Source organism: Lissotriton helveticus, chromosome 9 (genome assembly GCF_964261635.1).
Source record: "Lissotriton helveticus chromosome 9, aLisHel1.1, whole genome shotgun sequence".
Classification (NCBI taxonomy): domain Eukaryota; kingdom Metazoa; phylum Chordata; class Amphibia; order Caudata; family Salamandridae; genus Lissotriton; species Lissotriton helveticus.
The window spans coordinates 890,393,006-890,537,184 of NC_136070.1; the positions used below are offsets into that span (position 1 = coordinate 890,393,006).

General features: G+C 44.6%; 1 protein-coding gene across 1 annotated transcript; it reads left to right on the plus strand.

Annotated features, from left to right (window-relative positions):
- Positions 1–32,918: 32,918 nt before the first annotated feature.
- On the plus strand, positions 32,919–102,396 carry LOC144781961 (olfactomedin-4-like). The gene is made up of 5 exons (XM_078661050.1): positions 32,919–33,025; positions 40,007–40,159; positions 87,240–87,446; positions 88,727–88,874; positions 100,716–102,396. The coding sequence occupies exons 1-5, from the start codon at positions 32,969–32,971 to the stop codon at positions 101,579–101,581; spliced, it is 1,431 nt and encodes a 476-aa protein (XP_078517176.1). The 5' UTR covers positions 32,919–32,968; the 3' UTR covers positions 101,582–102,396.
- Positions 102,397–144,179: the final 41,783 nt, after the last annotated feature.

The following is a 144,179-nucleotide window of genomic DNA, read 5'->3' on the forward strand; positions in this document are numbered from 1 at the left end:
TCATGATAAGTCATGTCAACTTCTGTGCCTTTCTTGGTGGCAAGGTTGTGGAGCATGGCACAGGTTGCAATTATCTTACAGCAGATGATTGGTGTGTACTGCCGTGCACCTCCGCACTCGTGGAGGCAGCGGAACCTGCTTTTTAGGAGTCCAAATGTGCGCTCTACAACGTTGCGTGTTGCTCTGTGTGCCACATTGTAACGTCTCTCACTCCGGGTAGATAGATTCAGGTAGGGGGTGAGAACAAATGACCGCACAGCATTAACGGTATCGCCTAGGTGGAAAAGAGAGTGCCATTAGTTACATAATAAAAATACATTCATCTGCAGTATCTATCAGGGTGTGTCACAGTAATTTACCTAGCATGTATCCTTCCCCAAATTCTCCAGCAGCAAGGCGTGTGTAGATACCACTGTTCTGGAATATGTAGGAGTCGTGGTTGCTCCCAGGGAATTTGGCCACAATGTCAGTTATTATGTTGCCAGCGTTGCATATCTCCTGCACATTGATTGAGTGGGTTGACTTTCGGTTCCTGTAGATGTATTCTGTGGCTGCAGGTGGGCAGATTGGGACGTGGGTGCCATCTATACAGCCTATGATGTGAGGGAACTGTGTCAGTTGATAGAGCTCAGTTTTGGTCCTGAGCAGTTATGCATGTGTGTCAGGGAAGCTGATGTAATGATGCATTCTGTTTATCATGGCCTCCAGGAACTTCCTGAAGAAACGGGACAGGCAGCTCTGGGACTCCCAACCTACTGCAGCAATCACACTCTGGTAACTCCCAGATGCAAGCAGGTGTAGGCTACAGAGCACCTGCACATGGGGTGGGATGGCGTGCGCCCTTGGTGTTGGGTGCTCCAGGAGCGGGTCCCTGATCAAGTCCAGGATGGTTTGGGGGTGTAGGCTGTACCTTTGCAATATCTCTGCCTCAGTGAGTTGGAAGAGCGTAATCCTCTGCATGTAGACTTGCTTTTCCCTTCTCCAGACCCTCTCTCCTGCTGCCTGTAGCCGTAGCCGCCTTGCAATGACGTAGAATGCCGCCATTCTGGTCACACTGTTGCATTTTGGGGCCTTTTTTATAGCCTGCACCTGGTTACCACCTGCTTCACTCCATGGTAACTACCAACTTATTTTTGAGGTTTCCTACATCTCAAAACTAATTTTTTACCATTTCTTATTTACCGATTTGGTAAATAAGAATTCAGTAAATAAGAATTCGGTAACTAAGAATCCGGGTAATTTTGAATCGGTAAATTACCGACTCGTATTTACCGAATCGGTCTATTTTTGGCTCCTACATCTCAAAAACCCAATTCTGGTCGGTAACGGCCGAAATTTGGTATTTTCAGCCTTTACCGACCGGTAATTGGCTACATACATCTGGCCTATAATTCCTTATGCCCCAATACTGCCACTTATCGGGACACCCAGAGGTGGAGATTTTGTCACAGACGTAGTGCTTACGCCCTGGACCGAATCAGGAGTGCAGTCACTAGGAGACCTATACGCGGATGGTGCCCTGTTGCCTTTTGCGACCCTAACAGCGGATACTGGCTTGCCAGTGGGTCAGTTCCTCCTGCACGCAGCCATCATACGGACGCTGACACTAACATGGGGAGACTTGACAATTGAGCCACCGACACATCAGTTATTGCAGTATCTACATGTTATGGGGGAGGGGTCCCACATGATCCACTGGCTGGTGCAGGCCCTGCTTACTCACGTATTGAAATCACCACAGCGACTCAGTGCACGTTGGACTGAGGAGAGAGGTCGGCCCTGGACCGATAAAGAATGGGAACGTGTCTTAGCCGGTGCCACATACATACCACGCAATTCATGATTTAAACTTATACAAACATTCATATTGCATAGAGCGTATCTTTCGCCAGATAAGATCAATAAATACTTTAACATCACTACCTCCCATTGTCCGAGATGCAATCTCCTAGATGACCTACTTCATATGCTGTGGTCCTGCCCCCTACTTCTGTCCTATTGGCACACGATAACGGAAACACTCACAAGAAGCACTGACACCAAGTACCGAACACATGGGAGCTTTGTATTCTGGGATTTTACAAACGAACAAAAGCTAACAAAGTAAGTTCTAGATTTCTTGACTGAGGCCTAATAAGTGCAAAACAATTGATAACCAAGAGATGGAAACACAAAGACCCTCCGGAGGTGCCCCACTGGTTAAAATCCCTAGAGGTCTGGGCACAGGCGGAGAGCACTATTCTTCATAGGGAAGGGCTGGGTTGCGTATGTTTCCCATCGCATAGGCCTGGGATGATATTCTGAAAGTCCTTACACAAACTAATGATGCGTCACATACGCCTCCCATGCAGCAGGCGGGAGATGATGCCTAGCATGTTGCCTTGATGGAACAGACGGGTTGTACCCACAAGATGCCTCGGCCACAGCTGTCGAGTTAGGCAATGACCCCACATTCCATCATGACATTCCATAGGCATAACTTCAGACGTCAGATACCTTAGTGTCCATGAGACTAAGCACAGAACAGGAAAAGTAACTCGCATCCGCAATGCACACACGGCCCTCAGCACGAATCCACTCGAAAGGCGCATAATACACTAGATATACGTTCCTTTCAGTACTTGATATCTCCTTTTCTTTTGCTTTTATTTTATTTTCACCAGTTGTGGTTAAAATGTTAAAAATGAAGATGTCTTGCAATCAGTTATGATATTCACTTCTTATCGTCCATGTACCATTGTCTATTGTGATCCTACAGCTGAACTATGTATGGGCCATGCACCTCTGTAACAATTGTCATATCTGCATATGGTTAATCACTGTTGTGAGGAGTCACATGTGATAAATGAGCCCTGCTCCTCAATTAGAGGTGACGGTTTGCGTGGGTTGCAGACACACCCATGCTAATTTGCAAATGCACGCCAACTCCTGCAATACAGATGCTCATTGTGCTATGGTTATCGGATGGAAATACCTAGAATTGTGCACACAATGGCATAGCAACAGTGATCTTGTAAAAAGTGTGACATGTACCAATGCTTGGTTTATTTGTTTGTTTGTATCAGGAAAATGATAAAAAAAAAGGCAATGAAGATATTAAAAAAAAAAGCTTTAGGCAGAAGAATGCCAACTTTCTAAAAGTGATACAGTGAATGTGGGTGGAAAGTGCACTCTTTTAATCAGAATATTCTAACTCCTACGGTATGTGTGCTATGTTGGATGAATGCCTGCTGTGCATCAGAATACACAATGGAAGTGGCCTAGCACCTGCGTGGCTGCTAGGACTCCAACATGCAACAACGAGATTCAGTACAAATCATGAAAACATGTTTAATTCATGTTGTTCTATGATTCAATCAATGAAACCAATTTACATCCTTCACTGTTATAATGTTTCAACTCATATTACATAAACAATCAAATGAATGATACAATACATATAATTCTTAATGGAATGCCAAGAATTTATTTTTTGCCCAAAATACATAAGAATTTGGAAGACCCTCCCTTTAGACCAATCGCATCTGGTTGTGAATCTCTTTTTGAAAATCCAGGACGGTATATTGATAGCTATTTACAACCTTTTGTTCAGCGATGGTCTACTTATATTGAGGACACATCAGATTTCTTGAGGAGTTTATCAAACATTGAAACTGTTTCATCTGAGAATTGGATCTTGTGCACTATAGACGTTGTTGCACTTTATACGTCAATTCCACACGCCTCCGGGCTTGAAGCAGGCCAGAATCACTTAAATGTTTCATCATTCAACTTCTGGAATTCTGTTAACAGAATAGTTATTTCATGTGGCAAGATCAATATTACATTCAACTGAATGGAACCTCTATGGTTTTTCCAGGAGCTCCTGTGTACGCCAACACATTCATGGCGAAATTTGAAAATGATTTCATCTTGACTGATCAGACATGGCAAGAGGGTTTGGTATTTTTCAGAAGATATATCGATGATATTTCTCTGATTTGGAAGAATTGAGACCTCGTTGTTAAGCAATATTCAGACCTTGAACATGGTTGATCCTCGAATTCAATTTACATGTAACATTGATAAACATGTGTTACCTTTCCTTGATGTAATGATTGAATTAAAAGAAGTAAAGATAAGTACCCGGGTATTTAAGAAACCAACTGACAAAAACAATGCCTTATTATACCAAAGTTTCCATCCAATGAATCTCATCTAAAATTTACCTGTATCTCAATTTTTGAGAATCAGACGAATTTCATCTGAACAGTCAGTGTGCCAGGACACACTTGAGGAACAAAAATTGAGGTATATCCAAAGAGGTTATTCTCAAGCGTTACTTGAAAATCAATTGACTAAAGTGAACGCAATGCCAAGAGCTCAATTCTTTAAAAAAAACCTCAAAAAGTCCAGCAAGAGAATGGTTTTTGTCTCGAAATTTTCATCAGCGTCAAGGGACATCAAACGGATCATCACCAAAAGATGGGATCTATTGGAGTCAGAAAGCGACTTTGGAACATTATTAAAAGACAAACCATTGTTTGCTTACACACGGGCACCGAATTTGAAAGAAGTTTTGACCAAGCAAACTCAATTACCTGAAAGTGAACGTGATGACATCCCTAAGGGGACAACAAAATGTTGGAATTGCAAAAATTGCAATAATGTAATTACGGGAAATGTTCTTTCTCATCCCAGAACTGGAGTAAGCATTCAATTACGACACACCACGAACTGTAACTCAGAAAACGTCGTATACATGATTAAATGTTCCTGTGGTCTTTTATACGTGGGCAAGATGGAGAGAAAGATGAAAAACAGATTATCTGAGCATAAAAGCAGAATTCGAAACAAAAATACAACGTCACCCTTGGCAATGCACTGGACAGAACAACGCAACTCAATAGCGCAATTGAAAATTCAAATTATCGAACAGGTACCACGGAGACCAGGAATGGATAATTCGAAAATCCTCCTCCAAAGGGAAGTCTTTTGGATTAAGAAATTACAAACTTTGATGCCCTTCGGGCTCAATGATAAACTGGAAATGGTTTGCTTCTTATAGGAAATTACAAAGACAAATCAAGCCCGAGTTTCACTTATGACCAATCACGCAAGTTTCACACATTCATGACACACGAGTCAATCATTTTCACAACTAGTCGTACATCAATCATTTAGAAAGCTTTTTTATAATGGGAAATTGTTAGAAATTGGCCAAAAAGGTTAATATCAAATTTAGGGCCAGATGTAGGTAGGGTTTTACCGGTGGGTAACGGCCGAATTCGGCCGTTACCGACCGGTAAAAGGATTTTGAGATGTAGGGGGCAGAATCGGTAAATTTACCGTTCGGTAAATTTACCGATCGGTAATTTTACCGAATCTGTAAATATACCAGTCGGTAAATTTACCGACCGGTATTTTTACAGATTTGGTAAAATTGATATGTAGGTGGGACTCTTATGAGTCCCACAAGGCCTAAGAAATCGGTATTTTACCATCAAATTCAATTTGATGGTGAAATACCGATTCAGGTGTGCATGCACATGTGTGCATGCACACCTGTGCCATATGACAGGCAGACCTGCCCTTAGGGCAGGTATGCCTGCCATATGGCCCCGACCCTTTTTTGGGGGTGCTAGAGGGTGTCAAAGTGACACCCCCTGCACCCTTGTCAAAATCGGTATTTACCGATTCGATAAATACCGACCGGTAATGCCCCATTCATTCCTATGGGCTTCAAAGCCCATAGGAATGAATGGAGCATTACCGGTCGGTATTTACCGATTCGGTAAATACCGATTTTTACCGATTCGGTAAAATACACATCTGGATGGACCTACATGCCCACCCTTCATATTTACCGATTCTTAATTACCGAATCGGTAAAATTCGGTAATTAAGAATCGGTAAATATTTTTTACCTACATCTGGGCCATAATGTATTATAATGTTATATGTATATTCATTGGTAATTGATGATATATTTTAGAAATGACCCTGAGATACTTCATTGAGAAAGCCCCATGAGCCTCACTTGTAACATCTGTTTGAGCTACGCACAACAGAGAGCATGAAGGGAGAGAAAATCTTACTAAATAGACAGTGAATAGCTTGCAGTATCATTCCACACAATAGCAGTTTTCAAAGTTTCTTTCGAAATTCAGTCAGTCAGCGCTTTCACGTTGGTACCGTCTGTTGTCAAAACTTGGTCTTTTCATTGCGTCATTGTGCTTGATCGTAGTGCTGTGGAGACAGTGTTGTCCGTAATTTATTTACAATAAAGTTGCTTTCAACATTCTATTATTGGAAAATAAACTACTACAGTGGTCCTTTTTTAGTTTTCATGACTATGTGACGTATCGGGCTTATAGAGAGGTAGGACTACGTGGAAGGGTATTCTTACTCGTGTTGAGCGGTTGATGATATCGGTCCGAGCTGGCGTTTTTTCCGGTAAGCGTTTTTTTAGCATCCCAGTAAATCGGAATCTGAAGTTTTGTTAAAAAAGGCCACAACCGGTTGTGCTATTTCTTGCAGCGAGGTGATATCGGGATTTAACCGAGCTGTGTATAAGACAAGTCGACTCATTTAAAGCGCAGGTGAGACTCCTTTTTCTTCAACAAGCTACTATCGATTGTTGAACTTCATCGAGAAGGTGCGTGGTAAATTATTAATATACATCACATTAATTTTTAGGCTGCCTACACATGGTGTTGATGATTCGGAATAGGTAAGCTCATGATTCAAAGGGCAACTTGTAGGGTTTTGATATTAACCACACTGGAGCAGTTATGTTAAGATAACCTTTATTTCCCGGAGCGCCGGGAGCATCTAACTAGTATGCAGCGGTCGGCGCCAATGACACAATATGGCCGCCTTCCGCTTCCCGTCCCTGCGCTTCCTGTTCCGGGGACAGAAAGACTAGACCGCCACTACATATCTCCCCCCTTTATGCATTTACCCACAAATGTAACCAAGTCCTTACTTCCAGTTCATGTCATAGTCCTTAAACTTCTCTGGTACCTTCACTCTCCTCCCCACACGGGTCTGCACACCTTCACTGCTTCCTTCTCCTTCCGATTCCTTGTTCTCTGTTCGTTCTCCTAAACCACCTCTATCTCTGTCCGTTACTTCCTCTTCACTTTCTGCTTTGCGTCCACTTCTCTCTCTCTCTCTTGTTCCCCTTTCTCCTTCTCCATCTGCCACTTGCTGCTCTCCTTCTTCTACATTCTCTCCATACCTTCCACTACGTTCGCTTTCGCCTTCGTCTTCTACATACTCTGCACCTTCCATCGTCTCTTCTTCCCACTTCAGGATTTTACTGCATTTCGCCATTCTGTCCAGTGACCATATCTTGCCGTCACTTAGCAAGGCCGATCGGGCGTAGGGTTCTACCACCTTCAAGGGTGGTGAAAACTTGCTCTCCCCCTTTCTCTTCAAGATTGCCAGTTTTACCCTAACCCACTCGCCTTTCTCCAAACCCACTTTCTGTGTGTTCCGTCTCTTGTTGTAGTGAGCAGTGTATACCTCCAGTGCCCTTTCCAGATTTCTTCTGACCACGGCTGGTGACCACTTGCTCTGCACCACCAATTTCCGCCATGCCGTGTTGTCTTTCATGAAGGCCTCCCTTCCTCTCAAGACTTTGAATGGGCTGTATCCAGTGCTTCCTGGGGTGATGCGATAAGCCCAAATCATCTTTTCCAATTCTTTTTCCCAGTCCAGGCCATCATCTATGGCCGCTTGGATGGTGCCCATGATCACTCGATTGAAACGTTCCACCTGACCATTTCCGGCAGGGTGATAGATGGGTGTATGTTTCACTTCGATGCCATTTCTGTCGGTGAAGGCAATCCACTTCGCCGAAGTGAATTGGGGCCCATTGTCGCACGTAATTATTTTAGGGATTCCTTCCCTGACAAATGTGGCACGTAGGAAACGTATCACAGCCTCCGTGTCTGCGTTCTCCATGATCTCCACCTCCGGCCACTTGGAATATTTGTCGATGAGTACCACCGCGTACTTCTGAACACCTGCTTTGTTCAGGACTGGGCCCATAATGTCCAGCGATGTCACTTCCCACGGTCCATCAGGTATTCGGAATTTTCCCAATGGTGATCTCAGCATGCTCTGTGACTTGTCTGCCTTGGCACACGACTCGCACTGTCGCACATGACGTTCTACCTGCACGTCGATGGCAGGCCACCACTACGCCTGTCTGGCAAGGGCTTTAGTTTTCGTGATTCCCTGGTGCCCCTCATGTAGTAGTGATTTCAGGTGATCCAGAATGCCCTGTGGTGGGACCACTTTATCCCCTCTGAGTAAGAATACTGGGTTCTCCGCCAGAGATAGTTCCTCTCGTACCTCCCAGTACCTCCTCAGTTCATCTTTCAGGTGTCTCTTTTCCGGCCACCCATGGACCACGTACCCCTTCACTGTTTCCATATCAGTGTCCTCCTTGTATGCTTTCTCCCATTCTTGGGCACTTATCACTCCTTCCGTGTCTTGGATGGTGGCCACTACGTATCCTTCCAAGTTCTGTTTTTCACCGCCACTCGCTTCATCCATGGCTGCTGCCCTGCTCAGGAAGTCCGCCACTTTGTTCTGCGGTCCTGGAATGTGTTCTACGTCGTAGACGAAGTCCAGCAGCCTTAGGGTCATTTTGGCAATCTTTGGTGTTGCGTGCTCATGGCCACTGGAGGTCAGTACTCGGACCAATGGTTTGTGGTCTGTCCTTACCAGGAACTTGGCTCCCCACAAGTACTGCCTGAATTTTTCCATCGCCCAGACCACCGCCAGCATTTCTTTCTCCACTACGCTGAACTTTTCTTCGTTGGGAGCAAGTGATCGAGAGGCGAAGCTGACTGTCGACGTCTCTCCTGTTTCCGATCTCTGCATCAGCACTGCCCCTAGGCCGCGGTCGCTGGCGTCCGTAGTGAGGATGGACTCTGCACTTGGGTCGAATCCTTTGAGGGGAATGGCAACGCTCATCTCCTGTTTGAGGGCATCAAATTCCCTCTGCTCCTCTGTTCCCCACCTAAATGCATTCTTTTCCTTGAGTAGTTGACGAATGAAATGAGTTTTCGTGGCGAAGTGGGGATAGATTTGCTGTAATACTCGGCCATCCCCAGGAATGACCGAACATCCTCTTTCTTGACTGGTGTGGGGGCTTCCTGGATGGCTTTCATGTTGGTACTTTTTGGTTTTATCCCTTGTCCACTCACTTCGTGACCTAGGTACGTGACTGATTTCACTCCTAAATTGCACTTGGACCATTCCGCCGTAAGGCCATTGTCTTGCAGTGTGCGTAATACTTTGTGGAGTTTCTCGTTATGGTCTTGTTTCGACCTGCCCATTACCAAAATGTCGTCCTGAAAGAATAGAACGTCCTTTACATTTTTCAGTAGTCTATGCATAATCTTCTGGAAGACTGCTGCAGCGGAAGCTAGGCCGAACGGCGTCCTCACAAATTCGTAGCAATCGAAAGGCGTGATAAAAGATGTGAGATGGCTGCACGATGGATGCAGTTTCACTTGGTGGTATGCCGACGACAGGTCCACTGTGGAGAACCACGTAATGTCTTTCGTTTTCGCCAGCATCTCATTGATGCGTGGCAGGGGGAATTTGTCAATGACAATGTTTTTGTTCAATTCCCTCAGATCCACACATAATCTCACTTTGCCATTCGGCTTTAGGGCCACCACCAGGGGCGAGAGCCATTCCGCACTCTCTATGGCTCTGATCACTCCTTCCCTTTCCAGTCTGTCCAGTTCTGTTTGCACTGCTTCCCTGCTTCGGAACAGGATGTTCCTCACCTTGTGCACGACGGGTCTAGCCCCTTCTCTCAGCTTTATGAGATGCGTATATTTTCCTAGCTCGCCGATCTGACCATTGAACACCTTGGGGTACGCTCTCTGCCATGATCCTACATCCTCCATGTTCTCCATGTCCATCAGCAAGATTTTTTCGATTCCTCCTGGATTGAGCTTGATACCCAATGCTCCTTGGTCCTTCCAGCTCAGCATCGAAGGGCCCTTCTCCGCCACGTATAGTTTGCAATTTGCTTGGCGGCCTCTGAATTCAAACGGAAGAGGACAATACCCCAACATGGGAATCTTTTGACCCGTGTACGTGACTGGTCTCACATCCATCGGAAGCAGTTTCTCTCTGAACTTTTGCGTGAATTTGTCCTCCCATACTTTTCTTTGTACGATGGATATGGGTGCTCCACTGTCAGCAATCATCTCCAGTGGTATCCCACCGATGTGCATGTTTAGTCTGGGTTTATCCGTGCCTGACTCCTCCATTTCCAACACTTGGACATCAATGAACAGGAATTCCTCTTCATCCCCCGCGTCTTCCTGGTCGCTTGCTTCTTCTTGTCTTCCCTGGTCCACGTACCGTACCATGGCGTTTTTTGGTTTCCTCCGGCATACCTTTTCGTAGTGCCCGAAGATGCTGCAGTATGAGCATTTGGCCCTGAACGCGGGGCACGCCTTGTCATTACCTAGATGGGCATTGCTGCCACACCTGTAACAGTGGGGTCGGCCACTTTTGGTAGTCTTGCTGTCCGTCTGGTGTTTGGAGTTGCTGTTGTATCTTCCACCTCCCTGATTCCTTTGCGTGTCGTTTTGCCTCGGTCGGTCACTTCTTGTAGGTGTCATTATCCTGCATACAGTTTGCGACTCTCCAGCCTCTTTCTTTGCTGCTTGAGCACAACGACGCGACAACTCCGCTTTCTTGACCATCGCCCAAATTTCTTTGAGTGGAGCATCTCCATTTACCCACAACTTCTCTTGTACGTGAGAGCTGGACGTGTGCATGATAATTTGGTCCCTGATCAGTTCGTCATGGAGCGTGCCAAACTTACATGTGAGAGCCAATTTATGTAGGGCCACGACGTACTCGTCCACCGTCTCTCCGTTCTTTTGCTTCCTCTGAAAGAAGTTGAATCTGTCGATCGCGACGCACACCACCGGTCTGTAGTGTGCATCTAGGTCAGCGATGGCGTGATCAAAGACTTCTGTGTCCGTGGCAACTCTCTCACCTTTGACTATGGTGTCGTACACTCTGATCCCTTCCGGACCCAAGTTATGTAGTAGGATCTTCTTTTTCCTTTTGCTCGAGAACGGGGTATCACCTTCTTCCTCCAGTGCCTCCAGATAGTTAAGGAAATACCGTTTCCAGTCTTCCCATTTCATCTCCGGTTCGCCGCCCTTTGTCAGAAATGGTACCAGTTGGGTGAGGGACGTAGTCTGGTTCGCCATTCTGGGCTCTCTCCTCCTGTCTGTCGCAGTCTGGATCGCCTGACTGGGTGGATTCCCCGGCGTGTGCTGCTTTGCCGTGTCCTCTTCACTACACTCTCCGTCACTCTCCCCCTCCTGGACTCTCCTCGTGGGGCTCGACAGTCCTAGGTGGCCCTCCTCATTTACTTGGTATGAAGAATCAGGTGCCTCAACCAATCTCCGCTGTTCTGCCAGGGTGCCTGACTGGATTCACGGCACTGAGGATAGGTCAATTTCTATGCCTCGACTTAGTGTGCCCTGTGTGCCTCGAGTGAGCACTGTGTTCCCTGATGTCTGTGTGCTCTGTTTCTGGCGGTGACAGCGCTGGTGGGGTTAATGTGTACCTCCCCGCTCTGGACACTGGCTCAGGTGCAGTTGTTTGCTCTGTGGGGCGCCGTGTAGTTTTGCGCACCTTTTCACTGGGTCGTCCGACGGCTCCTCTGCCGCGCTCCGGGTATCTCGGCTTCCGCACCCGCTGGATGCGTGATGCACGTCGTTGAGTGCGTGCTGGTGGGTTCACACCCCGACCTTCGTCGCCATTGTAGGGTTTTGATATTAACCACACTGGAGCAGTTATGTTAAGATAACCTTTATTTCCCGGAGCGCCGGGAGCATCTAACTAGTATGCAGCGGTCGGCGCCAATGACACAATATGGCCGCCTTCCGCTTCCCGTCCCTGCGCTTCCTGTTCCGGGGACAGAAAGACTAGACCGCCACTACACAACTGTTGTTCTGAGTATTGAAAGCGTGCGCATGCAAACAGAGTTTCTTCATTTGTCAATTTCTTTTGCATAGATTTTCATTTTCCAGACGCATGGCATTTCGCGGTAGACACGCTTGAGAATTGACATAGAGGTGAGGCATTTAGGAAGTGGACATTCACATTGAGTCACAGAGATTTCCATTATTTGAAAGGGGTGTACGATTTTCATGGTTGGCTCATAAAGAGTGTTGATAAACTTTTCTGCAAAAGGGTAACTGCAGTTTTGATGTTTTTAAGTACAAAAAAATGTAAGGAATCAAGCTGGTAATTCATTTAGTTTTGAAAACTGTTTATTAGTGCTTTAACATTGTGCAGCTGAAAAAAGATCATGGCATCGTATAAAATTGTTTCCTCTTTCTTTTCTTCTGGCAGAAACCCGTGACGAAGGGACAGAAGAGTCCCGAAATGCATTGGGTTCATTAAGAATTTTATGTATTGTATCATTCATTTGATTGTTTATGTAATATGAGTTGAAACATTATAACAGTGAAGGATGTAAATTGGTTTCATTGATTGAAACACAGAACAACATGAATTAAAAATGTTTTCATGATTTGTACTGAATCTCGTTGTTGCATGTTGGTGTCCTAGCAGCCACGCAGGGGGCTAGGCCACTTCCATTGTAACTTTCTAAAAGTGGCATTTTCAAAATAGTCATTTAAAAGCCGACTCGACCATTAATATGAATTTTAAATTACTATTAATTACTGAATTGATGCATGTTATGGGTTTTTATGTAACCCAGTGCTTGTCTGTGGGAGAACCAGCCTTGCCATACTGAAAAATTACTTTGGAGATTTTTCACTGCCACTGCATGCAAAACGTAAGTACACTTCTCCTAAATTTAAATACAATGCACCCTGCCCTATGGGCATTTAGGGCACACCTGAGTGGTAACTTATAAGTATTAAAAAGGTAGGTTTGGGCATGCCAACATATGTATTTTGCCAGGTCAAGTTTTCAGTTTTAAACTGCATGGGCATGCCTGTAGACTGTGACATTTAACTTACAGGCCCTAGGTACACTGTGTACCATATACTAGGGACACATAGGTACGTTAGATGTGTAAATTATGATTTTTAACAAATTAAAGTTTTTAGGGTAATAACACATGGACTGGAGCCTGATTAGCAGCCCCCCAGTAAACAAGCAGCACCCTAGTGTACAGAGTCTAAAAAACAACAGCAATAATCCCATAAAATGGGGGTGTCTGAGCAAAAAGAGGCTACAAAAAACTTCATAGTTTGAGTGTTGATGAAGTTTGCTGGCCTCTTGGTTAAGCCAACATGACTATCTGCATCCTATCCAAATTCCTCTTTGTTGCTTGTCCCAAACTACAGAAGTTCATGACAAAACAGAGCAGATCTTGCTCTCTCACTTTTAAAAGTATGCATTTTTCAACAGTGTTATGCACTCTGCCTAACGCGCTCACTATTTGTATCTCTCCTATAATCAATGTGTATATTGTTGTCAGCATATAATACTAGGCACGGTCATGTGGTGTTTGCAACAGCAATGATTAAACCTTATACCCACTGCCAAGGGGTGTAACATTAAAGACCTGGACCAGAGTTATAGGCCCGAGCCACAGGTGAGAGCATGTAATGATGGAGACATGGACATCACTCAGGGGTCACCAGAGGACACAGCTGTGACCCCTATATTGTCCCTTGAAATTAAATTAAATTAAAATAACTTTATGTGGTGCTTAAATGCCAATTGGCATTAAGGCGCTGTGAGCTATGTAAACAATCTAGAGGCTGGGGAATAGAAGCATTCAAAATAAATTAAGATCAATCTACAGAGAGAATAGCCACATTTCTAAACCTTTCTAAAGGTGAGATGATGTTCTATAGCACGTAGATAGTGTGGGAGAGTATTCCACAGTTTGGCTGTGGCTACCGAAAAGGATCTTCCTCCCATCTCGCCTTCCGAAATGTAGGAATAGACACCAGTTTATTCTTAGTAGAGTGTAGTGGTCTTGCTGGTTAGTACCAGTGAAATTTGGCTCTAATAGCCTGGTGTCCTGATCTATGTAATGCCTGGTGTGCAATACAGAAGTCTTTAAAGGTGACTCGCCTAGTAATAGGCAACCAGTGGAGCTTGACCCATTCATCAGCCACCGACTGATGCCTGGGGAGGTCTAAGATGAGCATTGATGCTGTGTTTTGTGCAGTTTGCAGTTTATTGATGGAGAACTTGTTAATATTCTGGTGGAAGGCATTACAATAATCGTTCCTAAACAGTATTAGCACCACTACTTTTGTTTTGCACTCAGGCTGTGGAATATGCTGAATTCAGTTCAGTTCAGTTCATAAACTTTATTCAGGTAGCATGGTACCCATAAAAGCACAGCATCATAACAAATTGAATAGCAAGCGGAGAGTGAAGAAATACATGGTAATAAATGAATTGCAATATTATAAAACATAACATTATGACAAATGGATTAAAAAGAGATTCATTGGTGATAAATAAATTACTGTGATATAAAGTATCAATTCATCCAGCAATAATGCAAAGGTGTTCAGACATAGTTAAAACTTAAGAATCAGACATAGTATTTCGTGCTCGGGTGGTAATTCTCAAAAATGTACTTATACGGAAAATCAACTCTTCATCAGCCAAAGTGAGTATACACGAATAGGCAGTATCCAATCAGATAGGCCTCTTCTTTTAAAAAAAATGGGTATAAAAGCCACTTTATATATTTCATGTAATATTTACAGAAAAATAGAATTTGTAAAATTGATTGGCCACTCACCCCGTCACATGGACATGGTACGTAATCAAGATTGAGGTGGTAAGCAAGAGGAAAACTCAGTGCAAATTTGACAGTTCCTGCTCGTAAACGGAATAATAGGCTCCTTTCCCAATGACTCATAGGTAAGGTGAGATATATAGGTAGGGGATGGTGGTACTGTTCTAAGGACCTATAAATAAGAACAGAAGATTTCTTATATTCAATACAAATCCTTTCTGTATTATATAGTGAATATAGGGCATCTCTAAGCTCTTTTTTTGTGCACGGTATCAACTGTACTAGGATTTAAAAAGATGCATTCTTTGTTAACACTGCGCAGGCTTAGGTGCACTCCAGTCAACCAAGGAATATCCATCCCTTTCTCACACTTAACACAGTCAGTAATAATGTCTCTAGTTAGGGAGGCAGCCTGATTCTTCCAAACTGATAACCAGAAAAGAGCCGGTCTGGCACGTATAAAATCTGATATATAATTAAGATTAAGTTCTCTATGACAGATATATTGTGAGGTGGAAATGGGGATGCCCAGCAGTTTCCTGCAAAACCTGTTTTCTTCCTTTTGGATACAGGAACTGTTTGCAATGCCCCAGATCTCCGCCCCATATGTGGCTACTGGGATACATTGCAAGATAAACATTTTTTGAACGGCTAAAATAGCACCAGTGGTCTTTGGACGGGGAAGGCTAAGAATTGAGTTGATGGCCTTTGAGAACTTGCTCCTGGATTGAGCGAGATGCTCAAAGACCAACCCAAGGCAAGGGAATGTGCGGGTGCTTGTCAGTTTCTGGTTACCCACAACAATTGAACTTAGCTGGCGTTTCCCAGGGCCACAGGAAATTAAAAATTATTTTAAAAAATGAACGCATAGGTCAAAACTATCCATATGTTTGACAAAAGTCTGCACAAAGATACGCAGAGAATTCGGAGTGCGGCCTATAAGAACTGCATCATCTGCGTATAACAACACAGGAAGAAATTTCCCATTAATTCTGGTGACATCTTGGGTCGAGGTTTTTAACAATTTGTTCAGCCCATTAATGTAAATAATAAAAAGGAGGGGGGCCAGACCACAACCCTGTCTGACCCCCCTTCCTACCTTAATGGCTCCCGAAACCTCTCCACCCATTCCAATCCTCACCTGAGCCTGAAGAATATTATGGAGGGGCGCTAAAAAATGTACGAAAGGCTCATCCAACCCATAGGCCAGAAGGATAGTACAAAGCTTTGACCTATTGACAAGGTCAAATGCTGAGGACAGGTCCATGAAGGCCAAGTAGACTGGGGACTTCCGCGCAATGGTATATTTCCCAATTACCAAATTGAGGTTTAGGCACTGTTCATTTGTGCCAAGGTTGCTGCGGAAGCCTAGCTGGCAGGACTCTAAAATGCCATTTTCCTCTGACCAACCTAAAATCTTGTTGTATAAAACTCTTCCCAATATTTTTAGGGTGTTGTCAAAGAATGAGATCGGCCTATAGTTACTAGACTGAGACCGGTCCCCCTTTTTAAAAATTGGAACTGTGATACTTTTAGCCCATGTTTCAGGTAACGAGGCATGGGTTAAGTTATTAAAAACATTCAAGAGGAGCAGGGCCCAAAAGTCTGGCTTCCATTTTATTAAATCTATTGGTAGCCCATCAGGGCTAGGGGCTTTATTCCCAATACTCTGGTGGATAGCCTCTTCTACTTTGAATATAGTTATCTGTATGTTGGTCAATGGACCAAATTCATACTGATCTATCTCCTGTAGGGCGGTGGCATAGATTTGAAAAATGTTTTTCCCAGGACTCACCAGAAAAAGTATAACTAATAGGGGTTAGTAACTGGCCCACGGATCGAAGTCCCTTACAGCGGACCAAAAAATGTTGCCCTTTTTGCTAGTGGCTGCCTGTGTTAAGGCTTCCCAGTGTTCATTTAAGAGGGCTCCTTTCCGATTGGAAATCACTGTGTTATACTTCCGCCTTGCCAGTTGCACATCTAAGGTGCACCTTGGGTTAGATGACAATGCCCTACGTAAATTCCTATTTGCCTCTGAACACTCACCGTCGAACCATCTGGGACCGTTTTCTACCAAGGGGACGGGTATCGACAGGAGGGTTTTAGTGGCCAAGCAAAGTTTGGAAAAATCATGGACTACCACGGTATGTGCAGTTTGTAAATAACAGGCAGGAATTAATAGATGCATATTGTGATTCACTAGTGTTTTGAACAATTCGCCACTATCAACACCCATTCCATATTAGCCTTAAGTTATTAGTTGAAGGCACAAGATTTTTAGCCCCACATTCAGAGGAAAACACGGGCCAAGGTGCCAGTTTCAGTACTACTTTAATGGGATTGTGGTCCCTATGGTTCATGGCGATGACCTCTGCGGCCATTAATTGACCCTCAAGAGAAGGGGAAATAAAGATGGAATCTATGATTGACGAACAGCCCCTTCCCCTAAATGTTGGTAATTGATAGTTAGTGGCATTTATGGGGCTCACCAAGTCCATAACATTGACCAGGTTATGTACGCTCAAAAACACGGCCAGCTCTGCACCCCTATGAAAGGGGGGACCTAAATTACATGTCCCCACATCATGTTCTATATCAGTAAATTTCGCAATAAAGTCTCCACCCAAGACGATCCCAGTAGACCCATCCAAACCATGCTGGCAATCTAAATTAGAAATAAGGTCAAAAAGCTTGATAAAATTCCTATTAGCGACAGAATGAAAATCATTAATATAAAATATAAAATTTACCAGATAAAAAGATACTCTGCTTTTATAAAACACAACTTGGTAATTGCGGCTGTTAGTTAGTAAAACTTTAAAGCTCCCTCCAGCAGCAACGTTAATCCCAATAAATAGGCCCCCCGATGGTCAGCCCGATTTGGGGCTGGAGGCTGCTACACTAAAACAATGGAACCCTTCAATATACAAATCATGAGTGGGCCAGGTCTCCTGGAACATGACTACATCTTGTTCCTTTATTAGTCGCAACCAATCCTGGTCGTCAAGCCTAGGCTGAAGTCCTGCTACATTCCAACTTAGAATACTCAGGTCGGTACCCACATTAGCCCTAGTTAAGGCTGGTTGGTCATTATAGAGTGTAGGTGTAATACCTGGGGGAGCCTCCACATGTTCCAGTGAATTGGACATCAATGGTGGTTGTCAATCCTGAGCGTCTAAACTGGAGAGTGCATGAAACCTATTGGTTACCAGAGGCAGTGCATGGGCATCCCTAAGTGGTGTAAATGGTGGTTTATAAAAATAGCCCAAAGGGAGCGCACGAATTCCAGTGCTTTGTATGGATGGTTGCTCGCGAGTACTTAATAAGCGGCGAACTATTTGGGGTCTACGGAAATTAAGAACAATGCAATCGCCATTCATATTCTTATTTGATTGGCCAACCCACCCTACTCTTCTGGCCATAAGGATTTCATTTATATGCGAAGGGTGGAAACCTTTATGTTTGCATAGCCAATCTACAGATTTATTACAGAGGTCTGCCCAGGACTCCCTCTGACCATCAACAAGATTAGGAACACCGGCCAGGACTAACACATAGGGACATGAGGCCGGGGGTAAACTCAGAACATCAGTGTTTGGGCTCAGACGTGTACCACTAGAACAGCCCGAAATCACCCTGCATAAATCATTTGCGGTGGTGCCTGGTTGTGGCTGATTATAGTAACTACTGCCTAGGTCTAAGTGTAAGCTATTTACATTATGCACTTGGAGCATGTCTTGACTATTCCTCTGCTCAAGGGTAGGATTCAGCACAGGGAATTCATTTAGGTTACAACAAGGCAAGGGAGGTATCCATATGAGGGGCAGTATTCATCAGTTGTGGGTCAGACCCCTGTCTGTTGGCCACATAAATTATAGAGTCCCCCCCTAGCATCATTGGCAACATAGTTCACCTTACTACCACTGAGATTGTCCATTGCAGAGTCCAAGCGCTTTAGTTTCCCCCACTGTAAATTAAAGTTTGTGTTGATCGCCTCCTTGATGTTTGCCAGTGTGGTTTCAAGAGCTTTCACTGCAGATCCTTCAAGTGTGGCTTCCCCAGCAATGTCTACATTGATCTCGTTACACAAAAGTTCTTGAATAATGTCTGTCTGGGTTGCTACAGAGTTGGTAATAACAGCCACATGGTCATTTGTGCTACTAACAGATTTGCAACCTTTTGTATTTTTAGATTTAGTCTTAGATACGGCGACATTTCTCTTCCTTTTGATAGGTTGAGCATTTAATTTAGCGTTCCATTGGGACTTGGCAACCTGTGCGCTTGTATTAATACAAGACACTCCTGGGCCAGTCACATTTGGTGAATCCAAGCTTGACGGAAATAAGTTTAAAGAAACAGGGCAGGTCTTCGCTGGCGATGTATTTTGAGGGTTTGGCTGCATTATGCTGACAGGAGTAGAAATAGGGCCACCTAATTATAGGCGAGACTGTTACGTGGCAGGGTCCAGGGACATCCGTCTCTCAGCCAATTAAATTTCATGTGTTAACAGGGACTCAGTCCTCACAATAAATGCGTCTAAGATCCCGGCTAATCCTCTAGCTTTGCTCATTTTGTAATTACGATTTTCGAATGGCCCAACTAGGGAGCCACAAAACCGTACAATGGTAAACAGGGATTAGCCAATAACTTCATGTTACCTTAAGGCTGGGTAGATGGATTAGGTGCCTGATGGTCAATGTCAATGGGATGGCCCAGCCCGACCTCTTCCGGCCCCTGACGGGCGCAGACGGCCAGCTCTTGGCCCGGGCACGCTCGCACCCGTCCCGCTCTGCCGGAGCCCTGGCCCCCTTTTGAGTGCCTCCTGGTGCTTCAGATGCGGTGCGCGGCATGCACGCTGCAAAGGATGATGGGGGATGTAGTCCCCTGGCAGCAGCGATGGTCTGGAGTCAATGCGGCCAAGCAGTTTCTTGCCCCCAAACAGCGGCGGTCTCTGGTGCCAATAACAGTGGCGGCAGGTAAAGATAACGGCCCTGGCCCCCTTTTGAGCACCTCCTGGCGCTTCAGACGCGGTGCGCTCCTTGCACACCACAAAGAATGATGAGGGATGTAGTCCCCTGGCAGCAGAGATGGTCCGGAGTCAATGCGGTCCAGCAGTCTCTTGCCCCCCAACAGCGGTGGTCTCTGGTGCCAATGACAGCAGTGGCAGGTAAAGATAACAGGCCCTCGTGCTGCAGGAGCCCTGGCCCCCTTTTGAGCACCTCCTGGGGGTTCAGATGCAGAGTGCGGCGTGCGCGCCGCAAAGCATGATGGGGGATGTAGTCCCCTGGCAGCAGTGATGGTCCAGAGTCAATGCGGTCCAGCAGTATCTTGCCCCCTAACAGCAGTGGTCGCTGGTGCCAATAACAGCGGTGGCAATATTCTGATCAAGTTGAAATCGGAGGATATTGTTCTGTTTCCCTGGAAGTCAAAGGAGAGTCAGTCATCCAAAATGACACTGTTGGACTTGGGCCTTAGGGCAGGTTCACCCCTAATCTTTTTGCTTTTATTTGTGACCCAGTGTTAGTGATTTTTGGGTCTTGGCGCACTTTTTCCCTGTGCCCCAGAGTAAAGTGCATGCGTGTAGTATGGCTGGCCTGCCCTCCCATAGGAATGCATGGGGAATGTGTGTGTCCATGTTAGTTCCTGATGTGTGGGGAGGGCAGGCTCGAGTTTGGTATGTATGAACTCGTGAGAGTGAATGCTGCGCAATGGTATGTGCGGCTTGTATGTGTCTAGAAGGGAAGTGCTACTTCTGGACATTGATGTATGTGTGCAGTGAGGATACTGGAGCGTGATTGGCTGGAGCTGGCTGGCATGCCAGGCTCCAGGAAGTCTGGATGGGTCTGCCCGGTGGTGAGTGTGAGATCAGCATGAATGATGTGTGGGAGGAGTGCACCTGGGTCCTGGATGGGCTGGGTTTTTCCCCACACAATGCAGGCTCCGCCCCCCTGTGGTTTGTCTAACGACCCAAGCCTCCCCAGTGAATGAAAGGGGTGGTTGGGCCGTCAAGGGTACTCCCAAGCCAGCTGCAACTGGTTTTCCCCCCACCCTGCACCCTGAAAGAAAGGATTTCACAGTATAAGAAGGGGCTGTGTCCCCTTACAATTTGTTCTACTTTTGGATCCTGCTAGAGGGGGCTGTTGCTGCTGCTGGGGCCAGGAGGGCCGCCACTTGGCTTGTCTCCCTGCCTGGAGACCCAGTGTGCTGGCTCTGGCCCTGCCTTGCCCCTCTGCCTGCCTCCAGACCTTGCTGGAGCTTTGCTTTTATCCCTAAGCGCTGGGAGCGCTTTTTCTTGCCTGCTAGCGCTGTGGAGCGCTTTATTTTACCCATTGCGCTTCGAGCGTTTTGTACTGGGCAGCCGGTGCCCACCCGGCATCTGCCCGTCTGGTTTTGCCGATTTGCGGCAGAGCAAGTGCCCACCTCGCCTTGTCTTTAATTTAAGAGCCGGTGCCCACCCAGCATTGCCCCGCTATTATTTTATTATTTACGAGCCGGTGCACACCCGGCATTGCCCCGAGGTCACCGCCGCAGCCCAGGAGCGTTGGAATCCGTTGCCGGGCCGCTGCCTATCGCGACCCGGAAGTCCCGCCTCCTGACCCCCAGGGCCGCGCTGCCATTGGTGGCCCCAGCGGAAGTCAGGCAGCGTGCAGCAAGACGAGGCCAGGCGGGAGGCGAAGGAAGCAGCCGGCCCCGTCCTCGAGGCTCCCTGAGTGAAGGAGAGCCCCGCACCGACCAGCCGAGGAGACGCCTCCAGCCGCCGGACCCGGTGAGTGCCTGCAAGAGGAGAGGGGCGTCGAGACACATTGTCGGTGTCTGCCCCTCCCCCCGTAGCGCGAGCTCGCCCCCCCCCCCCCCAGTGCGCTCCGTGAGGGCAGATTCCTTGTACTTACGAGCGGCCCCAGTTGGCAGAGGGCCGCTCCGACGATCCCGGGCATATTTTATTAGTTGAGCCTACGAGGCTCCAAGGGGCATTTTCATCGTTGTAGAGCACAGAAGCTCTACGGTGCCACTTTTGTTTTACGAGCCCCGAGAGGCTCGAAGTGCCAGATGCAATTTAGGAGCCCCGAGGCTCCTGGGGGCAATTTAAGTTTCACGAGCCCTGAGAGGCTCCCGCCCAGTAGTTATTGTAGAGCCCCGTGGCTCTGAGGTGCCAGTTGTTTCCCGAGCCCCGAGGCTCGAGGGGGCAGTTGGTTTACGAGCCCTGAGAGGCTCCTTGGCCACATTGATTTAGAGCCCTGAGAGAGGCTCGAGGGGGGCATTTTATTGATTAAGAGCGCTGAAGCTCTTAGGTGCCAGTCACCTGTGTTCTTGAGCCCACGAGGCACCAACGTTGCCCAGCTGTATTTACAACTGTCCAGCACTTAGTGGACAGTTGCTACGTTTAGGCTTTGTGTTCTGGCTGCCTGCGCAGCCTTCCCTGACATTGAGACTCAGGGTATTTCAACCCTTGCGAGGCCAGTTGGCCTGGGGGACAATTCTAGTGTTGTGCCACGTGCACCCTGCGTATTTTATGATTTACTGCTTATTTGATGCCTGCGCAAATGTTCTACCTTCACCTCTGAATGTGTTTTAATGTTTCATGTGCAATTGTTTGTTATTACCTTTGCTAAAAGTGACCTGCTTAGGTGATTCTTTATGTTTTATTCCCCTTTGCTAAAAGTGACCTGCTTAGAGGAATGTTTGTTATTACCTTTGCTAAAAGTGACCTGCTTAGGTGATTCTTTATGTTTTTTTCCCCTTTGCTAAAAGTGACCTTCTTAGAGGAATGTTTGTTATTACCTTTGCTAAAAGTGACCTGCTTAGGTGATTCTTTACGTTTTATTCCCCTTTGCTAAAAGTGACCTGCTTAGAGGATTGTTGATAGTTTCTTGCCTTTGCTAAATGTGACTTGCTTAGGTGATTATTTTAGGTTTCCTTCCCTTTGCTAAATGTGACTTGCTTAGGTGATGGTTTTCCTTCTTTAGGTCCTGATGATAAGGTCCTAGTTCCCTGCGCGATTTCCCTACAGTGTTTAGGGTGGCGTAGGAGGTATTTTCCCTTTACCAGTAGTTACTGGTTGTATGCTACATTTACTATTTTTGTGTTACAGTCATTATATGTTTATGTGCTAAGTGTTATACCTACAAGTGCTATTTCTAAAAAGTGCATACCCCTGACAGTGGTCCAGGTGGCCCTGTCCTGTACATAATCCCTTGTAAATCTTGCCCGTGCCTGTTGGCACATTGTAAAGTGTGTGTGTTATCTAATGTGTTTTTATTATTATAATATAAAGGCTATTTTTGATTTATTTTTTTTTTTTTTGAAAATCTGTTTATTAGCATAGTATGGGAAGCAGTTACATACATTTTCAAGTCCAGTATATCAAAGTAAAAACATGCATATGTCTGCTTAAATCAAATATTTTGTATTGCCATTTCGATTTTACATTTTGTGGCGATCAGAACTGTCGCAATTAAACAAACCCCGGTCATTTCAATCCCTCCCACCACCCTCGAACAACCCACCCGACACTCTCTTTGCAGTTATCTAATTAAGTGAATTGAATGAACATTTATCTGGGTCACCCATAGTATTATAACATGTAGCCTCTTCTATCAGTACACTTAGACGGTACAAGGCAACAAGCCAGTGATTGGGTGCTCCCCTACCCATAATCATGCATCTCAGCCGGTATCAGTGTATGAGAGTCTGGCTCAGGACATGTTCATTCCATATTCGGTGCGTCACTGTTATCCCCTTCCTCCCCATCGTCTCCCGTTTCAAACTCCCCCAAAGTGACAAACCAGTCCAGTGAGATCGGCTTTTTCCGTAGGCCTCTGTATTCTTCGCGCTGCAGTGCTTCTCCCTCAGCCCTACCCCAGCGCACTACCTCTGCCTTCCATAATTCAGGGTTGGGTGGCTTAGGTGACTTCCACCTCATCGTGATGGCTCGCTTTGCTAATAATAGGGCCAGGTCTGCAAAGCGCGACGCCACTGTCCTGCTGCGCTGGGAGGGCCCCAGCCCCAATAACGTGCCTTCTAGCGTAAGAGATCGGGACAGAGCCCCTGCGCTTTCAAGCGATGCATGGACCGTGGTCCAGTAGTATCCCAACTTCGGGCATTGCCACATCATGTGTATCAGTGATGCGTCTTCAGCGTCGCAGCGGGGCAATTGCTTTTCGCATCAGGAAACATCATATGTATACGGTGCGGGGTCAGGTAGGCTCTATGTAGTAGCATTAATTGAATGAATTTGAACTTGGGGTTCCTGGCTACCTTTCTGGGAAATTGCAGTATTCGGTCCCATTCTTTGTCTCTCAGGGGCCTACCAATATCCTCCTCCCATGTCTCCCTGAGAAGCGAGAGAGTGAATGCTCTCCCTTCTCTGATGCCAGCAGTAAGCCATCTCGTCAGGTGTGCACCCGATCCCATGAGATAATGCATCCTAGTGAGGGGGTTTGTGTCAGGTTCCTGGCCCTCAGGCGACCATTTATGTGTGATATAATTGCGAAGACCGGCGTACAGGAGGAATGAGCCCCCAGGTATGCCTTGTGTGGTTCTGAAGTCTTCAAAGGACAACAAGTGGCCGTCTGCAAACAGGTCGCCCACATGCGATACTCCTGCGTCATGCCATGCGGTTAGTGAGGCCGTCGTGAGAGCTCCTGTGCCCAACGGAATGCCCAAGAGCGGGATAGTGGGGGCATAGGATGACTTAGGTGAAGTGTATTTCAGAGCCTTCCTCCAATGAAGGATCGCCAGTCTAAGAAGTGGTGGGGCATCTCTCGGCATATCCGAGTTAGGTAGGAGTAATGTGTGCAATCTCCCCCTACCGTGATCCTCCTCCGACATACCGATCTCCTGGAGATTGCGACCAGCCACCCAGAAAGCCAGCCATTGAAGCTGACACGCATAGTTGTAAGCTCTAAAGTCCGGCAGGCCCATACCGCCGGCGTCAGAGGGGAGTTGTAACTTAGACAAACTTATACGTCTGCGGCCATGCCCCCATACGAGCTCCGTAAGGAGAGTGTCAAGGGTCTTAAACGTCGCTGCTGGGATCATGTACGGTAAGTTGGTGAAATGGTAGAGAAGACGGGGAAGCATCACCATCTTCGATATCGCTACTCTGCCGGGTATGGAAAGTGGAAGCGTCAACCAGAATTGTATTTGTGACTTCAACACTCTGATGGCCCTCCCAAGGTTTCCGTCAATCATCATGTCAGACTCTCTATAGATCTGCATCCCCAGGTATCTAAAGGTGGTTTCCGCCATCTGGAATGCATGAGGGGCGAAGGGTAAGGGAGTAGTCAGACCTGTGGTCGCAAATGTGAAGCCATAGGACTTGGATTCGCTTATGGTCAGACCCGAGATCGACCTAAAGTCCTCAAAGACCTGGGAAACAGAGCTCAGGTCTCCCCTCAAGTCTCGGAGATATAATATAATATCGTCTGCGTAAGCAGACACAATATGGGCCGTCCCGTGTCTACGTATGCCATAGCGGGGAGCCATCGACCGAAGCCGACAGAGCATAGGCTCAAGGGCAAGGACAAAAAGGAGGGGGGATAGTGGGCAGCCCTGCCTGGTGCCCCTCGCTATGGCTATAGGAGCCGATATAAGTCCAGAGGTGCGCACTCTAGCCGTGGGGACGGTGTACAGCAATCTGACCCAGTTAAGAAAGTCAGATGGTATCCCAAATTTGGACAGGGTGGCGAACATAAAGTCCCACCTAAGGGAGTCAAACGCTTGTTTCAAGTCCAGTGATATGCAGCCCTCGGAGGGCACGTCCCTTCCGTTTCCGAGCATTAGTTGCGCTAAACGCCTAAGGTTCATGGCCGTGTTACGACCCGGAATAAAACCACATTGATCCGGGTGGATCAGTTGCGGTACGTATTGCACGAGCCTCGCTGCCAGTACCTTGCTCAATATCTTGGAGTCAGTATTGAGAAGGGAGAGTGGTCTATAATCTGCCATTTGCAGCCCCTCCTTGGCAGGCTTTAATAGGGATGTGATCAATGCCTGCATTGATGACTGTGGAAGGGACGACGTCCGTAGGGCCTCAATATAAATAGTGTGCAACCGCGGTGCCAGTAGGTCTATGAATGTCGCATAAAAGTCGGCCGGTAGGCCATCCGTACCAGGGGTTTTGCCCTTTGGGAGAGCTCTGATCGCCTGCCTAATTTCAGCTATCGTAATGGTGCGCTTTAGATCTTTGGCCTGTCTCTCAGTGAGTTGAGGTAGAGTCAGGTCCCTCATGAAGGTCTCGAATGCATCTTCGGATAGGGGCTGCGGGGGGCTGTACAGAGTTGTGTAGTAGTCCCTGAACGCCGTGTTAATCCCGAGTTGGGTGTTAGTTGGGTTGCCCTCCAGATCCAGAACAGTCAGGATGGGATGGTGAATTGGGGAGTCACGTAGTAGGCGGGCCAGTAGGGGGCCGGCCCTATCCGCCTGTGTGTGTTGCCTGTTCGTGTATTCTTTGTAGTCTAGGAGCCTCAGGTCTTCTAGTAGTTCCGCGTGTCTAATGTGAGCCTCCTGCAATGGTGTGAAGGGTGCATTGGTGCCGGCCGCCTCATTCTCTAAGGGCGCAAGTGAGTTCTCCACTTCCTTCAATTGAGCAATCACCTCACGTTTCCTACCCATCCCAGCGGCCATTGCCGCCCCCCTCAGGCAGACTTTAAAGGCATCCCACTCTACTAGCCGGGAGCTGGCTGTGCTAGTATTTGTAGAGAAGTAAGTAACTATAGTGTCAGACAGGGAGGCCCGAAATACAGAGTCTTCAAGGAGATCTGGAGACAGTCTCCAAGTTGGAATGGGGGTCAGACGTCTACCCCACTGCCAGATGAGTTCTACAGGGCTGTGATCGGACAGAGTTTTCCCCATGTGTTGGGTCTGGACTATGGACGCCGCTAGGGAACGGGAACAGAAAATGTGGTCGATTCTGGTGTGGAGCTGGTGGGGCGGTGAAAAAAAGGTATATTCCCTGTCTCGTGGATGTGCGCTACGCCACACGTCTGCCAGGTCCCAGCCCGCAGACCATCTCGCAAGAGCCTCCGCTTGTTTCTTACTCTCAGCTGTCTGCAAAGGGGGGTGTGACCTATCCAAAGCAACATCAAGTACAGCATTAAAATCCCCTCCAATCAACAAGCAATGATCCGCCCAATCTGCAAGTACCCCGTTCACCGTCAACAAAAACTCCGACTGATTCGAGTTTGGCGAGTACACACACCCAAATACAATAGCATCCCCGTCCAACAGCCCCCGCACAAATACATATCGTCCCTCATTATCGATTCTTTGCTCCAGCATCTGGAAGGGAACAGAGCCGCGGAACCAGATCGCCGCCCCTCTGGAGAACGCAGAATAGGAGGTAGCAAAGAGCTGCCCCCTCCATTTCTTACGGAGTTTCATATTCTCAGCAGCATTCAAATGTGTCTCTTGTAGGCAAGCAATCTGTGTCCCCCTGCGATTAAGCTGGGCTAATATCCTATGGCGTTTATGAACCGCCCCCATGCCACGCACGTTCCAAGTGCACATTTGGTATTTATTAAGCGGCCCCATTTCCATCTATGTGATGCAGCCAGGTAAAAAACCCAGGTACCCATGATAGTTCGATTCCACGAAAGGATGAGAGTGTCTTGTAACCCCAAATTCCCTGAACAGAAGGGTCCCCAGGCAAACGTGCCCGGGATCCAAACCATGGTGCCCAACGTGGGCACAAGTCAGTTAAGTTTGTGTGCATTCCGGGGGTGACAGGCCTCTGTCAATTGTCTCTTAACGGCCCGCATTAGTTCAATAGCCCACCAATGAATAGGCCCCCCGATGCAACCCACCACATACTATATAAGAGGGGGGGAACATTCATACGTTACCGCCCGGAGGGGAGCATACTTGCAGCAGTTCAGAACTCCTCCGCCATCTGGGCTGTGACCTTCGGGAAGAGCGGCAAGCTGTCAACCGAATCAGACACCTTCGTGTGGGTGTCAGTGGTGATGGTGTGCCTGTCTTCGGTCGTTTCCGCATCATGTGCGGCCAGTGCCCCCTCCATTAGCCGTTGTCGCTGTGATGAAGACGGTTGCCCGTCTGTGCGGGCACTAGAAGGGTGCGGCCGCGGTGATGCACCATGTGAAGAGTGTTGTCCCGGGCCGGGGTCGTTGTCCTGGTGATCCGGAGGGTTCCCGTGGCTTCCGCCATGTCGATCTTCAAACGGGTCCTGTGAGGTCGGCGGTGTTAGGGTGACTTCCATCCATTCTTCTGCCTCTTCTGGCGAATCAAAGAAGTGGGATCTGTTGTCGTGTAGAATTTTGAGCCGTGCAGGGAACAGAAGTGCATATTTCATGTTTTTGTCCCTGAGTTTGCGTTTCACACTCATGAAGGTGGACCTGGCACGCTGCACAGTAGGAGTGAAATCAGGGTAGACTGAGATGTTCCTGTCTTCAAAACGGATCGGCGCCTTCTCCCTGGCTGCCCGCAGGACAGTGTCACGATCCTTGTAGTGAAGGAGGCGTGCGATCAGAGGACGAGGAGGTGCTCCGGGTCTGGGGGGCCGCGGCGGCATCCTATGTGCCCTCTCCACACTATAGAGGGCAGTGAGGTCCTCCTGGCCCACCAACTGCCGCAGCCAGTCCTCCACAAACTGGGTAGGGTTCCTCCCCTCGCTTCTCTCCGGAATGCCTAGGATGCGGACGTTATTGCGGCGGGCCCGTCCTTCGGCATCGTCCACTCTATCCCACAGTTGTTTAAGCTGTTTCTCCACACCCTCCAACTTCGTGGAATGTTCCGTCTGTTGTGGCACAAGGTCATTCAGTGTGATCTTCTGTTCCGCTACACGCTCTGCCAGCTTGTTATGGTCAGCCCTCAATAGTGACAGTCCCGTCGCCATGTTGTCTATTCGTGATTCCAGGGCTTCGCGCGTCGCTCGTATTTCATTTAGGATGAGGTCCAACTTTGCGTCTTGGGAGCCCCTACCGGTCGGAGGGATGATGTCCACATTCGAGGAGGCCAGGGGGTCCTCAGAGCCCGTGGACTGCATGTCCAGTGCGGCTCCCTTATCATGTGTCCTGCCCCTGTGCTTGCCCATGGATCTCGTGTGCAGGGTGGCGCTGTAACTGGCACCTTCGGGCGCCGCTGCCTACTCCAGTGTCCAACCAGAACGTAGTACCACGACCACCGGGGGTACAGGGTGTAGTGGTCAAGGCGGGCAGAGATTATGTAGGGTCTATGCGCGCTGCGCTGCAGTCGGGGATCCCGTATGTCCACTGGGGCCCAGCGGGCAGATGTGACCCCCGCCTCCAGAGGGCAGATTAATAGAGACCGTGTGATCCCAGGTGTTGTCAGTCGGGACGCGGAATCCTGATCAGGAGCGCCTGTGCTGGGATTATATGGCCAGGCGGCAATGCACGCGTCGTAATCCTGCGCAGCGGGCCGGTGTCAGCACTCCGGACTCTCGGGGGTACGTCCCCCACTTCGAAGCGTCTGGTCTCAGGGAAGCGACACCTCGATCAAAGGCCCCATCTCATATGCAAGGCGCCACAGTCCCGGACCTGAGGGCGATGCACTGCCCGGGCGTGCTGGCAAAATGGCGCTGGCGAGAGATAGCGCGCCCCAGATCCGACGTACTCAGAGAAGACCGGGTGGAGTCGGGCTCCCTGATCCGATGGCAGATGAGCGGTAGCGCTTTACCTGCAGTCCAGAAACAGTGCTGCCGAGGGCAGACGCCGCAGTGCAGAAGGGGGAGCAGGCAAGCCGATCCGGGGATGTTCCCGCGTGTCTCGCGGACCTCACAGCAGGGCAGCTGGACCGGGCGCAGTGTCGAAAGGCAGATAGCAGGGCCACGGGTATGCGAGGGTGTCTTTACTTGCTCCGGTGCCTCCGCAGGAGTCCACAAACACTTCCGGCCGGGGCCCCGATCGGACCGCGCTGATGGTGCAGTGCAGGCCGGGCAGGTCACCTAATTGAGCCCGGGGCTTCGCTTCATCCCAAAGGCCGCTGCAAGGTCCGGTGTCGCAGCGCTCGTATGCTGCAGACCGAGTGGATAGGCACCGCTCCGCTGCTTCCAGTACCCCCCCGGGGGCTTCCGGTGTGGAAATCAGGTGGGTTGCTGTCTGGGGTTGTAGGATAAATTGCTAGTGTTTTCGGGCTATGGACGGAGCTCGGGAACTACACGTCCACCATCTTCGGCTCCAGGCCACGCCCCCAAGGCTATTTTTGATATAACCTTGTGTGGAGTTTCCTTTGTGGTGGGCCTAGGGTGTTGTCGCTGGGGTGCGCGCGCAAACGCTTTACACATCGCCTCCGAGATTAGCCTTGCTGCTCGCGTCACGTTACCTAGAGGGCGATGCACTGCCCGGGCGTGCTGGCACGTTATCTTGGGTTATCTTGGTGTGTAACTCCCTTGCCCTGACTTAGAAATGGCAATCCCTGACTGACTTTGGCGTGAGCCGTGGCCGGCCGGGGGTCCCGTTTCTAACAGACCCCAAGACTTTTTGCAGTTTGCACCGGTAAAAGCAAAATGTACAAGTATTCGGGCCACCAGTTTCTGGTCCAAATAGAAGGTTGACTTCCAAAGATGATCACTTCTGTCTCATCAATGTTCAGCTTAACACAATTTTCCTTCCTCCTGGTGACAATTGCTTTAAAAAAAGTTGTTAAAATTGATGTCCCTCACCGATACATCCTCTGACATAGATACAATGATCTGTGTATCGTCAGCACAGGAGATGACCTGAAGGCAAATGGTTAAATAGATTTGGATAATGGTGTAACATAAAGATTGAATAGTGTGGGGCTTAACGGGGAGCCCTGAGGGACCCCACAAGGAAGAGAGAAGGGTGTTGATTTGAGTCACCCTTGAGCACCATGGAACTGCATTTGCAATACCTGGCCTTAGAGGTAGCAAAAACTGTGCAAGGAACACAGGGGAAGCTCGTCCTTATGGACATCGGATGAGGCACCAATCACCTTGTTTTTTTGTTAATTTTTTTATTACACTAATAGTGAATGATAATATTCACTATTAGTGTAAAAAAATGGAGTACAAATGGCTGGAATATGACACTCCCTGGATGCTGAGGTAAGTATCAAATACTTTTAAATACATGTTGTGTGAATTCGTGCAGGTAAGAGTGTGTTTATGTGACAGAGTGTGTGTATGTATGATTGTGTATGTATGTTTAAGCATGTGTAATTTTAGCGAACATAAAGGTAAAATGGCATGTGATTTCATTTCTGCTATCCCTGACCTTTTAGTAAATTGACGTTCATGGATTGAGAGTGCCTTTTTTAAACTGTTATAGCCTGAGGCAGTGGATTTGAATGCTATTAGAGCATTCCTCTCATTGAAGGGAGAATGCTCTAAAATAAGCAAGGACACGTATTGGAATGTTTGCGCTGAAAGTCTCTACCTCCATTATTGGCCCTGAGCGGGTTCATTGTATTCAGTGGAGCTCTCAACATTCCAATATTCTAATGATCTTTTGGGGTTTACAAATGTGTATTCAACATATAACAAAGAATGCAAAGTAGACATATTTACTTTTGCAATTTGTAATTGACAGTTCTTCTAATTGACAGGACTTTAGGAGCTTCTTATTTTGTCATTCATGCATGCTATCACAAAATCTTATTGACTTTCTTCAAGAACAGTACAACATCACTTTTTATTGTGACTTCACTTTTTGTAGTATATGTAGTATGTTCTTACACAATTACACATATAATTTTCGAATTAAACTATAAATATTATACATTAACATTTTGTTAAAACCTTTATGTAAAAACGAAACATAAATATTGTTCTATGGTGTGATTTTTAACACTTTACGGGGCATATTATCAAGGGGGTGATAGGCAATTATCGCCGCTTTAGCTGCCGTTTTCGGACGCTAAGCGGTGATAATTCTATCGCCCTATTAGCAAGCTGTCGCTAACAGCAGTTAGCGACAGCTTGTATGCGATAGCGAGCGGTTTGGCGCCTGCTTGGCATGTCAGCGATATTTATCACTAATGACAGGCAAAGTGGGCGTACCCAACCTGTTTGCGACTGAAAGCAGTCGCTAACATCGCTATAGCCTATTACCAATACAGGCGTTGCGGTGGAAATATTCACGCTAAGCGCGAATATCTCCAAAAACGAACGCCTGCTCAGACCAGTTATTAGCCATTATATCCAATGGGAGGTGGATATAATGGCTAAGACCCTGTTAGCGATAATGCGTGAATATCGCTGTATTCTCAGCGATACTCACAGATTTCGCCGCTATCGCCGGGAATTTTATCGCTTTTGAGATAAACGTTGATAATAGCACGTTAACTCAGTGATAAAATCCGGTGATGCGCGGCGATAAAAAATTGCCTCTAACCCTACTTAGCGATAAATAGCGCTATTTGTTGATAATATGCCCCTGAATTTTTTTTTAATCCTCAAATATGCTAAAAGTCATTAAATGTAGGGCCATATTATCAAGCCTGGGCGATAAAATTATTGCCACTTTATCGGAAGGAAACTGCCGCTAAAGTGGCGAAAATGGGCTTGAAAATATGCTCTATGGAATTCCAATCGAAGCTCATGTTAGATGTGAAGGACATCTAACATGAGCTTTGATTGGAATTCCATAGAGCATATTATCAAGCCCATTTTCGCCACTTTAGCGGCAGTTTCCTGCCGATAAAGTGGCAATAATTTTATCGCCCAGGCTTGATAATATGCCCCGTAGTTTTATAGTTGCTCTGATATTGAATCTAACGCAAGGTGGATTTGCACATACAAAAAGATAACCCTTCACTTGAACTGCAGTAATCTGCAAAAAAAATCGAAGAATACATTTCATTTTCAAATAACGAGTGCCATATTTCTGCTTCTCCCCATATTTAGTCAGTTTCTACAATAAATCCTTGCAACACCCAACAGCCGTTTTCAAGTAGGAACGCCCTGGGTCATTAGTCCTAGCCCTGTCATGGAAATGATATGGGGCAGGATCTCGAGAAGGATTTGGTTGAGGGCAGTATTGGATTTTTGCTGATGGTGCCCCAATTCACTTATCTTATGAAGATAGGGCTAGCCATTAGTAAGCCTCACTATCTGGAAACCTGGAAACTGCCCCTTCCTGCTCCGGTTTAATCATGTGCCAGAGTGGCTTTAGGCCCTTCCACAGTCCTATAAAAAGGGGTTTGGATGTCCAAATAGATGCCACTTATGAAGAATCTCTCAAGATGCTGCTGTGCCTTCTCCTTACAGCGACCCTTGTGCAGGGCCAATTCACCCCTCCGGTGAGTATTTAAGACTACAGCAAAGTGATCTTGGGCTCTTATGGTTTCTTGATGGGTGTTTGTTTGCTGTGGCTCTGGGGAGGTGTATAAATGCCAGCATAGCAGATACTCATGGGCTTCTGTTTAAAATCCCGTTTCCATATTGCAAGTTAATATTGTTCATTTCTCCTTGCATTTGAAAAGGTAGCCATGGCCGCAGAACTGTGCGAAAAACGATTGCATCGAATCTTCTAAAAGTGTTTTTTAAAAGTAACATTTGCACTTGTTTTTAAAAAAAAGGTATTCTGCTCTGCTTGACTCCAATGCGTATCTGGAAAAAAATTAAGAAATAAAAGCACATTGCAGATAAAACATTGGTCGAAGCTGGATAAAATTTGACAAAGGAATACAAGTTTTAACATCGATTTTTGGGGAAATGTGTGGTACATATTCGCCTTCGTTACAAGTTTAGGACTAAATTCCGCTTCCTGTGCAAACTCTTGTTTACAAAGGGATCGAAATTACAATTTGTGTGAGGGAGGACTTGGAAAAATGAGTGGCACACGGTGCATTTTAAAAATAACATTGGGAAGGAACATGGGCAAAAATGCATAGAATTTAAAAACATTACCGTGGGTTTGAGGGTTCTCCACTAAAGGCATGTTATTATGGGAACACGTAAGGCAAATTTTACATTTTAAGCACTTTTGAACTTCTTTCAGTGCTGACAATTAAAAGTACTTATTCTAGGAACACATCATCAGAAGCAGGATGTGAGTAGGGTAAGGGTGGAGATGACCTGTTGGCCAGTGTCCCACAGTTCAGTCTTCAAAGGTAATTAAGGGTTCCCTTAAAATATCATTGGTTCGCCTGCGGTATTGGGGCTTGAGCAACAAGGCTCAAGCCTGTATATTATAGGTGCATGTCACAAATGATTAACAACAGGGCATACAAAAAAATAAGATTTTACACTGACATGTGTGCTGGGGAGACACATTGACCTCACACCCAGAATATTTTTTCCTGGGGAACGTGGCAGATATAGGAGGTAACTGTGGTGAGCAGACATTGGTGGGTGTTGCACCAGCCCAAGCCAAGCGCAACATTGTGCGGAAATGGAGCTCCCCAACTTCACCCACTATCTCTGAATGGCGAAGGGCAATGGACTGGTGTACCAAGTTGTAGGAGACCCTCTACAGGGTGCGGGGTTGTTCACAGAAACATGCTCGGATGTGGGACAAATGGTCGGACTACTATGGACTGGGAGGTGATGCAGATTTCAAATGGCCCATACAAGTCGCTCAGTAGAATGTGCTGTGCTGCAGTGGGATACAGGGCGACGGGCAGGTGTGAAGGGAAGGGTATGCACACTACGGTGCTGTTTAAAAATGCAAATAAAAACTTGTTTATAACAGATAATAAGATTTTTAATGTTACAGTTGAAAAGAATGTTATTGATCAAAAGAAAACAAGCTATCAATACACAGTACATAGGCAATGCAAAGGGAATTTGGGGAAAGGGAAAGAGAGAGTAATAACAATCAAAGAAAACAGTGCTGCAAAATCAATAACAAAAGCTAATCATGGGCTTTACGGTTAAATACAAGAGGTGTAGGGATTATAAAGCATAGTCAATCAAGAGCATATAAGTAACAGGTGATAATGAAGGAGAAAAGGAATGTAAGGATATTCAAGGTGGTTTGGCAACTTCTTGTTGAGTGGGCTGCGGACAGAATGAGCGATTAAGATTTTTAATGTTCATACCTTACTTTGGAAGAACAATTAACATATCTCTACAAAGACATTTTATAAATAATCAGGAGCAATAGTGATTGAGATGTGACCAGGGCTTTAATAACATAGGATATCTCTACTTCTCTACTCTTATTTAAAGGGGTTGGTAAATGTATTACATGGTGAGGTCGCACAACCGCACCATGTAATGCACTCCATTTCCTTAGAAAGTGCTAATGAAGTTTAATCCAAAAGGGCCGAGGAAAGACTCCATGTATCAGACCTCCTTCAAAGCCCCATTTCACACCCTCTTTGCTTATCCAAGCCTCATGAGACAACATAAAGTGTATTCAAACTTCCCAATTAACTACTGCCATGGCCCATGGTAGAGCTGGAGAAATGCTTTCTGGGTTTGACCTTCATTGTGAATGAGCAAGGAGGGAAGACTTTTGCCTTACATGTACAATAAACAGCACTTATTGGACCTCTTCCCAATGCCCCTTACAGATAGTGGGATAATCGACCTCCAGGGATTTGGCACATTTTCGACTTGGTGTAATGTCAATTCACTGTAATCCTTTATTTCATCATCATAAGTTGAATGAGATTTCTCTCATACCTCATAAATTGTAAGAAATATTGAATATTTATCAATCAATCAATAAATCAATCATGAGACTTATAAAGCGCACTACATATCTGAGAGGGTCTCTAGGCGCTGGGAGGAGGGGGGGGTTAGAGCTGCTAGTGATCGAAGAGCCAGGTCTTGAGGAGTCTTCTGAAGGTCAGCAGTAGGTAGGTGGGGAGGGTCTTCCAGGTCTTGGTGGCGAGGTAGGAGAAGGATCTGCCGCCATGTCATTCAATCCCGCAAGAAGAACACATACACAGGACAAATCACATCAGTTGCCATCATCACAGAAAGAATAAATCCACTTAATATGTGTAGACATGTTTAGAAAAGATGGCTGCAGAGTGTGCTACCGCTTGTCACACAGATGTCTGATCACCTGATATTTCTAAAGTAGATAATAACGTGCTTTGCTCCACCAGGCCATAACTGGCACATTAATAACTAGGCATTTTCCCTTGCTATTGTAAGCATACAAAGGTTTAAGTATGAATATTTGGTGCAATGTAGTGCCTGTCAAACCCTACACAGCTAGTCCCATGTTGCAAGAAATGCAGTTAGAGGAAGAAGGGAGGCCCTTTTTAAATGGTTTCCTTTTCTGCATATTGTAAAGAAAGACTAGGAGGCAACAGCGTCAAACACAGAGCAAAATAAGGAATCCAGGTGCAAAACAAGAGTTACTCCTCCTAAAAAAGTAAATGGTTACTTGATGACAGGATAGTCTGTGCATGTGCATTTAGGTTGGACACTGATCACGTTGGCAACCTCTCAGCAGGGCTACCAAACCTCTAATGATACAGGAGCCAACTCTGTTGTGCAGTGCTGCTTTATTTTTCGTAAGCATTTGCACCACATCCCAGCAGCCCTGCCATACTTTTATAGATAAATGCAGATTCATTTCAGAAAGCTTGATGTTCTTCCAGGGGGATATCTCTGGGGATCTGCTGCGTTTTATTGACGATAACAAAACCTTTGCTCTGGGCTGCTGTACTACTCAACTCTCCCCAACAGGGTTACCATTCATTTATTTGATGGTACCAGCACTTTTCAACAGTGCTTCTATATTTGTAAGGGCGGTGCAGACATTTCCGGTTTGCCTGATTTCCAATTGGCAATATACAAATGGCAGTGATGCTTGTGTCAGTCTTCCTCCCTGAGCTCTGTCGCGGAGTGGACAGGAAATCCCATTTTTAAGAAGATCACCACCAAGAAAGCATTAGTTTTTAGTTCGCTAGATTCTCGAATTTAGCAATTTAATTTTCACCATTATAAAGATGTGTCTATATACTCAGCATTGTGAGGGCTGGCGGCTAACAAATCAGGACTGACTGAATATAAGGCCACATGGCATGAGATCTATGGGCTCGTGTTTGTGAGGCTATGGGCAGGGCTTTAAGTGGGCCGGGTCCTGCCGATGCTCAGCGCTGGTATTTCCAAACAGCAGGTACTTAGACGGGTCCCTATCGGACTATCCATTTTCGCCCTCACCCTCAGTGTGGAAAAAAAAAATCTTAACTCTGCAGCAGTGACTCTCTTCACTGCCTTTGATGTAACCAAAGAGACTCGTTTTAGTACTTTCACATATTCATAATTTCAGAATTGAAGCATTTTCGTTATATACAACAAAGCCATAGTTGTTGCTTGTTCATCTTATGTAACTAACAACCATTGACAAAGCCAATAGTCCTGGCTTGTTGTAGGTATAATGTCATTTGCTGCAATATATATCTGGATGCAATGACAGAAACCGCTAATACCAGTTGAGCGGCACATTATGTTAAGCACAGATTTTTAGCATACATAATTTTAAATTACATTGGCCATGCCCCTTTGAGAGACCCCCCCCCCCCCCCAGTTTTTTCATCCCAGTTAAAGCCCTGGCTATGGGTAAAACAGACAGGCTGGTTTATTTCTACAAAGCAGCAGTATCTTATGTTGTAAGCTCGGCCTGTGCTGTTTTTTTGTTCTAGGAATTGCGAACGGAGCACAAACCCCCTTTGCTCCTGTTCTAAAACACAATTTGCTCTGTCAATTTTGTTAGTGGCGTAGTGTCTAGAAGAAACTGAAATATGTAGTAAGACAAATAGAGGCAGGCCTAGATAATGCTAAATGGGACATTTGCATAGTTTGTGACTTTTATTTTCAAAGGTAAATTTTCACATGTGGTGTCATCAAGACCCAGAAATATGGTCGGCCCCTGCTCCCCATATCTGTCCATATTGTACTATCCGATCAGAGTGCAGGAGGCCCATTTGCCTTATTTACATTAGCGCTCATTGAACTTTGCTACACCATGGAACTTTTTTCAAATCCTTAAAAAATAGCTACTTTTGCCAAAACAACACCCTATTATACAAGGAAGTTGCACAACTCTGAAGGAAGCCTATTGGAGTTTGGTGAAAGGGCAAGTAATACTAGATGTGAGTGACCGAGTCAGTTACTCATTTGTAAATAAAAAAAAGAGTTGGATGTATGTCATTACATAGCATACCAATACCACACGTGCCATTACAACCTGGGTATTACTACGCGATGTCAATGACAACGACATGCCATTACCAACATGCAACATTTTACCACAACTATGCCTTTTCCACGCATGCCATTACAACGCAAATGCATACGTGGTAAAGCTATACCCATGGTAAAAGTTTGCAAGGTAAGTGACTCTACCCTACCCTACCCTAAACACTAATATAGTACCCCTGCATAACCCTTCCCCGACCACCAGTTCTCTCTCTACAATAACACTACACTACCCTGCACAACCCCCCAACACTACCCTAAACCCTTAAACACTACCCCATGCATGACCCTACCCCCATTCCAGTCCCTACACTGAAACACTTTCCTGCATGACCCCCCGACACTACTCTAAACCCTAAAACACTACACTGCACTAACACTACAACACTACCCTAAACCCTAAAACACTACCCCCAACACGACCCTGCCCCTACCCCCAGTCCGGTCCCTACACTGAAACATTCCCCTGCACGACCCACCCGACACTACTCTAAACCCTAAAACACTAGACTACACTACACAAACACTACAACACTACCCTAAACCCTAAAACAGTACTCCCAGTACATCCCTCACCTACCCCCAGTCCAGTCCCTGCACTGAAACACTACCCTGCACAACCCCACCCAATATTACCCTAAACCCTAAAACATTACACTACACAATCACTACAACACTACCCTAAACCTAAAACACTACCCCCAGCACGACCCTACCCCTACCCTCAGTCCGGTCCCTACACTGCAACACTACCCTGCATGACCACCCCCCGACACTACCCTAAACCCTAAAACACTACACTACACAAACACTACACTACCCTAAACCCTAATACACTACCCCTAGCACGACCCTGCCCCTACCCCAGTCCGATCCCTACACTGAAACACTACCCTGCACGACCCCGCCAACACTACCCTAAACCCTAAAGCACTACACTACACAAACACTACAACACTACCCTAAACCCTAAAACACTACCCCCAGCACGACCCTGCCCCTACCCCCAGTCCGGTCCCTACAATGAAATACTACCCTGTACAACACCCCCTAACACTACCCCAAACCTTAAAATACTACACTACACAAACACTACAACACTACTCTAAACCCTAAAACACTACACTACACAAACACTACAACACTACCCTAAACCCTAAAACACTACACTACACAAACACTACAACACTACCCTAAACCCTAAAACACTACACTACACAAACACTACAACACTATCCTAAACCCAAAAACACTACCACCAGCAGCACGACCCGGCCCGTACCCCCAGTCGGTCCCTACACTGAAACACTACCCTGTACAGCCCCCCAGACACTACCCTAAAACTTAAAACACTACACTACACAAACACTACAACACTACCCTAAACCCTAAAACACTACACTACACAAACACTACAACACTACTCTAAACCCTAAAACACTACACTACACAAACACTACAACACTACCCTAAACCCTAAAACACTACACTACACAAACACTACAACACTACCCTAAACCCTAAAACACTACCCCCAGCACGACGTGTGGCACATGGGGCAGGAGAGATCATCTTTAGAATAAGGTGTGTACACCCAGATGCAGATCGTGCTGCTAGACAGCAATGGGAAGAGGGAGCAGACTGTATTAAAGATGGAGGAACGGAGACATGATAAATAGCTGCATGGATTGAGATTTCGAAGAAGGGGCAGTTAGACACAACCTGCTCCAGTTCTGTAACAGCTGTAGTCAGAATAAGGAACTCCTTGTTTTCCCAATCTCTAAAGTTGTAATAAAAAGTCAATAGACCACTGTCTCAATGCAGAAAATGCTGTGGGTTTGACCGACAGGTCATCCAAGCAAAGCCCGGTGAAGAAATAGAAGGAAAGCCATTGTCTGAAGGGGGCTGATGCAAAGCTCTCTCTCTCACTATGCTTCTTTTTGTAGATTGTAAAAATAAATAATGGTATGTGCTCTCGCAATAAGTGGCTGAAGCCATTATACCCAGTCCTACAAGGGAATTATTTCTTGGTCTAAAGAATCAGGTGGGGAGGACGTTCTTGCATTCCAAGACAACCTATGAACCTGACTACAACTGTTTTCTTATGTTCTCAGGACCCGAAGAATGTCACTGGATCTGTAGATGAGAATGGAGTCTGCCTTTGCACAGTTATCCTACCTGACAACACGTTTCCCGTGGAAAGGATGGAAAGCCTGGAAATATCGGCAAACAAAATGAACATCAGCGTGCAACAACAAATCACTACGGTAATTGTGCAGTTTGTTTTACTTGGCTGGTCGTAGGTGGAATATTAACCCCAACAGTTATGCCTGTAGTCTTGCACTGGTGAGCCTTATAAAAGCCTTACGTGACTGGCTATTGAAATAGCTGCTTGCTCTGATTGGTAAAAGTATGCTTCTACCACCTAAAATTAATTTTATTACTTGTAATAAAAAAAAATCCCTTCGGTTCTGTTTAACCGTACTTAAGAGAATAATGTATACCGTGGAAAGTAATGGTTCAAAAAATAGTGTGCAACAATTATCTCATTCGTACTGATTGACGTGATCACTGATAACATAGACTGCCTCACGCAGGGGGAAAGGGAAGGTGCTATACCAAAAAGGAAAAGAGGGGCTCAAAATCACAGAGGGCGCAAAGCGAAAATCCAAAAGCACAATGAAGTAGTAGAGGGTAATAGACCAGGATTAAGTAAAAAGGGGCCCCCCTCAACAGATAAAACCATACCTCCAACTGCTGCCTCATCGCCACCGAAGACACCAAGTGTGGCAATCCTATCCCCGCCTATAACTATAGATGCTCTTGATCTGACTTTACCTAGGATCGAAGTACTCTTTAAACCAATTCTAAGCTCCTTAGTTACACGTCTATCAAAGATTGAAGCTAGGCTTGTGACTATAGAACAAGCAACGGTACAGCTTGCTGACATTCATAAGATAAATAATATGAAAGCGAAAGGTGGAATCGAGCTTGGGAGCAAGAAGGTTGCACCCAAGCTCCCTCTCAAGGATGCTGGGCTAGCACCAAAAACATTACAAACACAAACTCCCTTAGCACATACTGCTACTACTCCAGCTAGCGTTTCTATTCCACACACGCTATCTCTGCCGGCATCTACTGTTACTACCCAGGTGACTGATGGCAATTCAAGATCTAACCGCCCACAAAAAGAAGTTGCCGCCAAACAGGATGCACATGTCACCACAATAAAACACAGAACTGTGAATTTGCCGCCGGAGGCAAGCCCGTACACAGTTATTTTGGCTGGTGTACCAGAGTTGAAGCCCGATTCTAAAGAATCTGTATTCGCTCTTAAGAATAAGGTCACCAATTGGCTTTCCATGAATAGACCCTTACCTCATGGAATTACTAGTGGGGTCCTTACGGTTAGGAGAGTCCCTTGGTTGGGCCACACAGAGAAAACAGTAAAAGGAGATTGCGTCATAATCAATTTTAGAGATCCCAGGACAGTCTCCCATATCTGTAGTTGGCCACATTTTGAGCAGGGTACATCCATCCAGTCGTTACCCCTATCCTTTTTCTACCCACCTGTGTATAATTCTTACGAGGAAGAGGGCTGGCACACCATTCCCAGGAGGGAGAGAGCTAGGGTCGATAGAGCTAGGGGTGACTTTTATTTTCCGAGAACATACCAGCCACACCAGCCAGACTTCTTTCCGATATTTAATAGATATAGTTGTCTGGATATGGTGAACTGACTTAATCAGGGTAGGAGGTGGGACATGGGTGACTTCCAGGGAACACATAACAAAGGAAACATCAGTCCCTCCATCACAAGCTCTGCTAGCCTTTCGATCAACAATGATTGTGATGAGGCCTACAACAACACTATAGGAATTCCCTCAATTAACAAGAGCCCCCCACCCAATATTGAGGTTCCTAGTACAGAGACACAGGAGCAACCCTTTAGTCTTTTACCACAGGTTAGCAGAAGGGACACAGCGACACATACAACTCCTGTCCCAAATCCCAGATCATCTTCACTTAATATACTGTCCTGGAATGTGGCTGGATTGGGGAATAAATTGAACTGCCCTGACTGGAGTTCATTTATTGAAGGTAAGGACATATGCCTATTTCAGGAAACCTGGGCCGGAGATGTTGTCCTTCGAACAGGCTTCGCAGCTTTTTCGATCCCGGCGAAATGGGGAGGGAAGGGCCGCCCCTCGGGGGGCCTTGCAACCTGGATGGCCACGGACCTGGGATGCAAGGCTTCAATCATCCCCTCAGTTTCTAATGACATCCTTGGGGTCCTGCTGGAGTGGCCAAACTCGAGTAGGTTGATTGTGGTAAATGTATACTCTAGACCAGTAAATACCACAAAAGAGTCAGACACCATTGACCAACTCTCGGCTTTCCTCAGTGACATTCCCCAGAGTACACCATTCCTGGTGGGTGGCGATTTCAACTGCCACTTTGAGCCCCTCCCAGGTTTATTGGACGGACTATCATAGGAGGAGGATGCGGTCTGGTTGGTACCCCCTTCGGAATCCCCCCCACCCAGAGCTTGGACACCTCTAGCTCTTCAAATCATGGCCCTAACTCTGAAGTGGGGCAGGCGGGCTTGCAACGGACGAATATCCTCAGACATTCCATCAAAATGTACTTACCACAGGGAGGGCAGGGAGTCTAGACTGGATTAAATCTTGGTTCAACTCTCCATGTGGCCTCCAGGGAAGACAGCGACCACAACGCACTAGAACTGGTATATGCGATTTCTGACTTAGAGGACAGAGGGGCCGCAATAGAGGATGTTGCCTCAGGGCTGGTATTGACAAATAACAGACGGCGAGTGAGGTGGGAGAAGTTAGCCTCCAAATCGGAGAAAGTTTGCAAACTTTATTCCCGACTCATACCGACCCTTGAAAAGGTGTGCATGATAATAGAGCTCCCCATGTCCCAGGACATATATAAGGAGTTAGGGATGGCACACAAGAATCTTATTGAGTCCGTGGCTGAGGTCCTCTTCACCACAGCAAAGAGGCGGCATTACGACTGCCCCAACTGGTACAATCAGGCTTGCCGGAAGGCCAAACTGGATCTTCTGATATCCATTAAGGACGGTGCAGGCAGGCCTGCTATCCAGGCAAGAAGAAGGGACTATAAGCGCCTGATCACCAATGCCAAAAGTGAATGGGAGCATGAAAAATGGGAAAATCTTGCTACAACATTAGCCACTAGGTACTCCCGCAAATTTTGGCTTATTGTCAACACGGGGTCCGAGGAGTTGGCTTTGCAATCGAACCCAACATCGCAGCTAAGACCTGGCAAGACCATTTCCACTCCCTTTACAAGCTCCCCGACGATGTTATTAATGGCACTCCTCTGAACGTAGGCACAACAATGGAGGGGGATCCTTTCACGGAGATGGAACTCAGTGCAGCCTTTGCAGGGCTGGCAACAGACAAAGTGCCCGGACTCGATGGGCTGCCGGGCGACCTATTTAAGCAAGAGCCAGATGTATGGGCTCCCTATCTGGCCTTGATATTTAATGCCATTCTTAGGGGTATGGAGGTTCCCTGTACTTGGCTGGGAGCAGAGATTGTTCCCATATTTAAGAAGGGATCACCTCTGCTCCCAGCCAACTACAGGCCTATTAGCCTCATAGATGTATCCCAGAAGCTATTTGGAAGGCTGATTTTAGATCGCCTCCAAAATTGGATGGAGGAATTCTCTATCCTTAGTCCCTATCAGGCCGGATTTAGAAGGGGGGTCTCTACTACCGACCAGATATTCCGCCTGAATCTCCTATATTGGAAGACTGCGGTACTTGAGGGCGGCACCCTGTACACGGTATTCGTGGACTTGAGAGCCGCCTTCGATTTAGTACCCAGAGATAAACTCTGGACTGTATTGATGGAGCTGGGTATCCCAGTCGATATCCTGACTATCCTGATAAGGCTGCACCAGGGAAATTTTGCAAGGGTGAGGTGCGGTAGAAATGGGGCACTTTCCGATAGGTTCTCCGTTGATAGGGGGATGAGACAGGGTTGTGTGCTTGCACCGACCCTGTTCTGCCTCTTTGTCAACGGGGTAATTGCCCACCTGACCAGGATCGATGACATCGATGCTCCCAAATTGAACGGCAGCAGGGTGCCCGCTATCATGTTTGCGGACGACACCCTGCTGCTGTCCAAATCGCCAACGGGAATACAAAGAGTCCTGGACGGGTTCTCGGCGTTTTGCGTGGAGCGGGGGCTTGAGATCAATGCGTCTAAAACCAAATTCATGATTCTCAACCCCCCCTCCTCAACACGCCCCAACCCTACTATAGGCCCATCAAGATTAGAGAGGGTGCTTACCTTTGAATACCTGGGCGTAACCATTAACCAGGATATGACTTGGGACACGCACCGGGCTAAGGCCCATATGAAATTGGTCCAACTAACGGGTGGTATTTCTAGGATGACAAGCAGGTCGACTTATAAACCTTTTAGTGCTGCCCTCGAAATTTATAAAATGCAGGCTAGAGGGGCAGTTTTATATGGAGGGGAACTGTGGGGCCACTGTCCCGCTCAAAAACTCCAGATCATTGAAAACAACTTCATTAGGCAGTTGGCGGCACTACCCCCGAGCACCCCGCTTCTCCCGTTGAGACTCGACCTAGGCCTGAGACCTATTGTGGAGGAACTGGGATTAAGACCAATCACCTTCTGGCGTCGCATCTGGAGTACGCCCGAACTTATGAGCTACAGGAGTGAGTTACAAGAGATTCTTAGTCTACCCAAGTCAAGACAAATCCCATGGTTAAGTTACATCAAACAAACATGTGAGAAATTGGGAAGACCAGAATTATGGCTAGATCCAGCTAATACATGTCCTAGGATCCCACGCAAACTCCCAGTAAGAGATTTTCATGAGATGAAGCTTAAAGCCACAATGGGGGGCATACGGGAGGGGTCCCTTACAGAATTGTTTATTAAGTTTAAAGATTCGTACATACTCGAATGTGTAGTAGATGGCATCTCTCCCGTCCTCACTAGAAAAATCTTCTTGCAATGGCGATATGGCACACTTCCCACAAGGGCTTTTACCAAACACTGGGCCCAGCCTCCATTAGGTGAGGATTGCCCTTCATGCTCATACCATCTGGAAGATGATTTGCATATTATGTTTTTCTGCAAGGCTTATCGAAGACCTAGGAAATACTGGCTTGTCCCCCTTCTTAAAAAACTTGGCTTCAGACGATATCTCCCAGCTTATAGGGTTTTAAAAACGGATCTTTCACCCCTTATTGTGTTTGGGGTAGCAAACTTTTTAACCACGATGTGGCACACCCGCAATAATTTTTTAAAAATGTGAGTAGGATTTGGCATAAAGGAAGTCTTTAGATGATATCTAACTGTAATACATAGCAAATGTTTTTATTACTATTTGTAAATACTTTTTAATGATGTTGGCTGGATATCATCTGTATTTTAAATTGAATATGTATTTGTATATCTTTTATGATCTAAAATTGATCGAAATAAAGATAGAAATGAAATGAAAATGATTGGTAAAAGTATGCTTCTACCACCTAAAATTTATTTTATTACTTGTAATAAAAAAAAAATCCATTCTGTTTCATCGGTTCTGTTTAACCGTACTTAAGAGAATAATGTATACCGTGGAAAGTAATGGTTCAAAAAATAGTGTGCAACAATTATCTCATTCGTACTGATTGCACATTTTCCAGCGATGAACAACTTGAAAAAATACCATATAATAACGTGAATTATGGTCCTGATCTTTCTGGGATATTATAATCTCTCTAAAATGTACTGTTGGTTAATCGCGTTCTGATGTCAGAATGCATTTGCCATGTGAAAATCCTGTCACTGGTCGCAGGTAATAATGTGGTATTTAGGTGGTCAACTGTATTATTAATATAGAGCTTTTCAGCCTGACTTACATCAGGTCCCTGGCAGCTCTTGGGGGTGCATGACTGAGTATTGTTTATAGTTCGGCCTCCCTATGATATTTTGGGTGTGGTGTGTGACTATGTTGTGGAAGCATGGCGCATTCAATGTTGCTGTACATAGGCATTGTGAGTTGTGGGCAGTATGACACTGGATGCTACCATGCATGTAGCTATTTAACATCTGCAGTGTGGGTGGTATCGTGTAGATCAATCTAGTAGTGATGTACCAATGCTGATAAATTAAAATCAGTTGGGAGGTTTTGTGTGAACTATTTGATAGGGCTGTGGGGCCTTATTGTGCTGTACACTCACAAATACCATCTTGGGTCCAGTCAGGCTCATTTACTTATCCTCAAGCTCAACTCTGGGTAGCTCTGACCGCACGCAGTAAGGCTTAGCAAAAGAGCTATGCGTAAAGCATTTACCAGCACCAAACAACGAAATAAGAAAGTCACAGCACACAAAAGAAAGAGAACAATAATTTATATATAATATTTATATTATATTTTTATGATTTTTTAGAGATCTTGATGAGTAAAATCCACCAGAGGGTTGTGGAGACTAGGTGGCATATTATCAAGGGGGTTTATCTCCGCTTTTTTGGCTTTAAAAGCCAAGAAAGCGGAGATAAAATTATCTCGCTATTACCTAGCTGTCGCTAACACCAGTTAGCGACAGCTAGTAGGAGATAGCGACCATCTCGGGCCCCACTTTGCATGTCAGTGATATTTATCACTAATGACATGCAAAGTGGGCGTGCCAAGATGTTTGTGACTGGAAACAGTCGCTAACATCGCTATCTCCTATTACCAACTTTTGGAGATATTCGCGCTAAGCGCGAATATCTCCAAAAGCTAACACCTGCCCTGAGCAGTTCTTAGCCATGTTATCCAATGGGAGGTGGATAACATGGCTAAGAGCATTAGCTCGGTAATGCATGAATATCGCGGACTTTTCAGCGATATTCATGCATTGTGGCCGTTTTTTATCGCATTTGCGATAAACCTTGGTAATACCAAGGTTTATCTGCCATAAAAATCGCCGCAGCTCAGCGGTAAATTTTTATCTCTAACCAAGCAATAGCGATAATTATCGCTATTGCTTGGTAATATGCCCCTAAGATTTTAAATGATATAACTTTTATACATAACCACAAACAAGATTGGTTAACAAAATACTGTAAATGTTTGAAAAGTTTGAAACAGTTAGTTCAGGAACTACGGCCCGGGTTGGACAACCAAATCCAATGAGAGTGAGGTCTAGAGGGCCAGAGAGGAGACTTTGGACTGTTAAGTGGCCACCAGATCGTTTTTACAGCAAGAACCAAACTTTATAGAACAACCGCCATAGACTTTAATGGACTTGTCCTAATGCTGTGGCAAAAGATGCTCAAAGGATACTCCGGTTGTGGTGTAGTTGATGGTGGTGTCTTTGGGGTGGTTCCTCGGTCCATGCGTGAAGTGGTGTGAACTTGGCCACAGAGGTCTGGTTCCCTCGAAGTCCTCTACATTGCAGCAACAGGCCAGCCAATGCTGGGCTACTGGTCAGTCTGCACCGCGGCCGGAGTGAAATCCTTAGGTAGGGGCTAGTGTCCATTGGGTGCAATGAATCTGGACTTAGAGAGCATTCCCAAGCAAGGCAGACTTGGGTGAATTTTTTGGCTATATCGGATTCATCCTCTTGTGTGCCCGGCACCTGTAGTGGCAAAACGTATGCAGTGGCCACCAACTTGTCGGTTTCGGTTATTTCAGCTTTTGTGTCCCTGGAGCTGGTTCCAGGAGATCAGCCAACTGATCCTTGGAATCATTGCTGTATATTGAGACTGAGAATCAACTTTTCCTCGAGCCAGGAGCCACAGGGACAGTGCAAACTTTGCTTTACCAAAGTGCAACAGGTGCAGTCCTTCCAATTGTGCAGCCTCTCTTTGTGTGGGTCTAAGGGCAGCTGGACAGTCCTTCTTCAGTCCTCTCTCTGTTTCAGGAGTGATCTGAGGGTCAAAATGCCATAATTATCCCTGGAAAGTACCCCGAGGGGACCACACAGTCACTAGCCAATGACCCCTCCTACCTAATGACAATGTTCCTGTGATGTGCGGCTTCTGGCTATCCCAGAGAGCCACAATCTTGTCCCTTTCAAGATGGCATGATTCTTCCTTGATCGTGAGGCGCTTGGTAGCCCACCCTAGAGGTGTGCCTACTAGAGGGCTACACGCCTAGGTAGAACTGGTTTTGGGGTGAGTTTTCTCTCCTTGATCCTGTCTCCATTTTGTCTGCAGGACCAAAAGGCATCCTGCTCAGAGGTATTAGCACCACTTTTCTTACCTTTGAAGCTCGCCTTTTAGGCTTACACCTACAGTTGCCATCCTGTGGGAGGAGGTGACACATTGCTCCATGACAACTGCCTTTGTTCATGGGCCGCGGAGTTTTTCACATGTCTCCCCAGGTGGTCAGAAAGCTGTCTGTGTGCCAGGCCTTTTTGAGGCCACTGTAATAGCTGGAGCACAGAGTGGTAACTTTCAAAAAGTTGCTTAACTTTGAAAGTTGCAAAAATGTCAACCATTAAGTTTCATTTAATGCTATGATTCAATTGATATCTTATGTGACCCAGTTAGGTAGACCCATTCAGGAGTTAGCCGGGTTGGGGTTGCCAAGCCATAACACTGTATTAGCCAGTGGTGCTACTTACTTTATCCACGGCAAAACAACTATTTGGAAGTATTGCTGTTAAAGCGTATGAAAAAATGTATGTCTTACTTAACAAAATGCAGCTTCCTGTCATTGGGCTCTATAGACCTTCCTTAATGGAGGCATATTATTTTGTTAAGGGATGGGGTGTCTTTGCCATTGGTGTGAATGCAAAAGTCAAACTGGCAGTGCAAACACTGACCTTCAAGTCTGCAGTGGCAAGTTGGGAGCCATTTTGTCAAGTCAAGTCAAGTAATCTTTATTTCGATCATAAAAGATCATAAAAGATATACAAATTGATTTTCATCATTTAGCAATTAAAACCATTATAGAATGTACTATACATTTAAAAAAAAAAAAAAAAAAATCCCAACTCATGGTTAGGGTCTGCTTACTAAAATAACACTTTACTTAAAAAGAGGACGAAACGATCTCAAAACTGATGTGCAAGACAATTTAAAAAAAAAAAAAAAAAAAAGAGAGAGAGAAAAAAAAAAAAAAAAGGAACAAAGGTATTCACGCAGCTATGGTGTCCTTGATTATTTTTGTACGTAATCGCCACATTGCCGTAAAAAATTTGGCCATTACGAACACTGTTGGTGCCGATAGGTCTGTCTTGAGCACTCTGTAGGCCGGAGCATATGTTCGAAAGCCCAAGTTCTTTAAGTGAGGGACCAACCAATAACTCCTGATTCTGCTATAAGCTCTACAGAACAGGACCACGTGAAGATCACTTTCCAGTTTGTAGTTGCAGGCTGGACACACCCCTGAGTCCAGATGGCCGGCCCAGGATTTAGTAAGGGACCTCAGGGGGAGAGATCCATACCTCCATTGCATGTAGATCTTCCGTGAGAACACAGGTGTCATGCCATCTAGTGCATGTTCATGACTATATGAGTCTTTTGCCTTGATGAATGTGTCGGTTAGGGATCCTTCCCGGATAGAATTCAAAGATTTCTGGAGCATAACGCTATAGAATAAATTTGAAAGTGCTTTTCTAGAAAGCCTTGCGAACGCAATCTCTGGCTCGGACCATAGCTCTGGGACTCCGAGGGTCGTGCACATGTCCCTGATGTACTTTATCCAGGGGATTTTGGTGGCGTAGGTTGATCTAAGAAGTTCCTGCAGTTCGTTTCTGTAATTTACCAGACCCTGACTGCTCCACAAACGCCTCCAGTAGGTCAGGGGTTTTAGGCCCAATTCCTCGGTAATTGGTCGTAATGCCAAATCCATTCTTAGGGGGAGAAGCGGAGTGCTGGGGGGAAGTGCAGCTAATTGTCTTATAAAGTTATTTTCTGCAACCTGTATGGTATATAACGGAATGTGTCCCCAGAGCTCCCCCCCATAAGTAATGCCCCCCCGCGCTTGAGCTTTGTAGATATGGATGGCAGGTACCAATGGGCGAAGAGGAGATTTTTTAGCAATTCTTGTTATGGCGCCTGCCCTCTGAACTAATTTTGTTGTTGCTTTTGTTTTGTGTGGCAGCCATGTCAGGTTCTGGTTAAGGGTTATGCCAAGATATTCTATTACATGAACCCTTTCCAGGGTTGTAGATCCTAGGCGCGGGTTTGGGCAATTTTTGGGTTTGGGGTTGAGAATCATGAATTTTGTCTTTGAGGGGTTTATTTCCAGACCCCTTTCGTTACAGAACCCCAAAAACCCATTCAGGACCCTCTGAAGCCCCATTGGCGTTTTTGACAGCAGCAGGGTATCGTCCGCGAACATGATCGCTGGTACCCTGCTGCTGTTCAATTGTGGCGCATCAATATTAGGGATCCTGTTCAGGTACTCTATCACCCCGTTCACAAATAGGCAAGACAGGGTCGGCGCCAATACGCAACCCTGCCTTACCCCTCTGCGAACGGGGAACCTGTCCGTCAGCCTGCCCCCCTTTCCATATCTAACTCGGGCATAGTTGTCAGTGTGCAATCTAATTAGGATATGGAGAATATCTCCTGGAACACCCAACTCAGCCAGGACCTCCCACAGTTTGGCCCGCGGGACCAAATCGAAGGCGGCACGAAGGTCCACAAAGACCGCGTACAATGTCCCGCCTTCGATAAGTACCGTCTTCCAGTAAATAATATTCAGTCTGAGTATTTGGTTGACTGTGGAGACTCCTTTTCTAAATCCCGCCTGGAGAGGGCCTAAAATGTCAGTCTCCTCTATCCAGCATTGCAGCCTGTTAAGTATTAGTCTTCCAAATAGCTTCTGGGAGACATCAATAAGGCTGATTGGGCGGTAATTGACTGGGAGCAGGGGCGATCCCTTTTTAAAAATCGGGACCACCTCCGCCCCCAGCCAAGTGTCTGGTATTTTCATTCCCCCCAGCACCGCATTAAATAACACTAGGAGATAGGGTGCCCAGATTCCTGGTTCCTGCTTGAATAGGTCACCCGGGACCCCATCCAAGCCTGGTGCCTTTCCCGAGGACAGCCCTGCTATCGCCATCCTAATCTCTTTTATAATAAAAGGATCAAAAGCCTGTTTTTCGGGAATGATGGGTGAAGAAGGTTCTATCCCCCCATCTTCTAACGAATATAACAACTGGAAGTGTTTTTGCCAAGCACTTGCAGCAATGTTAGGTTCAATTGCCGGGGGGAGATCTCCACAGCCGTGGTTAATTATTCTCCAGAATTTGCGGGAGTCTCTTACTGCTAAGGACTCCGGGAGATTCTCCCAGTGCTGCACATCCCACTCTATCTTGGCGTTGGATATAAGTATTTTATAAGCCCTCCTTCTGGTGCGGATCTCTTCCCTCGGGCCTCCTAGTTTTATACTAGATAAAAGGTTACGTTTTGCATCTCGGCATGAGGTGTTAAACCAAGTGCCTTTATGCGATCCCTGAGTTCTTGGAGGTCTGGTACAGAAGAGGTCGGCCTCAAGCTTTTTAATTAGGTGCTCGTGTACCTGTGCTAGATCCTCAATAATTTCCTTCGTGGGATCTGGGTTCCATAATTCAAAAGCCTCTTCTAGGATTGGGGTGATCCCAGTGTAGAGGGTAGCTAGCTTGTCTTCGCTGGTAGCAAGGTTTTCCCATCGTATCCTCCTCCTGTTGTTATCTAGGAGGTGTCCCTCTCTGGGCTTATGTTCATTTGACACCCTCTCCTCCATGCAGGGGATGTCGTAGTCTAGCTCTAGGGCATTGTGATCACTGTCCTCTCTGGATGTTACTCTGAAATCCACCACCCTTTTCCAGGCATGCAACTGTACCAGAAAGTAATCTAGTCTAGATTCCCTCCCGATTTTATTGTACGTACATTTGCTTGGGATATCGGACCCGATGCGGCCGTTACAGGCTCTCAGGCCGTAAGTGAGAGTAAGCGTGTTTATCTGCACGGCTAATGGTGTCCATGCTCTGGGAGGGGGAGCCTCTGTTGGAGGAACCTGCCAACTTGAGTCCTCCTCTAGGGAGGGTCCATCAAGTAGACCAGGTAGCGGTTCAAAATGCGAGTTAAAGTCTCCCCCTAATAGGTATGGTATACCTTCTGGGATGGTTTCTAAGAGACAGGACAGTGCCTCAATGGTTTTGGAGGTGGCAGCCATGGAAACTGGCCTGGAATAAACATTTATTACGAGTAGTTTATGAGATCCCGTCCATTCGAGAAGAACAGCCAGTATGTCTTCAGAATCCACGGTATACCGTGAAGCTGTACAGCCTAGATCCGGGGCCACCCAGATCGCCAAACCCCCGGATGGTCGGCCTTTCCCTCCCCATGCAGCTTTAATCGAGAATGTCTCAAAGCCTCTATAAGTAAGCTCCTCCCTTGCCCAGGTTTCTTGAAAGAGGCAGGCGCTTTTAGAATTGATTAATTCAGCCCATGAGTCCGAGTCGATTTTGTTGGCCAATCCTGCCAGATTCCATGAAAGCAGTTTTAATGTATGAGGGACGTGGTGCCTATTTCCCTTCATGGGTTGGTTAGCCATTTGGTTTGTGTGGACTGTTCGAGATGTCCTCTGTTTCGGCCCTTGTCCCCTGCATATACCCTCTAAGTTAGTTTCCCCTTACTGATCTCTGTTGGAAAATTCCCAAATTTCTAGTGTCAGGGTGCTCCCCCCCATAGATGAGATTAGGGGGATTTTGACCGCCATCATCAATGAAATTAGGTGTATCATACCCTAGTATTTGCATGGGTGCCCTTTCTTCAGAGGCCCGCTGTCAGCCCACCATTTCAAGGCAGTCATATCGATTGAAAGTCGGTAGAAACGGTGGCTGGTAATATCTAGGGGGCCAAGGTACTTCTCTTTCAAATCCTCCCCTTCCCATTCCTCTCCTCTTTACAGTCTCCCAACCTTGGGGGTCATCATAAATTGGCGGGTAGGCGGATGCTATTCGCATTTGATTATAGGGGATTCTCCTCCCTCCCTGGTTTCCCCCCCAATTTCCCAGTGTATCATGATGGTGTCCCCATCTCTGATCGTTGGGTATATGAGTATTTGCTGGATAGAAGAACGAAAGAGGGAGTGGGTGGATGTTGTTTCCCTCGTCCTCTGGAAAGGAACCACAAACATAGGAGACTGTTCCTGGTTCTTTAAAACTGACCAGTATACAATCGCCACTAATTGTTTTTGGTGTCTTTCCTACCCATGAGACTCTTCTTACCATGCAAATGTCGCTGGTCATACCTCTTGGAAGTGGTCTGTATGTAGATAGCCAGTTAATTACTTTGTTTTTTAATGAGGCCCCTGTCTCACTTGCGCCTGGTTTTAGTTCGGGTGCCCCAGCTAAGATAACGGTGTATGCAGCTACCTCTGGTGGGAGATTTACGGTTACTGTTTTTAGTAATTTTGGCAATGTGTTATTAGAGTCCTGGAGATTTTGATTAATGGTTGATGAGGATTTCGGTGCACTTATATGTTGTAACTGGGAATGCGTAGTATCAATGGCTACAGTTGTTTGCTGTGAACTAAGGGTTTGCTTATGGGAGCCGCCCACTAGGGTAGCTGGTTGATGTGGGTTGGCCTTTAGATTAAGTGCTTGTTCACTGGCTGATTTTGGGTTTTTGGTAGCAGTTGATGATGTTACTGCTTTAACGGCCTCATTGTTTTTAACAAATTTCTGAGGCTCAGGGTTCTTTTTGTGTTTTGGGTCAGTGTTGGAGGCTATGGGACGAGGGACCCCAGATTCCCAGCTATCCTTAAGCTGTAAGGTGGTTTTCTCAATTTTAATGAGTCTCGCTTCTATTTTAATCAGGGGAGCTTCTAGGGGACTTAGGATTGACTTGAGCAAATTTCCTATGTCTACTAGTGTAATATCTTCATCAGCTGTCTCGGTGTTATGTTCTATGGCGGGAGGTGGCGGCTCACTGGTGATGTTACTATCTGATTCCAGGCCAGGGCCCTTCATTGTCGCTAGTGGAGAACTTTCCTGTGTGGTATTGTCGATGCTAAATTTGTTGTGTGTTGCCCCAGGCTTTGATTTTTTCGCCTTCCTTTCCCTGTGATTCTGTTTCCCCATTTTCCTTTTTTGTATTGCACCCTCCCTTACACCCCTACCTGTATTTGGCAACTCTGTTATATCTGGTGTGTTTGTTGCAGATGGCGATTTTTCCATCAGTGGATTAGTGCTTTGGACAGATAGTACGGTGTCTTCTCCCATATTTGTAGTAGTTAAAGATTGTGTAATTTGTGTCAGTGGGAGTGAGAGTAGACTCGTATCTTCGAGGTCACTTAGGGTTCCCTCTGAGAGATCTATGCTGATAGGTGGGCGGTCCCCTCCACAGGCTCCAAGCTGCGAGCTGTCTGTATTCAGCCTTGCCTCAGGGGTTTTTGCCATCGCTAGGATACCCATAGACAATCTCCTGACCCAGTCGATCTCTTGGGAAATACGTCTTTCTAAGACAGTGATGTCATCAATCAGCAAAGATCCCGCCTTTAAAAAGTAATTGTCAATTTTACCTTGGGCAGCAGCGGGCGCCGTAGGTCCAGTGACAGCCAAATTGGCTTTGCTCCTAGTCTCCATTTTACTCATCATTTGTGATGTGCTTTAAGGATACGGAAATAGACCAAATGATAGAATGTGGAGGAGCGACAGAGGGGCGCAATCAAGATTTACGGGGGTGGCCCGGTCCGGGCTCTGCCGTACTCGAACGGCCTCAAACGGCCCGCTCTTTGCCCGGTCTTCGCCCCGAGCTCCGCCCCGAGCTCCGCCCCGCGCGCGTCCCGCGATGCGCGTTAACAGGCACGCTTATGATTAACACGGAGGCGTGGCACTGGGAGGGGGCGCGGCTCGGGCGGGAAGAGGAACCAGCTGTCGGTGTTAGCAGGAATGCTGGTCCCCGCAGTCCCGGCCGCCGCGCCTCTCGCCTCCTCTGCGGCCACGAAGGTATCTCACTCCTCGCAGGGGTCCAAAAGAAAGCAGGGACCTTGGTTAGCTACTCCTGTAGCAGGGAACAGAGTCCGACCTTGGAAACCTCTCTCGAGCGGCTCCCGCGGAGCGGGGGCCACGAGAGGTAAAGAGCAATCAGGCAGGAGGCGTGGCACTGGGTGGGGGCGCGGCTCGGGCGGGAAGAGGAACCAGCTGTTGGTGTTAGCAGGAATGCTGATCCTCGCAGTCCCGGCCGCCGCGCCTCTCGCCTCCTCTGCGGCCACGAAGGTATCTCACTCCTCGCAGGGGTCCAAAAGAAAGCAGGGACCTTGGTTAGCTACTCCTGTAGCAGGGAACAGAGTCCGACCTTGGAAACCTCTCTCGAGCGGCACCTGTACTTTGTCACATACATGGTGGCACAGCCAGCGCTGCAGCCCTGAGTGGATATTCTGCCTTACTTGCCCAGGGTACCATATACTAGGAACTTATAAGTAAGTTTGTTCTTTTAAATGGGTGTATCCAATTCAACATGCAATTTGTATAGGGTCAGTACACTGGACACTGAAGTCTGGTTAGCAGGCCTCAGTGGACTCTCAAGTCGAAACCCAGCAGCTAATAATCCAAACAGGGGCACATATTGGGGGCACACTGGCAAAAAACCTGTTTTCCTACATCAGTTTATAGCTTCAATAGACCTAACCAATTGAAGCACTGTGAAAATACAAAATGCATACTATTCTGAGTTATGTTATGTTATTTTGATGTGTATAGCGCACTAATCACCCGAGGATATCCAGATGCTTGAGTTGCTGTGTAGATTTTTGGTCCCCCTAGGTGCTTATATGAAGAGCCAAGTCTTTAGTTTCTTGATGAACTCAAGACGTGAGGAGGTGGTTCTGGTGTGTTGAAGAAGGTCACTCCATGTCTTGGGTACAATGAAAGGGAATAAGAGACTTCCAGTTTCGCTTTTGTGGATGCAGGAATTGTATGCGAGTGAGAGTGTCTGGTGAGTTGGTGAAAGTGTATGCACCTATTTAAGTATTCTGGTCCTGTGTTTTTTAGGGCTTTGTATGTGCGCATAGGAAGTTTGAATTGGTTGCACATGTGAATGAGGATCCAGTGAAACTTCCTGAGATGCAGTGTGATGTGGGTGCAGCTTGGGAGTATGAGTATTTCACTGGTGTTCTGGATGATCTGGAGTCTGTGTAGGAGTTGTTTGGAGATTCTGACTTAGGGAGTGTTGCTGTAGTCCAGTCTGCTGGTGATGAGTGCTTGTGTGAAGGTCCATGTTCTGAGGCAACCATTTCATGATTTTTTGCAGCATGCATAGGATGTGGAAGCATGTGGTGCACACTGTGCTGACTTGGCTGTCATGCTGAGCTTGTCATCTATGGTGACCCCTCGATTTCTTGCGTGGTCTGTGGGTGTTGGCCTGAGGTATGACAGCCACCAAGTGGAGTTCCATTGAGAGGTCTTGCTGTTGAAGATCAGTACTTCCATCTTGTCGGTGTTGAGCTGCATGCAGTTGGTTCATATCCAGTCTGCTGCAATGGTCATGCAGTTAGTGAACTTGCTTCTGGTGGTGGTTGCTTTGTCCGTCAGGGAGAGGATGAGTTGAGTGTCATTCGGCGTGGGAGATTATGGTGATGTCTTGTTATCTGATAATGTTGGCAAGTGATGTCATGTCTACGTTGAAAAGTGTGGGGCTGAGGGATGATTCCTGTGGGACTCCACATATAAGTTTCTTTGTCTCTGATGTAAAAGGTGGCAGCCTTACCCTTTGGGTTCTTCCAGTGAGGGAGGGACAGATCCATTTGACTGCTTATCTTTGTATGCCAGTCTCATGGAGTCTTCTGAAGAGGGTGTTATGAGGATGCAGTTTACTGAGGAACAACGGACCAACCCTACTGAGGTACTGTTAAATTGCAGGTAGTTTTAAATGGAACCCATCCAGGAGCATCAATCAGTCACTCCATTAGAGATACATGTTAACCTCCAGAGAGTATTGTATGAAGTCTTCACTTCAGTGGCAGAAGACTAACGGAGGCATTGTTAAAACATTAGAGTATCATGTGGAGTCCTCCCAGAAACCACAGAGGACCAACCTACAGGGCACAGTGGAATGAACAGGGAATGTCATATAGAGTTGACTCAGGGGCAACCAATAACCAACCATGTAGAGGCCCTTTTAAACCACCATGGAGTATCACATGGACTCTATGGAGGAGTGACAGACAGCAAACCATACTGTAGGCCACATTTGGTGCCATTTTCCTTCACATTTTTTGATATTGTTTAGCTGCCCATGCAGCCTTTAGAGTGGCGGTCCAGATATTTTCGGAAGAGTGTGTCTCAGGTTCAAGGCCACCCTTTTAGTGTTGTAAATGTGAGCGTCATTTATTTTTTAATGTGTTGTTCCCCCCTCAAAGGGTTTTCCTCAAGCTGAAACCGGAGTGAAAAGAACCTTTTGCTTCTTTGGGGAGCACAGCTCCAAGCATCTTCAAGTTGATATCCAGGAACTCTTCTAGATTCTTTAACAGCACAACCCTTTGTCTGACAGTATCACTTCTCCTGCCAAAGCAGGGTTAGTTAACATACTCATGTCATGTCAGATTATATTTCTAGATAATGATGTCTGCTGGCCTTTTAACACCTTGACTGCTAAGGCAATTCCCGCTCGGTGCTGACCTCCTATGAATACCATTGTTCATGACAAGGTCATCTCGTCATGAGCACCCGACCAGTGTACTGCATGACGAGCTGAGCTCGTCATGAGCATGGAAGGGGTTAAGGTAGTCAGATGTATTTTACTTTAGTCTGGTGCATGCACTTTCCTACTTACTTTTCACTTCTGTTCTTCTACTTTGTTCCACTTTCTCTGATTCCTTGTGGTAAGTCTTTTTACGCCTTCCTGCACGTCATTGGGTTTGCATTAAAAACACATTTTCACCAATCATGCAGAAAATTTGCTTAAGGATAATTTATTCAATGAACTTAAGATAGGTTTTAGATCTAAGCTTTAATGTGGCACCCCTTCATACACAAGGAGGTGTTGTTTCTTGCTGGAACCTTTGCCCTCTAAAGCTTACAACAGCCTCCACCTGAATACTCACTGTTAGACCTGTCACCGTTAGGGCGGTCTTTTCCCAGACCTTCTGCCTTTTACCTTCTGTTTTGCTGATGCGTTTTGTTGACCTTAGGACTCTAAGCACTTTACAACTGCTAGCCAGTGCTAAAGTTCATGTGCTTCTCCTCTAAACATGGTGACAATGCTGTATATCTGATTATCATATTTGATTTACCAGTAAGTCCATAATAGATATAGCCAGGGCCTCTAAGTCTAATGCTACTAATGGGCCTAAAGCACTGATTGTGCTACCCTCATAAGTAGCTATTCAAACCTGTCTCAGGCCTGCCACTGGAAGGTCTGTGTGTGCAGTTTACTGCCACTTCAACTTGGCATTTAAAACTACTTGCTAAGCATTAAATGCCTCTTTTAATACATATAAGTCACTAATAAAGGAGACCCTAAATAACCCTAAAGGCAGGGTTCCACGTAAGTAAAAGGTAGGACATGCGGGTTTAATCGTTACATGTCCTGGTAGTGACAACCTCCCAAATTCATTTTTCACTTCTGTGAGGCTTACCCCTTTCATCGGCTAGCATTTGGAATTCCTTAATACACTTTTAAGCTGTAATTCCAGTACTTTTTTCATGTTTCATATATTTGGAATGGTAATGATAAATCCTCCTCACTGGTGAAGTTGAATTTAACCTTACTGCTTTAGAAATGCCACTTTTAAAACGTGGACTTTTCTCTGCACTTACTGCTCTGTGTTCTTGACAGCCTCTCTCCAATACATGTCTGGGATGGGTGACAGCTACATTTTGTGAATTCCCTCTAAACAGCCACAACACAGGAACGATAGGTGTGTCCGAATACCCAACTATATACATCTGCAATCTGATGGCCTTGCCTGGAAGGAAGCGGCTAACACTTCACTTGAATAGGCAGTGTTCTGTCCTCACATAAAAGACTGATTACCCCTAAAGATAGCCTGGCAGACAGGACTGGGTTGAAAGGGATACTTGAGCACTTTGGAGAGCTGCTTTGAAGTTTCCCTCATACCGAAGGCACTTTTGGGTATAAGTACTGGGTCCCTACTGGACGTGTAACTGACGCTTTGCCAGAAGAGCTGCTGTGCAGATAAAAGTACTCGACTGGACTGCTTATTATGCCTCCTGTTTCTTGGGACTCAGGGATATCAATGTCTCTACCCCTGCTCCTGTCTCTGTCTCATTGAAAGTTGCCCAGATAATTGCAACATGGATTTTGATGACTCTCCTACCTGCATGTAGCAGAACCGGCGCATCAACCCAGTTGCGGTAAGAAAATCATTGCCTCAGAGCCAGCGCTTTGTCTCCAGAGATCGATGCATCAGACAGTTTATTGTCACCACTGCAGTTTGGTGAAATCGATGCCTCCCCTCAACTAAGTGGAAGAATATGATGCATTGCTCGATACTTCCTCTCAATCCTGGCACCCATCTTTGCAACTGACACATCGCCTTCACTGCTTGGAGAAGATCGATGCATCCAGCAGGCCTCGACATTTGCACATCTTGCTGTTTGTGATCAGTAAAGATACTTTGTCCACCAGGGCCTGCGTCGGTCCTGTAGCTGGCTGGCAATCCATCGTGGTCAGCCCGAACTTTGACTTTGCCCCGGTCCAGTGCCACTTAAAGAAACCTCTTTAGTGCGATTTGCTTTTAAGTGCTTTATTGTCTTTATTTATTTAAAATTCCATATCTCAAATTCGATACATTAGATTTTTGGTGTTTTGGTCTTGTTTTGTTCAGAATAAAATAACCTATTTTTCTAAAGCTGTGCAGAGTCTTTTTGTGGTGTATTCATTGTGTTACTGTGTGTGTGTTGCACAAATGCTTTACACATTGCCTCTTTAGATAAGCCTATTCGCTCTGTGCCAAGCTACCAGAGGGTGAGCACAGGCTATCTTTTAGTCTGTACCAGCTTACCCTGAAAAGAGTAGTAGTGCCTGGGTGCATACCTCAGCCAACCAGGAATCCCATTTCTCATACTCACTTACTTGTGTTCCAATTTATGTCGCACACTCCAAAGAACATTCACAAATGTAAAGCACAGAACTATAAAAGCCAACCATTTTCTTACACCAAAAATATTTCCACCTGTTTCTTAAATGTTTTGGTACAGATGATAGAGCAAAGGACATTCCCTAGTAAACCTGAAATACTTCAACAAATGATAATCTATTGCCCAGCAAGTAAAATCATACTTTACATTAACGATCTTTATAGTAACACTTTTTAGAATAGTGGAATGTTGAGAGCTCCATTGGAGACAATAGAAAAAAGCTTCCTTGTAAACACTGGTAGAGACCTACTGCTTTCAACAATAAAATGTCCTAATCCACAGCCTCAGCTTCTATTCCCCCTGACGCTACACAATATGTGGATTGGGCAGGGGAAAGAGAGAGGCAGAGGATTTGGACCTGGGCACAGAGGAGCGTTCACGCCTCCCTCCTTCCATAGCTCGTAGTATCAAAGAACCTCAGAAAGAGGGGTGAGGGAATTGTGCTAAGCTCCTGAGAAACTGCTGAGCTGGATGAGAATAAGCAGTTTTGCCAAGCCCAGGGAGAAGTGGGGGTCTGATTTCTGCCTCCTTTCACTACTGCTGCTGTATATGCTTAATTGTTACCAGCTGTGGTCCTGTTCACAACTGTGAATGCTGCAAGAGCTAAGAAACAAAGGACTCAGAGCTTCAGAATGAGGTAGGTTGAACCCCATCTGTTTCAAGGAAACCTCTGTTTTTAGTTAGGACATTCCACCCTCATGGGGCCAAATTTTCTAATAGCATCATGGTCTGCTTAGTGGGCTGTACCAGCCTTTCAAGGTTGATTCCATGTTATAGTGCTGAAGCAGGGCTTTAATGGCCGCAATAGCATGCTACGGCAGACTATATGCATATGGGTTCAAAGCAGGTTTAAAAGCTTTAGATGTTCTATGTAGCTTAATTAATTTTTTTTCATAGCTCAATGGGTCGGAAAGCATGCAGATCTGAATCTCGATCATGTTCAGTTTTATTTCAGACATGCACTATTTGTACATTTAAATTTCTTATAAATAAATGCAGGCTTAAGGACTTGTTTATCAAAAATAATCTTAAAAGCATTTAGAAAGGGTGCGTGGCCAAGATGCCAGAATGAGCAGAAGAACTTTCTTCACACTCCGTTCCCTCCTGGGAAAGCACCTGTAATCGCAGCTTCCCCCAGGGGCCCCTTCAAGTGCCTCTGGGGAGGGTCCTGTACTTCTTGGAGCTGGTCGGATCCTGGGGGACGCCTACCTGATGGGGCCGAGTCACTCGGCGGCACCGTTGTCTGAAAAAGCACGGACGGGATGTGGAGATGGAGGCGGGCCCCGGGCAGGGGCGCATCAGAAGGAAGTGGCGCACCTTTGAAGGTGGTGCGAAGTGCCCCTGGTGACTGAGGGACCCTGGTGTTGGAGCCGCTGAGGAGACCCGAAGCATGACTTTGGCCGAGCTCTGAGCCCAGGCCACAACTGGAGAGGGCTGTGGTTGTGCACCGGCCAGAGCGCGGTGTGCGCCCCGGCCTTGATCACTGCAGCAGTTTGGGGATGGGCGTGCACAGTTCACCTCATTGACTTGGGAGGCCCTACTTTGAGGATTGGATTTCCCCGGGCCACTAACTGCGGTGGAGCATTGTTGGGCCTGCTCCTTGCTGAGGGCCTTCCTTTGCGACCCGGGCGGTGAGTGTCCTCTATCTACGTTTTGATTTACTCCCGAGCCTGCCCTGCTACCCGGAGCTGCATCCCACTGGCAGCCCTCCCTCCATATGACTCTGCTTCTACAGCATCTCCTGGGCCCCAGTGGAGGATCATCAGGCCAGGGGGCAGTGGGACGAGTGCGGCAACACTGTTTCTGACCAGGGGGGAATAGCACTGGTCAGAGGACCCCCTCCGGTTGTCTGCAGGACCATCTGGAGTTCCTTTGCAGCTTGAGGAAAGGTTTGGGGCCCTCCCTTCTGAAGGGGCCTGTCTCTGGGAGTCATGCTGTTCTGTACTCGCATCGGGCTGCAGACTGCCCTGCCTTAGCCGACTCTACGCCTCGTGCTCTGTCCGCTCGCTCCCCCTGTATCCTGATTTCTTAGACGCCTGGTGGGCCCCGGGGGTGGCTGTCAGCTACAGCACATTCTGCTTTGGAGTCGGACCCCCTGGGTCATTGTACTGAGTCCGCTCTTGCCATAGGGGAGCATTGATTTTGCTGGCCTGCCACCTGAGTCTTGGCAGACAGGACCACTGGATTGTTCCCGCAGCTGGGGCACCCACGCTCTAGCCGGCCAGATAGAGGCCTGTTAGGAGCACCCCATGGAGCCCCCTCCTGGTTTTCGATTTTGCACTTCTTGCATGTGGTGTGACCAGGGGTGGGACATTGAAAGGCTTTCTGTTGCCCGAGACCGCTTCCCCATAGAGCGTGCTGGCCATAAGTACAGCGGTTCCGTCAGGGTATCCGCCTCTTCAGGCCCCTAAGTCTAGGGTGAGGAAGCCATGGCTACAATGAAAAGCAAGAAAGACAGATCGGTCAAAGAAATGCTATTTAAGAATACAATGGATCCTCAGCCAGGAAAACCGCCTGTGGAGGGCTCTAAACACATGGGTGGAGGCGACAATCCAGAGAGCTCAGTGACCCGTGAATTTCTGGAGGAGCTGTTCACCTCTCTGGGCGGAGATCTACAGATGGTTAAAAAATATCCTACTGTGGAGCTCAGGGAAGTGCACCAAGACATCGATGAGGTGGGGGAAAGAGTGGTTGCACTTTTGGAGAGCTCCCTATCTGGGGACGCAGAAGTCAAGGCCCTACAGCAGGCAATCATTTGCTTGCAGGATCAGCAAATAGATCTCCAGGACCACGCTGAGGACCTGGCAAACAGATCAAGAAGAAATAACATTTGCATCAGTGGGGTCCATACGGGCGCAGAAGGCACGGACCTCAAGGACTATGTCCAGGCCCTATTCAGAAACATCCTAAGAGACAAGGCACCAAATAGCACCAAGGTAGATTGTTGTCACAGAGTCGGCTCCCCCAGTGCACCTCCTCACCCACCTGTGGATGTCTTAGTTTGTATGCCTAACCTCAGTGAAAAAGAGGAGATCGGCAGGGCTGCCTGATGTGACTAGACAACACAATTTCTGGCCACTCACTGCAACTATTTCAGGATCTGGTGGCCTCTACCCTCCTGAAGAGGAAGAAATTTCGGCATGTCACTGGCCATTTTTGTTTACAAGGCATCTCATACTTCTGGGGCCAACCTTTTCGCCTCGTCTTCCAGTTGAATAGCAAATCCTATCAGTTGTGTTCCCTCATGGAGGCCTGTAAAGTTCTCAACCTTAAAATTCCTGACTCAGCCTCTCAACATCCCTTAACAGATGAGAAAACCCAGGGCAGGATCAACCGGGGTTTCAAGCTGGGCCCGAGACCTATACCACACATCCCGGACTTGGCCACCATGGCTAGGGAATGGTCTGAGGTTCTGCGTTCCCTCTCTGGCTATAGCAAGCCTGATTTTGACCCTCCCTCATAAGGCATTGTGCAGTGGCAAAAGAGATGCTATCATACGGGTGGGGGCCTGGAGTGCCAATTTACTTCATTTAAAAGTTGGCTCACCGTGCCTTGGTAACCCCCGCGGACCCTGACTTCAAGTCACGAAAGACTTTTTGGACAATATGTTTATTCTTATTTCTTGTTTGATATTGTGGTTTTGGTGTTTTGTTAGCAGGACCCCCTTCTGACTGACTACAGGGGGACACCACCGAGCAACTATGGCCTTTTCTTGATTATCTAGTCCCTACACACTGCACATCTAACCTTTCACGCCCCCAGTCTACATTTACTTGGTCCTCTCTACTCCTCAATACATGGAAATAAAAATACTTAGTCTCAACTTAAAAGGCCTTAACAACCCTATTAAGAGGTCAGCAATTCCGTCCTTTCTTTAAAACACGGACAAGGAGATATCTGTCTGCTTCAGGAGATGCATTTGATGACACAAGACACTTTCAGAATGCATTCTAGGAGATTCCCTCTCCAATTCTGGTCATCTGGGAGGTGGAAGAGAGGGGGAATGGCAATCCTGTTCTCCGGATGTTTCCAGGGGTGATCCTGGGTACCTGTTGGGATTTTAGGGGATGCTTGTTGGCTGTCTGGGTTCAAATAGGCTCATTCCACTTAACAATAGCCTAACTTTAGGTTCCCAATGAACAACAGGAGACTTTTATCACCGATGCTTTCACCAGGGTGATAAACTCCCTAGACCATCCCGTCTTGGTGGAAGGAGATTTTAACATAGTCATGGACTCGGAGCTGGATAGCTCAGGGCAGAGGACTGGACACTCGGGACTCTCTCTCCGGAGTGGCTGGCCTGGCTAGCAGACTGCAGGTTATGCAATGTATGGCGTTCACACCACCTAGATGAACAGGACTACACCTTCTATTTAGCGGTGCACAAAACCTAGCACGCTTAGGTAATTTCCTAGCCTCTCCCCCAGCATGGGATAGGATAACAGCCTCCTCCATTAAGCCCTGCTCCCTTACAGATCATACGGCAAAGACTCTCACTCGAAGGACAAACACACCCTCTTCCCAACGGCCACCTTGGCGGTTCCGTGAAACACTGTTGCACTCTCCAGACGTGGTGTCTTTGATTCGACAGACAATCACTGACTATTTGACCATCAATGACACGAGCGAGGTCCCCCTCTCTTTGGTCTGGGAAACTCTTAAACTGGTTGCGCGAAGTGCTCTGATAGCAAAAGCTGCCCATGAAAATGAGACCCAGAAAGATAAAAAGGAGGAGTTACAAAAGTCAGTATTAGCACTAGAATCCATTCACAAATGCACTGGGGCTCCTAGAATATTGCGCAAACTGGAACAGGAGAGGCATCAGCTAAAACGCCTGATCTAGACATAGCTGAATACGCAATGCTTCACCTCAAGCATGAATTTTACATAGGGTCTAACAAAGGGGGCGGATTCTAGCCCATTGCTTACACAGTAAACAACATGCAAACGCAGTGTAGGCCATCCAAACACCCACAGGCATAGGGTTATCTGAAGCCTTAGCTATCTCGGGCGAATTCCGGGTGTTTTATGCTAACTTATACACAGGGGATTACACATACTGCTTGGGCCCCCAGTCCTGTGTACAGTCCACTGCAATCACCCCTCTACCACCCTTCGAATCTGTGTCCCTTGACCAGCCTATTAGAGTGGAGGAGGTTATCTCTACGATTGCTAGGTTGAAGCCAATAAAATCACTGGGCCCAGATGGCTTCAGCGCCATCTTTTATAGGACATTTTGTAACAACTTTTTCCCCTTGCTTGCTCGCCTTTTTATCTCCTTCGCAGATACTGGAACTCTGACGAAGTCTATGCCACAAGACACTATCTCAGTGATCCCAAACCCTGGGTAGGACCCCCAGCAATCCAGCTCATACCGCCCAATCGCCTTGCTTAACGTGGATGCAAAACTTTTTTCTAGAATACTGGCTACCCACCTTAATCCCCTGATGCCTGGCCTTGTTGATCCTGACCAGGCGGGCTTTATTCCCACTCGTCAATGGGGGTATAACACCAAGCGGGTGTACCACCTCATTGACAAAGTCCAGCGCTACCGGGAAGAGGCTCTTTTATTAGACATCGATGGCGAGAAGGCATTCGACTGAGTGCACTGGCCTTACCTGTTTGAAACCCTTAGGCACTTTGGGATGGTGGAACGCTTTGTGAATTGGATCCATAGCATCAACAGCACTCCACATGCAGTGGTCAGGGTCAATGATGTGTGCTCTAGTAGATGTTTAGTGGAGAGGGGCACAAGATAGGGCTGCCCGCTCTCCCTGCTCCTTTTCGCTTTATACATGGAACCCTTTGCACAGAAGCTGTGAGACGTCCCCAGCTCTGTAGGTATCACATTTGAGGCGGACCAACACTTGATTAGTCTCTATGCACATCATAGTCTCCTTCACCAAACCTCTTTCCTCACTTCCAGCTATTAATGTGGAGCCGGAGGTATTTGGGGCTGTGTCGGGTTTCAAGGTAAACTCTTCTAAATCTCAAATACTAAACCTTACCATTCGCTCGGACATAGAGCATACATTAGTGGCTCACTGGTTAGAGGAGGCAGACCCTGAAGCAGAGGTCAGACCCGGGACCAGGGTTCAATTCCCAACGCGGCAGGGTCTTGAGCCCAAATGTCCACGGACTCGATAATTCTTGCTTCGGTGCCTACTCGAATCACGGGTTCACACTCTGGGCAATAGCTTGCTTAATCTCCACTACGGCCCCCCGCGGCGGGATGCCTGTCTTTCACCTTGGGGATGCCCAGTAGGGGTTATCTCACAGGGAAAAAGCCAGGACGGGTTCCCAAAGCAAGTGTCTTGAGACCTTTCGGTGATAAGGCGCTATATAAGAACCTTTGACATTTGATATTTGACATTTGACATTATGCGCCATTTTGACTTCCAGTGGGTGGAATCCAATCTCCCTTACCTGGAACTGGTGTTGGATTAGAGTCTCATAAAAACTTCACAGACCATTACTCTCAAGTCAGGACCATAATCCCCAAAGACCTAGATGACTGGAAGTGCCTTCCTCTTTCCTGGCTGGATAGAATAGCGACAGTAAAAATTAATGTCCTGCCCCCGGGTCTTTTTATTTTTCAGACGCTCCCTGTCTCTCCCCCGCCAGGAGAGTTTTGCCAGTTACAAAAGGAGATCGATTGATTTATTTGGGGTAAGACAAAACCCAGACTCCAAAAACAATTGCTACAACACTCCAAACGGGATGGGGGTCTGGCGGTTCCTAATGCCTTGAGGTACTACCAAGCGGCCCAGCAGTGTTATCTGTTTTAATGGAATCACCCAATGATGGAAAAGCATTGGGTCTTCATGGATCAAACAGTCGCAGGTTCACACATTTGGTGAGAGGTATGGCTGCCCACGTCCATAAATCCTGGGGTCTCTATTCGTCTCCTGTCACCAGCCCCAGACTGAAAATATGGGATAATGGGGAGGAAAGAACCAGGCTTTTGTCCTTCCCCTCCCCGATGCCTCCTCTGTTTGCGAATTCGGAGTTTCCACCCGGTCTGTCACCAGGTATCACTTAGCTCTGGCTGGAGGGAGGTTGTAAGCGGGTAGGATGCCTTTTCCACCATGTAGGTCTTATCCCCTTTGACCAACTCAAAACTCATTACCCCCTGTCAGAACAAGATAGGTATACTCAACTCAGCTGCCCATTGGCTGCTCCATACAGAGACACGCCCTAAAGCTAGCAGACCTATGACTGCTTTTGAGAAGTGGCTGTTCCTCAAAGAAGATGATAAGAAACTTATTTCAGATATTTATTGCCACTTGACGAGAGCTTACCTTAATTGTTGGACTCTGGGCCATCTCCGCTGGAATGCAGAACTTCGACGTAGTCTCACAGCCAGGGAAGGGGGAGATATATTCTATAGGACCCACCACATGGCATATAAAGCAGGACACACTGAAACAGCATATAAAATTAGCTCATATTGGTACTATACTCCAGCACGCATCCAGAAATGGAACACGCTGTACGATGGGCAGTGCTGGCGGGGTTGTGGTAACCCCAGGACATAGATACACCTCCTGTGGATCTGCCCTAAACTCATGAGATTTTGGGATTCGATACTGACGGCTATAGTTAGTGCTTTCAATACTGAGCTCCCCGATTCCCCGCATACATACTCTTGGCACTCCCCAGCGCACTCACTTTTCCACTCCGATCCACGAGAGGCCGACAGATAGCTTCAGCCCTTAATGCTGCACACAGGTTGCTCTTGATAAATTGGGGCTTGGACAAAATTCCTGATCATAGATAATGGCTTCACCAGCTTGGTCCTTGTTGGGTATGGAGAGATTATCCATGGCCTCCAATACTGACTCCTCTACATATGCAAAAATATGGTCCCTATTTATTACCATCCAGTCCAAAGAGTTCAGGGAACTGTCCTGCCCGGTGTACTTGCATATTCTTAGACTATTGCCTCCTGCACAGGGAGAAGTCAGGGAACATGTTATGTTATGTTATTTTTATTTGTAAAGCGCGTAGCTGCCACAGCCAAGCTGCGTCCCAGAGCTATGGTGGACAGAACAACACTTGATCCCCATGTCCCTATCTCACAACAACTTTAATTAGGAAACATGCAAGCTTAACACAGCCTAGTCGGAAGGGGATAGGGTGGGGGTGGGTGTGGGTTTTGTTCAACCTTAGATGTTTTTTCTCTTTGTTTTATTGTTTTTTTGACATGCAAAGCTTCCCAACGCTCCCAGCAATATTGTACTATGGTCATCGGTATTCTCAGCTATCTCTGACAAACTCCTGCACTTTTATTGAACCTGAATGACCTCCATCTCTTGTCCCCATATGCGGCCAGACCATCTAGAGGTGTAGCCGACATGCTGTGTTTTATTTTGCTTTCACTGAGATGGCAACTCTGAAGGGTCAGGCTCTCCTATTGGGTAAACATCGGACCTTCGCGGCCGGCCCGTAATGGGTTGTAGGCGACTTGCTGTGTATGCGATTTGCTTAATTCTATGTCAATAAAAAAGATTTGATCCTAAAAGTATTAAGAAAAAGAGTCTCGGTGTTTGTATAATCCTTGGTTTCAACAGATTTTCTTCATATTGAGTGGTGTCTGGTAAATCTTAAGGAATTATGTTATTTATAATTGAATGTTGGGAGACCTAGAACATATATTTATCTCGCCAATCATTCCAGAAAATATTTCTTGTATTAATGTTAACAGAAAATGATCAAAAAAACACGTCTCTAAAAGTCCAGAGAATAGTGAGAGTTTAGACAAATAAAATCATGTAGAATTTTATATGAATCTTTCTAACTTGGAAGAGATTTTAGGTTTTGCCATTGAGATGTATGTAATATGTCATTGAAACTGAAGATGGTCTGTAATGATTCCTCAGGACAATAGAAAAAAACAAAATGTTAGTATAACAATTTGTGGGCAGAAATATTATATGAAACACGTATTTCTTCAGGAAAGGAATACATTGAATGTCCATGATTAGCAGCATTTAGCAAAACATTGCCTGCATTTGCTGCACATTTAATTTCTTCATTGGCAAATGTATGTCCTTAAACGAAACAATCATATTATATTTGTTCTAGGAAAGGCTCAATGCACAGAATGAGTGGTAAGGTAGAAACGTGGCATCGCTCCTAGCACCGCTCTTAAGTTTGATATGAGGTGAGGGGTGTTAGTCAAGATACTAATTTTTGATTCAGAATATAAAATGTGGATTATACCCATAAATTATGAATGAAAAAAATTATAGTTTCTTGAATATAAATGATCACTTATTTCAGGCAACCTCCTTTCCAACATCTAATGAAACAGCACCAAGAAGAATTTTCATTGACAAACATTTAATGCCATTTTAAAACATCCTAGCATTCTCATATGCCAACCTGTACTTAATAAAACCCTATAAATTAGCTTTAACCAGAAAGGGAAATTATTCTCAAAAGTGCTTCTGTCATCTTCATTTAGTGAGATGGTCCAAAATGTCTACAATATTGATGGTTTGTATCTGTTTAGGGATTATTGTCATTCAATTTAGGGGTGAGATAGCTGGAGAACAGTGATAAACTCAAAGGATAGACCATCAGGTCCAGGCCTGTGGAAGTTGTTGCATTGAAACAAGCAAAGAGTCCTCCACGAAGAAAGGTCAGGCTCTCTTCTTTAATACACTCATTAAAAGAAGTCAGCACTAGCGTCTCTCTGTGAATGCTCCAGGCTCAACTCCAGCCAACTGTCTCACCAGGAACTTCGCAGAGAGACTCCAGTAAAGAGATAACATTTCTACCATGACAACAGGATTAAAGGCACACTTACATGTCTATATATGCATAATACAACACAAGTATTTCAAAGATAAGAAAGCTGTTTCTTCTAAAGTTTTTTTTCTCCAATTTAGCAATATTTATATCACTGTTGTCTTTAGGAATATTCTTGAAATATTCATCAGGGTTCAACTGCGACAAATGAATATCATCAGAATGCTTATTTTAAAATTATTTTGAAAAATATTAGCTATACTATTATCAGAAACAGTAACATAACTATGAATCAAATATACTATATACTGCTTTGCACTCTTTTTAAAACTTTAAAATACATTCTTAATCTCTTACCACCTCTGTTTTTGGCCCATATAGAAAATTACTATTACTGGTAAAAAATCATTATATGACCTATGTGTGGGATTATAGCTAATCGCATATTAGCTTCAATTAGATTAGTTAATATATCTGATGACTTGGTGTAATATGTTTTATGAATCCGAAAGTGAGCATGATTTAATTTCAGTTTTAAATTCTAAAAATCTCTTCCTAGGAGTTAATTTACATTTTAAATTCTGCTTCCACAGAATGATACATTGCTTGGTTCATATCAATATGAACAATGGCGTTATCGTGATCACGAGTGTCCAATTTTAGTTTGGTAGTGTTGCAAAAAGAAGGATGATGTGGAGCAGTTCCATGAATATTTTAAATGCCAACATGGAATTTGTTACGTAAGGTATCACAAATATCTAGCTCCCTTCTGAATCTTGCTCCTGTGACACAATCTCAACAGTAATAGCCTTATAACCCATAAAGGCTACACCTCCTTTGTGAACGTTTGAGGGAGAACTGAAAGCCTTACCAACACATTCTTTAACTTCAAGGAAGAGAATCGCTCAAGTGAGTTTCTTGTAATAAAGCATTAGATACATGTAGCAATGTAAAGCAGAAACACATTCGGCCTTCTGTTAAGATCATAAAAGTTCCTTACTCCCAATATATTAAACATCATGCAATAATTTAGTAAAACCAATAGCAGTTATCCTATAAATAATAAATGGAGAATGTTTAAAGAGAAAAGCAATAAAAGAAAACTAACAAATGAGAAGGTAAATCAATTACTGGGAACAAACAAAGTGAATAACAAAACAATTATCAAATAATTAGAACCTGTATACGACTTGAAGACAGAATGCTTGAAGATGTTAGTAGGACATAAGGAGATCAGCGAGAGTTAAGAAGCAGACGAACTAAATGTGCTAGAGATGTCAATTCCATCTATATTGCACTTTTAAATATATTCATTATGTTTAATTGGATGCTTAGAGGACACAGGTTTGCCATTCTGAGTTATTTTGAAGTAATATGGGTTAGCAAGGTCATAATGGATGCTTACCTATTTGAGGTAGGTCATAGTGCCAAAAATTGCCATTTCTAGTTTCTGTTGCTACTAATTACTTGTGTAAGATGTACAGCGGTTGACATAATGAGGTGCAATTGCTTTTTTTCTTTCGAAGCTGATCCAGCGGGCTATAGAAAATATATCATAAACTACGCTACCCAACTTCATAACCTATAAACAAAATTTTATACTAAATATGGACCCATTTATGAACCTGATATATTTTGGGCCTACTGAATCAGGTGGTCAGAATAAATCTATATACACATTATCTACACACTATATACATATTTATACATTTGCAGAAAGAAAATAGTCATTAGAACAAAACCCAACCATTTAAACGACCACCATAGGTGACGTGATCTAGCTAATGGTAACCTACACTCCTGAATAACCAAGACCAGCTTGTTTGTCAAAAGTAAGATTTTATTTTCTAAATTATAGTATATAAGTTGAAAGTTTTATAAATGAAATTTATTTGCAATAAAGCAAGCATGATGGTAAGAAATATGAGAAAAATACAATTTAAGCAATAGAATCAATTTAAAGAAATTATATAAAGTTTAGCATTTCTAAAACCTATTTCCCTAACTGAGCTAAATAGACAGAAATTAAAGTAAAGATCTTTGAGGATTCTTACGTGCTCCACGCAAAGTCCAGCAGCACATCACCCTCATCGGAAAGTCAGAAAGCAGCAGCCAGCCCAACCCTAAGGGCATGACTTTTTATACCTTTCTACGCTAACTAAACTAGCAAAGGAAAATTTTCAGAAATACTCGACGTCCCATTGGCTGAGAGTGACAAGTGACATGTCACCCGATTCTTAAAAAGTTCCACAAATTCATGTCTTACAAAGACCATTGTCTCTTCCACGTGAAGCCAGAAGCTTCCTGCGATTGCAACTTTGTATTAAGTCATCCTCGCAGCTTCCATAGTCTTTCAGTACAATTTCCGCGGATGCCAAGTTAAGGACTGACAAAAAGTTCACTTTCGACCTTGGCCATGTCCGACAGAATGATGTCAGCTCATCAGTTTTTGCTTTGTGGATGCAGCTTCAATAAACGTTTTAATTCAGAATGGGCGTCTCGTGACTTTCTGCAGAATTATAGATCAGCTCTTTTTCTGCGGCTCAAATAGCTAGGCCCAAAAGCAGGCAACTTATGTTTTCTAGTATAAAACAAACACAAGAAAAGTATTAATGTAAGAAATAATGTAGATTCTGTATCCACCCCATGGTTTACTAATTAATTAACCCACCCGATTAATCAAAATGTTACCTAGCCATTGCAAACAAATAAAGCAGCGTTTATATTTACCAGTCTCCGTTTTTCTATGAGACCCATATGCACCTAGAATATTAGAAATGACATCACACAGACAAGGAAAAGCAAAACAAGCACATGCTTATTTTAAGTTTACAGCAGTTAGTAATGACAAAAACGAAAACAATAAATTATTTTATTATTTTGCACGAACAAAAAGATGCAACAAATATGCACGTTTATGAGCACACATGTTAGTCCCCCCACGTGTAAAGTTTAATCTAAGTTGTTTTAGTACGACATATCACAAATCATTAATAATTTTATTCATGTTATGGAAATATGACTTTGCGAGTTTAAACAAAATTTTGTTTTCTATCTCGCTCCATCAACTCCCTCATCTGGTGATTAACAAATCACCACACCAGCACTCAAAATTTTAGTAAATTAAATTTTTAAGAAATCGATTCAAATTCAATTGTATTAGTAAACCTAAAAGTCTGTTTCAGCATAATCTTTGCAATTAACATGACGCTCTCTATGTAACTCCTGTAACTCGATCTCCCTTTCCTCTTCTTTTCTCAGTTTATAGATTCTCTTCTTTTCTCTTAAATGTTTCTTTCTTTTATGTAACAAACAACCTATTTTAGTCAAAATAAAAATGAATACTATTATAATCAAAGGTGCCAAAATCTTGCCAAGAATTGAACTTCCAATATTATGAAACCAGTTTTTAATTGCTTGAAACCTTTTTGAAAGTTTCCCTGTAAAATCTTCTTCTTCTAAAGGAATTATCTCTGAATGCATTTGTGTAATATTCTTAATATACATTTCAATATTCTTACTTTCATCCGGTATATATGTACAGCAATGTTGGACATGTAAAATGCCACAGACTCCTCCCTCTTTTGCTAGGAGTATGTCTAAAGCAAGGCGATCTTGAATTACCATGGATCTAATTGCAATAACTTCAACATTTACTAATTGAAACCCATCAGCCGTGTCAGTTGATAATCTATCAACTATAGTGGACAATTTTCTGATTCTCCCTGCATTTAGGGTTATACCAACAAAAGGAATTACAGCTTGAAAAATATCTCCCAGAACTTCAGTAAAAGTTTCTCTTTTAGCTCTATTTACATAATTATGAATTTTAAACAATCCTTCTGAATCTCTGTCAACATGAAATACTTTAGGAAAAACAATTCCCACATAACAAGTTCCATACCAATGGTCTGGAAGGTTGTAGTAGGCTTTGTCGCCACAAACAAAATAAATTCCAGGAAAGATAGGATCTTTCCCACCTTTAAATCCCCAACCTCCCATAATCTGATAAGTATCTTCACAGTTGCTTGCACCTACAAAATAATTATCAAAAAGTGTATTATCTCTTCTAATGCAAAGCTTTCCACTAACAGGTTTGTCTATGTGAATTGCAATATTTTCAAGCATTTTGCCATTTAATTTCTCATCCTCTTTTTGCCAGAAGGATGACTTAGTCTGCTTGACTAATTCATTTCTCTTATAAATTGCTCTTCTCTCCTCAACCATATTCAAAAATTTCTTTCCTTCAGCACTTAATTTACATGTTAGATTATTCTTGTAAGCATATTCATAAGTGAGTTCGTTAGTAACAAGGAAATATTCTCTCAATTGTTTTGCTTTCTTATGCTTATTTAAAGCATTATCAATCTTAACATTAGCAAAAATCTCATCATAATTTGAATAGTAATATTCTAAACGTCCAGTTTGATAAAATAAACTAGTTAATACACTACATGTAACAGCATAAGTGAGAGGAAGCATATTATATGTTACTCCCTCAGAAACAGAAGCAGGTAACTTAACACAGACGTAACAGTCCTTTGCATCCATTACCTTTACATATTCACTCAAAAGCTTTGTGAATGTATTGCTTGAAAAATCACCTATTGATTTATCTTGATGGATGTTAGGCTGATGATCAATTACTTTTGCAGATGCACTATGTTTAGTTTGGCTAACCAGAGCTTTGCTTGTTATGTTAACTTTGTGTAATTCTCTATTCATTTCTAAAGGGATAATCACAGCTAGTACTAACCAGAGCAGAACTAAAATGAGCAGACACACCAGAGTCATCTTACAGCATCTTTTAAAAACAGAACATTTTGAAGTGCTCTCCTTAACGTAAGGCATTTTTAGGTTAGTTTTAGCCTCAAAAATAAAAATAAATTTTAAAATTTATATACACCCCCCTTTTAAAATATATTTTTCTTTTATTACCCTAAACAAGATTTCTTCGACCTTATGTCATACATAAGTTTTCTTCAACTAAACAGTTTTTCTTCGACCTTGTGTCAACTAACAGGATTTCTTCAGCCTTTTGCCAATTCAATAATTTTGTACTTTAATCATTGTCACTAATTTCTTGGATTTCGTTTTCTTCTTCACTACTATCATATATGTCAATAACAGGTGGAATTACTAAGTAAGTCCACTCAGGAGACTTATATTTCTGGTTTGGTCTAATTATTCTCTTCCCTTTTCTCGATATCACTTCAATTTTCCTTCCAACTCCAATTTCTTTTCCTGGACTCTTTTGACTACTGATTTCTTCAACTTGTTCTATTGGCTTTTTGATCAATCTGACTCTCAATCTTCCACCAGGCCAGTAGTCTGCTTTTCTCACGTACTTCTTCTTTGGTTCAGAATTATTTGATTCTGACTTCCAAGTCCTTTTCTTTCCGTTTTCACTTCCACCTTCCACGTCACTTTCTTCGGTTTCGTAGTCTGAAATTTCAATTGACTCAGGAACTTCTCTATTCGGCAATTTCACTCCTTCAGGAACTTCACTTTGTCTTCCATCACTGGTACTCGGTAATTCGTTCTCCTCCTCTTCTTCAATTACCTCTAGCTTCCCAGATTTTTGATTTCTGTTCCTTACTTCAGAGCTTGTTCTCTGCCTTTCGATACTCTCCTGGTCTGAAACTTCTTTTGGTTCAGCTTCTTTGTCTTCAATAGAGACAACTGAATCCTCAGTTATCTTTCCTTTTAACAGATTCTCTTCTCCTTCAGAATCTATTTCAATGATTTCTAAGTCTTTTCTTGTCAGATTTCCATTCACTGGCACAGTTTCCAGATGTCGACTTTCTTGTCGATCTTCAGAATCTGGAATTACTTCACCTTCTGTTCTGTCTTCTGCTTCAGAATCAGAATCATCTGTGGTATCACTTTCAACATCAGAACTCTCATGAGTTGGTATTGGAATAGTATGACTTGGATGAATCCAGCGCTTCAATCCTCTGCACTTTACAGCATTAGTAGTGATCAAAATTATTTGCCTAGGTTTCTGCCATCTAGGAGATAGACAATTCCTTCTCCGATGTACTTTCGTTCTGACCCAGTCTCCAGGTCTCAGATCATGTGTCAAAACTTTTTCATTTGATTGAGCTTCAGTTCCCACCTGATTAGACACAGAAGTTACCATATCAGATAACCTTTTACAGTAATCCAAAATTGCACTGTCATTTATGCTCAACAGTTTACCTACAGGTACAAAAGCTTGCCTCATAACTCTTCCCATTATAATTTCATGAGGACTCAGACCTGTCTTTTTATCTGGTGTACTTCTTAATGACATCAAAACAAGTGGAAGAGCATCAGTCCACTTAACTCCTGTTTCTAGACACATTTTTCCAATTCTGTTTTTGATAGTTCCATTTATTTGTTCGACTACACCTGATGCCTCTGGTCTGTATGCACAGTGTATTTTCTGCTCAATGCTCAAAGCTTCACAAATTAACTTCAACAGTTTGTTATCAAAATGGCTTCCTCCATCACTCTCAATAGTGACTGGAAAACCGTACCTTGGGATGATTTCTCTGAGCATTAGTTTTGCCACTGTAATTGAATCACAATGTCGTGTAGGGAAAGCCTCTACCCACCTTGAGAATAAGCATACAATTACAAGTACATATTTCAAACAGTTGTGTAAGGGCATTTCAATGAAATCTATTTGTAACCTGGTAAAGGGACCACCCTCTCGACCAATTATTCCTGTCCCCACCACTGATTTTCTGTTTGGATTCATTTGTTGGCATGACAAACACCTTTGACAAAAAGATTCTGCAATGGTTCTGAATTTGGTATTGAACCATGTTTCTCTAAAAAGTCTGACCATAGAATCTCTTCCTAAATGTGCAGGACCATGATATAATCTGGCCATGTCAGAAATCAAACAATTTGGTAAAACTACTCTGCCATCCTTGTAAACCCACACTCCATCTTCATCACGTGGTCTACAATCTGATCTTAACCATGGGTCTTTTTCTTCATCATCTGCTTCGTTTTGTAAATCTCTAATCTCATTCCATGTTTCTACAACAGTTGTTAGCATTAATGAATTTGAATCAGTTTCTTTACTCCTATTCCGATTGTAAGAATAATTTTTCCTTGCGCAGTATTTTGCTGTTTCGTCTGCGAAGGCATTTCCCTTGGAAATATAATCAGTTCCTCTAGTGTGCGCTGCACACTTGACTATGGCAATTTCTTTTGGCAATTGTATTGCTTCAATTAATCTCCTAATGAAAACTGCATTTTTAATTGGTGATCCTGTTGATGTCATGTATCCTCTCTGTGACCAGAGTTGTCCATAATCATGCACAACTCCGTACCCATACTGACTATCAGTAATGATGGTAACTCTTATATCCTTTGATATTTCACATGCACGAATTAAAGCAATCAATTCAGCCACTTGTGCTGAACGAACTCCTTCAAGACATGATGCTTCTTCAATATCTACAACTGTACAAACTGAGTATGAAGCTTTCAAGACACCTCCTTCGGATCTTAAGCATGAGCCATCTACAAAGTAGACAAAATCCGATTCAGACAAAGGTCTGTCTTTGATGTCTTTTCTTGGTTTAGTGCAGAATTCCATGACATCTAAACATTCATGTTCTGTCTCAATGTCATCAACAATTTCGGAATCAGGCAGTAATGTAGAAGGATTCAGATTCAAACATCTCGAAATCGAAACATTATCTGCTCCCAGTATGATTTTCTCATACTTTGTCAATCTGCTACTTGTTAAATGTTGAGTCTTACCTCTTGTCAGTAATATCTCAACTGAATGAGGCACAAAAACTTTTACAGGAAATCCCATAATGATTCCTTCACTTTGTTCAAGGCTGATACTTGTAGCTGCAACTGCTTTCAAACAACCTGGTAATGCTTTTGCAATTGGATCAAGAACTGCAGAGAAGTATGCAATAGGTTTCTTTAGATTTCCATGTCTCTGAATTAACACAGATAATGCACATCCTTCTCTCTCACTGCAATACAGTTCAAAATCTTTCTCATAATTTGGCATACCCAAAGCAGGAGCTTGGCATAAGCTCTTTTTCAGGTTCTCAAAAGATTCCATCTCATCATCATTGAGAATAATTGGATCTTTTACATCTGATTTGGTCAGTCTTTGTAGTGGTTTTGCAATTACTGAAAATCCACTTATCCATTGTCGACAGTAACCTACCATTCCCAGGAACATTCTGACCTGTCTTTGTGTTCTTGGCGGTAACATTGCTTGAATCATTTTTATTCTCTCTATTGTTACTTGTCTTTTTCCCTTTGCAATTCTGTGACCAAGATATTTTACTTCTTGTTTGCAAAACTGTAGTTTTGCTGGGGACACTTTATGTCCTTCTTCTGCAAGGCGATTTAACAGAATTATTGTGTCTGTTACACAATTTTCTCTTGTCTTTGCAGCTATTAACAAATCATCAATATACTGCACCAGCGTAGACCTACCTGGTAAGTCTAAATTTTCTAATGATCTTTTTAACAGTTCGTTAAAGATTGAAGGACTTTCAGTATAGCCCTGAGGGATTCTTGTCCATCCAAGGGTCTTACCTTGGAATCTGAAAGCAAAGATTTCATAACTGTCTGGGTGTAAGGGAACAGTAAAGAATGCATTGCAAAGGTCAATGACTGTATACCATTCAGCATCATGTGGAATCTGAAATAGAATTACTGCTGGATTTGGAACCACAGGACAACATGGAATGACAATTTGATTAACCTTTCTCAAATCTTGTACGATCCTAAATGTTCCGTTAGACTTTTTAACTCCCATAATTGGTGAATTACAAGAGCTACTCTTCATTTCTTTTAATACACCTTGCTTGATTAACCTTTCAATTATAGGTGTAATACCCTCAATTGTCTCTGTTTTCATTTTATACTGTGGAGTGTTTGGAAATTCTATTCCCTGTTTCAATGCAATTTTAACAGGATCTACGTTTTTCATCAGACCCATTTCATTTCCAGTAAAATCCCATATTTCAGATTTCACTGTTTCCTTTAGCTCTTCAGGTAAATCCTTTTCTTCAAATGCAGGAAACAATTTTGTTTCTTCTGCTTCCATCATCATCATTGTCATTCTGTACAAACCATCTTCCTCCATTGTTTGTAACTCAACTCCTTCAGGAGAACAATATATTCTGCAATTCATTTTACATAGGATGTCTCTGCCTAATAGATTTACTGGACTACTATTACAAACCACAAATCTGTGTTTGTCTCTGTAATTTCCAATTTCAACTGGTACTGGATCAGTTAAGTCTGTTTTAATTTGCTGATTACTTACTCCCACAACTTGGATGGTATCCCCAGAGAGAGGTAGGTTTTCAATTTCCACTGATCTAACAGTAGAACGGGTAGCACCAGTGTCCACTAGAAAAGTGATGTCTACATCATTAACTTTCCCGTTTACATAAGGACCAGACTGGTCAACCTCAAGAGTGGCTCCAACAACACACTCTTCCTCCTCTCTCGGGCACCGTCAGCAATAATCATCAGAATCACTGTCTTGACTTTCTGTTAATAAAAATTGTTGTGAAGCATTTTGCATTTGAACCTTTTGCTGCTTTTGCTGTTTTTGTGGTTTTATTACCTGTTCACATCCCTGAAATCCCACGTTTGGATTATATTTTTGAACTCCCCCACAATTCGGAAAAGGTGGTTGTGGCAATTGGTCTTGACGATTATTCACCTGTTGTTGTTGCTGTTGTTGTAACTGTCGCTGAATATTAAATTCATTTAACCCCTGTTGCATCTGTAGCTGTTGCTGCAGGTTAACACCATTCTGCATCTGTGGATTCAATAAGGGATTCTTTGAGTTTCTAGGAGGATGAGGACACTCGTCCCTCCAATGTCCAATTTCGCCACAATTAAAACAAGGTAATCTTTGTTTCAGTTCTTCTATCTTTGGACTAAATTTCTTTGGGAAATTATTACCTTTAAACTTTCCTTGTATCTGGTTTGCATTTCCAGTTTGAACAAAATTAGTGTTCTTATTTCCCATGCTGGCAATCTGTTGCTCAGCCACCTTTACCTGTGCCCACATGGCTTTCTCCTTCAGCTTTTTCTGTTTTACTTCTAATTCATCGCTACAATATTTTGCTTTTCTTAGAATATCATCTATAGATAGTGCTTGCCAACCGACAATACTAGTTCTGATCATTTCTCCAATTTCAGGTTTTAGTCCATAAACAAATCTATAGATAAAATGACTCATGTCTTTTTCATCTAATTTTTCATAACCACTGTATTGTTTAAAGATTAACAATAGTCTTTCATAAAAAGAATGAACTGATTCTTTTGTTTCCTGTTCTGTTCTTTCTATTTTAACCCAATCAACTTCTTTGGGTGGAATTTTGTTTTTCATCCAAACAATTACTTTCTCATAGAAATCCATTACAAGTGGATTTGGGGCACCTGTTTCTTTAATTCGTTCAGGTTCTGTTTTTGGCCAACTAATAGATATTTTACATTCTGTCCAAAGATCAGATGGAACTACAATGTCAAAAAATCCATCCAAATCAATCCACAGAACTTTTGACACCTTAATAAATCTATCGACTTGCCTGTACCACTCAACTGGTTTCTCTCTTAATTTTGGAAAGTCATTTGTGAATAACAGAATGTCTTGTCTCGACCATGGGACATGAACATATCCTCCACCTGCAACTTCTCTCATTGGAAATTGTTTTGACAATTTTTCTAATCTTTCATCTTCCTTCCTTTTGGTCCATTTCACTCTCCATTTGTTCAGTTCTCCTAGCTTTTTGATATATACAATCAAATCTTTAATGTGAACTATTCTTCCCATTGAGTTCAAACTCTCAATGTCACTTTCTGAAAAATCTAATCTGTAATGTTTTGCAAAATTCTTTTGTTTACTTACATCGATTTCAAGTTCTGCAGCTAGATCCTCTAATTGATCATATTTATTTTTCGTTTTCCACTGAATACTTTTGCAAATGAATAGTAGTTCATCATCCCGATAGTAATTTAAACTATCTGGACCAATTGTTCCAATTATTAATTCTTCTATATTCGCTTTTAATTTGGCCACATCAAGTTTTGGTGTGGTTACCCTGACTTCAGGACTTCCTACATCTGACATAGCACCCATTGGTGTTTTTGGAGATAAATCCTCATTAAAGGTTAAATCAGGCATTCTCGATCTAGAAGTGTTTAATTCAATCAAGTCTGAATAAAATTTTTCAGTAGGCTTTTGAATTTCTGTATTTAAAGGAATAGTTAATCCATTTTTGTTTGTATCTCTTTGATCAAATACAGGCTGAACAGGACCTATTGTTACTGGAACTGTGACAGCTTCCATGCCTTTTGTCATTCTTTTAATTAATTCTTCTTTAGACCTTAAATATTCATTATAATCAACATCCTCAACATTTCTTGTCTCTCTTGCATAATCTTTTGGAGGTTCCCTTGCTCTTGGAGTCATTGAAAAATGTCTGCCTTCATTTCGAGCATTCTCGAATTCTGATCTTCTAGGAGTTTCAGTAATTTCACTATTATTTGGATAAAGTTTAGGAGCTTCACTAATTGGAGGTGCACTCGGTGAAGTTTCAGTAGAAACCACCGGGGTAGACCATGATCTAGGAGGTCTCAAAGGCTGATTAGGCTGTTTCTTTCTAGCAGTTGTATATATTTCTTCCATAACTGCATCCTCAGATTCACTTTCCATAGATTTTCCTGTAGGAGAACCCATTACCATTTCATGAATTAAATACAATCCTTCACTCATGTTTCCCTGTCTCCACATTCGCAATCTATCTTCATGAGTTTCTCTTTTCCATGATGGATTTTTAGAAGGTCTTTTAATTCCACTAGCTTCTCTTTGTAACTGATACATTTCGTCTTCCCACTCAACTAAAGCCTCAAATTGAGTTGGTCTCGGTTTTGGAACAAGAGCATTCATTTTCTCTCGTAAATTTCTTAAAACTCTTACATTAAATGAACCATCATCAGGCCAAGCTAAAACACCGTCGTTTTTAGTATAACGTTTCCAACTGTCGAACCATAAGACAGTATGATATCCGTATTCACCTTCCATGTACGCTGCAGGTGTTTTATACTTATGAAGTAGTTTACCACCTCGCGTTTCGATTTTCTTGTCAGGTGAAAATAAATTTTTGAATTTCTGAAATAATGTTGACTTTTTCTCAATATGTTTAAAATGATAACTCATTTTTAAAAGTAAAATTAAATTCACAAAATCGTTCGTAAAATATTTCCGGGATGTTCCGCAAAACAACCAATCCGTGCGCGAAACACACCAACAAGCCAATGGCAGTTGAGCTACGTCACTTTTCAGCTCGACCAATAAATTTAGAGTTTTTCCGAACGACCAATCAGCTCACAGGCCGTCAGAGACTCAAGAGCCAATCAGAATACAGCTTGTGACGTAGGTCACCCAATCCCAGCGCGGTTCTGTGACGTACACAGCAGCTGCGGTTTTTCGCTTCTCACTCCTGGCGCTTACCCCTCCTTCACAAAATCTTTTCACAGCGCCATTTTAAGGACACTTTTCAGTGTAAATTAATTCTTAACAATGACTATAAAGACAACATCTGTTCGTTTCACTAATTAGGATAGTTTACATACATTCAAGTATCCACACTTCGGAATAGACGGCGCTATTCACACTAAGGATAATATTCAATTGTCAGTAGAGTAACCTTACCCCACCCTTCTAACACGTATAATTATGAACTCGCTTTGCTCTGAACCCACCGCGAAGTGAAAGTTCTAAGAGTTCCACTTGAACATAAAATACAATTCAAACACGCACTTTTACACGGAAAATTCCCTAAATTCAAACACACATGAAATCCGTACAGGACTCTCACCTGTTTATAGAATTCATGCACCGTTAGCAAAACAACGACGTTATCCGTACAGGGCTCTCACCTGTTTATAGATATGAAACATGTACCCGTACAGGACTCTAACCTGTTTATAGATAATCATGCACCGACGTTAATTTTACCCTTCACTCAAGCTCGGAAATAACTAATACTCTCATCACAGTGAGTTTTATGGAAGGCGCTTTGTCCCTATTCTCATGCTGCTTTGATTTCTTAGAAAACCCTCACTATACAAGATTCAGACCTAGCCCTAAAACTGTGCTGCTCGGCGACAACACTATGGTACACGGCGATACCTCTTGTGATACTCGGCGATATCACTACAAACTGAACAGATGGCTTGCGTGACTAAATTTCTCGCCACACAATCTATACCGGTATAGCTTACAGATAGGCACGAAAAACGAACTAGACATGTGTTAAAACATCGATCCTATTTCCATACCATGACGTAACCCTTAGCAACCAACATATTACCTTGGTTACCTCTTAGCAACCATCCTCTGCTACCAGAGAATTGATCCAGCGGGCTATAGAAAATATATCATAAACTACGCTACCCAACTTCATAACCTATAAACAAAATTTTATACTAAATATGGACCCATTTATGAACCTGATATATTTTGGGCCTACTGAATCAGGTGGTCAGAATAAATCTATATACACATTATCTACACACTATATACATATTTATACATTTGCAGAAAGAAAATAGTCATTAGAACAAAACCCAACCATTTAAACGACCACCATAGGTGACGTGATCTAGCTAATGGTAACCTACACTCCTGAATAACCAAGACCAGCTTGTTTGTCAAAAGTAAGATTTTATTTTCTAAATTATAGTATATAAGTTGAAAGTTTTATAAATGAAATTTATTTGCAATAAAGCAAGCATGATGGTAAGAAATATGAGAAAAATACAATTTAAGCAATAGAATCAATTTAAAGAAATTATATAAAGTTTAGCATTTCTAAAACCTATTTCCCTAACTGAGCTAAATAGACAGAAATTAAAGTAAAGATCTTTGAGGATTCTTACGTGCTCCACGCAAAGTCCAGCAGCACATCACCCTCATCGGAAAGTCAGAAAGCAGCAGCCAGCCCAACCCTAAGGGCATGACTTTTTATACCTTTCTACGCTAACTAAACTAGCAAAGGAAAATTTTCAGAAATACTCGACGTCCCATTGGCTGAGAGTGACAAGTGACATGTCACCCGATTCTTAAAAAGTTCCACAAATTCATGTCTTACAAAGACCATTGTCTCTTCCACGTGAAGCCAGAAGCTTCCTGCGATTGCAACTTTGTATTAAGTCATCCTCGCAGCTTCCATAGTCTTTCAGTACAATTTCCGCGGATGCCAAGTTAAGGACTGACAAAAAGTTCACTTTCGACCTTGGCCATGTCCGACAGAATGATGTCAGCTCATCAGTTTTTGCTTTGTGGATGCAGCTTCAATAAACGTTTTAATTCAGAATGGGCGTCTCGTGACTTTCTGCAGAATTATAGATCAGCTCTTTTTCTGCGGCTCAAATAGCTAGGCCCAAAAGCAGGCAACTTATGTTTTCTAGTATAAAACAAACACAAGAAAAGTATTAATGTAAGAAATAATGTAGATTCTGTATCCACCCCATGGTTTACTAATTAATTAACCCACCCGATTAATCAAAATGTTACCTAGCCATTGCAAACAAATAAAGCAGCGTTTATATTTACCAGTCTCCGTTTTTCTATGAGACCCATATGCACCTAGAATATTAGAAATGACATCACACAGACAAGGAAAAGCAAAACAAGCACATGCTTATTTTAAGTTTACAGCAGTTAGTAATGACAAAAACGAAAACAATAAATTATTTTATTATTTTGCACGAACAAAAAGATGCAACAAATATGCACGTTTATGAGCACACATGTTAGTCCCCCCACGTGTAAAGTTTAATCTAAGTTGTTTTAGTACGACATATCACAAATCATTAATAATTTTATTCATGTTATGGAAATATGACTTTGCGAGTTTAAACAAAATTTTGTTTTCTATCTCGCTCCATCAAAGCCTTATCCACTTGTTGAAGTCTTCTATACTCAATAAACAGCATAATAATACAGATGAGTTGTCATTTTTGTTAGGAGGTTTTTCTCTGAATGGTGAATGTTTAATTCAGAATGCCTCTCAAGGCCAACAAGAGTATGGATATATTTCTCTAGGACTGGTTTTATGTCATCCCCTTTTGCATCCTCCAGTAATGCATAGTTCATATAATTTATTATGATTGTTGCTATTCTTAAGGCCTTCTGCTTGCTTTGTGAGTTGCGAGACATCTAATTTCAATTTGGATATTCTAGAGAATAAATCCTCCATATCACTAATTATTTGCTCAAGTTCACAGATACTATTCTCTTTCCATCCTACCTGTCTTCAGTTTGTTTCAAGTTTGTAATGTTGAGCTAAAGTACACAGGCAGGACTGCATACTTACTCATGGGAAATTCCCTCCTGTGCGGGCATTGGGCTTCAGATATGATCCCACATCTTTATCCCATACCTTTGTTTTCTCAAAAAGGGATTATTGTAACCAGTCCAGCAGATAGATGGACCACAGATAGACATCAACAGAAGTTAGTTCCACACCTGCTTGCATGACAAGAAATACGATTCACTACCCAGAGTAGGTCCCAGGCTCCTTTTGGGAAGATCTTCACTCATGGAGTTTTGATGTGGCCCTGCCCTAGACATGAAGTGTAGGAAGGGTGCTTATCTTGCAAGTGTTAATGTGTGTGAGCAACTAGCGCACATTAAGTAGGAATGAATGGTAATAGTATAATTGAGTGTTTTGAGAAGTGAGTGTAAAACTGGCTCAGTGGAGGTCCATGGGCATGACTTTTTTTGCCTTGCTGCAACAGGGAATCCTGTGAGAAAACAATCTGTATGTCACACAGCTGTCTTGTGGGTGTGCTTTATTTGGAAAAATGTACAAAAGGGTATTCTTGATCCACCTAATACTTGTAATTAAATCATGACGCAAGAGTAGTTCAGCACATATAATATGTAGCATGCCTGCTCCAGTATAGCTACTCCCATGCAGAGAGGAATGCAACCCAGATGGGATATGTTGTGCACTTGATGCAAAAAAAAGGTTACTATTAGTTGACAGTTTCAGACTGAAGACATACATGTCTTCCCTCTGTGGTGCAGGTCATTGTGTGATGGCTAAGAAAGTCCATCAGCTTTTTCTTCTCTGCTGTAACAAAAAATCAATGAGACTAAAATCAAAATGAAAGCATATGTGATTCTACATGAACAGACACCAACTAACACCCTGCACTCGTAGAGGACCTAGTTTCACTTTGCTGTTTCTAGGTGCAATAGTTAATGTTCCTTTGCCCTCACAAAAGGTGGGCAGATCACCTATCCAGCCAAGAGTGTCTGACGACTCATCTGTCAAGGCAAGCTATCATTTGTCTGTTTCCTTTATGCCAGTGAAGTTATGGAACACAAAGGGCCACATGTATGACCATTTCCTTTTGTGACTCGCAATTTGTGAATGTTAGTAGTCGCAAAAGGAAATGCGCTCATGTGTCTTAGACACATTTTGCGATTCCCAATGGGGTCTCAAATAACCTGCCTCATCAATATTTATGAGGTAGGTCGGAATTGGCGACCCATTGAGAATTGGCAATGACACAGGCATCGTGGCCTGCTGGGGACAGCAGACATCCATGTCTGTGTTTGCTTTTTAAATGAAGCCACTTTAAAAAAAAATACAGCCTGCTTTCCTTGAAGAAAAACGGTATGCGTTTCAAAAAACAAAATGAAATGTTTCACTTTCATTTTTTAAGAGTAGGCAGTGGTCAGTGAGACCACTGCCTGCCCTTAAAAACATTTTTGCTGCCGATCACAAGGGGAAGTTGTCTCCCTTTCTATTTGTGAGCGGCTTACCACCTGCTTGAAGTAGGCAGTAAGCTGTAATTGTTTTACAACCGCATTCGGGTTGAAAAACAATCGTACATGCCATTGCGACTTGCTATTAGGAATGGATGCCCTTGGCACACCCCTTACTAATAGCGACTTGCAAACGCTATTTCGCGAATGGGGAATAGGTTACCGACTCACAAAATAGGGTTGATACATATTAAAACCCTTATTAGCAGTCACAAACGACCCGAATCCCCGTTTGCGACCACTAAAAATAGTAGTACATGTGGCCCAAAAGCCTTTCCTCAGATCAGAGCCTGTTTCCATTGCTGCAGCCCAGGAAGGATGCATTATCCTGTGTTACAAAGCAACTGATTTATCAAAATGCATTAAAGCATCAATAAATACATTTTCAAAGTACCTCGGCCTTTCTCTTCATTCCAGCAGTACAATGTAAAAGGGATTATATACTACTGGATGGACTACAGCTGAAGGAGGGCAGTAAGCAACTTGTAACATGGAAGTTCATCATCTTTTTCTCAGGAATGTGTTCCCATTTTATTTTATTTTTGCCTTGGTAGCACCACATTGCTCTTCAAAGACCAGACTGGTCTCCAAAATATTCTCTGGCTTTGGTGATGACCGTCTTTTTTATAATATCCACCTTTAGATCCAAAGCTACCATAAAACTCTGAACGTCTACATGGAGAAGATTATGGACCTGAGTCAACGGTTGGAAGCAATGGAAGGAGCTTCCTACACTGAGCTGGAATTTGAGCTGTTGAAATTGGAGATCCAGGAGATGGAGATGCTCATCCTGCAGCTGAATGCAACTATGGGTGGAACCAACGTCATCGTACATACACTGTATGAGGAGGTAGGTACAGGAAGTATCTGCTCCCATAACAATGAATGTCATTGGGAAAAGCCTCAAAATGGAAGTAACAACTTAGATAATAAATAATTAAGTACCCCTAAAAACATCTATGAATAAAGCAGGCTTAGATACGAGAAAAACTGCACCAAGACTGTCATTGTAAATAAGAATCACTATTTTACATAAAGTTGTAAATGGGCAGGTTCTAAGGTTTGACAAATGATATTCTATAGTCTTCATAGATAATAAATGCATACTAAAGGGAATCCGGCGTACTTGCTTCTGAAGAAACTTTGAAGCAAATTAAATGAGGTGATCAAACGTATGTAAAGTGGAACATAATATTTAATGCTAATATAGTGCGCTTTACCAAAATAGTATCTGCACATACATTTTACAGTGTGTGGAATGCAGGGTAAATGTTAATGAATAGTGGCTCCAATGTTTGTTAAGTCTTAACAACACACACTATGATAATTCTCGCCTCGGTGCCTATTCCAATCATGGAGTCCCACTCTGCAACTCTGGGCAATAGCTTGCTTAATCTCCACAACGGCCCCCACAACGCTAAGGATGCCTGGCCTCCACCTTGGGGGTGCCCAGGAGTGGACACCTCACAGGGAAAGCCAGGATGGGTTCCACAGCGGTATTCGTACAAGCGCCTTGAGACCCTTGCGGGTGAGTAGTGCGCTATACAAGTATCAATTTACATTTACATATCACTCCGCAATATATTCCATCAGTCTTTTTCGAATATCACAGATTTTCCTCTTGGAATTTTTCTTTCTTTCTAAGTTATTGATTTTGAGCTTCGGGATGCTCAACACGAGGGTTTGCAGTCCCAGCATAGTTGTGAATACTTCCCGCAATCCAGGCCAGACTTATAAACCTCCATAGACACAAACAAAAATGAGTTTTTATAGTGTGTGGGCAATGAACATGAATAGAGGTAGAAGTTGAGTTGCAGCTCTCAGATAATGCAGTTAATGCTCTTGCAGAGTGTGCTTAACTGGAACAATAGGAACCCTCTACCATGTCAGTAGGGCGGGGGCCCAAGTTACTCACAACATACTTCCTTTATATTGTGAATACCATATGACATAATATATCAAATTATTCCAATTCTTCGCTTGCTTTCCCATTGGGGCATTCACAATAACTTAAATAAGAAGAACAACTAGGCAAAGCAGTTCTGGTTCAGCATATGTTTTAATGTTTGTTACTAAACTCTCTATTTTTTAAATTTCACCCTCTCTTCTTATTCCTGGTCCCCCCTGCAGATCAGGAACATTTCAGTGATGGTGAATAAGCTGCAAGCATATGACAAAAACAACATTCTGCTGGTGCGCCGTGAAATCGTGTCCCTGCGGGAACGTTTGGAGGAGTGTCAGAACCACCAGACAAAGCCCACCCCACCTCCAAGCTATGGTCAGTGTCACAAATGTTCAAAACTATGTATTTATTCCGCTACTCGATGCTCTTCATTCCTTTCTGGGACATTACATTGATCATTTGCAAGGTCTGTTTCACAGAATAGAATATTTATAATATTGGAGGGGGAAAATCCTTTACAACGCAACTTTTACCACGCAGTGCCTTTACGACGCAACTTTTACAACGCAAACCATTACAACGCATTGCGCTGGGGGGCGCTCTAGGATAGGGAATACGTTTAATTTAATGTCCAACACCTTCCCTAGTGTCCACGGGGACTGGAGTTGGAATAGTAAATTAAACTATTCACTATCCAGCACCCCAAAGCGCTATGCGTTGTAAAGGTATGCGATGTAAAAAACGCGTTGTAAAGGCATGCGATGTAAAAGTATGCGTTGTAATGTCATACATCCATATTGGAGGTATTCGGTGTCTATTTTGTAAATGAATGAGTGCCCTAAGCAGCTTGGAAGCCTGCAGTCAGTGCAATTAACTTCAGCACGCCTAATATCAAAGCTGTGTACTCCTCAATTCACTGCAGCTCCCTCTCTGTTTATCTCACTCTTGCAAGGGCCTATGTTCTCCCTTTGTGACTGTTTTTCCGTTTTTCTCTTCCGCTGTCCTTCCACTTTGGGTGATTTTCCCTCTCTTGTTATCGGTAAATGTTTAAATTGGATAAATATGTGCGTGCCCTCAAAAAAGAAGTGCCAGTGGCCGCCACCGGCTCAAATTAAGCACTGGAGAAACAGTAACGTCCCGAGAAAATGGCATAACTTCCCTGTGATGCTTCACTACAGGTACCTACATCGCAACCCCATTCCCAGCCCTTGCTCAGAGACCCCTTCTGTCATCTCGCACCAGCAAAACAATGGCAAGAGGAGATCTGTCTCTAGCTCCCATATTTGCATTTACAAAACTAAAACAGGGTCTTCAGAAACAGATCCAAAATCTTTGCAAGAGGCAGCGTGGACAACTGCTATTGCAATGAGTTTGTGGGTTACTTATATTTTGGCAGAGCTGAAGCTCCACCACAATTATTTGCCAACCTGAATGTTTTCCTGCCCCGCATAAGGGTGTTGTGCAATGGTGGAGTCTCCACTAACTTTGCAGGTAAAAAGCCATGTCCCTAGTATTCAGTATTTCCATTCTGAACCTACCAGCTTTTCATCCTACCTCCTGTTATGTTATTGTATGTTATGTCATGTCATGTTCTGCCATAGCATTTTATGTGTATTTGTAAAGTGCACTAACACCTGAGAGGGTATCCAGTTGCTGGGCACGTGAGAGTATCTAGCCCAGCCAAGGTAGGTTGGTTGATTGCAAAGCCGGTTCTTCAGCTCCTTGAGGAATTGAAAACGTGTTGAAGAGGCCCTGATGTGAAGTGAAAAGTTGTTCTATGCTTTAGAAGTGACGTAAGAGAATACCCATTCTCTTCATCTGGTTCTGTATACATGTGAGATGTATGCGAGTAGGAGTCCTGCTGAACAGAGATGTCTGGGTGGTTGGTGGAAGTAGATGCCACTGTTCAGGTAGATGTTGACTAAGTTATGTAGTGCCTTAAATATGTACGTGAGTGTACAATACATATGTTTGTGTAATTGGGAGCTAGTGGAGTTCCCTGAGGTGTGGTGCGATGTGAATTCTATGGAGGAGGTTCAGGATTTGTCTGGATGCCTATTTCTGGATGATTTGTAGTATTCTGATGAGTTGTTTGCCGATCCTAGTGCAGAGGGTATTACCGTAGTCTAACTTACTGGTGACTTGAGTGTGTGACAGTTTTTCTGGTGTTGCTCAGAACTCAACTGAAGATCTTCCTCAGCGGTGTCAGGGTGTGGAAGAGGGACGCAGTGACAGCGCTGACATGTGCAGTCTTGTTGGGTAAGCCGTCAATGATGATTTAGAAATTTCAGGCCGGAATGCTGGGTGTGGATAGGGGTCTGAGTTTGGCTAGTCACCAGTTGGAGTCCCTCGGGGAGATGCCCTTGCCGAAAATCAGTACATGCGTCTTGTCAGTGTTGAGCTTGAGATAGTTGGCTTTCATCCAAATATTTATTTTGGCCATGCAGGTGGTGAACGTGACTCTTGTGTTGGGATCTTATCTGAAAGGGAGAGTATGAGTTGCATGTCATCTGCAAAGGAGAGAATGTTGATTGGTGTCCAGATGATACTGGCCAGAAAGATCATGTATACCTTAATATTGGTGTAGCTGAGCGATGAACCTTGAGGCACTCCAGAACTGAGTTTGCAAGCTTCCGAGGAGTAAGGTGCCAAGCTGACAGCTTATGTTCTAGCAGTTAAGAAGGAGCAGATCCAGTGGAAGAGGGTCCTTGGATATCATCTTGTGCAGGTGCTTGATGAGGATGGGTTGTGTGACCGTGGCAAAGCTACAGAGAAGTCCATGAGAATGAGGGCTGCCTTGGTGAGGCCAAGCAGCAGATGGGGCTGAGAGGATGGCGTCATGGTAGCAGTTGTTTTGATGGTGGTGACAGCGGTCCACGTGATCACGATTCATTATTTAGCCAAGATAGGAAGTTGAATTTCAAAGGTCGCGGGGACTGGGAAGGATTTTATAACATTGTCACACGTCCATGCACATTTTTACTACGCATATTTTACAAAACATACCACTACCACGCAGTCACATTCCCTCACATTTGAAATACCTACACCATGCAATCCACTTCCACGCAAAATCCAGTCACAGTATAACAATGCAACCTACTGTTCAAAAGTTACACATTCATATTTAATGCATTATTATTAAATATATATATATATATACATACATACATATACATACATATATATATATATATTTATATTTATTTAGCTAATTACATTTGATTCATTTACAGGTTTGATACGATTTTAACATTTATTATTTTTGAGGAGAGACCCACCCAACCCCCCCTTTTAAATAACCCTTTAAAATGTATAAACTATTTACCACATGCGTTGTAAACACTTGCATGTAAAAGGCTTGCGTGGTAAAAGTAATTACGATGTAAAAAATGCGCTGTAATTGATTTTCATTGTAAAAATGTTGTTTTAAAGGCTGTTCCTCACTGGGAAGTTGTCATATATGAATGTGATTGTGTTGAAAAACTGAAAGTACTAGTAACCATTCACCTCCTGGACTAACTAGTCATCAATCAACTTTCTCACCTATGTGTCCTCCAGAGCCTATCATCTCAAAGGCCGCAAGTGTCCCTATACACTGACAACAAGAGATCACATATCTAGCCCTGATTCTCTTTTCACAACCACCAGGTCAGCCACACAACTTCATTCATGGTGCCCTTCTGTACTGTCTACATGGAAGCAATTGTGTGTATATCATAATGCTGAAAAACAAAAACCTAAAGAACCTACTTAATACTTGCATCGACCATTTATTCTTTTCAGCTCATCAAAGGTGTAAAGTTTCCCCGTCTTTAACTCCTCTCTATGTTTACAACTATTTCGTTTTCCTTCCCATCCCTATTCTAGGAGATCGTTGCATCCATCATGTCAATGTAGCTGCACTAGCTTTTCTACTAAACCTTTCACCTGCTTAGTGCAAATATCTGATTTTTCATACAATACTTGACCTTTAGGTTCTCCCACAAATTTAGCACAGCCAAGCATTGAATAATAAACACAATACTACTTAATTTCTTTCAGCATGACAAAAAATGAATTTCCTGTCTAAATTCAACTTTACTTTTGTTAACACTTTTCAGATATCTCACCACATTTACTTATTGCCCCCTAAAGTGCTATAGATTCTTTTGGCCTTTAGTAATTCACAAAAGGTTATGTTGATTTAGGTTTGATGGGATAATGACTCTATGCTTGCAATATGCTAGTCCCAGCATTTTGCGTGCTCCCTAGGCTTGTGACTGGCCTGGTATTTTGAACTTATACATTGGCAATCTAAGAAATTAGCTTCCATCCAACTCAGGCTGTACGTGAAAGAGGGTTTTAAATTGCTTTTCTGGAGTTGGTAGATAAAGGTTTCATCCACCTTCCTGTCACATCCCATATCTCAAACAGGTACCTTATCCAGAACTGAATGTGATTCTTTGAAATAATGGTCGAATAAGTTATAGGTTTTTTACCTAAAGCCATGCATCAATGCTAAAGGTGGATGCAGTCATTATTGAGGAAACAAAGGGGAACATAGTTTTAATTTATTAATTTTGATACAGATAATTGAATAGGATCTTGAATTTTGAGTAAGCAATTGGTGTATTTCAAAAGTGGAAAGGGATGATATGCAGAGTCTGGTGGTAAGTAGGCTGAACATTTTCAAATTGTCCAACATATTCAGTGAGGCATAGGTGTGTACTGTGAGGGCCATTCCTTTTCTGTTTTCAATCTGGAGAAAGTAGATATCTGTTCTTTAAGATATCCCACTATGTTTAGACACAAACATTGTTTTCACATTATTGTGGGCCAAAATATTGAAAGCAAGATTATTGGTTTCTAAGCCTTTACTATCAACTTTATATGTATGTAATTGTACATAACATCTGTTTTTTATTATTTTGTTGTATTTTATTTCTTTTTGAGTCATTAATTCTGATTTGAATGTTAGATATGTTTCATTATGTTTTAGTTTACTTTTGTGTTTGTATTTAGTAATATATATACATATGTATATATATATATATATATATATATATATATATACATACATGAAGGTAGAAACTGGGTTCCAACGAGCACTCGGGTCCGGAAAAGAAACACCAGGGTCCGTTCTTATGCCAAAACAAAGAGGTTTATTACCATCATAAACCTGTCGTACGCGTTTCGCACTTACAAGCGCTTGTTTACACAACAAATTGATAGTGTTCATCTCTTAAGTAACATTCACTTCAATAAAGTAAATAAATAATCATAGAAAGCAGACTGTAAGACAAACAACCACAGTACACGGGCGACATCTTGGCCTGGAGTATAATGCAACGTCTTTTTGATACAACAAAGTAACCGTCCGTATTCGGAAAATGCAAGTGAATACTGTAACACCGTAAGGTTAAATTAATAGGCATGTGTGGGGTTAGTAAATCATTGTATAGAGACTTAAGTCTAGCTGGCATCACAATCAGTCACCTGTATGGGCGAGACTGTTGGCGGCCTCGGGTGCTGGAATATAGTGCTCCCGAGCGTGGAATGAAACAATGGTGCCTGGTGGGAGATGTTGTCCCATGAGCGCTGGTGCAATGGTAAAGACTCACCGCTCGAGTCTGACTCAAGTACCAGTATGTGCAAAAGAAGGCCCCTAATTTTCGCTTGCTAGTGCATAGTGGGCGAGGCAGTTCTATATATGGTTGCATAGGCACCGGGCTTGCCGCACGAGTCTGACTCAGATGTCAGTAGACAATAGTCCAATCAATAACATGGAAGAAACCAATTGTTGATTATAGAATTAATGTATAGGGGTCCCTTTAGCCTTCAAGAATAACACCCTTGTTAGTGGGTGATGCCCCATTTGCCCTCATGACTCCTGGTTGTGAATCCCTAGTTAGTGGGTGTGTGGTCCTGTGGGTATCTAATGTGGACAAACCAATGCTTATGAAAACCTCATTCTCCTGAAAAAGTGTAAATAAACAAATACAAAATAAGTAAACGTGAACAATTGTACATGTGTGTTTAAAACCATTCATATACAAGACTATGTATATTACTTGACATGGTGAGAAGAGAAACAGAAGATGAATCACGGAGAAAGGTTTAGGGTACAGGTGCAGTAAGCCTGAGACATCGTCCCTCCCTTCCTTCCTGTGAGCGAGAGAAAGAAGAAGAAAATAAAACATACATGTTAGAAGAAATCCATTTAACAATATATGATTTCAATAGCAGTAAGATAATCAATTGACAATGTACCCTGTACATCGTATCTTGAAACGTTCTATTGATGTTATCACTGTGCTGTACATACCCAAATTATTTAAAAATGTTATGCAGTAGTTGTCCTCGTGTGTCTGTGACAATGGGCGCAAACTTGAAAAAACGAGATAACGTACTGAACATGGGTGTTACACTGGGAGGAGGTTAGTAACCGCTGCCCCATGGTGGATCTATTCACCTTGTAAATGTATGGCTAGTTCTTCATCCATGTTATGCCCATTGGGGTACCGGGTGCACATGCTTATTATGTGTCTTAATTCTTTCTGTCTAAGTCTCAACGTGCGAGTACCTCCTCTCTAACTCAGATTCCCCTGTTCTATGATGAAATATGAAAGTTTGGTTCGATCTGAGAAGTGAAAAGCTTCAAAGTGGCGGGTTATGGGGTATTGTTTGTCGTTCTTGCTGATGGCCCTAGTGTGTTCCAGGATGTGCTATTTTGCCATGTGCGTAGTGCTGCCCACTTACTTAAGGTCACATGGGCATACTAACACATATATTACAAATGTGCTAGTGCATGTAAGAAACTGGCTGATTTTGTTCATGCAGTTTGTGCTGGGATTCCAATATTCTTTAACCATGTGGCAATTGTTGCAGGCTTTGCAGTGGCCACAGGGGTAAAACCCATGAAGGTCTACCCCTCTGCTGATACTCCTGCTGCTGATGTCATTGCGTACTAAAAGATCTTTCAGATTACGACCGCGCCTGTACGTTATACTTGGGCGGTCGGGTAATGTATCCCCAATAAAGGAGTCCCCTTTAAGAATGTTCCAGTTTTTAACAATGCATTTCCGGATTTGATTGGAATTGCCATTGTAATTCAGTATGACACAGGTCTGGGCCGTGTCAAGGTTCTCTCTTTGTATGGCAGTGTTGTTGCCGAGTATATTCTCGTGTTCCACCAATTTGACTTTGTTAGTTCCTCTCTTTGCTACCCATTTGGGGTATCCCCTGGCCAGAAACCTCTGTACCATGATTTTTTGCTCTTTGAGGTAATCTGCCTCAGTGTTACAATTCCTCTTTGCTCTGAGCAGCTCCCCGTATGGAATAGTCCGTTTGAGATTCTCTGGGTGGCTGCTCAGAGCATGTAACAGGGTATTGCCCCCCGTGCTTTTGCTGTAAAGGACGGTGTGTTGTGTGTTGTCCCGTACCTTTATATATATATATGTTTTTATATTTTATTTCTATATTTTAGGAAGTTGGGTTTTAGGTAAATAGGGAGGAAAGTTTTTTTAATATTTATTTTTGAATTGATTAAGTTTCAATTTGATCATTTGATTATTAATTATATAAATATATAATGATTGTTTAATTAGAAATTATATATTTTAAATTAATTATTTTTAATAATTTGGATATTAATGTGTTTTATTACATTTGCACTGTTATTATTCTGTAAATAATGTGTATTGTTATTTGTTTTTTATTATTAACTTAATTTGTAGTTGTTAGCATTGTAAGGTAATGGAGGAGAGTGTGTGAAGTATTTTATTTATTTTTTACTTGATATGATTGTCTAACAATATTTTATATGATAATTGTGTGCTTTCAGTCTCTAATTATTTATGTAAATTATATTACACATACAATATTTGTAACCATATACTTTTTGTTTCATATTGATATTTTTCACACATCTAGGATTGGCAAAAGTAAATCAGACTCCTTCAAAGTCGAACACTTTCCCTGCTGTTGCCCAGGTTGGAGTAGGAATGGTGATCTTACTCCTCCGAAGTCCCACACTTTCCGTACTATGGCTTAAGTCGGAGTGGGAATTATAAATCTGACCCTCCAAAATCCAACACATTCTGTACTTCTGCTACATTTGGATTAAGAATAGTAAATCTGACCCCTCTAAACTCCAACACTGTCCCAACTGTTGCTTACACATAAATGGGAATGGCAGATCTGACCTCTCCAAAGTTCAACCCCTCCTCAAAGGTTGCTCAGATTGGAGGGGGAATAGCAAATCTGACCTATCCAAAATACAACACTTTCCCTACTGTTGCTTACATCAGAGTGGGAATAGTACATCTAACCCCTCCAAAGGCTAGCATTTTCTTTACTGTTTTTTATATTGGAGTGGCCTCCAATGTCCAACTCTTATCCTAGTGTTGCTTATGTTGGAATAGGAATAGTAAAACAAACCCCTCCAAAGCTTAACACTTTTCTTAACATTGGTCAGGTTGGAGTCGATCACTGAATTTGATCCCTCTGAAGTAATTTGTTATGTATTTTTTAAATTGGTTTAATATATAATTTTATGATTTAATTTGAAAAGTTAGTTAAATTTTTTTTATTATATCATTTTTGTAGTAATGTTATTTTTATTACTATTATTATTTAATATTGCTATAGTATATATTTTTTTTAATATGTTACTATCTAGTGTTCATAATTATACTTATTATTAATATGTTATTCTTATAATTTATCTCTCAATAGTAATTTTATTTGTATATATGTTTATACTTCATGCAATTATTTTAAAGTGCATAGTTTTAATTTAATGTTTGTAAGTCATATTTGGTGGCTTCAATCAAACCATTACGAGACCATGGACTCCCTGCATAAAGAAGGGGGCTTCAATTGCGGACGGCTCAAATCCGCAATCATGCAGTAAAAACTTCCATCCTACTATGGACCAAAAAAGTGAGCCACACCAGAGCACTTGGCCTGAAGCAAAATTATATTAACATGATGTGTTTCGCCAGGGTCTTGCTCACATGTTATATTTTGTATATGTTTTTGTTATTATAATTATATTTTTTAATGTAATTTTTTTAATGAATGCTGGGCATCCAGTGTGAGTGAGGAAGATGCTAATGTGCTAATTTGTCACAGATGTATGACGTTACAACTCATACTTTTACAACGCATACCTTTACAACACATTTTTACAACACAACATCCTTTACAACGCATTCCATAACAACGCATGCCATTACAATGAATTGTCTAAAATCTACCTTTACAACGCATACCATTACAACGCATACCATTACATTGCATGTATGGTAAGTATTGGTTAGTGTAGGGGTAAAAATGTATATTCTAACTCCAGGGGGTGCAACAGTAGGGTAAGTGTTGGATAGTGTAGGGGTAAAAATTACTATTCCAACTCCAGGGGATGCAATAATAGGGTAAGTGTTGGATAGTGTAAGGGTACTATGCATTGTAATGGTATGCGTTGTAATGACTGCGTTGTAATGACATGAGTTGTAATTGTATGCGTTGTAGTGTCATGCGTGGTAATGGTTGCGTTGTAATGGCATGTGATGTAAGGGATGTTGCGTTGTAATGACTGCGTTGTAATGGTAGTGCGTTGTAAAAGTTGCCTTGTAAAGGTTGTTTCCCATTTGTCACTACCTATGCACACTAATAAACCTTCTTGCTTTTCTTTATTGACAATATTCTTCAGTACAAGCAATAATCATTAGTTTTACTTTTTCCGATGCTGAACAACAGCAGCAAAAACCTTTGGCAAGGCCAATCAGTCTGTATTAGACCTATAGACTTGGCCAATGTTTATTAATGATTAACCTTTGATTAAACTGAATCAATAAGTTATTAGGTCGACTTTGGAGAACCTATTGGAATTTGATCAAGTGAGCGAGTGGGCAAGAGACTCATCCTAAATTGTGAGAAACATAGGCACTTTAACCCTATAAGTGTGGATCTTGGCTGCACTTATAGAGCTAAAGCCGACACTGCACTACCTTCCCAGTTGGGAGGTACTTAAAGGCCCCTTTGGTGCTCAGAATCATTTTTTGTTGTTGATTAGGCTGCTTAGAAAGAGCTTCCCGAGTAGTCTGTTCTTTTTTTTAAACTGCATTGTTGATCGGTGCATAGGGCATGCTGACGTCATTTTGGTGAAATTAAAAAAGCTGATGGGCTTGTTTTGTTTTCACTGAATCATGCTTGCAGGGCTATCTCAGCCCCTAAACCCTGATTCTAATTGGAAAGGTATCATTGGAAAGGTACCTCTGCACTGTCGATTCCTGCTTGCGGATCGCCACCAGAGAGTGATCTCCGAGCAGGGATCCACTCACTGGCCACCAGGGATGGAGAAGGAGCCCTGTGGGCAAGGGCTTGTGCCCCCCTGGCATTTATTTTACAATGCACTCTTTCTCCCCCCCTGGGGGGGAATGGGGCAATAAACCTACCCCCCCCCCCCAGCGAGAAAGAATGGAAGCACTTTCAAATGCATGCGTTCAGAATACCAGCTGTACAAAAACTTGTTTTTAATAGACTACAATGTCTCTTGGTTCACTAATAGTATTGTCACCAGTGTGGGAACAGGCACAGAAACGGTTCTAAGTTCATGTTTAAAAACTATCACTTTTATTAAGTACTACTCAGTGCTGTGTTATAATAAGACATATCAATGTCAAAGCTTCTGCATGGTGAAGAAATGCACTTTTTTTAATTTATGTTATTTTCTGGGCTCGAATCATGCACAGGATCTTCGAGCTGGGGCCCACCCTGGCGCTTGGATCACCCTAATAGTTTTTGGTTTGCCAAACTCTACTGTACAACGCACATGCTGAGTATTTTAAGGCACTGTCATATGTGCTAGTGAGGTCAATAACACATATGAGCGAGCACTGAAATGCATTTGCGCAGGAATTCCACTGTACAATAAAGATTCACTTGGATTATACATGCATCGTAAGGCATGCATGGTATTAAAAGGAACTGTCACTTTTTAAAATGCATTAGATAATATGATGGATGAAGTGCATGGATTTACAAATTGTGGAGAGTTTTACTTCAGGGGCAATGATTAATGAAGTAATTTTTAAATGCATACAGTAAGATACCATGTGCATTATAAAGTAAACATTCATTCCTTTGGGCATCCTGGCTGTTAAATCAAATGTTTGTTGCTGGTAAGGTATGTTGTTCCACACAATTCCCTATTAGGCACACTACAATATAGTGCCTTCAATTCTGATCTACTTATGAGGCACCATGTTTTCCTCTTTGCTGAAGAGACAAAACGTGGTGGTACCGTACCTACAAAGAAGGGTGGACTGTGTCCTACAAAGGAGCAGGGGATAGAAAATACACAGGAGAAAGTTGTATATTTATTTTGAATGAATGTATCAATAAAGTGTGAGACACACGAAACCCTAGAAGGCGATGTTAAATGAAAGAACTCTGGACTATTATGTGGGGTGCTTGTAGGCAGGTCTCTAAATATTAGAGCAAAATGTTATGCTTTCTCTAAAAAGGAATGTGTATCATGCAACTGTAGGAGAGTAGGGTCTGCTTCCTATGGTTACCCCCACTTTTTGCTGTGATTCTCTGGTTTTTCGGCTTTAGTGTGGCTGTGGGCCTGCCAATCAGACCCACAGCCCAGCTGTTCTCTCTAAATTGATACCATGTACTTTAGGTACATACCAGATTGATTACTGGGTCACCCTTGTGAGCCCCTGCATAGTGTGCCATAGGTACCCAGGGCATAGGTACCCCTTAGGCTTACCAGGGGCTACAGCATGTATTGTGCCACAGCCTGGGTATGGTTGTGTAATCACACATTACTTGGATATAGTATACCTATATCTATATACACATATAGACGCATAGACACCTATAAGTCACTCCAGTTAGAAAAGAAAGACTTAGACAAGAAGAAATCTAAAATGGGTAGAAACGAGGGGGAATGAGGAGGAATGAAGAGTGAACAGAAGGAGAGGTGCCAGGAAAAAACGATGAAAGGAAGAGTACGTGGTGAGAAGAAATGCAGGAGTAAGAAAAGGAGAATAGTGATAGAAAAGAAAGGAATAATGGAAGAGGAAACATAACTGAAAGCGGGAAAGGTAAAAAGAGTGCAAGGACTAGGATATTATTCTATTGCTAAGGTTGACAGATAGTTTATGCTCGTTCCTCCACAAAAAAACCCAGGTTTAACTGCATCATTTTCTGTGTTTTCATCAGGTACCTGCAATCAAGGGGGCCTGAAGAGTGTCGGAAGGCCGCATGTGATACAACTCAACTATGGGGGCTACAACAGCAGATATGGAGGTTGGGGAAAGGACTCATTTGTTAACACCAGCCAAAGAAGCCTGTATTGGGTATCCCTCCTTGAAAGCAGTAGTTGCTTTGCAAAGGTGATTCGCATATATCCCACCTTAGATGACATGCTACTGTATAAAAATGCCATAGACAAATCCCCCAAGTACATTCTACAGGGTGGTGGCATGATTATGTACAATAATACCATGTACTACAACTGCTATAATAAAGGGGAAATTTGCAAATATGATGCACTGAGTAATGTAAATGAATACAAGTCCTTCCCCAATGCTGCATTCAATAACCGCTACTCTTACTCTGGGGTTCTCTATCAGGATATGGATTTCTCTGCTGATGAAGCAGGACTTTGGGTTATTTATGCTACAGCGCAGAGTGTTGGGGACATAATGATTGGTAAAGTAAATTCCACCACCCTGGCTATAGAGCGAACCTGGGCCACCACTGTGTATAAGCCCGCTGTCTCCAACGCCTTCATGATCTGTGGGGTTCTGTATGCCATGCGGACACTGAACACCTTGAAGGAGGAGATATTCTACATGTATGACACCAGGACGAGCCAGGAAGGGCGCTTAAACATTGTGATAGACAAGATGAAGGCGACAGTGCACAGCCTGAGCTACAACCCCAATGACCACAAGCTCTACATGTTCAACGACGGCTACCAGGTCACTTATGAGGTAGCCTTCCACACGGATTTATCACAGAACCTAGAAGCCGCAGTAATCCCTGAACTGCAAATCTCTGAAACCACTCCACATGGGATCTAACTAGACACAGGGATGAGGGTAATGTAGTGGCTCTGTTATGATTATTAAGTCCATTGTAAGATGCAACACACTAATGATGGGTATTTTTGAATCGCCCCCCCCACCCTTTGCCTTTACCATGTAATTGATCTGTATGACAAATGGAGTTTGTATACATTGAACGCCCCTGCATTTAAGGGTTTACAGTAGTCCTGTGATACATCAGGAACCCAAACTACATTTCGGCTAGAATGAGATGTGCAAGAAGCTTTAAAATTAGCCAGTGATGTCAAACTTAACTTACTTGAGAAGTTGCATTAGTATTGGGCATAATTAACGAAACACTAAACAACTGGGACGACTGTTCCTTGTGGTCTCATGCATTAGACTGTTTTTTTTTCTTTTTGTGTGCTAATATTGTTCACGTAAACGTGACAAAAAATAAGAGATTTGCTCATTCTTTCATCCCAATAGCACAATTTCTCAGATCAAACGAATAATGAAATAAGCATATTGCTCATAATATGAATGGAGAACTGAAAATCAAAGTTTACAGTTCTCTACTCCGAACCTAATGGATGCCCTTACTTGTCCATCCACTCTTCCGCTTGGTCCAAGTCTTCTCATGCTGGAATGAATACTTCAAGCTGCCTTACTCCAAATGTATTCTTTTAGTTTCACTGCTGATGTTGAAATCCAAATGAAACGCATTTGATACATTGATTACTTCTGCTATCGCCAATGTGGTGAAGGGGTTTGCTTTAACTGCCAGTGTGATTTGTAATCCACATGCTTTGAACAAATGTTGGAGGATTTAAATAAAAGAAGTAAGTCTTATTTTTTGTTTGAAGTCCGTCCTTTTTGATTTGGATCACCAATGAAGTTTGATTGAGAAGTTGGCCAAAGTAGAGAGGGTTGAGAAGGAGAAGCTTTTTAAGAGGTTACAATTATTTATGTATAAGTTATTTTTATTTGATGCACACGTGTTCAGTGTATTACAGAGGGTAGATCTATCTTATGTTAAATAAGTTCCAAAATGGGAAATGCCAAACAAACAGCCTAAGGCTAATACTGAATCTATTTTTGAGAGATCCATAATTGAGGAAAATACATTTAAAAATAGATCTGACCTGTTACAGAATGATGTGGTTTATATACAAAAACAATAGCACCAATTATTTTAAAGAGAAACTAGTAATGGGGGTTTCGGAGAGTATATACTGCACATGTGTCTCTTTTCTCATTGATACTGCAATTCAATCAATCAATCAATCAGAACATTTGTAAAGCGCACTACTTACCCGTGAGGTTCTCAAGGTGCTGGGGGTGCGGGAGGCTGCTACTGCTCGAATAGCCAAGTCTTGAGGAGTTTTCTGAAGGTCTGCCATAGGAGGATGGGGAGGGTGTTCCAGGTTTTGGCAGCAAGGTGGGAGAACGGTCTGCCACCGGTGGTTGCTGTTCGGATGTGGGGGACAGTGGTGAGGTCGGCAGAGCAGAGCTGCCAGTTGGATGTGTAGAAGCTGAGTTGTCTGTTGAGGTATGCTGGTCCGGTGTTGTGGAGTGCCTTGTGTGCGTGGGTGAGGAGATTGAAGGTGATCCTCTTGTTAACGGGAAGCCAGTGCAGGTCTCTTAGGTGGTGTATGATGTGGCTGCGGCGAGGGATGTCTCGGTGGCTTCAGAGTGGAAAGGGGGGAGGCGGACACTCTGGGTTCTGCCGGAGAGGAAGGAGGTAGTCCAGTCCAGAGCCTTGTCTTGGATTCCTGCATCGTGGAGGCGTGTGCGTAGGGTGCAGTGGCAGACAGTGTTGAAGGCGGCTGATAGGTCCAGGAGGATGAGGGTAGCGTTTTCTCCGTTGTCCAGCGGGGCCCTGATGTCATCAGTGGCGGCGATGAGGGCAGTTTCGATGCTGTGGTTGCTGCGGAACCCGGACTGGGATGGATCCAGGATGCTGTTCTCCTCGAGGTAGCGGGTGAGTTGTCTTTTGACGGTCTTCTCAATGACCTTCACCGGGAACGGGAGCAGGGAGATGGGTCCTTGGGCCCGCCTTGGGTTTTTTGAGAAAGGCGTTGATCTCGGCATGCTTCCAACTCTCCGGGAAGGTTGCTGTCTCAACGGAGATGTTGATGGCTTTCCGGAGATGGGGTGCGATGGCGGTGCTGGCTTTGTTGAAGATGTGGTGTGGGCATGGGTCTGACTTAGATCCGGAGTGGATGGTGTTCTTGATTTTGATGGTGTCGTCATCGGTTATGTTGGTCCAGGAGAGCAGGGGGTTGGTACAGATGGTGGCCATGGGGAAGGAGGTCTCAGGGGTTGTCGGGATAGTTTTGGCGTTGAAGCTGTCATGGATGTCTGTGATCTTGCGATGCAAGAAGGTGGCAAGGGAGTCGCACAGGTCTTGCGAAGGTGGGATATCATTGGTGTTGGAGATAGGGTTGGAGAGTTCCTTCACTATGTTGAAGAGCTCTTTGCTGTTGTGTGCGTTGTTGTCTAGGCAGTCTTTGAAGGAGGCCCTTTTGGGGGATCTGATGAGGTGATGGTGTCTGCGGGAGGCGTTCTTGTGGGCTGCGTAGCTGTCCGGTGTCTGTTCACGGTGCCATTTCTTCTTTAGCTTTCAACAGGTTTGCTTGGAGGCCTGGAGGTCTTCAGTGAACCAGCTGGCTTTCTTGCTGATGTGTCTTTCGGAGGGTTTCTTGATCGGGGCTAGGGTGTTGCCGCAGTTGTCGGTCCATTGTCTGAGGTTGCGGGTGGCGGAGTCAGGGTTGGTGGGGTCAGCGGGTGGGCTCTGGGCGAAGATGGTGGTTAGCTGGTCTTCAGTGACTTTGCTCCAGCAGCGGTGGGGGCTCTGTTGGGTGCGGTGGTGCGTGGTGAGTTTCCGGAAGGTGAAGTGGATGCAGCGATGGTCGGTCCAGTGAACTTCGGTGGTGTGGTTGAAGGAGACGTGGGAGCTTGCGAAGAAGATGAGGTCAAGTGTGTGACCGGCGGAGTGTGTGGAAGTTGTGACGAGTTGTCTGAGTCTGAGGTTGGCGAGGTTGTTGATCAGAGTGGTGGAGTTGCGGTCGTTGTTCTCGAGGTGGAAGTTCAGGTACCTGAGGAGAATGTAGTCTGTGGAGGTGAGGGCGTGTGTGCTGACGAAGTCGGCGATGGAGTCGCTGAACTGTGGTTGGGGTCCGGGTGGTCTGTTGACGAGGGTTCCTCTGAGGGTGGTGTTGGGATCGGTGTGGATCTGGAAATTTAGGTGTTCGGCAGTGCTGAGAGTGTCGTCTGTGTTGGTCAAGACTCTGATAGTGTTCCTGTGGACAATGGCGATTCCTCCTCCTTCTCCGTTGGTGCGGTCCCTGCGCGTGATCTTGTAGCCGTCCGAGAGTGTTATGGCGATGTCAGGTGCCGAGGAGGGGGTAATCCAGGTCTTCGCCAAGAAGGTGACGTCTGGGGAGGTTGAGTCAAGAAGGTACCAGAGTTCAACGGCGTGTTTGCGGGCGGAGTGGGTGTTGAGAAGGATGCATCTGAGGTAGTTGGGTTCTATCCTGGTCGGTGGGTTGGCGGGTCGGATGCTGGTGAAGCTGCAGTTCCGGCAGGAGAAGGCTCCTTGGGTGGGCTTCGGGGCGGCCAGGCAGCATGCGCGTGATCGTCCGTCAGTGCTTGGAGGGTGCTGGAATCGTAGTGAAAAGGGGCGTTGTGGCGTTCGCGGGGGCAAGGGGTTCTGGCGCTGGGCGCAGTCCAGGCACGGACGGGCACAGACAGACTTGCCTTAGGCGCACCTTTGGCGCAGGTGCCATAAGAAGGGGAGATGGGAGGTAGGAGCAGCTGGGAGGTGGGAGCGAACGAATGGGAGAGCGGAGGGTGGGGCCACAGGGGACACAGCGACAGGAAATGGGTGTGAGGAACGTCAAGGGGTACACAGGGCAAAAAGGGCACAGAGCACAGATTGCCACAAGAGGGTAAAAGGAGGAATGATATGAAGAAAAATAAACAGTGACAACAAAGCAGCACAAATACGCTAAGGCAAAAGTGAAGCAAGCGGGGGGGGCGGGCCGCAGGGGATGCACCGGATGCAGCGGTGGGAAAACGGGGGCAGAAACGGCGAGGGCAACAGAAGGCAAAAGGGCACAGAAATAACAAAGTACAGGGGGGAAAGAGACAAAATAAACAAATAACACAGAGGCAATGCAAATACAGCAGAACAGAGGCAATACAAATACAGCAGAACAACAGCAGAGCAAACCTACGGCCTACCACAGGCCACCAGGGATGAGGCGCTGGTGGTAGCCTGCGGGTGGAGGAGGGCCTCGCTCCCTCCTAAGCAGCGGCAGCTGGGGCTAAGGGCAGGACACACAGGTGGTGCTGTGCGGCTTGGGGAGTGACCTGCCTAAGAAGGGTCAAGTGTCGCTCTCCTCACCGTGCAGCAGCCGCCATAAGAAGGGGAGGTGGGAGGAGCAGCTGGGAGGTGGGAGCGGACAAATGGGAGAGCGGGGACGCATGGGATGTAGTGGCGGGAAATGGGAGTGAGGAACGGCGAGGGGTACAGAAGACAAAAAAGAGCACATGGCACAGAATAGCACAAGAGGGGAAAAGGAGGAATGAAATGAAGAGAAAATAAACAGTGACAACAAAGCAGCACAAATACGCTAAGGCAAAAGTGAAGCGAGTGGGTGGGCAGGCCGCAGGGGCAGGACTGGCGAGGGAAACAGAAGGCAAAAGGGCACAGAAATAACAAAGTACAGGGGGAAAGAGACAAAATAAAAAAATAACACAGAGACAATGCAAATACAGCTGAACAGAGGCAATACAAATACAGCAGAACAACTGTAGAACAAACGTATGGCCTACCATTGGCCACCAGGGATGAGGCGCAGGTGGTAGCCTGCGGGTGGGGGAGGGCCTCGATCTCTCCTAAGCAGCGGCAGCTGGGGCTAAGGGCTGGACACACAAGTAGTGCTGTGCGGCGTGGGGAGAGACCTGCCTAAGAAGGGTCAAGGGTCACTCCCAGATATAGCAAATAATAGAGATAGGGACTTACATTTAAATCCCATAGGAAATAATGTTAACTTAAACTACTTTATTTAAAATAATAAAACAATCTAAAAAAATATAATATTATGTTAGAAATGTTCAAACTTAGTATATATTAATTAATGATAAAATATGTCAATAACCTTTTTATTTAAAAATTGATATACCATTAGTTTATATTATAATATAATACAATTACATTAGTTGCTATCAGTATGGCAAAACATAGCCCATTTCCGGTCCGCCGCAGTGCGACGCAAACCGCCATTAAAGTGTGCCCACCACCGCGGCGGTGGGAGGCAATAGAGGTTCACCGCCATGCAGAATGACATCCCGTCCGCCTTACAAATCAGGATGGCCCAAACAGCCAGTCGCACCGAAGCGGAGAAACCACCCAACCAGAGCTGGCGGAAGCACCACAGCGTAGCACGGTACCAGATACCAGGTCCCTTCCACCCGGTCCTGACCGCAATGGATCCAGCTCTACACATCTTCCCAGTGCTGTACCTGATACACTACCTGCAAGTCATTGACCGTCGCGGACGCCGCCTCAGGTATGCAAACACACAACTCCGCACACAACCACAACGCACAACTAATGGGCTGATATACAGTTCCTGTCCACACCAGACACCCTGGTGGGGTAAGGAACACATCCACAAGTGTACCCACACATGTCCTACCTGTCACAAAATTACCCCTCCGCATCCATGTTACCCACCAACAGCGATATTGAACTAATGTCCGGTCACATCACCGCAGGAGTGAAGACGCAGGAAAACACGCGCACAATGCAGAAGGCAGGGCCAGCGCCAGGCATGGGCAGTACACAAAGATCATAGGGACACACCTCCACCATCCACACACTAGGCCCCCCACCATTAAGGTGCTCCCCATGCACAATAACCAGCCAGGTGAACCCACATCCTGCACCACACACCAAACAACTAGGGATACAGCCTCAGCAAGTGGGGCTGAAGAGGAACACACAGCACAGAAGCACAGGCCCAGGGCAACCCACACACCACACCTACACCACACTCATAGCAAGGAAACTGAGTCCAAGCACAAAATGAACACTCACACAGATAATTAACAATCACTCAACTGGACACACAGCCTGCCAAGTCCCACAGACATACCCCACAATGACACACAGCCACATACACAGACCACATGTTAGCAGCAATGGAAGACAACCAATAGGAAATGTAAAGTGATGTGGACACAAATGGAAGGCCAATGAGCTAACCACTAAGCATGTGTACATCACATGCAAGAGAACAAACATATAACATAACCCTCAGCCCATCAAATCACACATGGCTGGCACAGTGAGTAAAGTTAAACCACAGTCACCTCAGTGCAACAACTCAGGGAGACAGCAAGTAAACCCATGTGTAGGCACAGGGATGAAAGTAAGGCTCTGAAGTCAAACAGTGAACAGCCACACATCTCTATCCAACCACTTGACAGGCGCATGTCAGCAGCACAACACAGAGAGCCCATTGAAACACTCCATGACTGTCAAACACAAGTAGGAACCTTCACACATACCACCCCCCTCACCCTCCTCACATCTGCAGCACACAACACCAATGTAAAACACACGGAAGGGTGCCGATAATGTCCAGTCAATACACTGACAAACAATCACACTACCTGGGGGATGTCCGCAAACATCACTCACACACACTCAGGAATGCCTGAAACAATGCTTGCACAAAAACAACAGCCAAACACAAAACTTATTAACAGCATACACAGAACTACAACAAGACCAGACCTGACCTGTGCAGGAAAACTGTGGAAAGGCAATGGGAGGCCAGACAGAACAGGAGTACACAACCTCATTAGTCAGGAACAATGCACAGACAACATACTGTGGCACAGACAAGAAGTGCATCATCACAAAACAATCATGGAGACAAACTGGGAGAAATGGGCCTCCAATGAAACACAGACATACATACCACACCACCCATCAAGTCAACCTGGTGTCACAGTGTACAACATGCTTGCACGTGCACAATAATGACAAGTGACAGCTCCAATAAGGGAGAAGTTCAGAATCCAAGCTCATTCAGTTCCTGGATTCTCTAAACAGACTACTAACAGGAGTGGCAATGCCAACTTTGATAGTTATAGAGCGCGGACGGGCGCCAGAGGCAAGCCCGTCTGCGCCCGTCCGTGCTCCTGCCGCGCCTAGCGCCAGTTACGCTGCCCGAGGTCATCCACACCAGAACCGGATAATATACTCCAGGAAAGAGCTACTCATTATCGGTGAGAGGGATGAGAGGGGCAGTCGCATATCCTTTAAAGCCAAAGGGATAGACAGAGAGACTCTGAACTGCGGGTTGATCAATAGCAGATCCCTGATAAAGCATCATCAGGAGGTGTTCAATCTGCTAGAGTTCAAGGAGTTAGACGTCCTCTTTCTAACAGAAACTTGGACTAGTTTAGAATCCTCTGTCGAAATGGGAGAAAACACGAAGGACGCACCCTAAAAAAGCCCAGGAACAAGAATAGCCCTAAGTGCATGTGACAGACACACACGTAGGGCACACCACACTGGCAACACACACCTGAATGAAACACAACACACCTACAAAACACATACACTTACACACACACTTACATACAAATAGACCACACACAGACCATCTGTCAGCTCCAAGAGATAGCACAGCCCAAGCACTGCACACATCCACATCAAACGCACAACGGATACACATGCCAAAACATCATATTGCAAACACAGCAGGACATCAGGGGATGCACACCAGGCAAGGACAAGGCAACATACACCCACAGCACTGCATGCATGACAAGCAGCGTGTGCACACCAAACATACCAGGTCCACACAGATATGAGTGACACACCATGAACACCCACAACAACAATCATCACACTCAGGAAGTGAAGCAGTACCTCAGCAAACACGCACCCAGCTAACTCAACACCCACAGATGCACAAGTCTTGGACACCCAGGTGTAAACAACATGACCAGAGGACTGTGCAGTAGTTGAACTGCATGTGAGCAACCATGACTGAAAAACAGTACAGGAAAATCACATATAACCAATCGGGAACATGTCCTGAGTGGCATATTGCTCCTGTGCACAGATCAGCACCATAAAGCATAGTGTAACAAATGAAGTGATGGGAGGCACACACACTGGCAACCCAAGGGGACAGCTGACATGAAAGTGAAGTGGTGTGTACGTCAGTAGTGGACATGGCAGGAGTGTACCATACACAAATAGATGAAGTGCAGACTCGCAATGGTTAGCCATCCGAAGCACAGATAGGGGGTGGTATGACTCGACACCCCACATGCCATACTGGAGCCAAAAATGCCCCATGTGATAACAATGCTTGAGAAAACAAACCCACAATGTCAGTGTGGCTGAGCAGGTCTGCACAGTGACCACAAACAGTTCCAAGACACATGGCTGATGAACAAAACACAACACTGAATTGACAGTCACACACTCTGCATACTCACAATTGCCACAAACAACAAGTAGGAGTCTCCCAGAAGTGCAAGGACACACCAAAACACTGCACAGTGCACAACCTACAACTCCCACATGTGCACGAAATCACAAGCACAGGGCTGATCAATCAAACTAACAGGCACTCAACTCCTGGGTGACACATGTGTGCAGTTGACATTGCAGGGGCACACACACATCAACGCTACCGACAAAGTCACCCCCTCAACACTGCTCACTTCTTGACCACAGAAGTGCACACATTGGAATCAACACATGTGACTAGGATGACTGCCCATCACTAGCTGAGCATACACCAACACTGCTGTGCAAACATCAAGTAAGATCACACAGACATGATGACCCTGGCCAGCCTGCCTGCAATCCTGTGGACAGAATCCCACTCTGTGCTGGCAGTGCATTCAAACATGACATGTGTACAATATAGCCAACCTGACAAAATCATGATTATGACAACAGTAGTTCATCAAAAACCACCATAATTGCACCCCCAAGCCTCTGAGTCAAGAAGAACTGAAGTGCCTGTCAGCTCTGTAAAACCCAGAAAAAGCTAAAAAAGCCAGTGGCAATGTTCAAGTGGCATACAGAGCATGTGTCACAGTAAAACATGCCCACACAGAAAATGCTTGATTCAGCAAGGACACTGACAAAACAGGCAACAGGAGTAACTCTTTTTGTTCACATATAACTCAGATAGGCAACAATAGTAGACCAGAGCAAGGCCAGTGGCCAGTCCAAAGTGCAGATTAGGTACATGAGAAGCTGCACATGCAAAGGGCAAAAAGAAGTGAACAGCAAGGCCAGTGGCCAGTTCAAGGTGCAGAGTAAGTACATGAGCAGCTGCACAGGAAAGGGGCAAACAGCAAGGCCAGTGGCCAGTCCCAGGTGCAGAGTAAGTACATGATAAGCTGTATAGGCAAGGGACAAACAGCAGTGAACAGCAAGGCCAGTGGCCAGTCCAAGGTGCAGAGTAAGTACATGAGAGGCTGCACTGGCAAGGGGCAAACAGCAAGGCCAGTGGCCAGTCCAAGGTGCAGAGTAAGTACATGAGAAGCTGCACACGGAATGTGTGTGACTGTACCCTGCCATGGTCAGCACCACAGTCAGGGGGGTAACAATGAGCAGTCCAGGCACCGCTGTGAGAGATGCCGGTGTGTGAGGGGGTCTTCCACTCAGACTTGGCTGTCAGTTGAACTGGGAGGTAGCTCTGTGTCGGAGACAGTTGGAGGACTAGACCGGGGAGAGAGAGGCCCAGCTTAGGTAGAGCCATCAGTGGCTTAGGAAGCCGGAGGGCTGCTTGGACCAGGCCGGGTGATGGCACGTGGAGGTGGAGTCATGCTGCCGTGAGGCACAGTGTGTGTGGGAGATTGTGGAGGGGTGCCTTTCTACTTCTTGGGGAGTCTAAATGGCCTCCCTGTCTCGGGATTAGTGGCAAGTGGTGTGGACACAACAGGCACACTCACCACCAAAGCTGCATCAGGTGCAGACTGTGACCCTCCCTCTGGGGGCATGCTGGATCCAGCAGTATGCTTGGCCTGGCCTTTCCTTTGCCCCACCATCCCCTGTTTCCTAGGTGTCCCCCATACAGCGCCCTCCTTTCCCTGCTTCACAGGGCTCGGGATGGGAGTTGAGGTTGTGGGTGAATCTGCCTTGGAGCTCTTTTCATGTGGACTCTTAGCAGGCACCAGTTTCTCTGCGGGCACTGAAACTGTCTGCTTGTCTTTGCGTGATGCTTTTGTGACAGGAGCGTCCTTGGCTGGGGTTACCTCTGAGGCATGTGAGCCTGCGGCCTTCTTCTTGGCTTTATGGCCCTTGGAGTCGCCTGACGGGCTTTTGCCTTTGCGCTCTGGGGTGGCTTGAGTTTTCTGTGGGGATGGTGTCTGCACCCTGGACCCCTTGGGCTGCTGCTGCTGCTGCTGTGTGCTCTGTGTGCTGTATCTTGCACTTAATGTATGTAGTGTGCGGTCATTATTGTTCGATGTAGCCACTGGCAGGGGGTGGCCGAAGGGACTGGAACCGAAACTCTGCAACTGTGCCAGTTGAATGGATGCCTTCATGACGGAGGACAAAGACTGGACAGGACAGTGTAGCCCACCCATGTCTGATTGAATGCCCTCCACGAAAGCAACGACTTGAACCAACTTTTTGTCGTGGTCTAGGAAGGTGTTGATGAGAGTTGTCTGGCCCACACACAGCTGGCCCAAAAGGTCCACAGTCTCAACACTGAGGGCGGCAGGGGAGACAGGGGCAGGGGCAGCGGTGCTTGGGGTAAAGGACACTCTTCCTTTCTTACTGGTGCGAACACAGGCAGCACAAGTGGAAGTAGGTGGGAGGGTGGGCGCAGGGCGCTGTGTGGTAGAAGAGGAGGCAGAGTTCCCGCTCCCTGTGCCTGCCTACATAGATGCATCACCGCTGGCTTCAGATGAAGTAGAGGTCGGTGTCTCTGGCTGTGATTCCTCAAGCAGACTCCTGTCCCCCTCTGAGGCGCTGGTCACATCTGTGTCACTGTGCTTGTGTGTAGCAGTCAAGCTTGATGCCTCACCACTGGTGCCCGTCCCCTGTCCTTCCGTACCCACGGGAGATGCTGCATGAGAGGGAGAGATGTAGGGTCAGTTCATTGGCATCAACACAACCATCATATGCAAGCAAAGCATTAAACATGATGATGATATCTCCATGTTGCAGTAACATTGTTCAACCTCAATTTTGAATACGAATTTTGGGTGTAATTAAGCAAACGTGGAATAAGTGAGCCTTGTGATTACCACACAGCTAAATTGCCTGCCGGTGGCTCAGTTTAACCAGACACACAAATACCTCTGAGCACACCTAGGGCCCTGATGGGGGACAAGATGTACATCACAGCATGTTGCCACTGTCACATCTGGAGGGAGCAGAAGGGGACAACACAGATACAGACTACAAAATAACAGTCCTCAATGGCCATGAGCTTACGCCATCCACCATGTCGGACTTTCTGGCACAAATACTGTTGCACGATGGAGTCAGATGTCTAGACCTCACAATTTCGAGGTCAGGCAATGCACACTGGAATGTCCCTGACTACCCCAATGCAGATGATGCCAGAATCACACAACTCAGAATGCAATGTCAAGGCACATTATTCCATGGACATGAGAAAGTACAGGTAGGGCAAATGCATTACAGCTGCACCCAACGCAGAGGCCACTTACAAGCCACTGCATCACACTACCAACATCACGGAGCCCAGCGCAGGCCCAGGCTGTGATTACATGCAGCCACTCACAACCAATGTCACCCTTCCCAGAATACTCACCCCCAGCTTGCTGCTGATGCTCCTTCAGACGTGCATCCAGCTCAGACTGGATCACAGCTAAGATGCGGGCCATAAGTGGTGTCATGCTCCTGCGCGCCAACCTGCCAGTCCGAAAGAGCAGGCCCAGTGTCATCTCTGCCACGTTCTTGCTCAGCCGGCAGATGTCATCCCACCTCTTGTGACAGTGTGTGTGCCATCGGTTAGAGACACCCAGAGCCCGCACAATGGCCCTCCACACGGCCTTGCGCTGGTGGACTTTGAGCTACAGGCTTGGGAGACAAGAGGGTAAATAAATCAGTGACATAGTGTTATGTACCACTATCTCTCAGTACAGGAGCATGATACTAACTCATCCCAACTTCACCAATATTTCTAGCAGAGACAATAATGCAACTCACATGGTACATCAGCATTGAAGAATCATACAAAAATGCATGCAGGTATGAGGGTGGACACAGTACACGCCCATCTCATTCACATGCAGGACGCCAGCACAGAAAGCTATGTGTAGGCTGCCCACATCTACTGTACATTTTGAGGGTGAGCAAGGCATACATCCCATTTCAAGATATGTTCAGGGGAAGACTCACTGTGTCCAACACTGCGCAGCCTCTGAATGGCTCAACCTGTCATGGACGTCACATTGAGGGACATGATCTTACGAACCCACACCCTTCTCACAAGGCCTGTCGTGTGCAATGTACAGGATTGAGTTGGCTCATTGATGAAAAGTCAAGCACAAAACACACATATAACACTCTGTACATTCAGTGATGTGTCCTTGTTAGATTGGGCAGTGACTGTGCAGGCCAAGTGGGGTCACACTGAGGTCCAACGTGGGGCATCAGAAATGTCACATGAAGGGACAATTTGAGAGCGTAAACAGTGCCTACACATGCGAGTCTGTACACTTGCTGGTTGAAATGGAAGGAGCAGTGTACAATAGGACGGCAATCTACTGTGTCATAGGTGAATGACCATCAAGAGTGTCACCCTAGGGTACTGAAGTCCTGAGCATAGTGCCAAACTGGAAATGAAGCACATTTTGAGTCAGACATTATTCCATCACTACCCTCTGGACATAAACCCTTGCTAAGGCCACAGATGTGCCTGTGAAGGACATCAGGGACCCACACAGCCATTCACATAAGCAATTACTGTCCTGACTCCTGCATTACCAACTTGCTGCGTCACTGTATTGCTGACAAGACAATACATGTCCCTCCAATCTTAATATGCAGGCAGGGAAAGTGTGAAATAGGCTACACACCCCTTTCCCCTGGAGACAGCATGCTAAGTAGTGCATGACCCAACCACACACTCTCAGGCAAAAACTGCAGCCGAGCAACTACTTGTGTGCCCACCCTGCACCCCCACTCACACTCTGGAAGACTCACCACGACATTTGGAGCACCATATAGCCTTGGATACTGTGTGAGCACCTCGTCCACCAGGACCTTCAGCTCCTCGGTGGTGAAGGTCAGATCTTCTAAGTCCTCATCATCACTGTGGCCAGGAGACAGCAGCAGCAGCAGTTGGGGTGAGGGGTCATAGGCAGCAGGCACTGGAGACTGCAGCAGCAGCAGTTGGTGGTGAGTGGTGGCAGGCAGCAGGCCCTGGAGACAGCAGCAACGGCAGTTGGTGGTGAGGGGTGGCAGGCCGCAGGCCCTGGAGACAGCAGCAGTTGGTGGTGAGGGATGGCAGGCATCAGGCCCTGGAGTCAGCAGCAGTTGGTGGTGAGGGGTGGCAGGCAGCAGGCCCTGGAGACAGCAGCAGGAGCAGCAGTTTGTGGTGAGGGGTGGCAGGCAGCAGGCCCTGGAGACAACAGCAGTTTGTGGTGAGGGATGGCAGGCAGCAGGCCCTGGAGTCAGCAGCAGTTGGTGGTGAGGGGTGGCAGGCAGCAGGCCCTGGAGACAGCAGCAGCAGCAGTTTGTGGTGAGGGGTGGCAGGCAGCAGGCCCTGGAGACAACAGCAGTTTGTGGTGAGGGGTGGCAGGCAGCAGGCCCTGGAGACAGCAGCAGCAGCAGTTGGTGGTGACGGATGGCAGGCAGCAGGCTCTGTGAGCTGTAGAAATGTGAGGCTCTCTCTCACACATACATAGCACCCTGGGGTCGTTTCAGTGGTTCCAAGCTGCTGCAATTGGTGTTCAAGCTGGTCAGCCTTTTTCAAATGCACCAATGACCCGCACCGCCGTGGTGGAGAATCCTACCGCAATTTTCAAAATAGCATTAGTCTACCGCGATTGCGGTTCCGCTTGACTGTGAGGGCATGGTCCATGGTGGTGACACACCGCAGGGGCCAAGCAGTGGCTACCGCAATATGTGTGCCATACATTGTTGTGAATAACCTTGATTTGGGTGGCCGAGCATGCCAACCACCATTTGCCATGTGTATATGCCTATCACTACCGCAAATGTGTCTTGGGAATTGGCAGGGACACACCGCAGGGGCCAGGCGGTGGCTACCGGGATATGTGTGCCATACATTGCTATGAATGACCATGATTTGGGAGGCAGATCACTTTGACGGCCCCTATAGACACCTCATGCTGTGTGAATGGCCAATGGGCAGTTCTCAGCAGTGCACAGTGGCCACAGGATGTATGGCACATGATTGTGCACACAATGCCAATGTTCCATTTACCCCACTCCATAAATGTGCAAGTGGTGTGCCAGGAAGATATGATCATCTCGCACGTGGGTGCCAAATTTTCAGGCTCTGCCCATGATTCACACATCATGTGTAAAAACATTGTACCACAGCTGATGGCTAATCTGCTTCCTTAGCATCGATGGAATGTGGGTGAGTATGTAGAGTCAATTAGCATGCCATGTGTGCGACATGTTGTCCACTGCCACTGTTGTGTTACAAAGTAGGTCTGTGTATCTCACACCTAGGTGACTCTGCATATCCCAACCTTCCTTGGTTGCTGAGCCCACTGCGGAATCCCAGGACCCCGGCTGAAGTCCGCTACATGATGCCCATGGGGGGACATGTTGTGTGGTTGTGTATTTTCGGTCTCGATTTTGCTGCCTGGACAAGACCGGAGGTGCACTGATGTACTCGCTTAGGAAGGTGTGTCAGATTGGAGTTGCATGCTGCATGCCTCACAACCTGGCTTTGTGCAAGGAGATCACCCTGCTCCCGGATGCTGATGAGCAGCCAAGGCCTCCACCTGCAAACCAATACGTGTCCATTGGCAAGGATAGTGGAGAGGAGGAAGGTGTTGATCTGTGGCAACAGCTCATTAACCGTTACTTCACTTGAAGGTGAGTGACAACATAAAATAGACCCATTGTCTGAAGATGTCACTGTTGTTGGCAAGGTGTGTGTCAGCTGTGTGAATTCAGCCAGTTGTTGACTCAGTGGTGGCTGCCAATGTTTCTGGGACAGGGTCGTTTGGCACATCTACAGGATGTTTATGTCAGCACTGTCATTGTAATGTGTGCAGATTGGAGTACCTTGATGAAGTGTTGAGTAATGGCTGTGATGCCAACACCTGACTAGGGAATATTGTTCTGTTGTGTTTTCCAAGGTCCCTTCAGCCTCTCCTTGCCAACATACATTCCATACTCCAGGTACATTGTAATCATGGTGAAGACTACACTTCCTGGAATAAACACAGAGCAGACACAGCGCCGTGTGTGCAAGGAGTGTTTATTTACAATGGAGACATGTGAGGGTGGGTGAATATTTACAATGAGGTGATTATTGAAGCAGTGAGTTGTCAGTTATGATACATGAGACAATTGAGTAGTCACCACATTGATGTGGTGATGCACACCAACAGACTGATGCCATTCACAAGGCAATGTGGGTAAGGACAGTCCAAAAAGTTAATGTAGTATTGAAGAGTGTGGCCATCATGGCTAGCTCCATGACTGGCATTTGGCAGGTGCTTTGCCACGAGATACTCCCAGGGATTTCTTGATTGTTTTGCGGGGGACTCACCCCTTGTCTGTGGCCGCAGGTGAGGATGGTGAACTGTCATCCTGCAGGCCACCAGACGGAGGTGGAGGTATTGGTTGTGGCTCAGGCCTGTCCCTCAGTCCGCCACTAGCTGGTCCATATTGTCCCATGCGGGTTTCCATGGACCTCATCAGCAGGAGGAGCTGGCATGAATCTTCCTCAGTCCGGACCGTTCTGTTGATGTTGTCCAGGGCTTCAGTCCCAGTGTCTGGTTGTCTTTGTCTGACCCTTGCCCTCACACCTGCCCTGCCGCCACGGACATGTTGCCTCACCACTGAATGCATGCACATCCTCTCCCTGCCCTCCTCAGTTGGTGGTGTGGGGTGGTCATCCTCTGGTGCAGGGAGAGTTTTGCAGGCAGCACTGGTGGTGGTGGTGGTGGTGGTAGTGGTAGTGGTGGTGGATGAACAGGCTGTTACAGCAGTGGGCTGCGGAGAAGTTGGTGTTGCTCCAGATGTGGTGGGGGACAATGGGGTCCTGGGACCTGTTGCACCCTGGCACACCAGATGGGCCTGCTTCGAGCTCTTCATAATCAGAATCCCAGGAATCAACATCCGAGAGTCCATGTTGCGGGGGGAGATTGTCTCTGCAGGCTGCTGTTGTTGTCCTCTGCAGTCAGTTCTTGGTCACCTGTGGGGCAGAGGGAGATGGTCATTGAAGTGCACCGCTCAATCTTGGTGTTAGATGAATCTTATTCACTGTTCATACATAACACAGTTTACAAGTTGTCACATTGTTTGTCTGCACACTACTGTGCATCCTAACATGATGTAGCGGTACATGCATTGCTTTTCCATGGTGTGACGTGTCAATACATGCCATGCACCACATGCATATTTTGTGATTACAAGGACATGTTGTCATCTAACGCCTAGCACCACAACGATTTAATGTGAAGCATCTTTGCTGATTACTCTGCCTGGCAGACATAACATCTGAGCATGGACTGGCCATTGTTATCTCATGCATGCCTTTGTCATGTCATGTGCAAATCTCAATGTGTACTGCCGACCATGCTTTCTTTGTTCCCATATGGTCCTTGATGCTCTGGTCCCATGACACTTACGCATGGCTTTCAGTGCAGTGCATTATTGTGCATAGAGTTTCTTCAACATGTGAATTGGTGAGTCACACTTTGGTTGCTGTGACAGTTACATTCACTTAGCTGGTTGCACACTGTAATTGGCAATAGGATCTGTGTGAATTTTGGTCTGTTGAGAGGGCTGGTGTTGTCATATGGCACCATGCTTTTTGAGAGGAATGGCTGGGTGCATGCACTGTCTACTTACCTGTTATGTTTCAACATTTGGGTGGAATTTGTGACACAGCTCTCTGTGTGTGTGGTGGAGGGCTCCATCCTGCTCAGGGGTGGGACAAAAGAACATAAGATGGCTACCTACCTGTTAGGTGAAGGTGTACAATGCAATGGCTGCCACATGCTTCTGGGTGGTGGGGGGTGCTTGTAGTGATTGGCATATCCCTTTAAGTATATTTGTAGAATTATATGGATGTAATAAGAATGTTGAGTAGTTATTATAATCTAAGAATGTTATGATTCACTTTGCGGGCAGTTCCCCACTGAGCTGCATGCATTTATGTACCGAGCTTACAGAATAAATCTGAAGATTACTTTCTACTCATAAGTGTGTGTATTGCACTTATTCATCATTTTGGCGATATCACTACAATTTTTGGCGACAGGCTGGGCACAGGATAGGGAGTCGAAAACATTCCTACAGCTGTCAAGGATATCTTGGAGCGCTTTTGAATGGAGTAGTGCAGATTTCACAATGAATGATTTGGTGCTTGAAGCAGACCCGTGAATGACCTGAAGTTTCCTGTTTGGATGCGAGGTGAGCCACAGGAGGAAGCAGCCTAGCGGACCTATGAGAATTTTGGACACTTTGTTCGGAAAGCAATCCTAGCTTATTTAGGTTTGAGCCCTTCAAGGTGAGCCACAGCTTCTTCTATTTTTTTTTGTTTTGTTGTGTGTTTTGGACAGTAACAGGGAGCCGGCGCTTATCACATGTGTAACCGGCACTCAACTGTCTCACCTTTTTAATTCACGCACTCTCCGCGCTCCGCTCTTCACGCCCCATTTGTTCCGAACCCACAACCTATGTTCCAAGATTGTGAACGCATGTGATGTCAGTGAAGCGCTGAAGCTGACGAGGTCACGTTTGGGCAATAGAAGCTTCAAGTTCACGTGTTTAATTATTTTCCAAGGCTGTTTTTTATCGGAGTCAACGTGAACTGTATTGCTTTCAAGTAAAGCTTTCCTCAAAGCTTTTTACTGGTCTCAAACAACGAGGCCACATCATTATAGTAACACAGTGATCCACGGTATTTGCCTGACTTGATTTTTTTTTCCTGGTACATTTATAAGTGCTTTTAGCTCTATTTTTTTACCTCGAGGTTTGGCCTGAACTTTAAACTGCTACCAGTTGTATTTGAACTTCGACGACTTGTGTTTATAGTCCTTCATTCTAAACTGCAATTTTCAGGGTGCTTTATTAATATTTCGTTGGCAACTTAATTCTGTTTGCTGTACTTAAATTTATATTATTCCAGTCATGCCTACTGATACTACAGATGCAGTTCCATCAAGATCAAACACTGCAGAAGACGTCAATTTGTCAAATTTGCATATTAACTATCCCAAAGAATTTTTGCCTACTCCTGGCGAACCTATTGTAGCATGGTTGGATTGGAAAGAATATTTTCTCAATTATGCAAATCTCGAATATGTCAATGGAAGTTTCTCGCCTGAAAGGAAAAAGAGAATGTTATTGTACTCTTTAGGTCTGGAATATTTACTCATATTTAATGAGTTACATAGACATGAAAGATCAGAAGGAGATTTAGATGTATTTAAATGAGCTATTTTGGATCTTGATGACCATTTCACTCCTTCTGTCTGTATTGCAATAACTAGGCATTCTTTTTTTCCGCAGGAAGCAGGAGAAACACGAGTCAATAGAGGATTATGTCTCCTCTTTGAAGAAATTAGCAAGTAAATGTAGATTTGCACAACTGCACGACAAGTTCATACGTGACCAGGTGGTTATGTACACTAAGAACAAGAGTTTACAAGAGAAGTTGTGGGTAGGAGGTGAAAGTTGTTTGAAAGATATCATTACAATGGTTAAAAAAGCAGAACTGTCTGAACGTTGTGCAAAAGCTACTCTTTCACAAGAAAAAAATAGTTCGGAACAAATTGTGGGGAAAGTTGTTGAGAAAAAGTCAGTGTATAAGAACTACAAGGGTGCAAAATTTGATAAAAAGAAATCAGATTACACTGACAAACGAAAAGCGGATGTCACAGAGCAAAAGAAATTTAGTAATCTGATCTGTTTTAGATGTGGTAGTTACTCACATTCTGCGGCTTATGAGAGATGTCCTGCTAAATCTGCAAAATGTCTAGAATGCGGTTTAATTGGACATTTCTCTAGGGTATGCAGACGCAGGCCTAAGAAAAAGTCTAAAGGCAAAGTTGCTTGTTTACAAGAAGAGGAGGAAAGAAGTTCCTCAGATTCCAGTGACAATGAAGTACGAGTTAATTGTGTTCAAAAGAAGAAAGTGGTACTAAATATCACTGGTGATTCTTCTTCCAAACTTCTGTGTCACATATCCCTAGGAGTTATTACAGTCCAGTTGGTAGCAGATTCGGGATCTCCTTTTACTATCATTTCACAAGATGTATGGAAAAATCATTTTGTAAAGAATATTGAGGAGTGGTTAGAACCTAATGATGTGACCGCCGAAAGTTTCACAGGAGAAAAAATTGACATGTCAGGTTTCAGAACATTAATTTTTCGTTTTAAGGAGAGTCAATCTGTAGGAAAATTGTATATAGCTAAGGAAGGACCATCTGTGTTGGGGTGGAAAGACCAGAAGTTGTTAGACATCATTCTCAACCTTAACAGTAAGGAGCAGGTGTTGGTGTCATGCGAGGCAGAAGACACCAAGAAATGGGTGACACAAGAGTGTTTACGAGCGGAACGGGAAAATTAAAGGGTTTTACTCATAAAATTTGTTTAAAAGAGGGAGCAATTCCTAAAATCCATAAAGCAAGAAATATTCTCTTTTTAGTTAGGGAAGAAGTAAAAGGGGAGTTGGAGAAAATGTTAGCTAATAATGTAATTGAACCTGTAGAAGCAGCAGAGTGGGTTTCTCCATTGGTTGTAGCCTGTAAGTCCAATGGACTTAAGATATCAGAACAGCAATATATTGGTTGACCAGTTTCCACTTCCCAGGATTGATGAGATGCTATCCCTGACATGCAATGCTAGGTATTTTTCTACTCTGGATCTTTCTGCTGCGTAACACCAAGTGGTGTTAGACAAATAAAGCAGACAGTTCACTACTTTCTGCACACCATTTGGGTGTTATAGATTTAAACATATGCTTTTTGGATTGGCATCAGCCGCTGCAGTATTTCAGCGGTTGATGTCAAAACTATTTGGTCACGTTAGAGAAGTTGTATTCTTCCAGGATGATATTTTAATTATGGGGAAGGATAAGGCTCACCATGATAGCATTCTTGAGAGAGCTTGTCTCCATACTCAGAAAAAATGGTTTGATTGCAGAAAGTAGCAAATGCAAGTTTCAAGGGCGTCAGCAAGAATTGCTAGGATGTCTATGAGACTTCAAGATTTTGTTTATGATGTGCAATATGTCCCTGGAGTAAAGAATGTAACTGCTGACTTTCTTAGTCGATTACCTTTACCTTTGAAGGAAGTTAATCCTGATCCCTGGTCCGAATTTTGTGTTGCTGCAGTGTTTAGCAACACTGTTGGACTACGTAAGAATGATTAGGAAGAAGAATATTTGAAGGATGAAGTTCTCTTGACTGTAAAAATAAGGTTATTAATGGATGGTCCAACGAGGACAAGCTTGATGATAAGTTGAGAGCATTTTGGGAGGTTCGTGATGAATTAAGTCTTGATGGTGATTTTGATTGTAGAGGAGGGAAAATTGAACCTCCTTCAGGTATGCAAAGTAAAATTGGTGGCATGTGGGACATCCGGGAGTGTCTCGCATTAAGAGGAAAATTAAAGCTTTATATTAGTGGCCAAGAATAGATTTGGACATAGAAAGGTATGTTCGTGCATGTGTCAGTTGTGAAAGTTCAGACAAAACTCATAAAACACTTAATCCTCACATGTCATCTCTCAGTTGTCCAAATTTACCATGGGAAATTGTTGCTTTATATATTATGGGACCTTTAATTTGGCAAGATGGTGTTACTAAGTACATTTTGGTTCTTGTTGATCTGTTTTCTAGGTAGCTGGAGATCGAAGTGGTCATTAAGGTTGATACTGACTGTGTAATCAGTTTCTTCGAGAAATATTTTTTAAGAGAGGGTTTTCCAGCTTCCATTTTGATCGACAATGGAGTTCAGTTCAAATCAGACTTGATGAAAAAATGTATGAACAATACTGGCATTGAACAGAAATTCACTGCGTTGTAGCATCCCAGGGGAAATTCAGTGGTTGAAAGAGCGAACAGAGTTTTAAAGGGTGTGTTACAGTTAGCAAAAAAAGGTAACAAAAACTGGGATGATGAACTTAACAAATTGATCTGGTCATACAGGATTACTGTCCATGACACGATTGGAGAGAGTCCCTTTGGATTGATGCGGGGAAGGTTTCCCCATTGCAAAATTAACCCTGGATGGTTATGTAGGAGTAGAACATATGAATGGGATTCTGAACAAGTAAAGGAATCCATTTTAAATTCTGAGTGTAAGAACAAGCTTTATTTTGATGCAAAACATGGTACCAAGGAAGTGTGTATTAAGGTTGGACAAATGGTGAGAGTGAAATCTGGAAGGAAAACGGGTAAAGTTCAGTCTAAGTTTTCGGATCCTAGGACAGTTACTAGGGTTATGAGGAATACTGTTGAACTTTATGATGGTACTCTACATCATATGAGTCGTATTGCCATTATGGGTGATTTAATGGTCAAGAGTAAAGATGATTTGGAAAGGAAAAAAGATTATTGGTGGTGTGGTGTTTTTCCTTCTCTTGAAAAGGAGAATGAGTTGAATATGGAATCTAATCCTCAAAACCCCCCAAATCCTTAGTTGTCAGTTTTCCCACAGGTCGCACAAGGTTCAGAGGTTGGAGTGAGTGTTGAAGATTCTCAAGAGAAAGATAGTGGTGGAAGTCAGCTGGGGTATGATTTTGAAGAGATTTAATCTCTTAATCATGATACTATGGGAGAATCTTTTATGCGTGGGGAATCAGAGGTGCACAGTGGAGTTGTGAATAAAAACAACATCTTGGTGAACAAGTCCAGCAAATCTGGAAGACCTATTGTTACTCCAACAAAAATTTCATGACTTTGTTCGTTTTTGAAGATTGTGTTTGTTTATTTATTTATTGTTTTTGTTTTTGTTTTATTAAGAAGGGAGATGTGTAGTGATTGGCATATCCCTTTAAGTATCATTGTCGAATTATATGGCTGTAGTAAGAATGTTGAATAGTTGTTATAATCTAAGAATGTTATGATTCACTTTGCGGGCAGTTCCCCACTGAGCTGCATGCATTTATGTACCGAGCTTACAGAATAAATCTGAAGATTACTTTCTACTCCTTAGTGTGTGTATTGCACTTATTCATCATTTCGGCGATATCACTACAGTGCTCCATCCTGCTCAGGGGTGGGACAAGGGGAACTGCTGGGAGTTGTGGTGCAGGCCTTACACACACACCTTCCCGTTAAGATGGCTACCTACCTGTTAGGTGAGGGTGAACCACATAATGGCTGACACATGCATCTGGGTGGGAGGGAGTGCACCATCTTGCTGAGCTTGGGAACACGGATGCATGGTGGGAGTAGTAGTGCAGGCCTACCACCCACAGACAGAACATCATTGGTGAATGGCTACCTACCTGTTAGTTTGTTTGTAATGATACAATCATTGCCACATGTTTTGGGAGGGGAGTGCTCCATCCTGCTCAGAGGTGGGACAGGGGTGCCGGGTCGTAGTAGTAGTGCAGGCCTCCCACCCACAGACAGATCAACCTTAGTAAATGGCTGCCTACCTGTTGGTTTGTTTGTAGTAATCCAATGGCTGCCACATGCTTCTCAGTGGGGGGGTGCTACATCCAGGTCAGGGGTGAGATAGGGGGCCTGGTGTGAGTTGTAGTGCAGGCTAACCACCCCCAAACAGCCCTCCCTAGGAAGATGGCCACCTACCTGTTAGTTTTTTGTATTGCTACAGTGGCTGCCTACTGAGTCTGGGTGGGTGTGGAGTGCTACATCCTGGTCAGGGGCGGGACAGGGGGCCTGGTGTGAGTAGCAGTGCAGGTCTCCCACCCCCAAACAGCCCTCCCTAGGAAGATGGTCACCTACCTGTTAGTTTGTTTGTAGTGATACAATGGCTGCCAACTGATTCTGGGTGGGTGTGGTTGCTACATCCTGGTCATGGGTGGGACAGGGTGCCTTGTGTGGGTTGTGATGCAGGCCTCCCACCCCCAAACAGCCCTCTCTGCGAAGATGGCTAACTACATGTTAGTTTGTTTGCATTGATGCAATGGCTGCCAACTGCTTCTGGGTGGGTGTGGAGTGCTACATCCTGGTCAGGGTGGGACAGGGGGCCTGGTGTGAGTTGTAGTGTAGGCCTGCCGCCCCCAAACAGCCCTCCCAGGGAAGATGGCTACCTTCCTGTTAGTTTGTTATTAGTGATACACTGGCTGCCACCTGATTCTGGGTGGGTGTGGAGTGCTACATCCTGGTCAGGGGTGGGACAAGGGGCCTGGTGTGAGTTGTAGTGCTGACCTTCCACCCCCAAACAACCTTACCTGGAAAGATGGCTACCTACCTGTTAGTTTATTTGTAGTGAGACAATGGCTGCCACATGCTTCTGGGTGGGGGAGAATGCTACATCCTGGTTGTCAGGGGTGGGACAGGGGGCCTGGTGGGCGTTGTAGTGCTGGTTGCCTGGACACATACAACCCTGTAAAGGTTGTCTAGCTTTGGGTTGATTCAGATGGAGTGAATGTTACATTAGTGAGACCTGTGTTGGGTATTGTGATGCATATGAATGGAATTGGGCCTAGGAGGAGTAGCTTTGTAGTTGTGCAACACAGTACATATCAGTGTTATGGTATACATTTGTGCGTACTTACCAGTCTGTACTCCCCCAGCTATTCCTGTGAGACTCTCTGGATACAGAATGTCAAGCACCTTCTCCTCCCATGCAGTGAATATTTTTGGTGGAATGGGACGGCGACTGCCAGTCCTCTGAGCCAGCTCACGGTTCTTGTTCCTCTTCTTCTTCACAACACTCTTCAAGTCATGCCACCGCTTCATGATTTCATTTCTATTGCGCAGGATGGTCCCTCCTGCATTGTCCTTGTCAACTATCCTTACCCACATTTGGGTTCTGGTGGCTACTGGTGCCTGTTGGACCAGGTTACCAAACAATTGTGGTTCTACTCTGATTATCTCATCTACCATAACCTTCAACTCACTCTCTGTGAATTTGGGCATTTTCTGTGGTGCCATGGTGTCTGATGTGCAAACGGGTTAGAGGTGCAGGTGTGGAAGTGGTGGTGATGTGTGTGTTGTGATGATGTGATGATTTGCCTCTCCTTTCAGCTGTGGTGTTTGGCCCTTCACTTCTGGAGTATTGCAAAGTATTGTGGTCAGGGAAGGGGCTGGTTTTATACTCAGCTATGTGGGTGTGTCAAAATGGGGTATTGCTGTCACCTATGTTGTGTGGGTTGTCCTGGGATTTGTATTTTTGAAGTTGCCATGGGGTGTGTAATCGGGGTATGTTTTTGGGGACAGGGCTGCTTTGCTGTGTGCACTTGGTGGCCTTGTTGTGATTTTTTTTCCGACCGCCATATATGTCACAGAGCGTCCTCAGCGGTGGCTTTGCTACAGCCCTTTCACCAGCTCTCCCATTCATCACTGCTTGCGACCGCGGCAGTCGGAAACAACAGACCCTCCCGCTGTCACATTGGGGGAATCCTAATTTCACGGGCAGTTACTCTGCAGGCCTGGAGTCGATTTGGTGTGTTTCCGCAGCAAATCCGACCGCTGCGGATGGTTTTTCACCAGCTCCGCCCTCTACGGCCATATTTTTGTTGCCTCTTTCCGCCGCAGTTGGATTTTTGGGCAGTGAATCCTGATTGGACCGCTGGTTTTTTCATGTTACCGGCTGACGGCTGATTTCCGCTACCATGGCGGTCGGGGTGGTTTTCCGACGGCGATCCGAATAGACCCCTATGTTTTTTTCATCTTCTCCCCCTGGACCTCACATGTTTACTAAGGAGTAATAAACTAGGCCTGGGTGGAATTTTGATTATGCCAGCATAATCTTGGTAATTTCTTTGAAGCGAAGCACACACACACGCAAACACACACACACATCCAACTGGTGAGTATTATAGATAAAGATCAGCTCAGTCCCCCAGCAGAAGAAAGGATGTTGCATTAACCAGGTTCGCGTAATTCATATGACCAACATCCTGTGATTCTCAGCAAAATCACTTATTCTGTCCACAACTGAATTGAATGTAAAATGCTCCACTACCTTTGTGTCAAGTTCACGCTGTATAAAACAGCAAACAAACAACGCTAGCCTATCAGTAAAGATATTACGTCAAATTGACTATGCATGCGTTCCTCACCTCTAAGCTGACAGAAGGGGTAGTCACTTCATAACCTTCAAAGAGTATTTTCTCGCAGCCAGAGAATCTGAGGACATGCATGCTGCTTTGGGCACAGTGCTGTGCATGGAGGGAAAACTCATTGTGCACGCCCACTCATGCACGCAGATTAGAGGGAACTATGGCTGTGACACAATGACTTCAGGACACTTCTGGACTAAGGATATTCTGCTGGAAGAAAAGCTGGATGCTGCAGGAGAGACTGCCACTCTGCCTGTTGCTTTGTTGGGCTGGCCTGCTGCTTACTGCTTCTGTCCTAAAAGAGAAAGGACTGGACTTTGCTCTCTGAATCCTACTTCCAAGTTTATCCAAAGGCTTTTGGGTGCGTGCCTCCTGTTAAGAAGTCTGAGTGCCAACAAAGACTTCAACTACTACCTTCGAACAGCAACTGGGCTTCTCTGCTGGGAGTCCTAATTGCCAAGTGGTGCCAACTCCAGTTTCTGGGCCCTTGGAATCATGTGGCTGGTACTGCAGCACAAGAAAAGCAACATTCATGTCCTTCAGCGGTGCCACTGCCTTTACTACAGCCGAGGGCACCGTTTGTAAAGAGAACGATGCTCTGCCCCAACTTGTACCTCAATCCTGACCTCTCTGTCAACAGCACTTCACACCAACTCCATAACACAGCCAGTACTTAAGCTGTGGGCACAGCTCGTGAGGAGCACAGTGCACCACCCCAAATTACAATGCAACCCTGATACCTTGATGGCACCAGCACCTCAACTGCATCATTGCGGGGTCGATGACCAACACTTGTTGCCTCCTGAACTCATTGATACCACACTGTTGTAAGGTCATTGAAGCCACTTCACCTCCCCTGCACAGTAAGGCACCAATGCCTCACATCCCCTGTGTAGCAGTAACAAACTGATGCACCAAAGCCACCTGGCACTGCATCACCTCCCCGATGCTGTGTAATATCTTTGTTTTCATCACTTTAAAGGTACGTTTGAGTCCTTGCCCGGCCCTTTCACCTCACAGTGAGTGCCGTACTTTTGGATTAGGTACTGTCACGACATCAAGAGAACCCCGGTTGGAGCTATTGTTTTCTAAGAGCTATATTTTTACAGTAATCTTTCTAAAAGTAATATTTTGATTTGTGTATGTTGGATTTTTGTTGTTTTGGCCTTGTTTTATTCATATAAATATTGGCTATGTTTCTAAACTGGTGTGGTGTCCTTTTGTAGTGTTTTACTGTGTTACTGTGTGTGGATGTACAAATGCTTTACACATTGCCTCTGAGATAAGCGTGACTGCTCGTACCGAGCTACCCAGTGGGTGAGCAGGGGTTATCTTAGCTGTGTGGTTCCCTCATCCTGACTAGAGTGAGGGCTCCATTTCTAACATACAGGTTATTCATAAGTAGGCTTTGCTGTTTTCATTTTCTGTTTTTGATAAATTCTGGTGGGGGATTTTCAGTGTTTTCCAGTGATTTCAATGCCTTGAAAAAACAGTGGTTATACATTTTCGTGCTATTAAAAACAACAGAAACAGTGTGTTTCCAGTATTTATGGACTGCTTTGCTTTTATTATTGCTTATTTTCTGCCCTAATAGTGCATGGTATATAGACAGTGTGTGTACAGTGTATATGAGGTCCAAATATTTTTTTACAAATAAAACATATTGTAGTGCACAATAAAGTACTTCTTCAATGAATCTTTGGTTATGCGTGCTTGCTGTTTCCTTTCCATGTACACTTTTATCTGTGAAAAGGCCCTCTCAACATTGGCACTTGAGACATGCAACGCCAGAATAGCCATTACACAATTTGCTAACTCTGGCCACTGACATAGTTTTCCATGCCAATACTGGTGCACCTGAAGATTGCAAATCTCTGGGACAGGTTCTGCAAAATAATCATTGAACAGGGCACACTAATTGCCTCAGAGCTATTAAAGCAGTGCTTTTCAAAGTCCGGAGAACATTTCCCTTTACAGATGGGATCTAGAACCTGTGCAGAGTACCACAGTAAAGCTTCATTGACTTCAAAAGCCCTGGTTGGTGAAGGGACGTTTCTATGCATCATAGCAAGCCATTTCGCAAGTTGGTAAAATAACATTTCCTGAATTGCTCCTCAACATTTCTTTGCTTACCAAGTCGCAAGCCTTCTAACATATAACATGTTGCAGTGCCAAAGTCACTAAAATTATCGCCCAGCCTACTCTCAAGGAGATGTTTCACATCTACACCAGTTACACTGAACACTTGGTAGACAAGGGTGTTTTCAGACTCTAGTTTTTAGACTATATTCAACACAACAGTCATGTTTTCATGTAAGAATCTAAGAATGCAGTAGGGTGTACTTTTTTTACATCACTATCAATAGGCGATCAAAGATCTTGTGGCATCATCACTAACCAAAATTCTGCAGACTGTCGCCACATGGATAGTATAGCATTCACTGTCTCTAGGACTGAGAACCGCTGGCTAAATGGTCCCGTTGGGATGACTTTTTCTTTGATGTCAAACAATGCACAAAATAAGAAATATTTGTGTTTTAGTTCCTGCGCATAACGAAACAGTGCACCAAAATCAACAACAAAGTCAACAGCATTCTTTATTGACTCTGACGTTTGCATAGATGCTTTCAGGATACCATCTAGTAAGTGGCAAGGATCTCTTATAAGGAAGCACTTCAGGTCAGGTATCGATTTTGACAGGTCATCACCCAACTTTTCGATATACGTAACTGAATCACTGCAAATACAAACAATATCACTCCAATCTTTGTTGTACTTGGTATGGCCTTTTTGCAACAGCATTCCAAGTGACAGCGCATTCTATGTTTACAGAAAGTCTGGTGTCCTATTTTCACCGCTATCCCAGATAGGTTATGTTGGAACAGGGGTCACCAGCTCCCCGAGGGTAGCATGGTACGAGCGGTAGGCATCCGAAAGCTTACGTGTAAAGCGACCAGACAGCACACGCATCCACTGAGACAGAAAACTGGGCACGCAATGAGTGACACCACTCCAGTTACTTTGTATAAAAATTAGATAACTTTTATATAGAGCACAGTCAGGGCAATCAAAAATCACAGTATCAATATCTCATTAGTTTTCCTTCAGAATACATAGGTTTCAACACTTTGTAATAAATACTTAGAGGAATAAATATTAAATATTGGATAATATTATATAATAGATAAACACAGGCCTGACCTCAGCCTTGCTCCTTGTCAGCACCTGTAAGGAATACATCACAAAGGCAACCAAATGACATTGCATCATATTAGTTCTGTAGGCATATTACCCACTTCTCACCAAGCAAGGGTGAGCGTTTCACAGCAGTAAACATGAAAATAAATAACTATAGGCTTCCAATAAATGTGGCACTAGATGGGAGAATATATTTCATTAAGAATAAACATCCCCTTGTGCAGGATTAACTATCTCCTTAATCAGGAATAACCACATTAGGAATTACTTCCAGTAGGAATAAGCATTTCCTAGATTAGGGCTACACATTTCCTTAGTTATATTACATTTCAGTAGACCAGAAAGAATATTCTCCTTAAGCAGATGAAGAACTTCCTATGAAGCCAACGTAAAACATTTAATTCAGAATCAGACCAGCTTTATGGAAAATAGTAACAGATCCCTATGTAGGGCTAACATTTCAACAGATAAGAATGAGCATCCTGGGCTTGGCTTACACCTTTAAAACCTTTCCTTATGCAAATAGAAACATCTCCTTTTGCAGGAGCACGAATATCCCATTAGGCCAGAATAAAACATTCCACTGGGAATCAAGCAGGGGTGATAAAATTCCCTTACTCAGGAGCCAACAGGGCATTAAGCTGACTGATTCAGCAGAGGCGGTCATTCCCTTGACCACATTAACCATTTACCCCAGGGGATATCCGTGGGCTTTCATAAACAGGTCAGTAACTTGAATAAACATTTCCATTTTAGTTGTTAAACAAACATTCTATCAGGTAAATACCCCATAAACAGGCACAACATTTCATGTAGAACCATTCATATTCTCAATAGCAATAACTTATTTCAATTAAGGTTAACAATGTTACATTACCCAGCATTAAACATTTCCTGGAGTTGTACTTAGGGAACATTGCACTTGGCATATAACCCTTCCCTACGGGCGTTCATTAGTCACAACGTTAGGCTGGGGTAACACCTTCTGTGAAGCAGGAGTAGGTCCGTTCTGCAATCAGGCATAGGCATTTAATTTCCTCCTATTTAACTTCTCATTGCGTCAGACCTTTGCATATCAATAAAGCAGGGTAGAGCATTTCATTTTACACTGGCAGGCAATGCATCAACATTTCTCTAAGGAAGAATAGCCATATCAGAAGGCATTACATTTAAAAAGGCAATCACAGGCCCCTAGCCAGGGGTTAACTCTCCTAACTCCAGTCACGGGGCCTAACTGATATCCTGGCCCAGTTCAGAGGCCTTCTTTGACTAATTAGGGCCAACGGGGCCCAATAACAGAGTTCCCCAGGAGGGGGGGGGCGTCTCAGACCCTCCAAACCCCCACTCTGGGAGTTACCTTAATCTTCGGCTCCTCAAGGAGCTCTTGCGCCAATTCTGGTGAGGTGGAGGGCCCTCGCTCTTCCCAGGGCCCTCCAAAGTATTTCCGGCAACCGCAGGGGTTAACCAGGGTTCTTCGGCTCCATGGGGAGCCCTTGCGGAGGTTTCAGCTGGCCTCGGGAGGAAGGGGGCCCTTACAGGGAAGCCCGCTCGCTCCTCCTGAGGCTGGTGGGGGCTCTTGCACTCTCGCTACGCCCTCCGGCAAGGACAGGCTGTTCCCGGGCCTTTCGTAGTGCTCACGGCCCGGGAACCAATCAGGATTCGGCTCATGAGGGGCCCGGCCACAGCGGCCAATAGCGGAGCGGCTCCCGGGGGTGTGACAGTGGCAGCCAATGGCTGCGCGGCTTCAGGTGGGAGCACGGCCTATGACGTGCCGTGCACCCCCGTCACGTGAAGCGAGTGCTTGCTTCCAAGGCCTAGCCAGGCCTGACTGAAATACGCGGCGGCCTTCTTCAAGCTCCAGGGCCGCCGCGGGATCTCTTCACCCTCAGGCTGGGCCACGATGGTGATTCCGGCCTTCTCAGCACAGTGGCGGCCCTCTCCTGGCACCGAGGGCCGCCGGGGGTAGCCAACAGCGCTCCGGACCCAGCGCTTCCCAAGCAGTCTCCCCTGAGGTGAATGGGGTTTGATGTAGCACTCCGTGGGGGACACACAGTGCTCCCGCGGCACAGCGCCAGTAGCGGGGGCAAGCCCGGACAGTCCGACGCTCGGGGCAAATTGGTGGTAGGCAGGCTGGCACGGAAGATTTACGGCCCTCCCAGGTTCAGGGGTCACGGAGCATAGCGCTTCTCAGGGGCAAATATTAGAGCAGCGCCCGGCAATTCCAGCGCTGGGTCAGTTTCAGCAATAGCGCTTCTCAGGCCATAAAAGTCTCCAGCACCTCAGCGCTTCGAAAGGGGGCACAGTAGGGGAGAGCTGGGTAGGCAGGGCCGGCACTCTTCAGGTAGATTATTTAAATCAGAGCAGATCAGACAGTGTAGGCAGTGCCAGCAGGACAGGTAGTTCAGGGTGCTAGCGCTAGAGAATAAGAGCGCTTAGCCAGCAGTCAGTTTATTTAAGGTGGAATCAGATCAGCAGGTTCCACAGGACAGATCACACAACAGTGGCAAACCAGCAAAAGGGATCCCAGGTGGCGTCAGGGAGCGCGGGGAGCGACACAGCGCCAATACCTGGTTGATTTCTCAATAGTCCTGTGGTGATTTGGTTTCTTCTCGGCGCTTTATGTTTCTTGCGCCCTTGTAAATAGCAGTCTCTGGGTTCCTTGAAGGCGGGGGTGTTGGAGTTGATGGCTGATATCAAATCTCCTCAGCCAGTTCCCTTCAGGTGGACTCTGGGATCCCCTCCCGCCGGGCTAGATCAGGGGGTGAGTTCAGGATTCCTCAACACTTGGAAGGCAACACCTAAGCCCTGTCACTCCCAGTATCATAGGACCCTGACTAGGCCCCACTGCCTAAAACTCCTGCATAGGTTCTTCCCCAGGTCTGTGCTACCTCAATCTGACAGGAAAGTGTCCCTCCCTTTCCTTATATAGTGTCAGTTGACAGTTGGCAGTGGCAGTTGGTGTCACCTCACCTGTTCCAGAAGGTTCCAGGAGGTTCTAGGAGGTTCCACCATTCTGGCTCAGGGCAGGCTGGCAGGCTAGTATTGATACATTGTTTGGAGGGTTCCAACCAGCTCCAGACCACTAGAATGCGCCTGAAAAGATCACGCTGCAGTAGCAGGGGTCAGGGGCAGCCATGTTAGGGGAAGAGGGCTCCTGCACCTTAACATTAATTTAACATTACGCAGGGCATTTCCACTACACAAGGCCTATACCCTTTTATTACAATGGGGGACATCCTAAATTAAGGGAATAAAAAGCGAAAGATTTCTGGGAAAAGGGCCAAGTCCTAAACGTCTCCCCCCAGGCAAAAGCCAGGGTAGACCGATCATCACCTTGATGGGCTTCCCTGCTTGGGGCGGAAAAAGGTGGACGCAGGCCCGTAACTTCAATGGCATCCGCCAGCTCTTTACTAATCAAACCACCCCACTGGTGTTCCCTAGTGGGATGCGGCCAGGACTGACCTCTAGGCAATCCAGAAGCCTCTGGCCCTTGCTTTCTCTCAGAGTGGGGGCAGTAGCCCCAGACCCGTGGTACCTTTGGACCACTCTCCTTCTCAACCTAGAGTCTAAACCCTTAGGTTGAACTGGTGAAAGGGGCGAGTCCTCCCTCTCCCTGCACCCCCTCTCAGAGTTCTGCACCCTCCCAACTGGAGTGGTACCCCTGAGAGTCACCACTGGGGGGACTCTGATTACAGAGGTCCCTCCCGCCAAGTCAGGCAACCCCTGAACCTGTATCAAAAGAAAGGGAGGTCTCCTAATTAATCCAATCAGGGACAAGGAGGAATAATTTACAGAAACTTCAAAAAGTCCCAGTATTCAGTTTTTGAGAAAACTTCTTGTATACGCCCCTCATAACTCAAGAAAACTAGCATAAATTCAAAAAAGCAGTTTTTTAAAAAATGGAACAATTTATTACACATAATTCAATTGAATATTTAATAACAGTAATACAGTGCCATTAAAATTTTTAAAAATGTGTCCATACACATGAAGAGCAATTAAAATTACAAGGTTCAAAAGTTGTCGATGCAGCGTTTCGGTTTTTACGATAGCACCTTCATCAGGACAGGTTCTATTTTTAAAAAAAACATACAGTTAGAGAACAAGCATTAGTCTTTCAAAAAACTTTCTTTTATATATTCTAGGGCACAGAGATATACTAACATCTTTTAGGTTGTTTCACATAATATTTATTTACACATCTATAAAATCCTGTTTTAGTTGTTGAGTTATGTGAGGTTATACTTTCAGGCTCGAGTGAGAGTGACCTATGTCACTCTAAGGTAGCATGTAAATATAATTATGCATACCTACGATAATTCATTCAGCCTCTCGTCTAACTTTGAGGGTTTTGTAAGATACGTGATGCCTCGAAGGATAAGGGCTCTGTTCTGTAAAGTGTGCCACAGTTTTCTTGCTGGGGGGAAAGATATAAATTGACACAACACATCTATTAATTAGATGGCCGAATTTTTCAATTGCGGCTTTTTGCTTCACTTTGAGGGGCCTCATTTTTTTTAAAAATATGCCCATTAGTTCGATATTACCTTCGGGTGTGTCTGTGGTAAGGATCATTCAGCTCGCTCACTGCTCATTATCCTTCAAGTCTTCTGTATTATAAGATCTTACTAACCTATTATCTTGTGTGTTAGTTCATAAAGTGCTAGTCTTACACAGCCAAGACTTCGCAGAGGTCTGAAACATTAAATTAAAAATCCAATTTATTATGTGTTTGTGATATTATTACCCCTCTATGGTCTATTGGATGCAAAGGAACTGGTACTTACCCTGAAAACAGGGATGTTGAGCCCTCTAGGTAGCGTGACTGGATTCCTTTTAATTCTACCAGTGCTATCCTTTGAGATGCGGTCTTTTGTTCAATTGACCTGCATTTGATTAAAATATACATCTCTTAACCATATGTATAACTCTGAGATTTAAATGTCAGTGGCTCAATTAACATTATGGATTATTGCCGCGTATCCTTGGTACTATGTTACACGGTGCATTATTATGTTATACATTTTTGTGTGAATCATCATTTTTTCAATGTCTCCCTCTTTTTATTTTGAAATTCAAAATTAGCATAGTTAAGCGATTTAATAACTAAAAAGTAGGGAGTAACCCACCATAAAAACCGTAAATAAGCTAGTGCTTTATTGCAAACTGCAAGTTTGACAATATTATTAGCAACACCCCGTCTCTTTCACCCATTATTTTACGGGCATTAATTACGATTTAATTCAAGAGCTTTATTCATTTGGCTACGTAACAACAGTCACGGGTTAAGTAACGAGCATATTAACGTTTGCTCTGCGTTATTAACTAAACACTATTAATTGTAGAAGACGTCTGCAGATCTAGATAGAACCACGGACGCCATTTGTACAATCTGACATCCGTTCTCACTTTGGCCAGTGTGCTTTAACACAAAGTGGACGCGAGGATAGGAGTCTTACCTTTTTTCGTACATCGGCCTCCCTGCTCCCCTCACGTCTCCTGGTAACTGCGATTCAGTGGAAATAAGCCCCCAGTTTCGTTTTGGGCTTTTTAAGCAAATTAACGCGGCATTGTTTGGGCGTATTCTCGCGAGAGTCCGCCATCTCATTGACATCATAGAGATGCGCCGCTTACCCAGAGGACTACAGAAGTAGTTTTGATCACAATAAGCTTCCGGGTGTAAAATGTGAAAAACTACCAAAAGCTTTATTTAAATGGAAAGTTCGGACAGTCATTAATGCTTAGGCGTATTCTGTATACCATCCCCTCTCTATTTAGGGACAACACACGCTATACGTATCAACACTGTTAGTGTCTCACGTTATAGTGATTTCGGCAATGTAGATTCGTAGAGTAAATTTTGAGGTGTGAACAACTATTCTACATATATTCCTACTATTAGGTCAGGTGATAGCAGCATAACTGAATCCCTGATTGTTTGTGTCATTAAGCGTATGTATAGGGATTATTTAACCGAAGGTTTGCTTGTCCATTACCATATGTAGTTAATTTCAAATGTTATAATAACCATACCTGTCCTAGTGTATGTTTAAAGCTTATCCTATGGGGAATATATCTAATAAAGTTGATAATGTACTCAGATCTGACGGTCTACACAGTCCTATAGGATGCGTTCCCAGTCCTCTTTGGTATTAAGTCCATCTCTTACTGAGTTTAATCTCCACATAAAAAATTGTTCACGCTTTTTGCGTTTAATGTCAGTATTGCCCCCTCTGCTATTAAGCGTGGTGAGTTCTAAACCACACCATCTCAAATCGTCAATACTGTGCCCTGCTGTTCTCCAGTGCTCAGTAAGAGGGGCATCTTTTTTATTGCAACGAATGGTGGATTTATGTTCATTAATCCTCAACCGAATTTCACGGGAAGTTTCACCGATGTATATATAATCACAGGGGCATTTGATTAGATACACTAAGTTTTTTGATATACAGTTAATAAATGATTTTATTCTGTGTTTTATTTTGTTGTGTTCCACACAGCCACCTTTCATTATATTAGTACAGTTTGAGCAATTACTGCAGGCAAACGTTCCCAACGGGAGTGGGGTTTTATTAATACTCTGTTGGGACACTTTGTTCTCCTCCCTGTAGGTATGTACTAAGCTGTTTCTGATTGGGTTACGTCTGAAAGCAAACATGGGTTTAGGGACCTTTTCTTTGTTCTTTTTGGTCACCAGATTCCAATTTCGATTTATTATATTTTTCACTGTATTGCTTATTCCACTGTAGTTACTAACAAATACTAATCGTTTGTCAGTTGGCGTTTCTTTAATCTTTTCTTGAAAGAGGTTCTCTCTGTTAAAATACTTCGCTCTTTTAAATGCCTGTTTTACCATCCGTTTTGGATAGCCTCTGTTAAAAAATTTCGTAGTGAGGATTTCTGCATGTTTAATAAAATCACGATTCTGGGAACAATTACGTTTCAATCTTAAAAATTGTCTGAAGGGAATATTATTTGTTTGGCAGGGTGGGTGGGTGATAACTCTTATAATGGAGCATCGTATTTTTATCAGTTTTTTTGGTAAAAAGTTCTACCTGTAAATTGCCTCCTTCGTGTTTTATTATGATGTCCAAAAATTCACATTGATGTTGATCATGGTGCACAGTGAATTTGAGATTGCTATCTCCTAGGTTTAACCGGGAAATAAATTCTTTTAAAATTTCTAACGGTCCGGTCCAAATAAACAAAACATCATCTATATACCGAGACCAAACTGAAATATTTTCAAAAAAGGGGGCGATGGGATTGAATATATGTTTCTCCTCAAATTGTGCTACGTATAGGCAAGCCAGACTGGGAGCACAGGTGGCTCCCATGCTGGTGCCTTTGATTTGTTTAAAAAAATCTTTATTGAATAAGAAAATGTTGTTTTTCAACACAACAGTTACACATTCAATGATGAATGATTCATGAGGAGTAGGATCATTACCACTCTGACATAGTAGAGTATTCACCATATCTATAGTGCTGTCTTGAGGTATGTTTGTATATAATGCCTCGATATCGAGGGTTACGAGGTATTGTGTTTCTGGATTAAAGGATAAGTGTTCTATTTTTTTAATGATGGCAGCTGTGTCTTTGATGTACGCTTTCTGTTTAATCACATGTGGTTGAAGGATGATGTCAGCGTATTTACTAAGTGGTTCTGTTAAAGAACCTATACTTGACACAATAGGCCTCATGGGTGGGTCTGTAGGATTTTTGTGGACTTTTGGAAGTCCATACAATGCTGGGACTGTGGGGTTGTTATTTAATAAAAATCTACACTCCTCATCACAGATGATATCATCTTCTTTAGCGAATGTCTATCATCCTTTTAATCTTACTCTGGAGGCCAGACCACTCTTTCCTGCTCGATTTTTGATAATGTTCTTTATTATCTAGGAGTGAGATCATTTTATCATCATATTGTGTAGTTGACATCACCACTATGCTTCCGCCTTTATCGGCAGGTTTGATAGTTAGCATAGGGCAGTTCTTCAATTTGGTGAGGGCTTCTTTTTCCTCTTTGCTCAAATTAAAATCAATCCAGTTTTTTTGATCAAGTAAATCTGAGATACTTTTATTTACAGCTGTTTCAAAAGCCTCAATCTCTTTGTTTACTTGCCCAATTTGAGGGATCCAGGTAGATTTGGGCTTGAGGCCGGATTTATTAAGAGAGGGTGCCCTATCTCTGTCTTCAAAGAATGACTGAAGTCTGACTTTTCTAAAGAAAGTTTGAAGATCCCTTTCTAGGTTAAATCTATCTACAGGTGAAGCAATCGCGTATCCTAATCCTTTCTCAAGAACTTTAATTTCTATGATGGACAGTTCTGTTTCAGATAGGTTAATCACGGGAGCTTTGTTTAAATGTCCCAGGTTTTCTGGCTCCTGGTATGCGGTCTCCGTTGATACTGAGGTTGAGGGGGATATTTGCCTCTCCCTCTGCCTCTCCCTCTCTGTTGGACAAAATTCTGTCGCTGTTCTAAAAAAGAGAGGGAATCTCTATTCGTACTTTTTGTGGTTTCCTTGTCTTTGCTAATATTCCTGTTGTCTCTCTGTATTTCTGGTTCACTGTCAGAGCTGGTATATGAAGTGTCAAAGAATCTGACCTTCTTTTTCTGGAAGTTCTGGCCCCTCGTGTTGTTGCCAGGGTGTGCGATATTGGGGCATCTCTCTGGGGCGTTCATAATAATCTTTCTGTAAGTATGGATAAACAAGTTCAGGATTATATTTAGTAACATCTTTTCTTAGTTTATTGCTTTTTAAAAATAGAACCTTGTCCTGATGAAGGTGATATCGTAAAAACCGAAACGCTGCGTCGACAACTTTTGAACCTTGTCATTTTAAATGTTCTTCATGTGTATGGACACATTTTTAAAAATTTGAATGGCCCTGTATTACTGTTATTAAATATTCAATTGAATTATGTGTAATAAATTGTTCAATTTTTTACAAAACTGCTTTTTTGAATTTATGCTTTATTTTTAACACTGTACACTTTTTTGATTGTGAGGTTGTTATCACTTTAGTTTTCTTGAGTTATGAGGGGCGTATACAAGAAGTTTTCTCAAAAACTGAATACTGGGACTTTTTGAAGTTTCTGTAAACCCCTGTACCTGGCCACCCAACCCAGGATCTGCACCCTGTGGCTGGACCGGTGCCAGAGGAGAGTCCTTCCTCCCTCCGCACCATCTCCCAGGGTTCCGCACCCTTCTACCCGGAGAGGTACCCCTGGAAGTCACACCGGTAGGGTCCTTAGTTACCGGTACCCCACACTCCAGGTCAGGCAACTCCTGAACCTGAAACCCCAGTCCAGGTTCTACGCCCTGTGACTGGTCTGAACCCCGAACCTCGGGTACGCTGCCACCATTAGGAGTACCTGACACACATAATTCCAAGGCTTTCAGCTCTAACTCTGTTAGCTGAAGCCGGTGCGCCAGCTTCCTTTCATCCATTGCAAGGCTCTCACTCTCCCTCTCGTGCGCTAGCATCTTCGTTGACGTACACCCCCCCAGATACTCTACTCCCTGCACCAGAACATCTTCCCGGTAGCACATTGTCAGACACAACAAGGTTGAGTAGGCCTGGGTCTTCTGGTGTGCCCGCCTCCCTGGGTGTGACCTGCCCTCCTGTTCCCCATCCCCTCTCCCCTCTGGGTGGGCTCCTACCCATGCCCTTAAAGCGGTACGGAGTTCCTTCTTCCCGGTTCTCCGCCCAACAGGCACCCCCATCCCCTGACAAAACTCCATTATGCCAGGTGGGGACTCAGATAAATCTGTGAAAAGATACCAGGACGTGGGTGACAGGATTAGGTCAATCAGGTCTTGTTACACTCTACAGGCTAGACAGTGGAGGGGTAAATTACTCAGGCTCGCACACACAATAGGAGTGTAGCCTAATTGCTGTGCACCCTGTCTCACTGGTGGGTGCTGCATGGTCACAGGTCCTGGATCCCACCGCTCGACACCAATATATTGGAACTGGGGTCACCAGCTCCCCGAGGGTAGCATGGCACGAGCGGGTAGGCATCCGAAAGCTTACGTGTAAAGCGACCACACAGCACACGCATCCACTGAGACAGAAAACTGGGCACGCAATGAGTGACGCCACCCCAGTTAGTTTGTATAAAAATTAGATAACTTTTATATAGAGCAGAGTCAGGGCAATCAAAAATCACAGTATCAATATCTCATTAGTTTTCCTTCAGAATACATAGGTTTCAACACTTTGTAATAAATACTTAGAGGAATAAATATTAAATATTGGATAATATTATATAATAGATAAACACAGGCCTGACCTCAGCCTTGCTCCTCGTCAGCACCTGTAGGGAATACATCACAAAGGCAACAAAATGACATTGCATCATATTAGTTCTGTAGGCATATTACCCAGTTCTCACCAAGCAAGGGTGAGCGTTTCACAGCAGTAAACATGAAATAAATATATACATTTCAGTAGAAAGAATATTCTCCTTAAGCAGATGAAGAACTTCCTATGAAGCCAACGTAAAACATGTCATTCAGAATCAGACCAGCTTTATGGAAAATAGTAACAGATCCCTATGTAGGGCTAACATTTCAACAGATAAGCATGAGCATCCTGGGCTTGGCTTACGCCTTTAAAACCTTTCCTTATGTAAATAGAAACATCTCCTTTTGCAGGAGCACAAATATCCCATTAGGCCGGAATATAACATTCCAATGGGAATCAGGCAGGGATAATAAAATTCCTTTACTCAGGAGCCAACAGGGCATTAGGCTGACTGATTCAGCAGAGGCGGTCATTCCCTTGACCACATTAACCATTTACCCCAGGGGATATCCGTGGGCTTTCATAAACAGGTCAGTAACTTGAATAAACATTTCCATTTTAGTTGTTAAACAAGCATTCTATCAGGTAAGTACCCCATAAACAGGCACAACATTTCATGTAGAGCCATTCATATTCTCAATAGCAATAACGTATTTCAATTAAGGATAAAAACGTTACATTACCCAGCATTAAACATTTCCTGGAGTTGTACTTAGGGAACATTGCACTTGGCATATAACCCTTCCCTATGGGCGTTCATTAGTCACAACCTTAGGCTGGGATAACACCTTCTGTGAAGCAGGAGTAGGTCAGTTCTGCAATCAGGCATAGGCATTTCATTTCCTCCTATTTAACTTCTCATTGCGTCAGACCTTTGCATATCAATAAACCAGGGTAGAGCATTTCATTTTACACTGGCAGGCAATGCATCAACATTTCTCTAAGGAAGAATAGCCATATCAGAAGGCATTACATTTAAAAAGGCAATCACAGGCCCCTAGCCAGGGGTTAACTCTCCTAACTCCAGTCACGGGGCCTAACTGATATCCTGGCCCAGTTCAGAGGCCTTCTTTGACTAATTAGGGCCAACGGGGCCCAATAACAGAGTTCCCCAGGAGGGGGCGGTGGTCTCAAGCCCTCCAATCCCCCACTCTGGGAGTTACCTTAATCTTCGGCTCCTCGAGGAGCTCTTGCGCCGATTCTGGTGAGGTGGAGGGCCCTCGCTCTTCCCAGGGCCCTCCAAAGTATTTCAGGCGACCGCAGGGGTTAACAGGGTTCTTCGACTCCATGGGGAGCCCTTGCGGAGGTTTCAGCTTGCCTCGGGAGGGAGGGGGCCCTTACAGGGAAACCCGCTCGCTCCTCCTGAGGCTGGTGGGGGCTCTTGCACTCTCGCTACGCCCTCCGGCGAGGACAGGCTGTTCCCGGGCCTTTCGTAGTGCTCACGGCCCGGGAACCAATCAGGATTCGGCTCATGAGGGGCCCGGCCACAGCGGCCAATAGCGAGTGGCTCCCGGGGGTGTGACAGTGGCGGCCAATGGCTGCGCGGCTTCAGGCAGGGGCGTGGCATATGACGTGCCGGGCGCCCCCGTCACGTGAAGCGAGTGCTTGCTTCCAAGGCCTAGCGAGGCCTGACTGAAATACGCGGCGGCCTTCTTCAAGCTCCAGGGCCGCCGCGGGATCTCTTCACCCTCAGGCTGGGCCACGGTGGTGATTCCGGCCTTCTCAGCACAGCGGCGGCCCTCTCCTGGCACCGAGGGCCGCCGGGGGTAGCCAACGGCGCTCCGGACCCAGCGCTTCCCAGGCAGTCTCCCCTGAGGTGAGTGGGGTTTGACGTACCACTCGGTGGGGGACACACTGTGCTCCCGCGGCACAGGGCCAGGAGCGGGGGCAAGCCCAGACAGTCCGACGCTCGGGGCACATAGGTGGCAGGCAGGCAAGCTGGCACGGAAGATTTACGGCCCTCCCAGGTTCAGGGGTCACGGAGCACAGCGCTTCTCAGGGGCACATATTAGAGCAGCGCCCAGCAATTCCAGCGCTGGGTCAGTTTCAGCAATAGCGCTTCTCAGGCCATAAAAGTCTCCAGCACCTCAGCGCTTCGAAAGGGGGCACAGTAGGGGAGCGCTGGGTAGGCAGGGCCGGCACTCTTCAGGTAGATTATTTAAATCAGAGCAGATCAGACAGTGTAGGCAGTGCCAGCAGGACAGGTAGTTCAGGGTGCTAGCGCTAGGGAATAAGAGCGCTTAGCCAGCAGTCAGTTTATTTAAGGTGGAATCAGATCAGCAGGTTCCACAGGACAGATCACACAACAGTGGCAAACCAGCAAAAGGGATCCCAGGTGGCGTCAGGGAGCGCGGGGAGCGACACAGCGCCAATACCTGGTTGATTTCTCAATAGTCCTGTGGTGATTTGGTTTCTTCTCTGCGCTTTATGTTTCTTGCGCCCTAGTAAACAGCAGTCTCTGGGTTCCTTGAAGGGGGGGTGTTGGAGTTGATGGCTGATATCAAATCTCCTCAGCCAGTTCCCTTCAGGTGGACTCTGGGATCCCCTCCCGCCTGGCTAGATCAGGGGGTAAGTTCAGGATTCCTCAACACTTGGAAGGCAACACCTAAGCCATGTCACTCCCAGTATCATAGGACCCTGACTAGGCCCCACTACCTAAAACTCCTGCATAGGTTCTTCCCCAGGTCTGTCCTCCCTCAATCTGACAGGAAAGTTTCCCTCCCTTTCCTTATATAGTGCCAGTTGACAGTTTGCAGTGGCAGTTGGTGTCACCTCACCTGTTCCAGAAGGTTCCAGGAGGTTCTAGGAGATTCCACCATTCTAGCTATGGGCAGGCTGGTAGACTAGTATTGATACATTGTTTGGAGGGTTCCAGCCAGCTCCTGCCACTAGAATGCGCCTGAAAAAATCATGCTGCAGTAGCAGGGGTCAGGGGCAGCCATGTTAGGGGAAGAGGGCACCTGAACCTTAACATTAGTTTAACATTACGCAGGGCATTTCCACTACACAAGGCCTATACCCTTTTATTACAATGGGGGACATTCTAAATTAAGGGAATAAAAAGCGAAAAAGTTCTGGGAAAAGGGCCATGTCCTACAGGTTACATCACTCTTTTCACTAATACCTGTCACTACACCTTTAATTGAATGTTTAAAGCCTAAGGTGTATTGCAATTTACCTACTATCAATACTGACTCGCTAGAAAAGAGGGCTGATGTAGCAAAGGATTTTACCCATTCACTGTCTGTGGGTAAATGTGATGGTACATATTGGGAAATATTATTATGAAACCTGCTATTTTGCCTATCAGTGAAAGAATGAATGTCGAATATGATTTTGATATTTCCTGATTCTCTACAGTTTTTAAAATAATTAAATAAGACATAACACTTGCTCCTAAGCCCTGCATCTTTAGACCAAAGACTACAAAACTGAAAAAGCTAAAGGAAGAAAATACAATATTTTAATGACATCCCTAAACTGTATGGAAGTTCAATTGTGTCTCTCAGTTCAAGGGAGGGGGTTCTGAGTTGATGAAGTGTGATAAAGACAGTAGCAATGTGTTTGTGGAAGTGTTTGAGAATGGTTGTGGGAGAGATATAAATAGGCATTTGCGATCTATCTCTGATGAACCTAACAAGGATTGTGTTGATCCTTCAA

What these genes read in the sequence shown, in the direction of transcription:
- LOC144781961 (XM_078661050.1), top strand. Translation starts at nt 32,969, where the DNA reads ATGCTGCTGTGCCTTCTCCTTACAGCGACCCTTGTGCAGGGCCAATTC. An exon ending in TACATACACTGTATGAGGAG is followed by an intron (nt 87,447 to 88,726) that starts GTAGGTACAGGA and finishes TCCCCCCTGCAG; the next exon opens with ATCAGGAACATTTCAGTGAT. An exon ending in CACCCCACCTCCAAGCTATG is followed by an intron (nt 88,875 to 100,715) that starts GTCAGTGTCACA and finishes TGTTTTCATCAG; the next exon opens with GTACCTGCAATCAAGGGGGC.